Raw genomic sequence first — 123,361 nt, 5'->3', positions numbered from 1 at the left:
TGCACCGTAATAAGACTGAATTTTACACTTGAGTAGGTCATAATAAAATATTTAACTTTTCGTTCTCAGGCGTGAAACTGAAAGTAAAGCGCCAACCGCGAAAGTGTGTGAATCGCCTAAGCCCTAATCGCCTAAGCGCATCCAGTAACTTATTCTTATAAGATCAATATAAAATGTAAATAGGTACATAAATAGAACCTATAAGAGTAGTAGAACCTATAAGTGTATACAATTAATTAATTTGTAAAACCTCTGAAGCTGTCTGCGATAAAAAAAAATAATACTTACCTACTTAGGTAATGTTATGTACCTACTTACTTAGCCTGTACGAAACGTATATTCATTTTAACAGTTTTGAGTTTACCCTAAGTACCTACACTAAAGATGCCTGGCTACCCATAGCACAGGGTATCCTAGTTTGGGAGCCAGGAACCAAAATGTAAAACTACTTATGCCAAATAAACGTTTTTCATTTTCATTTTCAAATGTAAGTACTCTTCATTGCACATATAACAAGATCCACACAATATTAATCAGAAACTGGCCTGGGAACCCTGAGCCTATATCCAGCTAACTATACGTAACTTGTGCTATTAATTTGCGGTACAAGTTGTTACCGTAACAGTAGACATGTTATTTATATCACGAATTTTCAAAAGTCATAGAACTCAGAATGCTCTCCTGAGTCACCCACCCTCTTTCGGCTTAGTATCCCATTTGATCCCACGCAACACCCTGTATAAGCTTTGTAACTTATGTTCTTGTGTGTGTACAAATAAATTATATATTCTCTATCTATATATCATATTATATAGGAATCTTAGTACCTAGGTAGATAAACAGCCCGCATATAGGGTACGACATGTCCTCAAACTATGATCAGGTACACCACATAAGTGCATAACTAATAGGTTCCGTTCTACCTAAGGTAAGTACATACTTCCGGAAATAAATAATCTAGATCCACCTAAGCTTTTCTTATTCTATTCTTTCATATAGCTGGCTGCTAGCTTAAATAGGGTACTGCGCTAGAGGCCTATTGAAAATCGCACGAATAAAACTATATACATATATCTGGGGGCACGGCACCAAGTCGAGCAAAAAAGCGGCACGGCCGTACCATCCTTTTCTCGAAGCAATTCAGGCCTTTTTAACTTCGTTGTGGATAAAACTAGAAGACTGAATTTTCACTAACCATGCAGGCATTGTAAAGAAACGGTATATTTCAAATAACGGAATTATAACGGGTCAAAGTTTCTTAATTTTGTCACTCACTGACTGTCTCTCACCGATCCTAAAAATTCTAAGGCACTTCTAGCAGACCTAGAAGCTTCAAATTTGGAATATAAGTAGTGTTTGGTGTATGAATCAAGGGAAAACTAAAATATTTGGGGGCACGGTAGTGCCCCCACCAACTTGAGTAAAATTTTTCAATTTTGGTCCAGTTTTCTAGATAGGTACATAACTGCTTAAATAATTTCAAAATCACATATCTGGGGGCACGGCAGTGCCCCCACCAAGTAAATATAGGCGCACGGTAGTGCCCCTGCCAAATCGAGTAAAAATTCCCGTCATGCAAATTAAATCCACAAAGGATGGATTACCTACCTACGGACAAAGCACATCAGGCTACCAGTGCTACCACTTATAGTAAAATTTTCTTAATGTACAATGAACTTTGTGTATTGGAAACTAAGGTTGAAATTTAATTAGGGTAATTTTATGCAGTACGAATTATCAAAGTTACGTTTATTCATTACGTACATTACGTAGCTAAAAATAAAGATTCTTGATTCTTATCTCAAGTTTGCGATTTATATAGGTAGGTACTTACCAAACTAAGTTAACGCACCTACGTACCTAGAAGGTACCGAAAAGAAAAAAAAGTAGAACTGTCTACAAAATACAAAAAGGAATGAGATCCCATCAAAACAATACTTGTCAAAAAAACCAAGTCTCGTAACTCAGTTGTTCTACGGTAAGAAGCTGTGAGATCCATGTAATTCCAAGTCTTATCCACGCATCTCTTGGTCATCGCACTAAATAATTTAATTAAGACGTGTTTCCATGATTTTGATGGGATTTTGTATTCCTATTCCAGATTAGTCAATAGTTTATTTATGTTATTACTTACTAAGTTAACTAACGTACCATACCTACTGGTACCAACCTTTATAAATACTTTCCACTAACTTACGAAAAAAATGCAATTATTTTTTCAAGAAAAACCGTTGATACAGGTAATAACACCAATTTATAATCAGTTCAAGACAGACATATTGATGTGATAAAATATTAGGTATTGTAACTACCTACGTATACTTCGTAAACACAATTTATCTCTTTGGGTACTTGTTTCGTGTTACTAGCCAAAAGATGAATAAAATGTCAGAACCAATAGTCTAAAGACTGACTCAGCAAAAATCTGATGTTTTAAATAAAATAAGATTTGCATCTAATAGTACATAAGTATTGATATAAGTACTTAATTATTTTTGATGATGAAACCTGCCATCAGTACGAAGGGATGCACGAGGGATGGATTTGTTTTTTTTTTATTTTCACAGTAGTTTGCGAGCTGGCGCGGCGGCACCCACAATCTTGTTTCAGCTGAAACTCCATCCAGGCTTTGTTTGATTTGCATTGTATAGAGTAGTAAAAAATATTACCATAATTTAGCACAACACAACAACAGTCTAGCACAAAAGAGAGGAAGCCAGCAGGCGCTGTGAACGGAAGCCACTCGTAATGATGATGATCTTACAGAACCGTCGCTAATTATATCTCATTACTCATTCAGGATTTCCAGCATTTCAAGAGCCAGATTCATTCATATCTGGTGTCTAGTTGAGATTATTGTGTCACTATTTAAATACATCTTATCAGATTACGGTAGATAAGGTATTAGAAAATAAAGTGAGTCGGCTTCAACTTGCTTAGATCCACACACTTACCTGTCCTAATCCTAATAAACATCGTAAGTACCTATGCAATCTACATTTTATACGGATACCAGTAGTTTAGGTTAAGCTAAGTGGTCTGCACATAATAGCACAAATAAAATACTTATACACTGAGCGACCGTACTAGTAGCATAGTAATAGTTCTCACGAATGGGCATATACTTCCATATCAAGTAAATATACCAACAGGAAGTACGCTACAATACATTGCCGGCTATACAGGAAGCATATTCTGAAGAGTACCTACACAGATCGATGCATATAGGGTGCAATTACATCAGTGATCATGATCAATGTACCATTCATTCTTTAGAACTTAAGGTGAAGGAAAACATCGTAGCTCATCTATATGTGTGAACCCATAAATCCGCAGTGAATCAGCGTGGTGGGAAATGGTCCAAGCTTAGGAAGGAAATTTAGACCTTCAGGGGATATGCACGGGTTCTATTCGAGAAAGCCAGGGGCAGGCACTAACACTCCCACTACATAGATTATATTACGCACTCGGAAAGGTTCGAATCCAAGACTTCTGAAATTTTCAACAAGTATACCGAATTGTGATTTCGTGTAATTTTCCACTTAGCCTTTAATACAAATTTTAATATGATATTTAATATCGCGCTGCCAACATGTTGTATAAGTAAATAGGTCGAGGTCGGATGTTACTAGCGTTTGTTTGGTTTCCTTTAATTGATTTTTTATTATTCAAGTCTCGAACTGCGCGGTGCGAAGTGGAGTGATGGTGCGTGCGACCATCTTGCTTATTACATTGTTGTTTTATTTCCTAATTTGTTATTGTTACATGCAAAATGTTACTATACCTAATTGATATTGTCAATACATAGAATTAATGAAAGATACAGTCATTTAGGAAGGGGTCATTTAGTCCGATTTTGTTTACTATAAGTATGTGTATAAGTACTATTGTATGTAGTGGGTAAATAAATAAGGGGATTTTTGGGTTGTACTTTATTTGCTGCAGCCGAGCCTGAAATGGAGTGATCGGTCTTTAGACCAAGTTCATAATTAAGAGTATCTTCTTCTTTGTAGTCAATTAACCGCTTAATTTGCATGACATAATTGTTAAGCTTGACATAAGAAATGCATTTAACAATTTAGAAAGGGACATAATTCTGTCGAAAATACAGGATCACACTCCGACTCTTTTTCCGTTTCTGAATCAATGCTACTCAAAACCAAGCCAGTTGTTCCATGGTCCAGTGCCAATATTATCTCAGGTTGGAGCGCAACAGGGAGACCCACTAGGACCAATGATTTTTAGCTTGGCAATACATGACATTGTCAAGCACGTGCAGTCCCCATTAAATATATGGTATCTGGATGATGGAACAATTGGTGGCAGTGTTAATACAGTTGTGAATGATGTGCAGAAAATTGTCGAAGCGTTCAAGGAATTGGGTCTTGAGGTAAACTCCAATAAGTGTGAGGTATTTTGTTGCAACCCGAACGAAGACATCTCAACCTTAACAGCAGTGGTTCCAGGTCTGAAAATATTGGATAAAGCAAACTTCACACTTTTAGGAGCACCTATCTTTCCAGAGGCTCTACCATCAATTCTGGATGCTAAAAAGGATGGTATAGTTAAGTCGCGGGAACGTTTGAAAAACCTGTCGGCTCATGTGGCATTGACTATTTTTCGCAGCTGCTTGTCAATGCCCAAGCTAACATACACAGTGAGAACTTCCCCGATTTAGCTGTATCCCGATAAAACGCAAGAAATCGACGATGCCATTAGGTGTACGCTTGAGGATTTGCTCAATGTTAGCCTTGATGATGTCCAATGGCGACAGGCGGCATTGCCCATAAGACATGGTGGCCTCGGGATTCGTCGGGTACAAGACACTAGTCTTTCGGCTTTTTTGGCCTCGGCTCATGGGGTAGTGGAACTGGTCACTCGTATTCTCTCAGTTGATGGTGACGGGTTCCGCTTGCCCTTTGTGAACGAGGCTTTAGCAGAATGGGAGACTCAGCGTCCGGGACAGGTTACTCCCGATAATCCTGAGATGCAAAGGAACTGGGATGAGATTAACTCGATGGCAATATTAGATAGTCTCATCGAGACCAGTTCAGGTGTGGACTTGGCCAGACTTAGAGCTGCATCTGCATCAGAGTCAGGTGCTTGGCTCCATGCCTTGCCTTCACCACAAATGGGTACATTGCTGGATAATGACACATTAAGGATAGCTGTGGCTTTGAGGCTGGGGTGTAATATTTGTGAACAGCATGTGTGCATCTGTGGAGCACAGGTAGACACAAGAGGACATCATGGATTGAGTTGCCAGAGATGCGCAGGAAGATTTCCTCGCCATCACGCCTTGAATGAAATCATTCGCAGGGCAATGGTCACCGCCAACATTCCCTGTGTTTTAGAACCTCCTGGTTTAAGCCGCAGTGACGGTAAACGCCCTGATGGCTTAACCTTGGTCCCTTGGGAGCGTGGACGTAGCCTGCTGTGGGACGCGACTTGCGTGAGCACATTTGCTGCCTCTCACCTTCCAGGGACCACACGTACAGCCGGGTCGGCGGCGGAGAGCGCAGCTAGATGCAAACATTTGAAATACGCTACCTTGAAGAACTGCTACACATTTATTCCTGTAGCATTCGAGACAAGTGGAGTATGGGGGTCTGAGGCAAGGTCTTTTTTAAAATGCCTTGGACGACGTATAGTTATCAGAGGTTATGACCGCCCCGCTCCGGTTCGTACCTCGCTCAAAGGATATCACTCGCTATACAACGCGGTAATGCTGCGAGTATAATGGGTACCTTTGGGCCAGGTACGATTCGGGGTGGCCTTTTTGAGTGATTTTTGACGAGGCATATTGCTGATAACATTTGTTATATAGGTTAATGACGAAGCTCTTTGTGGATCGTAGATTTTGAATTGATTTTGATTAGTAGAATTTAAATGAACGAAATATGTATTTTTAATGTGTTAACCGCTTTCATGTAATAAATGTCATTAAAAATATGAGGTCTTATAACTAAGTGTAAGTTCTGGTTACCTAGTAAGGAATTATAGGAACGTGTCCATATTATGGGTATGTTATGTTGTACATAAGAAAGGAACTTTAAAGTAAAAGTTTCTTGGAATTTTATAATAAGACTTAGAGGAAATAACACGATAAAAGGACTCGTTAAATCGCTAAGGACATGTCGTGGTGTAAATGCTAAAACTCAAATTGAAGGCCAGGGTTAAAAACGTATTGAATATTTAAAAGCGGTATTCGAAAACCCACAGTCACGAAAATCGAAGGCTGTGCTTAATGCCAAAATAATTTCAAGGAACAAAACAGGAAAGTTGTAGAAAACTTAATAAACATCCTTAAAAAAAATAACATACGACTGAATATAGTTCCTTTGTGCGTTCTTAAAATAGTAGTCTACAATCAAAAGTGCATATTATTATTTGTACATTTATAATCACCCACATGATTCCCCTACGTGCAATATTAAACACTACAATAACAATCAATAAATCAGACTTTCAATTATGTAAAGTACCAGAATGAACAGCTATCCAAAAAAACAAAAGTGCTATTAGATATTACATCTTCCGTCTTTGTAATAGATGTCACTCAGGTATTCAAATGAGGTGTCGCGCGGGAGCCTACAGTATGGTAGCAGGTTGCACTTGACCGGCACTGCCTTGGCAAAGCCTTGCATTACTGCCCTACAGCTGGCGGGCGACCTTCCATCGCTATCTTTGTCTAACTCCGTATGTGCAAGTGAGATCACAGATGTAAGTATTTTTTTATATAAAAAATAGAAATTGTTTTTTTGGGATCTGTAAAGATGAAAATTCACTTTGTGGCCGCTCCTACACGGTGACAATGACAAACTAGACTAGCTCATGTGTTTGTCACCGACACACGGTGAAAACATAGGAAGAAGTCATCAAATCATATCGGTCCCTCAGTTGATCCTAAAAACCAAATTTGAAAAATAGAATAGCTGGAAAGTAAAATATCAAGAGCTTCTATAAGTATATCTATCGTTTAAAATATATCTGAGTTCATCATTAGCATTCGTCAATTTAAATTGAAGTTACAAATTTAATTAAATAAAGTCTAGACTTGCAGGTAAGGTACGCAGTAGGCACCAATTCTTCCTGTGTAACGTAACTGTTTACTAATAAAACTTGTGCACATATTTTATTAGGTTTTTTGTCCATCGGACTGGTATTTTAATTGCCGTTATAATACGCCATAAAATAGAAATACCGTCGGAATATTGCAAATCCAGTTTTAATAAGGATGAGAATTTGTTTTTGTAATGATTGTCGTTATTTATTGTACCAGGACAGCATGTCCCGGAGGAGATGAGCGTAATGAGGAGACACTAAGAGGATTATTTGCTCCTACTCACTCTGATTACCTAGTACTCTACTAAACTGTTTGTGCATATTAATTTTAATTTCATTATGGTAAATACGTTTACGTATTAGTAAGCATCAAGTAAGTATATGCATGTAATTATCGCACAACTTGCAAAAATATATATTTGTAGATGAAATATTTAACAATAAAACAATGTTAGTGATAGGAAAATCCACCACACTATATTATTGAAATAAATAGTAGATACTAGACAGTTCGATACTTAACGTACGAGTACGTAACTTAAAACTAAGTAAACGCACTGAGTACATACATACTCTACTTATGGGATCAATGGCTGCACAGTGAAACGGTCTGTCAGCTGATTATCTTTGATTTATTTATTCATTCATTTATGTTTACAATGAGTAATATATTTAATGATTTCCTTTACTGAAGACAAGCTGAAAAAAACCCTGATGCATATATTTACAGTGACAGTAAATATTTAATAATGAGGTTGTACCGCCACTGTAAATAGATGCTTCTGTTAAAAAGACATACTTACTACCTAATACCTAATGTCAATGCTACCTAATCTTAGGCACAGAGGAGTAGGCTGATCCAGACTGAAGATTAGACACTAACAACCCCGTTTCCTCTCTGAACCCACTAGTAAACAACCATGTATTGCATATGTGTATGTGTAGATGTGTACCGAAAAACCCCTGGAAACTCCACGATTTGGCGTAAAACCCCTGAAAATATAAAATTTGGTGACAATGACGATCAAAATGTTACATAACCACATTCAAGTGAATCGTATCGGCCTAGAAGCAGTCAGGGAAAGATCGATCGTGACCGGCGGGTTTAGGTATGAATACGAGAGCAGATAACACGAGATGAGTGATCATGCGTCAGGCTTATCGTTATCATGGACGTAGAAGTAGTCTTTGTTGAGTGTGAGGAGTGGGCGGCATTCGCACTGGAGCCTCCGCGGTGGCACGAGCGAGCGGCGCGCGCGCAGTGAACATGCCCCAGCGGTAGTGGTGCAGCGACACACGGGACCGAGCGTGATCTCAAACGAACTCTTATTGTAAAGTGAAACAGTGAAATCCTATTGCCAAAATGGGTAAGTTGCATTTTATCGATTAATTCGATATTCGAAGATAAATAATTAAAGCAGCATTTTAATGGATCGAAAATCTCAACCAAATGGCACCCGTTGTTTAAACGCTAAAAGTTCTTGAGTCTGGAAGCACCATTTGTCATGTCGAGCACACCCCGAATAATATTCCAGCTATTTCGCAATTTTCAGGCGACCGTTTCATACCGTGAAGCGCGAAAATTTTCGAATATTTTTCTCACCACCTGCGGTACAATATAAGTATACTAAGTACATATTCGGCCAATTTTTCACGCAGCGTAAATATTTATGTTCAGGTTGTACAAGGAAAATTTTGCCAGGTTCTAAACTGAAATGCGGGTGAGGGAAGGTTCTCTCTTTTGATGGAAGTTTCATATTGTAATATTAATATATTTTTGCTGCTGCAAATTCAGGCGTATAAGTTTTTGTAATAAGATGTTAATATTATCATATAAGTGCAAATGTACACCCAGACATCATTCATACAGCTAAAATCGCGTCACTATTATGGACCCTTTGGGGATTACTGCAGCCGTGCAATACCTAATTAAGAACTAAATTATCACGATACCAGTAGAAGGCACTCGGAAGCTATCTCCAAGATTCATCATCAAAGTCAAGTCCAGAATCAAGTTTAAAAAGACAAACTGTCAAATAAGTATCTTATCGATCAGATTAAAAAATAGGCAGAAACTGCAATCTTCTCAGCATCGTCAATGTGCAGATAGTACTAGTTTACTATAATATGTTCGATAATATGTTAACATTGTGTTCGAAGAATAAGTAATTTAGGCTTTTAAAACAGTCCATACGGTTGTGAGTTGCGTACAACGAGGCAACTGAGTACGCCATAAATAATTGAATAGAGTCTAAAAATTGTCCTCACATGCATATTGAGTCCGACAATAAATACTTAATCATTCAAAATTACACACCCGAGAGAAAAGCCAGTGACCATGAATTTGGTAAAGGTCAAAACAAAACGAACGGGTTTGTCATTGTTGTGAAGAAGAGACATATAACATATCACATAATACTTTCATTATAATTTTTTTTAAAAGGCAAACATCGTTCTAACTTTTTTTACCGCGTCTCGAGCAGAGCTAAAGAAAACATCAAGTTACTGAAAGAAAATGTCGACCCATTTCAGAGAAGTCGTCTGTCGAGTAATTAACTCGGCTAATAACTTTGCAACGACTGTTTTAATAAGATTAAATGGATGTTGTTTCACTTCGATGTGACGGCCTGTAGGTAGTTACAATCGTAAATACAAATAGGATCATAGGGGTCCTTAGGCAGTGGAAGAAGTTTCCATAATCTACAACAAAGTACAGGACATACCACAAAACACACTTATTTTGTACCCCGACAGGGGTCACTGAGGTGGTCATTCTAAATAACTGTTTTTCTATAATATTTCAAAATTCACAAAATAAATCATCATTTTTTTCAGCTTGGGAAAAAGATTTTTTTTGGCGAATTTCCAATATTCTTACAACATCATTTTGTTTAGGATGGTTCCCTGTTTCCCCCTGCACCCCCCTTTGGCTTATTATACCACTTTTCCAACACCCTCTACCCTATGTACTCATACATGTACTTAAATTTATTTAAATATGAGATCTTATTTATCTATCTTGTTAAACTTTTAAAATTAAACCACGTCAGAACTCAGGAACTCTGTTTAAATTAACTACCTTTTCTCGAAATTTATTAAATTTATTTAATGAAACGAATTTCTCTAGAACATTATATCTGTTTCACAAAACACCCATTCCTAAAACACCGGTTTCATGAATTATTTGATGCGCGGTATAAAAGTTTTACTGAACACTTTTTTGAAAGACGTTGAACAGTTTCTTACCATAAAAAGCATTTTTTTGTGAATTTGGTCAGTCATTATAATGTCTTTCACTGTACATGTTGATACTGTATGTTGTTCGAAAAATACTTAATTACTTCGATAGTGATTTATGATAAATTCAGAGTAAGACTATTAAAGTCGTTGCTTCAAATGCCGGTAGTAGGTAAACGCAGGTATGAGGAGAGTCTACAATAAATGTTATTAAAATTTTATAAAACCGATCCCGATTAGGTAATCTTACATGAGGATACCAACCATTCTTTATAAATAATATACCCGTTGTGTTTCATTATAACAAACGATATTAGGATAGCGATCTTGTTAGCTGACAATCAATTAAAGCACTGACCGGCGTCAGCGGCTGTACTGTACAAGACGGCCACATTTTCCCAGCACAATTAAACTGAAGGTTGGAAACATTTATGTGTCAGACTCCCTAATTACTAGTATCGTCTCGAGCGGCGCGTCAAATTATGATTTCACAGATATTTGACAGCTGTCAGAGGCCTCGATTCCTTGAAAACTTGCAAACGACTGCGGTAGAGCTGTGCTCTGCTACATTCATGTGCAAATGAGGCGAATTTTTATTCAACCTGTCGGATATCGACCATATTTTATGTTTACATTGCATTCGCCTGTAAGAATCACAAATACCCTTTATTACTGAATCTCTGTCAAAAAGTATAAATTTACGAAATATCATCAATTCATGAAATATAATATATCGTGAAGAATCCGTGTTATTTGCTAGAGCTGGCCTAGGTTGAATGTGTTAAAAATATAGGTTTCTACTCAGTAATATTAAAGAAATAAAAAAAAAACTTATACCTACTTATAGCGGAATCTACAAAGAGCACAGCAGGTACCTAAAGCAAATTAAATTAAGTATGATAAAGTAAAAAGTAACTGGTAAGAAGATAGTGAACCAAAATATGTTTATTTTTATAGTAACAACATTCCACAGAAAAAAATATTTTGGTGGCTAGAAATTATTTTCACTAATAACTCTGTGACAAGTTCATTGTGTGCTACTTATATCAGTGCGACCGCGCGTGCCACTGTCTCGATAGCTGTCTATGTCGGGCTAGCAGGAGGCAGGATGGCAGGACTATAATTATATGATGTATAAGACTTGCTCCCCAAAACACACCTATCATTTATGACATCAGATCATAATAATTAAATTCATCGGGAGTGGGTGACACCATGTTGTAAGTAGGTATCGTAAAGTAAAGTAAAGATATCTAAAGGCTACAATTGTTTAGTCATGTCACTCCGCCATTTGTTTGCGCGGCGCCTGTAAAAGTGTAAACTGGATTTAATCACGATGTAATGAGTGAGGATGCTCTCGGCAAACAAAAGCTACCGTTCGTTTAATTGTTCATGATTTACAAGACAAATAAGTCACTCGAAATACTGTTTGCTCGCTTTATGGTTGTTGACTTACAACTGCGACGCTTCTGATGTGGTTTTTTAGTTTGTTTTGTTCCAAATTAGATTACGTTTGCTTTTCAATTTAAGTTCAAGGATCTGCTCAGTAACCCAATTTTATCAGTCACCTTTGCTACCAGAGTTAACTATTTTTCAGACTAGGTATATTTTTTATCAATTACCTAGGTAGGTAGGTATATGTATAATTAACCTTAGCCTGAAACCATGAATGCCTATGTATCTTTATGTATCATAAAAATAATTATACCCGTATACCATTGAAAAGTGCCTACATATTTCTGCATAAACATGGTGCATTTTTAACAGTGATAATCCCGTGTATCAGGTCACTCACTGACCTGGCTACAGAGTTGGGCATCTTTGGGCACTATTTAATTTATATACGCAGGATGGAATTTTATCCATTGTTTTTCCTTTGGCCTGAAAAATAAATATAAATCTACTTAACTAGGTACGTACCTAACTAGAAAAATACTTTTCCATACTTAGGTAATGGTGAAATTAGTTTTAATATACTTACAGAAAACTTATAGAAAAATTTAATCTTACGTACATAAAATATATTTAAAAAACTACATGAATCATGCCGTAGTTTTGGTGAACCGTAAGTGTGACAAAAGGTATTGTCGGATGTCGGAATTTTAATATTATGTTCAGAACAACTGCTTTACAACAACTCCATACATCGAGTGTCAAAACGAAGCTTCTATAACATGACTTGAATGTGTAATTCTTGTTGCCACTTATTTCCATACTCAGCACTTCACAGTTTCCGCATTTTTCTAGTTTTTAATTAATGATAGATAAGTAAGTATAGTATAGTATACATCGTTCAAGTAGAAAGAAAGAGTATACGTATACACATATGACGGTCGAATGGCGTAGTGGTCAGTGGCCCTGATTGCTATGCCGAAGGTCCCGGGTTCGATTCCCGGCTGGGGCAGATATTTGTTTAAAAGACAGATATTTGTACTCGGGTCTTGGGTGTTGATATTTATATTTAATATCTATCTATCTATGTATTTGTGTAAATATATCAGCTGTCCGATACCCATAACACAGGCTCTGCCTAGCTTGGGGTCGGATGGCCGTGTGTGAGATGTCCCCACATATTATTATTATTATTATATAATACAAGACGTGTGGTATTTCCAAAAAGTACAGCTTTTCTTCATGTATTGGCAAAATGACACATTTTCTATCATCATCAGGGCGTAATCGCCCACAGCTGGACATAGGCTTTAACACTCCGTTTACATGCAACCTACCTATGTAATTTTAAGAATAAATGAATATAATCTAAGCCCATATTCACAAACATAAAAATCAACCTCGGCAGATTCGCGCAAAAATACTCATACTCTACGCACGGGATTATAGTTGCAGAGTGTTGCGATTTTTTACTCAATAGATTTACGAATCAAAACGAAAGTTTCTGATTTGGCAGACGGACGGACAAAATTTATCCTATAAGGATTTCGTTTATTCGTGTACCATTCTCGGATCACTCGTATTATGATCACTTGCAGAGAAAGGGTAGACTGAAATAAAACCGGTCATCTACCTGCACTATCACTTAACAAAAATACAACTCAGTGCCAAACGATAGATAGATCTCGTGCCAAGTGATCGTAGACAATCTTAGTTATTTGCGCATCTTTAAATATTCTCTGCTAGATTGGCTTCGTTGAATAATTTAACAACCTAATTTTTGTCCATTAACATACTGCTTTATCAATTATGTACGAGAACACCGAAACCCCAATATCAGTATTAACACACGCTTCATAATGTCAAGAAAACTTGTCTTACAAGTTAAGTTGTTTATTTATTTATGTTTGATTCTTTTATTTTCTTTGTTTACATCGTGTTTTAATGATACATTGTTTTTTTGTTATAGGTTTGGATTTCTTAGAGCATGGGGCCGACTTCGAGGCTGCTATTTCGGCCACCGGTAAGTTTCACACTTCTATTTTATTGTTTCTTTAGTATATGTATACATACCACACATACGTATTATTAAAGTAATGTACCTATCTATTTTATTGAATAACTGCCAATTTTTGCACTATTCATCACGCATAAACATGAACAGTAGTGAACTGCTACGTTACGTACGTACCTACGCATATTTTCATTGTACTTAATATCAGATAGAAGACATATTTTAAGTATGCATAAAACTAATACATACTTATATATTTATTACCTACTTATATCTTCATATAGTTCTTAGCTCAAGTATGTAGGTAGGTATGTCATTCTTTTAAATTCTCCCTTAGGTAATTTTAATTTTGTTTTCACGCATACCACCATGGAAATAATATCTTGGTAAGTAAAGTTTGCCTCGACTCGACTTGTACCGTGCAAGCACGTGAGTTCCTCGAGTGACGTATTTATAAACTGTTTCATCTGGAACAACCTGGGCAATGTAACTGAAATTTATCTGACTGTAGCCTGACCCAAACTAGCAAAGAAAGGTTTTTTTTTAATTACTATTTTAAGGGCTAACTACATTTAGAAACAGTTCACACATAAATTGATGATGATGATGATGATGATGTCCTTAAATGTACTAGTCCCTCTATCGGTATGAGATGGGGAAACGACGTCGGCAATGCCGATGAAGCGGACGCACTTGTGTGAATTTCTATGCAAAGTATACTGGATGGGTCGGTTGGTGGACTCTTACCTTTAATAGTTAAGTAGGACTGACTTACTGGTTTGAATTTCATACGTAGGAACATAATAAACTAAGTATATTTACGTCCACAATATAATAACACAATATCCTCTCCACAGGCTTCGGTCGGTTCCACTTCTGCCTGCTGGCGATCACGGGGCTGATCTACGCGAACACGGCCATCGGCATCACGATAGTGTCGTTCGTGCTGCCGGCCGCCACCTGCGACTTCCGCATGACCTCCGCCGACAAGGGGTGGCTCACTGCCGCGCCCATGCTGGGTAAGAGACTACAGGGTTACCTCTATCATCATCATCAGCCAATAATCATCCATAGGCCTCTCCAAGGGGCACCACAACACTCTCGGTCCTCGGCCGTTCTCATCCAGCCACTACCGGCGACCCGCGTAAGGTCGTCGGTCCAGCGGGTAGGAGGGCGTCCCACGCTGCGTTTGCCTGTTCGTGGTCTCCACTCGAGAACTCGTCTACCCTAACGGTATGATTTATTGATTGAGTAGTTTATTGTTCATCATAAGCATGAGATACAATACAATAGCCCGAGCCCCTGTGCTAGGTTAAAAACCTGTATAGTTGTATACCCGCCCACTTGACAAAAAACAAAACACACTCATTCCTGTCCCACATTTAACATCCATCACCCCACCCCGCAGGCATGGTTATCGGCTCGTACTTCTGGGGCTGCCTGGCCGACACGAAGGGGCGCAAGGTGGTGCTGGTCTCCACGCTGCTGATGGACGGCTTCATCGGCATCATCTCCAGCTTCGTGCAGATCCTGCCCGTGTTCATGGTGTGCCGGTTCATTAACGGCTTCTCGTACGTATCCTACTTATCCTACTATAATCGGTATTATAAAAGCGAAAGTTTGTGAGTATGTGTGTATGTTTGTTACTTCTTCACGTCAAAAGTGCTGATCCGATTGTAATGAAATTTGGTATGGAGTTAGCTGACACCCTGGATTAACACATAGACTTTTTAACACGGAATTCCCATGGAAAAACTTTTTAAGGAGAACGAAGCTTGCGGGAACAGGTAGTAACTACCTACGAATTTTATCCCGCACTAGCTTCTATAAAAAGCTTTCTTGTGGGAATCCTGGGAAAAAATTTGGCTTTGTATCAATGTAGGGTATCTGCGTACTGCATACCAAATTTCGCTAAAATCCGTTCAGTAGTTTTTACGTGAAAGAGTTACTAACGAACATCAATACTTACAAACTATCGCGTTTGATATTATATCATTACGATCTTTATATTTTGGAAAATCTTTAAAGTTTTGTGCTCATGGGCTTGTAAGTAGCTTATACCTACTTACTACAGTGACATAAGTGTTTAACTGAATCAACGACTAATTCGTATTGTTTTAATGTAACCTTATTGATGTGCAGAAAATACGAGTACTTTTCCAACTTAATTTAAAATATTGCACATAAATGAACATACAATGGGTAAAATAACAAGAGAGTATAATGACGGCCGCGGCGTCAATCAATAAATTAAATAATAATAACAATAATACGGCGATGAAACGTGCAGATGCACGTGTTATCAAGAAATTACAAACGAGTGTCTTCAGTCTCTTTAATCCGATGCATCTTACAGGCACTTACAGATAAAACAATGATCGCACAAATCTATTATGGATAAATAGTTCCCACTAATTTGCGGAGTTAATAAAGGGAAAATGACGGGCCGCGCAGTTGCCTTTTTTCGCTCGATTTCTATTTTTGTAACAGCCTTTTGTCGTCCACCGTTTCCGGTTGAAAATTCACGTGCAATAAACATGTCCACAACAGTTACCTAAAATGTGACCGTGACCTACTAAAAGTGCCGCTGAAAACATGATAACTTTTACGAGTTTCAAGTGACGGAGATAAGAGATGATGTTAGATTGATAATAGATGTCTGTGGGGAATGTTTCAGGGTCGCCGGCGCCATGGGTATCTGCTTCCCCTACCTGGGCGAGTTCCAGGCCACCAAGTACCGAGAGAAGATTCTCTGCTGGATGGAGATGTTCTGGACTCTCGGAGTCATCATTCTTCCCCGTAAGTTTCATTCACAGACCAATCCTGAATAAGCATCCGTAGCCAATTGAACAAAAGATCTCGGCTCGTCTTCTGGCTTTGATTTCATCAATTACAAATTATTGCAATCAATAATGCACTGTGTAAATGGCATCAGTTTAGCATAACAAGTGAGTGCTAAAATAAATACACGATTGGCACTGTTTATACAGTAGTTAGTAAGTTACAGCTAACACCATAATTAATGTACATTATCGGGTATTTAACATTTAAATGTGTTTTTAAATGCATATCTAATTGGCTGAAGCGGGTAAAGCAATGCACTGGCCGTGTTCAGAGCAGCTGATACGCGATACTCGTCGTTAGACACGATGACGGGGCGGTCACGTGTTGCTGGACACACTTGTCTTATTAAAAAATACACGTGGATTTAGACGTGTGTTCTCCAAAGGATGCTGTAGTTATTTGTTACAGTTCTCCCATTCATTAAGTATATTGCTTCCGAATCTTGGAGTTGTATAATAATGAACTTATTTTAATGAACTTTCATCAATTTTAGATCCTACATAGTAGTTCATGATAAGCTGCAACATGAAAGGTGGTTTGATCGCCTGCTCTGCATGCATATGTCATACATATAGAGCAGGCCAGCAAATTCTTTTCACATACTTACCTAAAACGCAGAACTTCAGCAACCTCGCTCGACCTCTAAACTAAACCCCCAACCTCTCCCTTCCAGTGATCGCGTGGGGCATCATCCCCATCACCGGCATCCGCATCGAACACGGCGCGTTCTCATACGACTCATGGAACTGGTTCGTCGCGGCGTGCGGGGTGCCCTCCCTGCTGCTCGGCTTCTGGCTCTTCAGCTTCCCCGAGAGCCCCAAGTTCATGATGGAGTGTGGGGACTACGACGACGCGCTCGCCGTGCTCAAGGACATCTACCGACAGAACACCGGGGACGATCCCGACAACTATCCGGTGAGTTGGCGTTTGAATTAGATGAGCAGATAAATGGAAGTTGAACAGAACTAGGTGAACGGATCTATGGATGAATAATTTGCTTATCACGTTACTATGGATTAAAAATAGCATGGTATTGGTAACCCAGAATAGCATATCGAAAAATAATTTAAAAATAATTCTAAAACAGGTATTTGGTATGTTAAATGTTAGCGTATTTAGAACAAACTAAAGGTCGATGCACTGCCATAGGAAAAATCCCCGCATTGTTATAGTTTTATGCTAATTAATTACAGTAAGTACCTATGAATTCTCCATTTCATTTGGCCGTAAACGAAACATGTACCAGAGTACCTATAGTCTTAGCGACCAATCTATTTCCATCTGTAATGAGATAAAGGATTTGGGTGTAATAATGGACTCAAAATTACTTTTTGACAAACATGTAGATGCAATAGTAAAGAAAGCATACAAATTACTAGGGTTTCTTATGCGTTCGTGTAAAAATTTCAAGCTGATGAAGTCTATTAAGATAATTTACTGCACTCTTGTAAGAAGCAACTTGGAATACGCTTCTCAAGTGTGGAACCCACGTTATGGCGTCTATATTTCAAAAATTGAGTCCATACAAAAAAAGTTTATTCGTTTCCTATGTTATAAATTTAAAATTCCAAGACGTAGCTATGAGTTTCATTGTAACCAATTCCACCTTCTTCCTCTTCAAATCAGGCGTGAAGCAGCAGATTTAATATTCCTCACTAGACTGGCTCAGAATAGTATTGATTGTCCAGATCTACTGAATAAAATCAATCTGTTAGTCCCCTCACGTCCGTTACGTCTCAAATCATTGGTGCATGTTCCACTCGTTCATACCAACTACAGGCAGAACTCGTTTCTTTTGAGAGCTTCGCGCTCTTTCAATACGCTTAGTAACGACTGTATGGACATAGACATGTTTTGTAGTAGCGCTCGTTCTATCAGCTATAATCTAACTAATAAGTTTAGCTCAACTATTTATGATTAGTAGTAACATTATTTAGTTAACGGTTATTTTATGTAATACTCATATCATATTGTAGGTATAAATAATATTTTATTTAGCTTAGTTTAGTTTCGTGTTTCCAGTTAGGTTAGTATGTTTGCATACATAGGAATCATTTGTGTATACTCTGTTATTAATTAGTGAAAACTAGTAATTGGCTTTCAACTGTTTATTTTTAGTGTTATACTGTTAAATTTTAGCTGTAAAAAAAAAAAAAAAAAAAAAAACACGCACTCACGCCTTGTACTAATGTACTCCCTTGCGGGGTAGGCAGAGGTGCATTGCTGCACCCACTTTTCGCCAGAGTGTTATGTTAGTCCCAATGTAATAGGGGGCGGGCCTATTGCCATTTTACGGGCACATCCAAGACCCGAGAACAAATATCTGTGTTTAAACAAATATCTGCCCCAGCCGGGAATCGAACCCGGGACCATCGGCTCAGTAGTCAGGGTCACTAACCACTACGCCATTCGGTCGTCACCACTACGCCATTCGGTCGTCGATTTTAGCTGTAAGTTTTCCATAAAATAAATAAATAAATAAATGTGTGCAGGTGTTGTGTAAAAAAGTTTATGTCTATTCAGATTAAATGATATCATTTCATTGTATTCAATTTACATTGTTGGATATCAACAAATCAATAAAAACGCGATCATCCAACTATCCAAGATATGCGTTGCAGGCAGGAGATATCCTTGGTAGACAAGCGGTCCGTGTGAAAACATCCACCAACCTCAAACATCTAGTATTGGTAACTTACTGGTGGACGCATCCTTCAAAAAAACACACCAGTAGCGGTTTACTACGCTATCTAATCATTCCACCACGAAGACAAACCATTGTCCTCAACACCTCATTAAAAACACAGCACAAAATAAATGATAACCACCTCTTCACCCACAGATCAAAAGCCTCAAGGAGAAGGTCCGCACAGTCTCCGTCGCATCTCAAAGCTCGCAGAAGTCCGTCCGCAGTCTCAGCATGCGGAAGCCCAAGGACATCAAGCGGCTGTTCACGGAGATCTGGGGACAGACCAAGGCGCTGTGCAAGCCCCCTTACCTGAAGTACACCATCCTCACCTGCATCATACAGTTTGGCTTGACCACTAGGTAAGAAGGTGTTTGGGATAAGTGTGGCGCGAGAGAAAGGATATTTGAATCTTCACTATAACAGATATAGCTAACTATTCGTTTTTAGTATAAATCATGGGGTCATGATGTGGAAATCTCTGTATTCACAATGCTCAGTAATTTAATACCCTTCAGGTCCATAATGTCCCTTTCCTCTAATGTGTTGAATGTGTGTTCAACACATTAGTTCCAGAGAAAATCTTCAGGAAAAGATATTTAAAATTTCCCAAACAATCATGAAACCCTACAAACCAATCTAACCCCACATACCCTTACTTCCAGCTACTACACCCTCATGATCTGGTTCCCGGAGTTGTTCAACCGCTACGAGGCATTCGAGCACCAGTTCCCCAACACCACGGCTTCTGTCTGTGACGTCAGCGGCATCGTGGTGGAAGACGCCGACCTGGACCCCTTCGACTGCGGCAAGACCATCGAGCAGAGCGTCTACATGCACACCTTGATTGTTGGACTGGCTTGCATTCCGACCTCGCTGTGGTTGCCGCTTTGCGTGCATAAGCTTGGAGCTAAGTTCTTCCTTAGTGAGTATCTGAGTTTTCATTGCTTATAGCCGGAGTATATGGGATAAGAACATGCGAAATCGGGACGCTCTGTGTAGGTAGTTTGGAGGTAGACCGTAGTGGTTAAAGGAGAGTGGAGACCAAGGATTCTTGCAGTTCTCCTCTGGAGCCCTTTATCCAACGGAGGATGATTATTGGCTGATGATGGTGATGATGAATCGAACGGTAACCATCATACGAACAAAAAAGGCGAATCTCCATTCACAGACGAAAACTTTTTCGTAAATCCGACCCTTTTACGATATTTCCGTTTGTACCACAGCCATACTGTGTGGAACTAAGTTTAGCACATAACTCAACCCTTCTATCTCCCCAGTCTTCAGTTTGGGCATGGCGGCGACGGTGACGGTGGGGCTGTACTTCGTTCAGAACTCTGTCCAGAACCTGGTGCTGTCGTGCATCTTCGAGGCGCTGACCTCGCTCGCCATCAGTCTGGTCTTCTGTGTGCTGGTCGATCTGTTCCCGACTAACCTTAGGTAAGATTTTGAACATTTTTACCTCCGTATGCCTGGTGTTACCTAGTGGTAGCACTAGGCATACAGAGGGCCCAGTGAGAATTTTATAATTATGTATTTGTATGGCGCGTAATACATCGTGTGGGCGATAGGTGGCGCATTTACCTACTATTCGATACTCGAACTAAAAACTCGTACTCCGTATGCAGTTATCCTCATGGGAGGCTATAAAATAACCCACAAATTATTAGACCGTATTGTTTTAAAACAAGGATAAAATTGACTTTGAAACACACGTGCTTCAACTCTTAACGACAATCAAAAAGGTCGAAATTCACATATCACAACTATCACAACGTCGGTTATAAAAATATTAAAGTGTCAAAAACTCTATTGAATTCAGGGTAGGTATTTCAGTATTTGGGTACCTAGCTCATAAGACGAATAACTTTACTAATAGGTACTAAGGAATAACTTGAAATGAACATAGTTACTCATTAATTTTTCCCCTCAGGGTAATGGCGGCAGCACTGTCGCTGACGGCCGGGCGAGGCGGCGGTCTCATCGGCAACCTGTCGTTCGGCTACCTCATCGACATCAACTGCGTCGTGCCCATCGTACTCTTCTCTGCATTCCTCTACCGTGAGTATATAACCCGCATGTAATAGGTGTTAGAGCTTGACATCGCATCGCAAAAACCTGCGACAATAATCAAGCATTTGCCCTGAAAAACTGTCCAAACAGTGGAAGAATTTTAAAGTAATGTTGCTAAAAAAATAAAGTAATATGAATACACTAGGAGTATTAGTTCAATGGTTGCAGCGCAGTTTTGTGTACAAGACCTTTAGGTGCGAATTGGCGGCGCGGGCGGCGAGTCGGTCAAACACTGACATGCCATCAAACAATAATGGTCATTCTAACTCCAACACTCTTACCTCAAACCTTAGCCTCAAACTGATAGTAATGACTAGACGCCAAACGAAATATCGCTGCGATAACAACCGGGAGGTGGAAAATCTGTGAGTGTGGGGCGAAAACTCCTATATAGGTATATGCCTCTCTCGAGTGAAGCACTTTGAACATACCAATGCCAACTCAGTCAGCTCATAACTCTTTATGCATATGCTATAAAATACAAATAATCTAACCTATATTTTGTTTTCTTCCAGTTGCCGCTTTCCTCTGCTTCTTCTTACCAAAGACAGGCCAAGAAGCTCTAGACTAAATCCAGTTGTGTCACATACAATCAAAGTTAGCTAGGCTACCGCCACCCTTATAGAGATTACAATTTTTCAAGTGATTGTACATATCATTTAGGATGTAAATATTGTGGACTAAGTAAATCTATTTATTTAATGAATCGTTCCCTAGTTTTATTGTTGTGTCGCAAAGCGAATAGGTACCTATACGACGTTGCTAGCTGATCCTGTGATTAATGCAGTATTGAATGCCGTACGCATGTATGTTATATGAACTTAGCAGTATTTTAGTGTTGACTGTGTAATTTTATCCGTACTTTATGAATAAACGTAATTTGTCAAGTAATTATTGGTGTGAGCGTTTCATTTACCTCGTAGCGACCGGAGAAAATTGCCATAATTATTCCTTTGTCACGTCATGCATAATAATGAGAGGTAATTACAATAAGTACAATCATTTACTTGGTTCGACTCAATAAATTAATATCGCATGTAAAAAATATCTAAATCAATTTTGATTAAACAGCAGTTTAACGACCAATATTTTTACAAACGAAGTGTGCTGACTGCCTAAGGGAACTTATTTAACTCAGATATAGGGATCTAAAAATAGGAATTTAAATCTTAAAATCAAATTAGTTTTACAAATAATATTTTATTAAGAAAATTATTATTATATACATTTAATTACTAATAGACATACAATTTATAACGAAAAATATAAAATCTACATGCGTCAGCAACACAAATGCAGATCACATCATAAAAGTAATTTGTAGTTTTTTGTGTTAGTAATTTAATCAATGATTTTCTTGTTATTATAACAGAAACTTTAAACGTAGTACTTACGTAAGTAATGGTGATAATTAATATAACCCCTGGTTTTATTTATTTGATACATCCCTTTATAAATATTTATATTATTTTGAATATCATATTTATTGAATAAAGCAGGTAACCAATGTGTTTCAAATCACGTAGATAATGTTAGAATAAAATATAATAATATAAATATTATCTTATGGAAAGGAATTGAAAGCTGTAGCATAAGAAATCACAGATCTTACGTCTATATTAATATTAGAGTAGATTTTGGGGTATATCGATTTTAAAATCTCGCTGCGTGATATAATCTGCCAGTGCCTTACTGCAGTACAAATTCAATAAAACCGATAATTAAAACGTAACTACATAAAAAGCCAAGGCAATTTACCGTTCATCCCTTGACAACAAGATTGGTAATTCAGCGTGTGGTCTCATAAATCGTTACTTAAAACAAAAAGCCAAGGCAACCCACCCTCCCACACAAAAGCCTCCCCACTCAGCGCGTGGTCTGCGCGGCGGGCACCTGCGGCAGGCCGAACTCGTCGACCGGCACGCCGTCCTTGTTTCGCACGCTGTCGGCCCCCGGCTCGCGGTCTGGGGCCGCCGGGGCCGACACCACGTCGTCTAGGTAGGACGTGTCGTCGTCTAGGGCTATCTCGTCGCCTGGAAGCAGGGGATAAATATTGCGATTAGTCATGGCCCATGACCTCATGGGGCATAAGGTTTTGTTTTTGTTACTTTTAAACTAGCCTAGCACATGGCGCAAAACTTGCACGTCAAGACGTGACAATAGTGTTCCATCACGCTCGCTATCGAGGCCGCGCTATGTGAGAGCGATGCAAAACTTTTGTCACATCTCGATGAGTGCGTCATGCGCCCCGTGCTACTTGTTGTAAATATTGTGTTTTGTTATGGGACTTAAGTTTGTTACTTATTCGTAAATAGAGATAACAAAGTCGCTAAATAGGGTGAAGTGGAGACCTAGCATAAATGTGTGGTTTGAATAGTAAGAAACTAAGAACGAAGGTTGCTACTAAAAAAGTTATGATGATGAATGGATTTTAAATTATGTATCTCTTGAGTGTGAATGGCAAGAAATAACCTAGAGAAAATCGGATTTCTATCATAATTATCATCTGCCCTTACTGGACATGGTCTTATCCCAAGTAAGCAGCACCAATCTTTCTTGTATCGCATGTCTGTACAATCTATCCTTAAGCTATTTACAATATACCTATTATTACAATAGTATCTCACCCAGTGCGTCAAGCTCAGCGGCTAGCTCGTCGTCGTCGATCTCGGGCATGCCGTACTGGCGGCCGAGCGCGTCCTGCACCTCGTCCGCCTGCTCCAACATGTCTGCTAGCTCGTCGTTCACGTCCTGTAGACAACAATAAACCATTAATTTATTTAAAACTTTATTTTAATTATTCCTTTACAATTCTTTACTACACTTGACCCCTCTTTGATCATAAATATTCTTCCACCCTAAGGTTGTCTTGAAAAAATCGCTTTAAGCGATAAGGCCGCCATTTTCGTACATATGTGTTAGTATTTAAGTTTTGTAAGTTTATTTCATGTGTGTGTGCAAATAAAGAATATTCTATCTATCTATCTATCTAATTTAAGAAACTGGCCGGCTGGGATGATTGGACAGTCCTTGGCAAGTATGTGTATCCTTTTTCATGCTTATTGGAAGATAATCTATGAGATCAGACTATTTGACTAAGCAGTATGTATGGTATGACATACAATTTCTAACTATGGGGTTTGAGTATTTTGTACTTTGCCCACCATATGACATTTGTAGTAGACTACAGCTTTAGTTGGTTTGAATCGAATCTGATGATGATAATAACTTGCTAAAAACTTGTAGTAGAAAGCACAGACCTCAATTTGATCAATATTGATTTTCTTAAATTCTTTCTTCATTTGAGTGACTCCATCTTTCATGGCGGCCACCGTAGCCTGTGTGTCTTTTAAGGTCTGCGTGGCGTAGTTGGCCTGCTCCATGTTGAAGGACTGGTTCCGAAGATTCTCCAGCTGCTGCTCATACCTGTAATAACACACAAAGACAAAATCAGACAGTCATTTATTTGAAACCTTTTCACCAGCTAATGTTTTGTGTCCAGCAAAGTATCTGAACACTATTGGAGAAACAATTACTTGGTTTATCACAAGAAACACAACAAATGGTAATTTTTTTTTTAATATGTTTTATATAGAAAAGTAAGTAGCTTTTCATGCCTTTTTCACTCTCCTGCTTAACAGGCAGGGTGTCTGAAATGTTGACATAATAGAAACGGCACCGATACAACCATGACATCTGCATACATGGTTAAATGGTTATTTACCAGAAGTTCACCCATATGGCAATATATTGTGTAAAAACAGATCAAGAACATCAAATATAACAGGTCATAATGTTAATACTGTTTTTTACTTACATCTTCTTTTGTTTGAGTACCCTCATAGCTTTCTGTTTTACAGAGTTTTTAGCTGGTCCTTCGCGCATTTTAGCCATTTGATCTTTGTATTTCCGGAGCTCAGTATCAAGCTTCTGCACCTTTTGCTCAATATTATCAGCTCGGCTGTCCACCTGCGGGCAAATATTCAATCAAAATCATCCTTGTAAACGATGAATCATCTCAACAGAATATAAGTTGGTAATACTTACACTGCCAATACAATCAGTAATACTCGGTCCTGGAGTTTTGGGTTTTCCTCTACCAAATATCCTATTCATTTTGAAGATGTTAAAATGGTATAGGTGCCAACAATAAATTATTATAAATCAGAAAAATAGAAAAATCCACTTTTCACAATTTACCAAGAAAAACACAAACTTGTCAATGTCAACAAATAAACGAAATCGAAAACTTGAAAAGTGGTCTGTATACAGCACAGATTTGTGATTGATATTTGACATTGACAGAATACACCTCAGAATCATAGCTTGTCTCACACTGGCGAAGTGTTGAGGTCAGTGAAAAGGACACAGCTCTACGAATACGATACCTACTCTGTGAATATGATGATGTTTTTTTACTGTACTTTATTTATTTGACGTGTATTTGACATGTTTACATTTTAAACTCGTACGAAGTTACCGCAAGAAAACCTATTTTGAAAAATTATTTTGCCCAGTAATTATCTATTTGTTTGATATCTTGTTATCTTGTATCTTGTCTGTAATTTAATAAATTTTCACGTGTTTCAGAGAGGAATAGGTATTTCAAAATCTTTCTGGAAATTTACAACGCGATGTATTCAAAGGTCATCCGAAACATAACCCTTTTATCAAAATTCAAAGCGGTATCGCAATATGTCAATAATTACCCGGCATGCAGTAGTTCATGTAAGTTTTTATCTTAAGTTTATATCTAAAAAAACCGGCCAAGTGCGAGTCGGGCTCGCGCACAAAGGGTTCCGTAGTTAAATCAACCTATCTCAAAAACTATAAGAGATACTTTGATCAAACCAAAAATCGTTGAAAGAGTTAATTAGCATGCATCACCTCTATTTTTTTTAGAATTTTATACCCCGTAGTTATAAAAATAGAGGGGGGGGGACATACTTTTTACGACTTTGAGAGCTGATATCTCAAAAACCGTTCACTTTAAGAAAAATGTTTTTTAGAAAACTTTATATCATTTTAAAAAACCTTTCCATTGATACCCCACACGGGTATGTACATCGAAAAAAAAAATTTCATCCCTCAGTTACATGTATGGGGGGCCCCACCCCCAATTCTTTTTTTTACTATTTAGTGTCATATTTTTGTAGCGGTTCATACAACACATATTCCCATCAAATTTCATCACTGTAGTACTTATAGTTTCCGAGTAAATCGGCTGTGACAGACGGACAGACGGACAGACGGACATGACGAAACTATAAGGGTTCCGTTTTTGCCATTTTGGCTACGGAACCCTAAAAAAGCTGTTCAAAAATCAGTAAAAATCTCCCTAGTTCTACACTCATATTCTTATCAAATTGATTAAGGATTCCACAGTAGGTATCTAACTTTATTATGTAACTTACCTACAACAGTCATCGTTAATGATTTCAGTAATATCTACCATCAACACTTCACCACAGCTACTTGTAGCGGCACGTCGCCAATATTCTAATTCAACACCTGAAGAGATGATTGTAGATTTTGATTATGTGAAGAAAGCTTCTGCTGCGAAAAACAAAGTCATAATAGATGTCAGAGAACCAGACGAAATTAAAGAACATGGAAAAATTCCCAATAGCATCAACATACCCCGTAAGTAATAATAATAAAAACAAATATACATTAGGTATTGTATCACTGTGTGCGACGTTATCTATACCTATATCAAGTTGATATATCTAATCATGTCATATTTTGTTATCTATGTATGTATAACATGAACCTACCTGTTCACAAAATTTATTAGGTATATATGATGTTATTTATTCAACTTATGGATAAAGTATAAGTATTTTGGTCATAAATGCATATTTTTATGAACCCATTATGTAAATTACTCGAATTAGGTATATAGACAATATAATAGAATCATAGAACTAGGGGAACTCTGTAATGGACTGACAACATATTATAGGAATAGACCATACATATATTAGGTATATGTATTGGTTTGACTGCTTTCAAAATAATATACCTACATTTATTTATTACAGTGGGGGATGTTAGTAGTGCCCTTAGCACATTACCAGATAAAGAGTTTGAGAAACTATATGGTACAAAAAAACCAGCAGAAGATGCTGAAATAATATTTTATTGCATGATTGGGAAGAGATCTGGAATGGCCCAACAAAATGCAATAAGCCTTGGTTTTAAAAAGTAAGTATATACACAATCATGCGATCGTATCTTAAGTATAATAGATATAAATGTAATCAATATATTAGAGCAGCTTATAACTTTTAACACATAATCATCTATTTAAAAAATATTTTACAGTGCAAGAAATTACCTCGGTAGCTGGACAGATTGGGCCCGAAAAAGCAATTAGTCAACTCCTTCCGATGTCATAATATCTGAGTCAAATATTTGGTACGTTTATTCTACAGAGATGCATATTTAATGTAGTAATGTTTAAGCTTAAATGCAGAATTCGTTTTGGTTCAAGATTACCTATCAATAAACAAAATAATAAACTCGTGAGAAGTTTCTTTTTTCTTTCTTTAAAGAAAATAATTACACCATCATATTAAGTTTTAATACTGTATATTATAATTTATAGGAAATCATAAATAAAAACATATATGTAGAATTCCAACACCTAAGACATACCATTGTTATAAAAACCCATATTATTATGTGCAAAGAATATTGTCCTACTTCTGTCTGCTTGACCAGTCATCCCAACTTCCAAGATAAGTTTTGGAGCTGAAATAGTAAAAATATTACTAAGTAAAATTGAACATTTGCTTCTCGGAGCGAATTAAGCAATAAAACACGTGTATGTTTTTTTGGGTTAATATGCCTATCTGTCATGCCAACAAACACTAGGGTACCTAGGTATGTACTGGACAACAAAATAATTAAAGGTACCTAATTAAATAACACTTACTTTGAAAAGCCAAGTTTGAGAGCCTTATCTAAAGCTTCAGTAGACCTTTTTCCAGAGCGACAATAGAAGATCAACTCATCATCACAAGCTGGCTTATTGCGCTGATAATTCTGCCTGAACTGTTCATCTGACATGGAGAGCACATCCTGTACACTTCCCACTGGAAAGTAAATAATGTATGGAAGTATAGAGATAAGTACTATAATACCTACCTATAATATTTAAAAACCCAACTTCTTGTTTAGTCAATACTCACATGGTATATTAATACTTGAAGGAATCTTTCCAGTGCTGTTTACTTCATCAGGGTTACGGACATCTATTATTACTTTCTCAGGTTTGTTTAAGTTTTTCATGACATCTTCATAGCTGACTACCCGCTTGGGATCCACCATTTTTTTATTGTTTGTATCGTCGGTAGAATAAAACCTAGTCGCTACGCAAATTGTTTGTGGCTTTGCACCTGTAAGTTTTATAAACACAATGACATCACCTCAAAACACATTCAAATAGATAGGCAAATAAATATATTATAAGCACTCAATATGATTGGTAGATACAAACACTTTATACTTATTGAAGGCCACACCGGTAAATTCCATACATTTTTTGTTGCTAGACGAAGAGCGTTTGCCACGATTGAATTAATCATCATATCACCACAATCTTGCAATTAATAGAAATCTACAAAGTATTATCATACTCAAGTAGGTATTCTTATCATTAGTACGATTAAAAGAACTTAAGTGAAGTCTATTAAATACCTACCTATAACTTTTTTCTTTAATTTTACAAAAAATCGAACTTATTTAATGCATAACATAAAATAATCATGCTTTTACCTTAGTACAAAAATGTGTTTGTTAGAAATAGTGTCTTTGTTTTACAAATATCGTACATTTGTTAACAATATCTAGTAGTTAATAAATTTATTTGGTCATCAATACGTTCACAATCAAAACTCAAAACAAAGTCACATTCAAGAAGCATTCAAGTAACTCATAAAGTAGTACTCTGTGTACAAGTACGACTCACACCAACTCACACTCACATAGAACATGAAGTGTCAGAAACACACAGATTAAATACAACCAGATTTTAAAATACTCTTTTTTCCTCTACTAGTAATATTGAGTAAAATCACGGAATTATATTTTATGTATCCATAAGAGAGTTTAAAATACCAATCAATAATGCCTATTTGGTATATTTCCCAAAAACAAAGGGAATAAAAAAATTTAAATAATAATGGCGTGGCGCTCATATAGGTACATTACAAAGACTGCAGAGTTGGTAGAACAGCATATTAAACATTCCATTTTTTTAAATTTTATACTACTGTCCATAACACTAGCGTCGTGTAGATTTTATGTTGTGATGACAGCTATGGATTAAATTGAATATGTTAATCTGTGGTTCATCTATCATCAGCTGCGTTTGCCTGGTTTTATGTTTAGTTAGTTCTGAATTTCTGATTATACCGTGTAAAAATATACTAAACCAAAATGGATTATAACTATGAGCAGACAAGTGAACTTGAAGCTTTGGATTCAATTTATTGTGGTGATATGGAAGGTTAGTTTATTATGATAAACGTATTTTTAGGTTATATCCTATAAACTTTACTATACTTAAAGATAGCGGCTTAAGACTTCAAATTATATTATTTCACTTGTATTAACGACAAAAATTATCAGTTTTAGAGACGAAACCATTTCATAAGTTCAGTATACCCATCAAATCAGAGGGTTTTGACGATGGAGAAGGTTTGGCCTGTACATTGACATTTACGTACACTGCCAAATACCCTGAAGAACTGCCGGTCATTGAAGTAGACGACGAAGAAAATTTCGAGGATATTATTGACACAGACGAATTTTTGGAGCATTTACAAAAACAGGTAACTAATGCATAATTCATATTTTGGTATCATAGGATGATTAGAACAGCAAATGCAGACTTCTACATTAAAATTTGATATTCTTTACAGGGTGAAGAAAATCTAGGCATGGTAATGATATTCACATTAGTGTCAGCAGGCCAGGAATGGTTGAATGAAAAGTATGACACATTAAAGAGAGAAAAGGAAGAGAGACTGCTTGCTAAGATAAAAGCAGATGAAGAAGCTGAACAGGTGAGTCATTTAAGTATTACATCTTGAGACAACACATAACATGAAATATAGGTAAAGTAAGGTGTGTGTCTGTTAAGTACTTTAAATATAACATTCATATCTCTAAAAAGTCGCATAAAAAAAAAAAAAAAAATAAATAAAATAAAGTGGCATAACTGACCTGGCCTGCTTTTAGGGTGGCTGTTACGAACTTCTATTTAAATACTACATAAATTCATTTAGCTAATTTTGTTTAATGCACTAAACAATTTTACCCTAAACATGTTTAGCTTCATAATTCACCATGGTCTTTCGATTACTATTTAGTTAAATGCGTTTAGCATCCTGCGATTTGTTATTTACGTTCAGTTCCACATCTTTTAATGAGAGACTTCATATTTTTTATTGAACATTCGAAACGACTCAGCGTAAAACGGAGTCAATCTATCAATTTCAAACATAGAGAAAATAACACTACTTATTTCAAAACATAAACAAAACTTATTTCGGCTTTCACCGCGTGGTGGTGTTTGTATTTATTTGTTGTTGTGATTTCAAAGTAAAATGAATAGTCAAGCAACTTCTTCTCGTGTTCGTGCCCCTAATTTTACAAGGGAAGAACAAGATTTATTGTGCAATGTATTGGAACCATACTTGCACATTATAGAGAGCAAAAAAACGTTGTTCCTGAATGGTATCAGGAGATTTAATGTATTTTTTATACAATAATGCTATTGCATGAGTAACTCTATGAATGATTCTGCAAGCTGTTGGTTCTTCCACACCTATCACATCTCCACAAGTAATTAACTGACTGCCAGTTGCATAATATCGGAGTGTGCATAACAACTGGTTCATTGGAGTAACTGCATTATTTCTAGTAACAATAATAAAATTATAGGTACAAATAAAAGTATAAGATAATTATGTAGTCAGATAACTTTATTATTTCAATACCTTAGCTACTTACCTGGTGGAAATAAATTAAAGATGATGTTGAATTTCTTGTAGTAGAAGCGATACAGTTTAGCGAGCGGTGGTAGCTCAGTCGGGTAAGCGCCCGCTTCTCACGCCAGAGATGCGGGTTCGGATCCCGGCGCTGACATGTACCAATAAGGTCTTTTAACTTAAGTACAATGTATATCATCGCTCTTACGGTGAAGGAAAACAACGTAAAGAAACCTGCATATCTAGATCTAGCACATCTAGATATGTGAACCCACCAACCCGCAGTGGACCAGGGTGGTGGGAAATGGTCCAAGCTTAGGAAGGCAGTTTAGACCTTGGGGATATGCACAAAGGTTCCACTCGAGAGAGCCAGGTGCAGGTACTTACACCCCCACAGAGAATAGAATAGAATAGAATAGAATAGCGATACAGTTTGTTTTGTCAAACGAAATCTCCTAACAAATTTTTTATCCGGTAGTGTCTCAAATAAGTAAGTTCTTTCTTCAATATAGCGTAATGAGCGAGGTCTATTCATATAGAGAAGTAATTCTTCATCATCGTCATCAAACAAAATATCCCACAAATCCATTATTTATTAGATAACCTCAACATAACCTCTGAACAATGACCTCTGAATCTCTCACAGACAACAACTAGACATCACTGAGGAAAAATGCTAGAAATGGAAAAGTTCTCTTGACAGCCGGTCGGTCAGCTGTTTGCCGCGACTGACGCCATGACATGCGTAGTAGATAAATGTGTTTAGTAAAGTTAAATAGCCATTTGACCGCATTTATGTTTAACAGATTACTAATCATATTTAAGTCGTGGTAAAAGATGTTTTACGAAATTTTATTTCAAATTGTGTTTAAATAAAAAGTTAAATACATTTATCACTTTGATAAAAGCCACCCTTAGTGTGGCAAATACTTAAAATTAAATTAATTATCTGAATATTTCATAAGTTAACTCATATTTAAACCATTATTTTCCAGAAACGCTTTGAAGGCACAAGAGTGACAGTGGAAACATTCCTAGTGTGGAGGAAACAGTTTGAACTGGACATGGGCATCGCAGCCAAGAGGGAAAGAGATGCCAAAGAAAAGAGCAAACTGACGGGCAAAGAACTGTTCCTTAGAGACCAGACGCTTAACGAGTCTGACTTGAAGTTCCTGGAGGATGGTGGGTGCTCATTTATTATGTAATTTGATAGATACCTAATTTCTACCACTAATGTATCAAAAAAATTAAAATCTTCTGTTTATGATGCCTGACTTACTACAATGTATCATACCATGATACCAGAGCATCAGCACACCTACCATCTCATTATCATGTTGGGAGGGTCTAGTATCTTCTCCTTTTATAATGGCTAAATAGAATAAGAATAATAGAATAAGTCTGGTCTGGAAACTGTAGTGGACACAGACCTAAGGGAATAAGTTTTATGAGTTAAGCATATTTATTTTGAAACAACCATTTGCACATGCACTGAAATAACTGCATGTAGGTACATAATTTTCTTTATTTTTTACACTTTTTCTTTATTTTTTACACTTGCAGGTGATGCAGTGAAAGTTGATGAGTCATTGTTCCAAGATCTCGACGACCTCGACATATCCGACGAGGATGACGAGGACTACGTCCCCGGCCGCAGCAGCGACAGCGAATAGCGAAAGGCATTACGCTCGAACTATGGGCGTAAGTGAGAGAATCTTCTTTGAACTTTAATTTTGTAGGAGTTCAATTTGCTCACTTAATTCGTTAGGGCTTGTTTAGGGACACGCGAGACATTGCGCGGCGCGTAGCGCGATGCAATAAAAAATAAGTATCTCATTATGTGTGAGGGTTAATACACTCGCGAGTAATGACAAAGTTCCAGTGACATTGCAAGTGATTTACTCAGTAGGTGGAACTTTTTCATTTCCTACGAGTGTATAAGTAAAACATTTTCATAAGCATTTATTTTTTGTTCTAAGTAAGTTTAATCCACTTATCGTGCCGGGCAATGTTTTGCACCTTCCTAAACGCGCCTTAGATTTATACAAATCGGAATATAAGGCATATTTGTATAATGTCCCCGAAATATACACATTCAAATCCTCATAAAGTGCCTCTAGCAATAAAATCAATAGGAATACATTTTTAAATGATGATGTAAGCTCTCTGGTTATTGTAAGATGGTGGCATTTTATCCATAGTGCTGCTTAACTTTAGCCTGTATGTCTTGATTAGATCTAAGATCTGGCATAACATATACCTAGAAAATTAAATTTCAAAACACATACCTACTATCTACAAACGTAAATGTATCTTATACCGACTGAATGAATACCGTACCTTCATGATTGTATAAACCTAAGCTGGACTTATTATTAATTCGTTGTAAGGTTATAGTAGTAAGGTTACTCAAGGTATATTTAAAGTGCCACTTGAAAATTTAAATCCGTATTCCTATACTTTGTTAAATACATAGAACAACGCGGACTCGGTCGTTAAATAGAGCATCAGCCCTATGACAGATTGATTGATTGGCAGATCCTTATGCCACGTAAATAAAGTAGGGTTTCCCTTGAAAACGAATAAGTTATAAATAAAATGTATGCATATGACAGCTGTCATAGGGCCCCTGCTATATTTTAAAAAGTATGGGGGCAAAACAACTGATAGGCCAAAATGGAGCGATGCGGCGCGGCGCGTTACTGCGTTCTACAGAAGTACAAATTTAGGTTATCCTTTTCCAGGATACTTACTGTATTTGTGAAAGACAATACATCTTCGTTATTGTAGCATGTTGCGCCGCAGCTGTGATCTCGAAACACAGCCCATAACAACATTCTTAATGTAAATGCACACTGACTGAATGATAGCTATTATAGGCATATAAATTACCAATGGAATAGTATTAAAACCAATTAATCAGCCCCTGTCTACTACTAGTTGGAGTGGTCCATATTATTGGAGTGAGTGCAAAATTCATCCCCGGAATAAACTATGGCGTGCTTGTAAAATATAATAATTATAAATTATAAATATATATTAAAATATAAATATTCAGATAGTTTAATTAAGATATAAAAGTACCGTATGATGTTCGAACTACGCAACAATACATGTCACCTCTGCTCTGACTAGCCTTTCGGGGATTACAGTCGTGAGCGTTATGTATATTTAATGTATGTAATAATGCTATATTAAATGCTAGTTTAGAACTGGTTACACTATGTAGTTACGGAGTTAGCAAAGCCTTAGGTAAGATTTGTTTCGGTCGGTGTGCGCTAGTCCTTATATGTTCATTGTATAGTGTTACCTGTTAAGCACATTGCCTGATTATTTATTTTATATATAAAAAATAAACACAATAATCTGTAGAATAGTTTTTATTTACACATTTTCACTAAAATATTTACAGTCGAAACTAATTTTAAAAAGCCTATATCATCAAGAAAAACTATTCTTTACTAACCGTTCAGTCCCAAACAAAGCTAAATCAAATAACATAATCTTTGTATAACATTTTTGGTAACAATTTAATTATTTTTAATCATAATTTAGGTACTTTAATGTACTTCCGAGCTTTGCAATATAAAAGATTATAAACAAGTTCTTTTGTAACACTCGGAAGTTAAACGGGATTTCGCAGTAAAGTGTGGAGCTAAAATAGCCGAAGTCATTTAGAAATCGCAAACACAATCATACATTAAACTAACTTCTTAAATTAAACAATTCTAATGGATAACGATATGTTTGTGTTGAGATAATGCAGAGAAATGTAACTGAAATAAAAATCTATAATTAAAACGAAGTTGGTATGTAGGTTTATTACTTACCACATATTTTAAAAACCATTGTAGGTATTTTGTCAAGGAACTTTGTCATTTTGATGTAAATTTAATGGTTAAAATTTAATTCGGAAGTTCCTTTCGACGATTCCGAAGCAAATAGCATATTTTAAAATATGTAGTCATGAATTGCGAATTTACATTTCCCTGCAATATATTTTATTTAAATGGAATGTATCTATTTATTCAATCTGCTATACCGTTTTAACTTACTTCCAAAGGCCTCAGCGTCTATAATTATTAGACCAACTCAATACAATCGGAGCTACAAAACATTGCACTGATGTATCATATGTCAGAATATTCATAAATATTGGATTTTTTAAATAGCAATATGAAAAATGACAAGCAGTCCCTATACAAAACGCAGTCTAAGATATAGACTGCGTTTTATAAGAACGTTATAAAGATATAGATGCGATAAGGTTATAGAAATTGAACAGGCGGCATTGCTCAAATGAATCCGGTATATTTTGATCGTGAAGGAGTAGTAGAAGCTATGCTAAAATATATTATTGTTCCAGATAACTATTCCAGTCTTATACACTATTTGGCATTTCAGTATTTTGCGTTTGCTATAGCTAAATATACGTGTAAAAGTTGTAACTGCATATAAAAGTGACCGACGTTTTATTATGTATTGCGATAAAATATAATTATCTTTAACACTAGACAAGTACTTATGTACCTACTCACAGTTTCTGAAACCCTTGATTGTAACTTTTTCACATTTACTTACTTTTTCATACATTTAACTGTTGAATACTTATTTAACATGGACAAACATTTCAGAAACGATGGTTTAACATAATGATAACTGAGATATACTGTAGGTAACTAACGTCAACGCACATCCGTACTCATAGGCCGGGGTCTCCTATTTACGCCGAAGGGCGCGTCCAGCGTCACGCCGTAGGCCGCGTCACAATGCTCACCATAGAACAACGCGGACTCGGGTGTACCCTCGGGAAGCGCCATAGCGATCTTTCTTGATACAAAAAAGTCTGCCAATTTTTGCGGGGGGAAATTTTACCGTTTACCATGATTATGTCTCATGGGACACATCATTATGAGTTTTAATTCCCAGCAATAAGGGTTACGTGAAGTGACATTTAATAATGAACACAGTGTCTTCATTTTTCTTGCCAATGGATGTAACAATTATCGATAAGTGTTAACGATGAATTCGAGAACATGGGTTTGAAATACTAATTTAAAATTAATTAGGTATAGTTAAATTTAATTAGGAATGATTAATAAACGAAGTCACCTGCTTTTCGCTGTACATTTATACTCACGTGATAGGTCGCGAGCCGTATCGCCGTTATTGAATGAGTACAATGCACTGAAGTTGTCGAGTAAGTGGGCAACCCGACGGTCAGATGCTTTCAAGCCGCCCCTTCGGGCGGCCTCTGACTAGGCTTAACGACTGCTGCCGAAGCAGCAACCGGGACCCACGGCTTAACGTCCCGTCTGAAGCACGGAAGCGTCCAGAAAAGAACCATTTGAAATCGGTAACTCATGCTGTACCTACCAATGGCTTACCGTATCAGTTGTTGCTTAACCTCAGTGATCAGTTACGATTACTGAAGCCAATTCGACTACGGACGCTTCCCAACTATGACCTTTTTTGGCGATTAATACATATCTACATACCGGTACATCACTATTGCATTTTTTTCACATTGGTTGCTAGGAAACAGCTAATAACAATAAACCATGACCAAATCTGTGATCAAATCCGGAATCCGGATATTCTATGAATTGAAGCTGTCATTTTAGTATGTAAACAAATCATTTTCTATGAAACGAACGCTTTGCCAACTAGATTGAGTCTAGTGAAAATTGAGACTGCAACTAGTTTTTATAAATCGGTGGGCCTTTTTGGCCTACCACCCCGCCAGAGGGGAACGTCTGCCTATTTCGTCTCCAGACCATTCATACTCAATGATGCTCACTATAGAAATGTACTGATGCGGTCTCCCTCACACGCCGACGTTGGCGCGTAGATGTAGTGAGCATCGTGACGCGGCGTACGGCGGTGACACTTGACGCGACCTACGGAGTAAATAGGAGACCCGGGCCTTAATAATAAATAAGTATGTATAGGTATAATACTTTCAATGTGTTTACGCAAAACATAACTTGCTTTGCAATTGAATACAAATTGCAACACACAACAACAAATGTATTTAAACTACACAGACATCAACTTGTAAAATATACATTTTATTTTATGTTATGCGCTAGGAATATAAATTATATTGTCAAGTTACAAGCTACTTGAGACGGTAGGTACTTGCTTCTTAACCCAAATGCATGACTATAAAATTTTTTAAAGGCTTCATTACACCGGGGCGCAACACTGTGCGGTATTGCGCCATGCCACAAGAGCTAAAGTTACTTGATCAGCAGTATTCTATGGTTTATCCTCTTGGTGTGATAGGTAGATCGACTAGAAACAATTGATAACTTCTATGATCTTGACCCAAATAATCCGTCATAGAATATGGCTGAACAAAAGCTCTTGTGGCATGCAAAAATACCGCACAGTGTTGCCCTAGTCCCTAGTGTGATGTAGCCTTAAGTTTTGCAATATCGGGTGAGTTACAATAAAATACATTCAAACTGTTTCACGTCAATTAATTTCTAAACATGTACCTAACAGTAACTAATGAGAACATCAACAGATTGCAACTAATAATTGTACATAAAATAAACATGGCACCTATTTAATCTTACGCTATAACTAAACAGTGCAAACGGTTAACTAAACACACATAAAACTTCATTTACATCCTATCGGACGTTGTAATAACATGATCCTTATATTCAACAATTACAAATATTTAAATGCACATATAATATAATTACGAGCACCTCTTTAAATAAGGGGTGTGATTTTTACAACTAATATTTCTATCTATCTGATGACTAGGCCGAAATGTGTAGCTGCCGTGATACTGCACAATATAAAATAATTTAGATCGTCTCTAATTTATAGAACTATAATGTATTGTTATATGCGACATTAAGACACGTGTTTTTAATGATGGTCCCAATGACACTATTGCAGTGATTCACTAATGGCTGACACATTGAGACTGTTGGGAATTTATTTTAATAAACTATCTAAGTTCGCGTACAAAATATTTCGGCGTGAATTCACTGTTGATTAAATATCAAATGGTTATTATTATGTATATATTTAAAGCGTGTTATTTATAGCTTTTAACTATTCTAGGTACACGACACGATATATTAGCCACATAAGATAATAATAATAGTTTTGATAAGTATCCTGAAATTCGAAAGTGGACTTAAATTTGACTCCGAAAAATTATAATCATTTCGATGATAGATAATAATATTTTATATTTTCCATAGGTCACTGCTAAAACCTAGGTACACAATCGAAATTTAATATTCACCGTAGAATACTATTCGAACGATCAGATTGTGTGCAAGTAGGCGTATCTTCTCGGATAATTGTTTATTAATCGATGATTAACTTTGAACACCCTTTCTTTCGGAATGTAGGGTAATAATGATAGATGCAGTATAATGCAGTAAAAAAATGGTGATATTTTATTCGCTACACGTTATCGTAGTTTATTCGCTATCACTCGACTAAAATCTAGCCTAGAGTGCGAGGGCGAGGCAAATAGGTAATACCTATTTAGTACCGATGTACTTTGTATTGGTTAAATCGAGTTTTGCGACATAGATATATATTATAGAGCCTAAATACGATACATTCCGATGACTACTATTCGACACAGTGTGTTCACTGACAAAAAGGCCTACTCAGACCGAATCCATATTGCTATCACGCGTAAAATGTATGCCGAATCGTTAAGAGATTTTTTATATCGTTCGCTACAGCGATACCTTTGCAGGGTTAACATATTTTAGAGAAGATTCACTTCAGACGTTGCGTGACGTTGGCCAGTGCCACTGCAAACGCCTGAAGTGCCGAGAACGGATACTGGAAGTCCAATGTGTAAGCGTTGCCGTCGATCCGCCCAAACTGCATCACCTAGGGACAATTAACAAATGAGTACATGATTCAATTATTGTACTAACTTTCAGTGCGTTGCTATTTTCATCTGAATTTGGAAGGCATGTAAAGAAGGGTAGATAAACTTCCTGCGTGTAATATTACAGATAGACTTGGGTTTGTCACCACGCTAGAAGGACTGGCCAGTCACATTAGCGTTAGCAGCTGAAAGGGAACGCAGGTTATTTGCATATAAAGAGAAGTTTATTTATGTCAATTGAGGAGACACATTTTGTACACGGCGCTGTTGTTTTTTGGAACACTTATCCTTCCCTCAACTTTCCAGAAGTCGTAGATCGCCTGCTCCTCTTTTGTCCTAAAATAGCCTATAACGCATTCCTCCCTACCTGTTTCCCATGATACTCTATCTGGAAGTTCTTGGCCGACTCCTGCGTGACCCGGCCGCCGAAGTCGAGCTGGTACACCTGGCTGTTCTCGTTCCACATGGGCGCCTTGTTGTGCATCACGAGCTGCCGCTTCGTCTGCTTGTCCGAGGGTCGAGGTTCAGCGGCGGCCGTGTTTATGTTGCCGCCCGCGCGCTTTATCTGTGGGGGCGTTTGGTGGTTAGAAGGGTGAAGTGCTGGTGAGATTTGGCATCGTTCAATAATCAAATTGAGGCAGAAAAACATCCAGAAAAGCTAACAAGAAACTTGTTTGCAAGCGAAGAAAATCATCCACGCGATGGAAAATGTTATGAGTTATAAAATGCAAGACATACGCCTGTAGAGAAAAAAACTTTCAAGAATCCGTTCACACAGCCCGGGTCGGAGCTCTCCTCTCCGAACCCGTCTGTGTGAACGTGCCCTAAGTTCCTCACCTTATTCCTAAGCTGTGCTTTCTGGAAGCTCTCCAGGTCGCGGTAGTTGCGGCCGTTGACCTCGCTGTACCCTCCGTTGGAGTTCTCGTCGTCTGAGCTCTCCGACGCTTTCTTATTTCTTCTCCGATTCAGCAGTGGCGAGTTCAACAGTTGTCTGTGGAAAATAAGATAATTTTATAGATCATTAATTTGTGCGCCTGTGCGACACCTCCGTATGTGGTGTTGTTATTGCTGCGGCTGCTACATTGGTCTTTACACCTATTGAATGGATAGAGACAGCTTATTAATACTTTCAAAATGGCGGACGACGTAGAACAGATGCTGCCATCTACAATGTACTCAATTTAATTACTATAACCTCTTACCGTATCGGCGACGCAGAGGATACCGCTACCGCTCCGGGTGACTGGCTGCACGTCGGCCGCGGCGACGTCGGTATCTCCAGCTGCTGCTGCTTGTTGCGTGACTTCATTATATTAGTGACGCAACAATCCAGCGTTATATCTTACCGTATCGGCGACGCAGAGGAATACCGCTGCCGCGCCGGGCGGGGCGCGGGCGCGGGCGAGGCGGGCTGGCTGCGCGCCGGCCGCGGGGACGTCGGCGCCGACGCACTCTCCCGTTGCAGCTGCTTGCTGCGCGACTTGCTGCGGGATGCCAGGAGACGGAGGGCCAGTTGTTCGAGTGAACCTAGGGGAGAGGCCTGGTTAGAGATGTGAACTGTACAAAGAGCCACGTGTACGGCCCCTTCTCAGATGTAAACTGTAATTATGATGGATAGATTTGCTATGACTATGAGAAAGAAGGATGTCTACTACTGCTGGTAAGAATCTGTTGTGCAGTCTTTGGATAGGTGGTCTTAAGCATTGGCCACGACATCTTGATCAGATGATGGTTGCAGCGTCAATTTATTCGATGGGAAGAGGTTTGCGCATCTGAGCATCGATGCTCTTATGGAGTAACAAGTAGTTGTTTACATTATTTCTAGAAGAATAGAAAGGCATTTCAAAAATTATTTCCTACTTGTTTTTTATAGTTTGCAAGCTGGCCATGCTAAATTAGATTTTTAGTTTGCGTTAAAAGTGCAATGCAGTTGACAGCACTGAATGTGTTTTGTGTGTTTGCGGAAGATGTGCGAATGTATTAGTGTTTGTCTACTGAACTACTTTGCTGAAGTGTGCGTGAAGGACAGCCAACTAAATGCGCGCTAGGCCTTTGTCGATCCTCACCGAGACTTAAATGATGGGTGTAACCATCGAGGCAAAAATACCATCAAGGAGACATGTCTAACCTTTTGCATACCGTGATTCTCTACGTACAAAACAACGACATATAAATCATTAGACGAATACCTGATTTGGAATATCAGAGTGTGCGTCTCTTGATATTAGCGTTTTCACCTCGCGGCGTGTGACAAAAGCCATCTACAGCATACTAACTATAATACTTGCTGTAGTCAGAGTCGCTGTCTGCGGGCGGCGCGGGCGCGGGCGGGGGTGCGGCGCGGGGCGCGGGGGCGGTGCAGGCGGCGCACACGTAGGGCGAGGCGGGCGGGCGCCGGTCGTAGGGAGCCACGAGCCGGCACGACGTGCACACGGGGTAGTTGCGCGCGCGCCCCCGCGCCTCCTCCGCACTTGTGCTGGTCTCCTCCGTGCTAGTCCTACTGCTGACCAACTCCTCAACCTTCGACGCGTGCAAGTCCAGCCGCGACGACCGCTTGCCGCTCTTCTCAGACGACAGGTTCAACTCGCTCGAGTCTAAGCTCTTTGACTTCCCGCACTTCTTCAGGCTCGGAGTCTTGGCGAGATCGTTCGGCTTGTTTGCATCTGTCTTGAAGTGTTCTCTGTTCCTGTGATGCCTGCGGTGTCGCTTGTTGTGCACGAGCACGAGGCGGCGCGGCGGGTCGCGCAGCGCGGCCAGCGGGACGGCGGCGTGCTCCACCAGGTCCAGGTAGCCCACGCTGCACGAGCGCGGCATGGCGGCCGGCGGGCCCCCCACCACCGGGCTGATGGCCACCGCGCCCCGCGCCCCCCGACCCGCCCCCGCCGCGCCCTCCGCCGGCGACTCCTCATCAATAAACTTCAAATCCTCACTCTTCTGAAGGTTCTTTAACGTATCTCCCCGACGCGAGATCGCATCCGGATGCACCTCATTCTCGTAATTCTTGTTGCACAGAGACTTCAATATCCTAGTTTCATAAGACCCCGACTCTCCACGGCTGCAGATGTTCTTTCGAAGCTTCGAAAGGCAATTGTCGGTGACGTGGTTGTCACACTTCTTAATGGTTACTTGTCTACTCGGTTCTAGGCTTAAATTAAGGCTAAACGGTTGCTGATCGATATTGGACTTTAGTGAGACGTTGTCCCCGCGGACGCTATAGTCTGTTCTGCCTCCACAGAAGTCTCCTCGACCTCCGCAGGTGACTGTTTGTGGGGAGGGCCTCTCGAATATGATGTCGGTTGGTGCTACAGCGTTTTTAGGGGACTGTAATGTTGGTACTGATCCTTCACACCGGAGCGGTGAGATGGCGTGTCGGTTCGGCACACTGTTAGTTCCACTCACGCGCCGCTCGGTCGCCGCGGGCGTGTGGCGCACCGGGGCGCTGTACACAGTCTCCGGCACATTACTCACACTCTCATTATTAGTATCAATATAAGGAAACTCGTCATAAGATTCGGCGCGAGCTAAAGAAGGGTTCGCGTTATTATTAATGGCAGTCTCATTCTGGATTATGTTGTTGGTGTTATTGACCCTTTCGTTCAGCGTTAGTTTCCTTCTAATGTTATTATTAGTATGGGACGGCGAGTTGTTAGCATTATCATTCGATTGGAAGACGTCTTCTTCATCTTCCGAAAATATGTTAGGGTTAAAAGTGGGGTCTGGACCTACTGGATAATCGTCCCTCAGTTCAGTGATCATAAGAGTCATTTGTCGCGGCTGCAGGTGTAGCAAGGAAGTCTTGTACGTCACTTGTCCTAAGTTGGCAGGCACATTCTTGGCTAATCCGTGCATTTTGAATTTAGTCCCCCAAATGTTGGACGTTACTTCTACTAGACGGATATCCTGAAACAAATAGGGAATCGTTTTATGAAAGCACGACAACGTTTCGTTAAGGCAGCGGAGCCACGTTAATTTCAGTAATAGTACAAATTCTTCTTTTATTGAATACAGACCTCGGGCAGTGAGTCGATGTACGCCAACTCCTCGTTCGCCTCGTCTCTCTCTGCGCTGCACATTTTCCGTCGCTCTCTCGCTCTCCGCCTTCTCTGTAGCCTCGGCGATCCGGAGCATCCTGAAATAGAACATATTCAGATATTTAAATTAGTTCGTTTAAAACTTACCTTTCATATTATGGAGTATCAAATGCTGTGTCAAATGTTAGGATGCCAACATAACTTTACTGATTATTTACGTTCCTCTCTGCGCATACACAGTTACGCTTTACTGATATCTATAACTATTGCTTTAATGACTACATAGGCTATACTTATAACTTACCTTTTTCGCGCTCAGTGTCAGGCGATTCGGTATGGTGTGGCTGGCCTCAGTGCCGGCTTTGGGATACGGGCACGTGCATTTATCGCCCTTCTCGCTACCAAAGTTACAAATACCACTCACCCTCTTCTCTCTCAGTGTCAGAAGAGTCGGTATGGTCTGGGAGGCGGCGGCGCAGGCGCGGGGTACATGACTCGAGCAATTATCACCCTACTCGCTACCCAGGCTACAGATACAACTCACCCTCTTCTCTCTCAGTGTCAGAAGAGTCGGTATGGTCTGGCAGGCGGCGGCGCAGGCGCGGGGTGCGTGGCGCGCGGGGGGAGGCGCGCCCCGCGCTGCTGGTGCTGCTGCTGCTGCTGCTCTCACGCGCTGTCAGTCTGTTGGTTAGGTTCTCGCCTGGAAAAAATATGTGATTGAATTTAAAAAGAAGCCCAAGTTATTCTTCAGTCCAATATAACATTATGGTGACAATACTCTTCAGATTTTCTAGATCATTACGTACCGGCCACACGGGACACAAAACGCGCACTTCTTATCGTTTCATTGATGCGCGTCTTTAGCCAGTCAGAATAGCGTTATTTGCTAGCTGCCCAGGGATATAGGTAAGGACGCGCACGACAAGACGTCGTAGTACTCGTAGTCGTCGTCGCTCCCATCACGGTTTGAGAGCAAACTTTTGTCACGTCTTGCACCCGTGCAACACATGCTGGTTATATCACCAAACTCCCCATTACCTTCAGCCTGCGGATCGAATATCACGAACTCGGGTCGGATCTTGCTGAACCTTCTTCCCTTCAGCAGCGGCACTAGCCCCCCTAGATGCTCGAGGTACAGGGTGTAGGTGCCGGCCTCCTAGTCGTCACCACATCGCGCTTCGAGAGGAAACTTTAGTCGTGTTTTCCACCCGTGCTACGCGTTGTGAAAGGACTAACTTCTACAACCAAATTCCCCCTTACCTTCAGCCTGCGGATCAAAGATCACGAACTCCGGTCGGATCTTGCTGGTCCTTCTTCCCTTGAGCAGCGGCACCAGTCCGCCCAGATGCTCGAGGTACAGGGTGTAAGCTCCAGCCTCCTCGTCGTCATGACGTAACATGGTGCAGTGAAGGCGGCCGGGCGACGCGGGCGGGCGGGACACGAAGCGGCGGAGGTCGTTGCATTCGGGCACGTTGCACTGTGGGGTAAATGGTGGGGTGAAATGTTGAGGTTTTATATGGATTGTTTTTAGCGCGTTTAGCGAATAAACTTCTCGTTCAGGAATTTTTGGGTTGTTAATTTGATAATCTAAAGTCTGTTTATTTTATTTCAGTTACTACCTGATTAACAGATTCTTAACGTTTCAATCAACAGGCGATTGTCCCGCGATTAAGTGACCTATCGTTCTACTGACGGGACAATCGAATCGACTGTTGAAGAGCCGTTCATATATATATACAATCTGTAAATTTTGTAGGTACTTACCTGAGATTAAAAAACCGACTTTACCTATAAACATTTTCATCACTGCTGCAAAGAATAAAATGAGGTATCTAGAAGTCACATCACTCCAAACTCACCCTAATCGTATGAGCAAACAGACTAGCCACCAGCGGCATCAGCCTCGGCGGCAGCGGCAGCTGGGCGGCGGCTTGCGGCGCGGCCAGCGACTGCGCGGCTCGCACCCTGGCCAGTAACTGTAGTGGAGCCACCACTCGCCACACGCGCGCCGTGGCCACCGCGCCGCCGCAAGCAACGAAGAGACGCCGCGCCGCGTGGCCCCAGGTTAGAGCTGAGACTTTTGCCTGGAGAAGAAAGTTTACGCGTTAAAATAGTTATAGGTATAAGCTTTGATGGTACCTAGGCCTAAAACCCTTCCTTGATTGGAAGGAGCCTTGTGCCTCAGCGGTGTGGACGTGATGAACGTTTGATATACCTATCGCTCGTGTTACTGACATATTCTACAGGTAGAGACAGAGGGGACGAAAGACACTCTAGACAATTTTAACGCAAACCTGTGAACCAATCTGAAGATTAGTGAGGAGAGTTCAAAGTGTTTGGGAGGGTAAATTTTGCTATAGTGAGCTTTTAAATCCTACACAATTGTTGTTGTTGTAAATTAGCATTTAGAGTTGTGTTTATTTGGTAAGTACTTACCTGATTATAGGGCACGGGCACTGTGTAGATGAGACTGCCGACGTCTGAGTAGAACTTCACTACATTCTTGAACGGGGGCGAGTCAGGAGATTCTGTCCCTTCTGAAACAACAGAGCAATCAAATGTAATGGTTTGTCGTGGAAAACAAACATTGTCAGGAAACAAAATGTATTTTACTGGTTATACTTTGTAACAAGTATTGATAATCAAGTATTTCAAGAATATAAAGTTAAAAGTTACAAGTTAATACGCAATAAAACGAGTATCCAATCGTAGATATTTCTCAAACACATAGCATTGGTCACCCCGCCCGCCCTAATAACCTGAAACTTTTAGCGTAGTTTTATATCTTTCCGGTCTGTATTCGAGAGGGTCATAAACCGACGTCTGCATGTTACTGAGTCTACGGGAAAAGCGTAAAACTAAAACCGTAAACCTCTTGATACACGGGACAATAATCCTAGCACTCATCATTTTTGCATTTGATCTACTATAAATATTGCAAGCACTAAATGTTTTATTTCCGTATTCAATCCCTCTACATAAGCTTTAGGCGCTTTGGCAAATGCTGATGTCGGAATATTCGCTAGATTCATTGATATGATACGTTTTGCAATCTGCCTTTTATCATTTGGCTGCGACATTTTATGTTTAGATTGCTAGACAGTTCAGTTCCTAGTAAGATTCAATTTATACATATACCTTGTTTATCTACTTAGGTAAAACTGTTAATCGTAGAAGGTAGTTTCGTAATCAACTAAAATGGCACCCGAATTTTATGGCGTAAGTCGTAAACAAAGCAAGTAGGTACTCGCAGTAGGGATTACGTACATAGGCAAATAGTAGTAAGTACATACAGTACGTAGGGACTTATTGTGCGTTTGTGATGGAAATCCGAGACGAATAATCTCACTCAAAGGTCGCGCTGTGAAACTAAAACCTCACGTCCCTACTTACTATTAAGTAGGTATTGTATTGATCAATAAATGAAGGTAAAACCTTACCTTTCTGGAAAAACCTAGCTAGTTTACTTTATTCAAGTAGGTTCAAAATCAACGGGCATAAATACAAAGTCAAAATTATTATTTAAAAACATTGGTTTTATAATTTGACGAATCAAACTTAATTATTTATAATTTGGCGTAGGTAAAGTAGTAATTAGAAAAGTGGTTATAAGGATCTCGCGCTACGCCACCCATTCGAAGGTTAAAAATGCTGAAAAGCCACAAATTCTTCATTATGCAGCTATTCAGTTAAAACAACAGAGTTGAATTAATGCTACGTTCCGTAGGTATGTGAAACTTCCCAGCCATAGTTGCAGGGAATGGGATTAACGCTAATCGCTTGTTACGGCCAAAGTTAATTCAGGGTTACCGGTGTATACTTGGCAATGAAGCCAACGTTCGTATAAACAAGATTTGCTGCGCAGCTGTCTATTTATGTACTTACATTTTATTATGTAATATAAGTATGTAATTGTACTTATCTCTCGATCGTATCAATGAATAAGGTAGGTAAAAAAAACAGAATATCGTTAGATGTTGATGTTGATGATGAGAGTCGTTACTTTCAAAATCTACGGGTAATTTTTTTCCACAGTTCGTTGTTTACATTGTGCAAATGTGCAAATTTAAGTAAAGACTGAATCAGTTAAAGTGTACTGAAGGACAGCGTCACAACAACGCATCGTATAGCATGCATGGCATGGCAATATTCTTGGGTAGATAGGTATATTGGTTAGAACCTTCCATCCACCATTATCAAATACCATCACTTACCAGGCAAAAGCGTGCCAGCGACCGCCAGCAGCTCCCTCGAGTTGGCCCACTCCATGGCCAGGGTATTCCCCCGCAACCCTGTCCGCACCCGCACGGGGCTGACGTCATCGTGTCCCCGTAGCAACACGATCTCCCCGTTGCCCAGGGCCACGGCCAACACGTGTCCCCCCCCGCTCTCCGCGCCCTCCTCCCCTTCCTCCATCTTGAACTTTTCGCACGACCACGCCATGGAGATTATGCCGCCTTCTGCTACTAACTGGACCTGGGGAATAAAAGAAAATATTAACTATTGAACCACCATCTGCCGCTTCACGGGTTCGTTATCGGCGTAGATAAACGTCACTATATCGCGATTCGCCATAAATACGGCACTGTGATGAGAGGAACGCGCGAAACGAGTTTATCGACGTCGATAATAGACATGTGCCGTAGCCGCAACGTCTACAGCCATTTGCGGTACCTAAATAGACGTGTGTTAGGTAAGGAGTGCAGATATTTTTTTATCGTTTATTGCTGGTGGTCCCAATTTGTAAAAGAGGCGCGGAACCATTTAAGACTCTAATTACATGATTTGTGCCTATACTAGATTTGCATAAAGTTGGTAGAAACAAGTAAGCAAGTACTTAACTAGTAGTTTACAAGGTCGCCAGCCCTTCGTGTGGTAGAGAATTATAAATTCCTTATCCTCGAAGCTTAGGTTAGTACTTAGGCTTTAACCTACTTACTTAATTTAAAAAAGCAAGTTTATTGATAAACTTGTTTTTATAATAAAGTTGTCGTGTTCAATACTAATAGCATTGTTTCACAGCAATGCAGTAACTACAATTGGCTTCGGTAAACTGTACGTGAATATATTGGGTCCTGTAAGTTTTATTGCCAAAGTTTGCAGATAATCTACAACCTTGATTCACAATGGGGCTGTTACATGTGCCTATTGTATTGAGCATAATAATATTATTGAATATCTGAAATATTGGAGATTTTAATATAAGTATTTATGATAAGTTTCGTATACTTAAACGGATTACGGCAAATCTCGGACCAAAAATTTTTTGTTCAGACAAAATATTTTCGATACATTCGTTCGACATGTTATAATCCAACTGTTTATAGGTATAGTCTGCAATGGTTGGATGGGGAATGCCAAAAATAGAGTGTTGTTGCGTTCCTTGGAAAATTCCTACATATATTATGTTATGCGGTGAACTATTATTACCTGACAATGACTGAACGTTCTGAGTATGAGCGGCTCATTTTGCTGAGTTACTGAGAAACCTGAGATTACTCAAGTGGAAATTAATGGCTTTCGTCTGGCCTCATACCTGCGACACCATAGCCCCATGCACGTCCATGACCACGAGCTGCGCGGATGCCGTGCCGAGGTACACCTGCGCGTCGTCCGGCGTCCAGCAGCCGCACGTGATGCGCGCGTCCAGCGACAGCATCGACGACCAGTAGCGCTGCCCGGCCACGGAACCCACGAGCACGAAGCCGTCCTGAGGGGAGGAGGGGTGGTTAGTAAAATTGTACTTTATCTATAAACTAGCTGTTCCCACGAGCTTTGCTTCGCCTTAAAAAGATTTCCCGTGGGAATTCTGGGATAAAAAATAGCTTATGTATTAATCCAGGGTGTCAGCTAACTCCATACAAAATTCCATTAAAATCGGTTCAGCCGTTTTGACGTGAAGAAGTAACAAACACACACACACACACACACACACACACACACACACACACACACATTCACACAAACTTTCACTTTTATAATATTAGTAGGAAGTACGATACTTAGGGCCTTAATTACCATCAGAATGTAGACACAATGTTCGTAAACGCAGTAAAGAGGCTGTCATTCCATCATCTAATTTTTTTCGTGGAAATTCTGTATGATTCAGTATCACTGAATTTTACGAAATAATTAAGGACCGTTGCATATTTTTTACATACAGTAATTTGTTTCATAGCGTGGAAGTAGTTCATCTCTATGAAATACTGATAAGATCTTAGCCTTTAAAAAACCTTTTATATTCGTATTCACAAAACCAAGTACCTATAAAGTGAACACGTTTATTATGGTGGCTTTTATACATTTTTATGACCAATAAAAACTCTGTAGTAAGAGTCTAAGTAATGAATCCTTAGCGTAGTGCTACATTACAGTACAGTGTCTACCTATACTATCTATATTGTAACGTCAATTCAATAATAAAATTACCATATGTTTTTTAATTGGCACATCATGATTTTACACTTTTTAAGTGCTTATAGTTATGGCCTCTAGTACACTTTTTGCAATTGACGTAAACTTAAAGATCCTTGGTTTTCATTGGGTACCTCTAGTACGGGATTAAACACAGGATAAACTCTGTTATTTCCTAGTTCAGAGCAGTATTTCATCTACCTTTAGCATTAAGAGTTGACCTATTGTTAAAATACTACCTATAGTTATCTGAATAAATATTATGCTCTTATTCTTAATTGCTATTTTTGAAAACTAAAAAAAATTACGTTATCTCCTGTCATCTGCATACATTATGTCAAAATTTTCATGATAGTTTCCGCAAGAGGCGCCACTTAGTATGCGAGAAAACGGAAATTTTTATAGTTTTCGCCAAACTATCAAACCTGTACTAGACCCCCACATTATTTGTCAAAAGTTTCATAAAAGTTTTCACTTTGTATTTTAGAAAACGTAAACTTTTTTAGTTTTCGTCAAACTATTAGACTGCCACTATACTAGACGCCATATTACTTATGCTACGACAAAGTAGGTTCAATAGTAGTAGTAGTAAAAGTAGCAACATAGCCAGTGATATACTATAAGTTAATGAATATAACATTATTGTCATAAATCGTCACATACGTAAACTATTGAGTATCATGAGCGCTATCTCTGCCATAATGGCATATTAAGGTAGCGATACTTTGTACATAGTTCTAAGCCGATCTAGTAGTATCGTTCGTCGCCACGTACGTCGTCTATCTATACAGTCTATAGTAGTATCAAACGAAGTGCTACGCAGTTTACGTAGCACTGCGTGGTGGCAGTATGGGTGGTATGTAGCGCTACGCCACCGCCGTAGTAAGGGTTGTAGCGCTACGCCGTACGCGGTAGTATTGCAAGCAGCGCTACGCTTGACGCGTAGCCGAAGACCATAGGCTTATAAACAAACTAAAATCCAGAATTTTATCAAACTAGATAATTTGGAGCACGAACACCAATTCGTACTTTTACCGGTGCTATGTTTACCCGTCCTTCATCTTTGCCCGCAACATAATAACATCATCAATATTAATTTCTTCTCCTTGAACTTCTATATCCAATAAATATGTAGGTATGTACCTACATATGTACCTAAAAATACAAAAATAATGTTATTATTGGCACTCTGTAACCAACTTTTCTTGGTCCTTTAACTGGATATTAATCAAAACATTCGAACATCGTAACGATATAAAATGTAGGAGAAAACGTTTTATCTATCTATATAAAGTGAAAATCCTGTACTTAATTCTACACGTTTCCTCTGACTAAGTTATACGTTTCGTGATCGTTTATTATATCATTAAAAAACGATGCGGTATTTTATTCGCACTCGCCACAACTGGATAAATCACGTGACGTGGCCGTGACCGCGAGAGCTTCTGTAAAATTGCCTTCCCAAGGACACCGGGCTGCAAATGTAATTAGCTCCACCACGGGCCAGAGTGCTGGCTGGCTGGCTCAAGGCCCACAGGTAAACGGTAAGGATTGTAAAGCTGTTTAATGTCTCTAGATTATGTAGATCGTTAGAGAATACGGTAGTAACTCAGATGAAGCAGTGCTTCAGAGATGAAAATATATTTGTAACCAATTTATATAGGTCATTCATTAAAAGTTCTGAACAATTCAATATCTAATGGGTCCAGTAACTTTTTTATGAATAAGGGGCCAGTCTTTAGCTTTTAATGAATGACCTATAAATTGGTTAGTCTTAGAGGGTTAGTCTTTATTTTTTCTTTACCTATTCGCCTCATGTCTCGGCTAGAGTTACTTAGCTAGAACTGTAGCTTAGGATTTCTAAGTTAATAACGATAAGTGCTTCGTAGTAAGCCTCGTAGGGACTAAGTACTTGTCTTTATTTATGGGGTCTGATTGTCGTGTTTATGCTTCTGGGTCCAGATTTTTGATTTTTTTTTTTAAGTTTAACAAAAATTACCACGTAAAATTGTGGATTCTCATTTAACCTACGCATAAGCATACATAATATACATCAGCCTACAACGAGGCAAACGTGTTCTGTATGCGTAAGTGAATAAACCTTTTTACTAAATGGAATATTTCAGTGACAACAAAACTGCTCCTGGTTACCTATATGCCTACACGTAATACAAAAGTTATATTTTTAACAGCTTAATCTCTATCTATGTATTTATATGTAAGCTGTAGATTTCAATGCGTAGATAAGGTATGCTGATAAGTTTGCTGAGGAAATATTTTAGTAGTTATATCGTTATTTCAACTAAGTAATAAATAATCTTATCTATTTAACAGGAGTTATTGTAAAGGTATAAGTACCTGATCCTTCTATTAACAAACAAGTTAATTAATCGCTATTTGAAGAACCTACACACACAATACTGTACAATAATATAATAAATCCAGTATGGTGGGCGGAAAATACAACAATGTAGAGCTTCTAATATTAGTACGATATAATAGCATGTACTCAGGTATCCCTGAGGTAGTCCTTTGTTATCCTTACTGTCGTTCTTTCCTTTTTCATTTTGTGCTGTGTAGACATTATTAGCTGGAGAAAAAAGAGAACCTCGCGATTCCCGTTTTAAATCCAGTTGCTGAAAACCAATCTACTTATAATGAATGCAGCCGCCGACGCTACTCAGCTATTCCGAAGCCAGAATTTATAATGCATGGATTTGCGGTAGTTATAGATAGTTACATATTCCACTCGCTAGACAGACGCTTCGACGACTTACCAATTCACTATAGCTATAGACTCCATTAAAATTTGTAAAACACTCCAATAATTTACAAGAACCACCATCAATAACAATAAACTCTATCCAATACTTCCTGTGGGTTGACTGGTAGAAAATGTGTTTACCATTAAGTCCACCCTTTGTACACTTATTTATATATTTGTTCAATAAAGGATTACGTAAATAATAATAATATCATGATAAACCTACCTGGTAGCAAATAAGCGCCATTCGGCCGTCGTGCGACCACGAGAAGTGTGTGACAGGCGTGCTCCGGTCGTTGATCAGCTCGATGCTCCAGCGCCCCTCGTACTTGATCCACACGAAGATCACGCCAGAGCTGTCACAGGAGGCCAGCTTCTGGTAGGGCTCGTTCCATTTCACCAGGATCACCTGTTGAAGAGCAATATTAAGCCAATGGTAAGGTTGTAATGGGTGAAATTGCTGCCGCCATAGGGAAAGATCTCCTGAGGAGATCCCTGAATTTGACAGTGATTTTGTTGTGTGACATACTTTGGATGAGTCCTATGTCAAGCTGTGGACGATTAGGTGCTAATATTGATGATGAAATTGAGTTATTGTACTGCTACAGCATAAAATTTAATGTACTTTACACAAACTATTCATAATCATCAATTCTTAGCATACTTACTTTTATTAGTAAGTATGGGTTGTAATAATGGGTGAAGATTAGTGTAGGTATGTTGTGTGTTGCAAGAGTGCATAAATCTTTAAGCTATCTATGTATCTAATAAGAGAACAAAACATGATCATGTATTCCTCTTTCCCGTCAGACAAATATGTTTTAACTTTTAACACATCATGTTTCCCTTAATTATAACTCCGCGTACAAATCCATCCAGTGCTGTGTCGCTTGAAACAACTTTTATGACGACGTAAAAGTTGCCCCGCCCCCCGCCCGACAGATCGTGTTTTGTTTCAAATCTCCAACGACCATTACTTTGAGTGGCGATCTCTTTATACCCCATCCACACGCTCGGCGAACAATGGCAAACAGCAAACAGCAAACAGCAAACACTGACGTGTGGATGGGTGTTTGTCGTTGTTTGCCTGTTTGTGTTTGTGTTCGCCAGTGTTCGGCATCGGTGTCGGTTTTTCTTGCCAGATCAAAGGATGTTCGGCAAACAGTTCGCTACGTATCCAGACGTCTGGCAGCGATCAGTAAGCGCGCTAGCATTGCGGGAGGCGGACGTATCAACTTGCTACACTTTTTCGTTGGCGCGCATTTTTTTTATGTATGTTCATCGATTACTCCGCCGTTTATGAAACGATTTTGAAAATTCTTTTTTTTTTGTATTGGGTTGAGCTCCCAAGTGGTCCCATTTTTTTTCAGAATTTTATCTCACCCCTAAGGGTGGGTAAAGGGGTAAAAACAGGGTATGAATTTCCATTTTGGACACATATTAACCGATTCTAATGAAATTAAAAACATAAATATAGTTCTTGTAACAAAAAAATATGATGGTGACCTTGAGCTGATCTGATGATGGAAACGGAAGGCAGTCAAGGGAACTCCTCAACGGTATATAGCAACTACCTCGTGTTTAGGCTTGAATGATTCGTATTGATTAGTAGGACTTTTTGGTATCATTTGCATCTTACTTTTGATTAAAAATTATTGCAAATAAACTAAAAACTATAATACCTATAAAATAATAATTAAAAAGAAGAAGTCAGTTTTTAATTTTTTTAAAAATTATTATTATTATCCCATCATCGTCTTTGCTTTCTTCTTATTTTCCTTTTTTCTTTCTCTTGCTTTAATTTATATAATAAAAATATGTCAACCCGAAAGTCGTCGAAGCTCGTCGTCCGCCGTGTTTGCCGGTTCGGAATGTTATGAGCGTTCGCCGAGCATGTGGATGGCTGTTTGTGTTCGGTGATTGTGGTTGGTGTTTGTGACTTTGTTTGCTGTTTGCCGTGTTTGTGACAAACAGCAAGCGTATGGATGGGGCTTTAAATGTTACGGAAAATTGCCTCAATCTGTTTGCTAAATCTGTTCGAGTGTTTTGGTGAATAAAGTCGTGTTGGAGACATTAATTTTTAGGAGGGTGATTAGGTGGGCGATGAATGTGAAGAAATAACTCAGTAATAAAATACCTGTATGATACCTATGATAAATTGTACGGCTCACTTAACGTTCCATATAAAATATTCTGTATAAATACTTAGTGAAGTAGGTAAATATATTTTCAAATTTAAATGATCTACACAGGTACTCGGTGTACCTACACAGTGTTCTAATAACTTTTATCGTACCAATAGTAGGTAATAGCACAAAGAAAGAATCATCTATAGCGAAAAAAAAACAAAAGTTGAATACACCTTCACCAACGTTAAGAAATAAGCCATCTAGTATACCAAACCCAGATAAAGTCAATGCGCAGACCCAAACAAATTTTTCAAGACCGAATACGAATAATTATGTAACTAAAACGACTGTTCACAAGAACCGACGTAACAATGTGGTAATTACAAGCTCAAACACACGTAACGCGTTGTTAGACCAAGCTGAGAAATCCTTAGGACACGGTGAATCTAAGCTGTGTCATTTTAAATACATAAATGGAGGAATCAAGGAGCAGCTTTCAGGTCTACTTGAAAAAACTAAAGACCTTACTCTTAATGACTACTACATCATGATAATAGGAGAGAAGGATTTTGAATCATCGAGAAACTATTTCGAATTGGTTACATTTATTCGAGGTGAATTACAAAAAGTTCACAATACAAACATAATTATATGCCTACCGACCTTTCGATGTAATGAATTTAGCACTATGTACAATTGGCGCGTCGAAACATTCAATAATTTGCTGTACATGGACAATTTATCTCATGAATACGCATACATACTAGATAGTAACTTAAATTTGAGCTTCGACAGCAATAATTTTACTGGACAAAGCGGATTTCTCAATGATAAGGGATTGACAATTGTATTTAGAGACTTGTCAGTTCTTATGCAACACATACAAGCATATAATGCTAAAAGTCTAGGAATAAAGGATAAATTAGAGTCTGAGTCAACTTCAGAAAATAGTAATGAATCAAATCTTTTTCGTGTATAACTCTATTAATATATTGCACCAAAACATAAATGGCTTACTATCAAAATCGGATGCATTGTCGGTTCACATTGATGAAATGTTGGACAAAGACATAAATTTAGACGTGATATGCGTCACGGAGCATAATATGACTAGTCATTCTTTGCCGTCTTTAAATATACCAAATTTTACAGTAGCTGCAAGTTTTTGTAGACAAAATAGTCACGGTGGAGCATGTATTATGGTTTCAAAAATGCACAAATACAGAGAATTGCCTGAAGTTCAGAGTTTTAATGTCCCCAATATTATTGAATGCTGTGGCATTCATCTGACAGAGCACAATATTAGTTTGATTTGTGTATACAGACCCCCGAAATATACTTCAAGAATTTTTGATATTTTTTTCAAGAAATTTAACGACCTTTTGTCATTATTATGCAAAAATCAAAACAAAATAATTATTTGTGGAGATCTAAACATAGATCGTCTAAATAAAACGAAAACGAGCATGGACTTTGAACAACTTTTGTATAGTTTCAACCTTAAACTCTCACTAAATGTACCGACCCGTTTAATTAGTGGTACATGTCTCGATAATTTTATTCAGAACATTAGAGGTTGCAAAGCAAAAGTAATTGAACTAGCACTGTCAGACCATACAGCCCAATTATTAAATTGTCCTGTGAAAAAAACTTGCAGTATAGATAGTTGGTACATTGAAAAACAGGAATATACTCAAGAAAACCTAGATAAATTTAAGTATTCGTTATCAAAACTTAGTTTCCAAGAAATTTACGATACAAGTGATCCTAATCAGGCGTTTAAAATATTTCATGAAAACTTTAAGCTTTTCTATGATTTATGTTTCCCAGTAAAGAGGATAAAAGTACACTCAAAGCATCGTCCAAAATGGTTAACAAAGGGTATAAAAATATGTACAAGAAGAAAACGCGAAAAATTGTGGAAATACAGGATGTTTCCAAATGAAGATAACAAAAACGATTATAAAACATACTCAAATAGACTCAAAAGGGTAATTAAACAAACACAACGGGCTCAAAATGAATACAACATTATAAATTCAGAAAACAAATCAAAGGAAACGTGGAGAATTATTAACAAATGTAAAGTACAACATCCAACCGAAGAAATAAAGAAAATTAAGGTGTCAGACCAGTTTATTCAGAATCCATTAGACATAGCAGAAGCTTTTAATAATTTCTATATTGATGAAGTACATACAGTTAGCGAACGAAACCTTAAAACTACGGAATCATGTACAAAAAATATACCCAACCGGGAAAAGTCCGTTTTTCTCAGCAACACGGAACCCCGCGATATCTATAAAATAATCATGAATCTAAAGAATACCAACAGTACTGGTTATGACAAAATCTGCACTAAAGTCATTAAGTATGTTGCTACAATAATAAGTCCAGTTTTGTCCTATATTATAAATTTATGCATTGAACATGGCATTTTTCCGACAGATTTAAAAATATCAATTGTTAAACCATTGTTTAAAAAAGTTGACCGAGAACAAATGGGTTATTACAGGCCTGTAGCGTTGATACCCATTTTTTCAAAAATATTCGAAAAGGTCATATATAAATGCATTTATAGCTACTTTGAAAAACATGACCTATTTGCATCTGAACAAGCTGGCTTTCGAAAAAATAAAAATATTAATTTGACAATTTATAATTTTCTTATGACAGTTACAAACAAACTTGACAAAAAGCAATTAGTAACTGCTTTATATATGGACTTGACAAAAGCGTTTGATTACGTTTGTGGCGAAAGCCACCCTTGGTAGATTATGTTACCATGGTAGTTTTTAATACATTTCATCTGGCACACTTTGTGTCGCCCTGTGGCCACCCTAGGCACAGCGGGATACCCAAGGGCTCGCTCTCTTCCCGCGACATCACCAGCCCGATCGGACGTGTTAATTTCACTCGCGTAATTAGTGTTAAAATAAATGGACTCTTGATATAGTAACGACATAGTTTCAGTTACTCAAATAACTCCATATTGGTGACCCCGACGTGATTTAAACGCGATTAATTCAAAACATTAATTACCGCCAATCTTAGTGCAGTGAAAGTAAAAGCGAAGTGCCGAACTCTGCGTACGCGTCCCGCTATATCGCGCCATCCGTGTCTATATCTGCAGTGCTACCAGTGATCGACATCTCATTGCTCTCTCTTCGTTTTCCGAACCGTGTTGTGTTAATTCGTTAAATTCGTGGTCGCATAATCCTGAGACCACACACACTCCATCGCGTCATTTCGCGTCGCGTACCCACGCCGCCGCCACCGCCGCCGCCGCAGACGCCGTTGACGCCCTTGCGCAACATCTGGTCAAGTTCGCACCCAAGCCGACTGACCGACTACCTGCGCCGACCCAAGCCAACCCTGCCGGACCGACGCGACGCAAGTAAAGACAATAGAACAGTGTTCAGTGAAAGTGTTAATTTTAATTTTAGCGGACTTTAAGTTTAACTTTATTTCGTACAGTAGTTAACACATATCTACATACCTACCTACTTTATCTTCACTGTACTTTGTTAATAATGGAGTCCGAACAGCTCGCAAACACATCAGCATCCAGCGTAGCAGTGGATAGGATATCTATCAAGGTCCCGCCCTTTTGGCACGAGAAGCCAGTTCTGTGGTTCGCCATTTTAGAGGCACAGTTTATCCTCAATAATATAAAGGTCGAGACCACAAAATTTTATTATGCGGTGCAGCAGCTCCCCCCAGCAGTAGCGGACGAGGTGAAAGGAATTATCCTTAATCCCCCTGCAGAGAACCCGTACTCCGATCTGAGAAAAGCATTAATAGGTAAGTACGAGCAGACGTACGAGGAAAATGTACGTCAAGTATTGGAGAAGGAGGAAATCGGAGATCGAAAACCATCCTCCTTCCTACAACACTTATCCTCCTTGGCCGGCACCGCGTTTCCAGAGCGCACGATCAAAACAATTTGGCTGGACCGGTTGCCTTATATTATGCAGGGCGTACTTAGGTCGCAGAAGTCTGCATCACTAGTAGAATTGGGAGAACTTGCAGATGAGCTGCATAACATGAAGCATCCGGGCCCAGTTCATTACGGTGTAAATGCTGCTAGTCGTACGCCCGCACCTGTCAGCAGCTCCCATCTACCGATCGTGATTGATAGCTTGAATGAAGCTGTAAGTAAGCTTCAGTTGGAGGTAAGTAACCTCAGACATGACTTAACAACCTTAAAATCAGCGCGCAACCGAAGCGGCCACCGTGATCGCAGCTCTAGTCGGACCGGTAATAGCAGCCGTAACCGTGTGCCTGATGGTTTATGCTGGTACCATAAAAAGCACGGTGACAAGGCGGATCACTGCACAATACCGTGCTCCTGGACAGGTGCCCCATTACCTAAGGGAAACTCCAGCAACAATCAGTGATGACGGCCACTGATTGTTTACCACTAAGCCACCGTCTGTTTGTCACCGATAAATTTACTGGCCGACGTTTTTTAGTCGATACCGGTTCAGATTTATGTTGCCTGCCCAAATCGTATGTTCGAGGATTACGGGCACCAGCAACGTATGAACTGGTTGCTGCTAACGGCTCAAAAATTCAAACATACGGTTTGGTGCAACTAAATCTGAACTTGGGACTACGGCGAGACTTAAAATGGAGTTTTGTGGTGGCAGACGTTTCCGGCGCTATTATAGGAGCCGACCTTTTGGCCCACTATAATCTTTTACCGGACTGTGCACAAGGTAAGTTGCGTGACGGAAAGACAGGATTGTCTATCCCCGCAGTGCTTGCCGATGGTAACCAGCCTAGTGTCAAATTGGTATCTTTACCTGACACGCCTTATGCCGCAATTTTAGCTGAATTTCCTAGTATCACACGCCCACCAGGAACTACTCCCGATGTAAGTCATTCTACCTTGCACTACATCAAAACAACTGAAGGATCACCTGTCACCTCTCGTCCTCGCCGACTCGCGCCTCATAAGCTTCGCGCCGCTCAGAAAGAGTTTGAACAAATGGTCCAAGTTGGTGTTGCTAGGCCATCTAGCAGTCCTTGGTCTTCCCCACTTCATCTAGTCCCAAAGAAGGATTTCACCTATCGTCCCTGTGGTGATTATCGTGCACTCAATGCTCGCACAGTTCCCGACAGATACCCAGTTCGTCACATAGGTGACTATTCCCATAACATAGCTGGCTCATCAGTCTTTTCTACTGTTGATTTAGTAAAAGCCTATCAACAAATCCCCGTTTTTGAAAACGACATTCAGAAAACAGCCATAATCACGCCTTTTGGCCTCTTTGAATTTCCATTCATGACGTTTGGACTTCGAAACGCTGGTCAAACCTTTCAAAGATTCATCGACGAGGTTGTACGTGGCCTAGATTTCTGTTTCGCTTACGTTGATGATATTTTGGTATATTCCAAAGATCCCACAGAGCATGCCATCCATCTCAGAGCACTATTTCAGAGGCTCCATAACTATGGCGTGGTCATTAACCCATCCAAATGTGTTTTTGGTGCTGACGAGGTAACATTCCTTGGATACCGCATCAACGCTGCTGGCACCAGACCACCTGAGGATCGCATTCAAGCCCTCGCAGAGTTTCCTCCTCCTAAATCCGTTCAAGGAATGAGACGTTTCTTAGGAATGCTTAATTACTATCGACGCTTCCTACCAAATGCTGCGAAATATCAAGCACCACTCATAGACGCCGTTGCTGCTACAAATAGCAAAGGTGCCAAGCCATTTCCTTGGACACCTGACCTCGAACGTTGTTTTGATGAGTGCAAAGCCAGTCTCACTACTGCAACCACACTAACACATCCCGATGCTGAAGCTACATTAGGCCTTTTCACAGACGCATCTAGCACACACATAGGTGCCTGTCTTCAGCAGCGCAAATCAGAGGATGACGACTGGATGCCACTTGCATATTTTAGTAAGAAGCTTTCAGCGAAACAAGCAGAGTGGCCCGCATATTATCGTGAGCTTCTCGGTGTGTATGAAAGCGTGCAACACTTCCGCCACATCCTGGAAGCTCAGCATGCTACGATATATACGGACCACAAACCCCTCATATACGCCTTTATACAGCGTCGTGAAAAGTTACCCATATCTCAACTCAACCAGCTGTCGTTTATAAGTCAATTCACGACTGATATAAGACACATCAAAGGAGAAGACAACGTTGTCGCTGACGCTATGTCACGTGTTGAAGCGCTCTCGCTTGAAGACGACTATCACAGTTTGGCAATATCCCAGGACTCAGACCCTGGGCTTGCTAAACTACTTGCATCCCCGTCTTCCTTAAAGCTCACTAAGGTTTCAATACCCGGCACAAACGTCATCCTTTGGTGTGACAACACAACGAGTCGACCTCGACCTTATCTCACACCTTCTTTCCGTCGACCCGCATTTGACCGCCTTCACAACCTTAGCCACCCCAGCATGCGAGAATCCGTACGCCTGGTGTCTGACCGTTTTGTGTGGCCACTTATGAAAAAGGACTGCAAAGAATGGGCCCGGACTTGTCTTCAATGTCAACGCAGCAAGGTAAGTAGACATGTATCATCACCTCTTGGACATTTCGACCAACCTTCCCAGCGATTCAGACATGTCCATATTGACATAATTGGTCCTCTTCCTCACTCTGACAACTTTACATATTGTCTAACTGCAGTCGACCGTTACTCACGTTGGCCTGAAGTCTGGCCAATGTCATCAATCACAGCAGAAGAAGTCTTCAGTACCTTATTGACAGGATGGATTGCGCGTTATGGCATACCCACCACAATAACTACCGATCAAGGTCGCCAGTTTGAATCTGACTTGTTTAAACGCCTCATGCATTTATGCGGTATTAATCGGATTCGTACAACTGCTTATCACCCTTGCGCCAACGGTATGGTGGAACGCATGCATCGCCAACTTAAGGCGGCTTTGATGTGCCACAACGAAACTTGGTGTAAAGCACTACCTTTGGTGCTACTCGGCATACGATCTTCGCTTAAAGAAGACCTTGGGTTTTCTTCAGCGGAACTGCTATATGGTGAACCTCTTCGCCTGCCAGGAGAACTTCTGACACCTTCAGAAGAAACCACCAACGTAAGTGACCCCTCTGACCTTGTAAATCAGCTCAGGAAGCGCATTAATGTAATGCGTCCGAAGCCTACATCACACCATGCTAAGCCATCGAACTTTGTATTCAAAGACCTGGCCACTGCTTCACACGTGATGCTTCGCGACGATACCGTCCGACGCTCCATGCAGCCTCCTTACTGTGGTCCTTATCGTGTCTTGCATAGAAGTGATAAAACTTTTACGCTTGACATTAACGGAAAAGAGAATACGGTCAGCATTGACCGGCTCAAGCCCGCATACATTTTTGCGCCTCCTGATACTGTTCCACTTTCAGCCAATCAGGCGCCAGCTGGGCACTCTCCTACTTCTTTTCCGGCCACTTCACCAGATGCGCCCATTCATCCACCCGCATCTCCACCTCATAAAACTGCTCCTCATTTACCCCCACCTGCCCCCTCTCGGCAAGTTACCACTAGGGCTGGTAGGAAAGTTAGGTTTAGAGATGTTCTGGACTTATAAGTTTCTATTAATATTCTTTGTACCTTTGTAACACAATATGAATTTATATGTTTTAAATGATCATATTCATTTTGTTGTATTTTTACAAAACTTTTACTACTTTATTAAAGATGAAACTATTCTAGTTATGTTAATTTTAAGTTTTATCTTGTCTTCTTTTGACTTATACCAAAGTATGTGCCATTGTTAGTATGTAAGGTTTAAATTTTACCTAAACTAACTACTTTTGTAGCATTTCTTTATAAGTAGTACTAAAAAACACTTTTATTTACTGAAAAAACAATTCTCTTACGTTTTGTGATTTATTGTTTTGTATTTTATTTTGTGCACCGATTTTGCATTACCTACCGTGTATTTCTTTTGGTAATTCTATTAACTATTATGATATTATATTATTTTTTTTTGTGTTGTTTGTAACTTCGATTTTATAACTATTTTTTCTTATTTTTGTATGACTTTCTTTTCTCCGTAGGGGGGTGATGTGGCGAAAGCCACCCTTGGTAGATTATGTTACCATGGTAGTTTTTAATACATTTCATCTGGCACACTTTGTGTCGCCCTGTGGCCACCCTAGGCACAGCGGGATACCCAAGGGCTCGCTCTCTTCCCGCGACATCACCAGCCCGATCGGACGTGTTAATTTCACTCGCGTAATTAGTGTTAAAATAAATGGACTCTTGATATATATAGTAACGACATAGTTTCAGTTAATCAAATAACTCCATACGTTGATCATGACATACTATCGAGGAAACTCTTTTCATACGGAGTTAGAGGAAATGTTCTAGATTTAATAAAATCATATCTTTATAATAGAAAGCAACAAACAAAAATTACTAGACTTAACAAAACAAATAAGACAGTTACAGAATATGCATCGACTCTTAGAACTGTCAAATATGGTGTCCCGCAAGGAAGTGTTCTAGGGCCACTTCTCTTCCTTATTTATATCAATGATTTTCCCAAGGCTATCGGTTATCCTGTAGTTCTGTTTGCTGATGACAGTACAGTCGTGTACACGGGTAATAATTCAAAAGACATTGAAAATAACATAAATAATAATTTAGTTGATATAATTAATTGGCTGACATTGAATAATTTAATCTTAAATATAGACAAATCTAATATAATGACATTTAAAAATAATTATACTAATAAATCTAATGATCTAAATATTACACATAATGGGAAATCACTGACGTCTATAAGTAGTACTAAATTCTTAGGACTTCAGATAGACTCCCACCTAACATGGAAAGACCAAATTGAAATAGTGTGTACAAAGTTAAATAGATTTTCTTACGCACTATACATTCTATCTAAAGTAGTTAGACAGGCTACAGTATTGACTGCATATTACGCTTACGTAGCATCCACTCTTCGATATGGTCTTATATTTTGGGGCAATTCAACAGATAAGGAAAGAGTATTTATAGCACAGAAAAGATGTATCCGTGCTATATGTAGGCTAAAAAGAAGAGATAGTTGCAAACCCTATTTCAATAAGCTGTCAATTCTCACATTACCGTTGTCGACGCACCTAACGCCATCTGTTGGCAGCCGCGAGAACTAACGATGACCATGGAAGGGATGCGCGAGGGCCGGCGGCCGCCACCCTCCTACCAGCACTGTCACTCTCTCATCTACCTCGACTTCACACATTGCCAATTACCTTGTACCTCTGTATTTTTGAAAAATTATAATAAATTTAAATTCAAAATTAAACAAATACCAAAATTCATTGAAGAGTTCCCTGCCCGCTGATAGCTAGCCTAGGATCCAAGTCAGTAGCCGCAACATATTGGACCTCCATCGCCGGACTCATCGCAGAACCAGCTCAGCATCACGGTCAGGCCAGTAAACCCTTCCTTCCCTCCTCAACCATTCTTCGATTTGTGCTAATACAGTGTTTATGTGCAAATTCCAGTGATTACCTACATACGCGCGACCGCTACGGCTGTCCGAGCGCCGACCGCGCGCCACGTGTCGAACCTTCTAGAACAACTGTGAGTACTTGCCTTCTTTCTTTCGCAATCCACCAAAATGCCTAAAAATAGTGATGAATCAGTAGGGAGTGATAATGCGGAAGATATTATTAGGGATTTAATAAAAAAAAGAGGGGTTGTTAAGGGTAAATTCACATTATTTTCAAAACACGTGCAATCTGTAGATGGGGAAACATTATCAGAGTTACAAAAAGCAGAATTACAAGAGCGGTTAAATAAATCACATCCGTTACTTGATCAATTTAATGCTATTCAAGATGAATTAGAATTGTTAGTGTCAGAAACTCAGTTAGAAAAGGAATTAATTGAACGGGGAACATTTGAGAACCAATACTATGCTATAGTAGCTAAGTGCAAGTGTATTTTAAAAGAATCATTGAAACCACATGGTCAGAACAATACTTCTAGAAGCATGATAAAATTACCTACTATCTCATTGCCTTCCTTTGACGGATCGTATGATCAATGGCTTGAGTTCCGTGACACCTATTTGTCGTTAATTCACAATAGTATTGATATTGATAACGTGCAAAAATTTCATTACCTACGTTCATCATTAACAGGTAACGCGCTTCAAGTAATAAAATCGCTCGAATTCTCTTCTGATAATTACGTAACAGCTTGGGAGTTATTGCAAAATAGATACAATAATAATCGTTTGCTAGTCCACAATCACGTAAAGGCTTTGTTTTCAACGCAATCATTGCATAAAGAATCCGCACCCCATATACGCAAATTAATAGATAACGTTTTGAGAAATATGCGCGCTCTAAAAACTTTAGGCGAACCTACGGACTCGTGGAGTACCCTCATAATATATATAATTGTCTCAAAACTAGATTCTGCAACTGAACGGGAGTGGGAACTTTATAAAGGCACTATAATTAACTCTGAAGGTGATTCCGATATTAAATTGTCGCTTGCTGATTTAATTAAATTTCTTAAAGACCGGGCCGATGTACTGGAAACGATTAACTTGTCTCAAAATAAAAGCACACAAAATGACAATAACCCTAAAAAAGTTACGCCCAATGTACAAAAATCACACAGTTATGTTGTCACACAAAAGAATAACTCTAAACAGCCATTAAATTCATCTCGCTCTAAACGTTATTCATGCATTATGTGCAACGCAAATCACCCGCTTTACTCTTGCGAATCGTTTCTTAATTTATCGATAGCAGATAGGGTAAAATACATAGAAGATAAAAACATTTGTCGCAATTGTCTGCGCGCCGGTCACGCGGTAGTCGACTGCTGGTTCGGGTCGTGCAAACAATGTAATAAAAAACACAACTCATTAATTCATAACGAATGTGTAGACTCTGGTGCATTAATATCTTCAGCAGTTCTCACTTCGCAAGTGCAACCGCAGCCCGAGGCGGCTACGGCAGGCTCACAGCCATTGCAATCCGCATCTCACACAACGCACACGTTATATAACGTCAATAATAACACAGATCAAGTGTTATTGTCGACGGCATTAATAGAAATCGCGGATTGTAATAATAAATATCACACAATTAGAGCTCTTTTAGATAACGGCAGTCAACAATGCTTTATCTCAGAAGCTGTATGTAAACAACTCGGCATTCCATTGATACAGTCCACTGTTCACGTCACAGGTGTAGGTAACTCCGTCACCCAGTCCACACAATCATGCGAGGTTCAAGTACGATCTAAAACTAGTTCATATCTCACACGCTTTAATTGCCTAGTTTTATCCCGTATTACCGCGCAGTTGCCATCGATAGGCATCAATCATAACTTGCAAATTCCAGAAGACATTCCACTAGCAGACCCAGAATTCCACTCCCCTGGTCAAATAGATTTATTGATAGGAGCCGATAAGTTCTGGGACCTATTAAATGACGGTTTAATTAGATTAGCTAAAGGTCCGTTTTTGCAAAATACAAAGTTAGGATGGATAATTTCCGGTTCAATCAATAGTAAGCACTCGCGCATTAATCGAGTGCATTGTAACTTTACCCAGACCTTAGACGCACAACTTAAGCAATTTTGGGAGTTAGAAGAAATTACTTCATGCAATAAACTCACAAAAGATGAAGCGGCATGCGAAAAATTATTTAAAGAAACGACTTCACGCGACGATACGGGTCGTTTTTCAGTGCGCATACCGTTATGCGAATCAGCTGATGTATTAGGAGATACATTTAGTTTAGCACAAAATAGGTTTTATGCCCTTGAACGTAAATTAAACCGATGCACGCCCGAATATAAACAATTGTATGTTGACTTTATGAGCGAATATTTAAACCTAGGTCACATGAGTCTAATTGATGAGTATGCTAAGCCATGCTACTTTCTACCACATCACGGTGTCTTCAAAGAAAGCAGTAGCACTACCCGTCTGAGGTGCGTTTTCGACGCAAGTGCTAAATCGTCATCAGGAAAATCGTTAAACGATATTCAATTAATAGGGCCTGCTTTACAAAACGATATTTTCTCAATTTTATTGCGGTTTCGACAATACAAATATGTCGCATCTGCCGATGTGGAAAAAATGTATCGACAGATTTTAATACAACAAGACCAACGAGATTTGCAATTAATTCTTTGGAGAGAAAATCCATTTCAGCCTTTATGTGTATATCGTTTGAACACAGTTTCGTATGGCACGGCCTCAGCTCCATGGCTTAGTATGCGTTGTCTTAAACAGCTCGCGGCGGAATGCACGGATGACGTCATCTCACGAGTCATCAATGACGATTTTTTTGTCGACGACTTAGTAACAGGACATGATGATAAGGAACAGCTGTTACAAATATGTAACGAGGTTTCAAATGTATTAAAATCGGGCTGCTTTCATTTAAGAAAATGGATTTTCAATTCAGACATTCAAAATTCTCAAAGTATATTTTCGTCTAAAGATCTATCGCTCGGTGATAATTGTCAAACGAAAACTTTAGGTATGGGGTGGTTTAACAATTCCGATGAATTAAATTACTCGACAAGACACGTTAAAGACATAACTCCTGTTACTAAACGCACAATTTTGTCTACAATTTCACAAATTTTTGACCCGCTAGGTTTGCTGGGCCCTACTGTCATTATAACTAAGATTTTAATGCAATCTTTATGGCTTTTGAAGGTCGGCTGGGACGACCCGTTACCTACGAATACTTTAATAAAATGGCATAATTTTGTTGATAAACTAAAATATTTAGAAACAATTCGTATACCTCGTCACATTAAAGGCGATAATTGTTTACACACAGATTTACATATTTTCTCTGACGCGTCACAGGCTGCTTATGCGGCGTGTGCTTATGTGCGTACCTACACAGATAACTTACCTGTAACAGTGCGATTGTTGTGTGCGAAAAGCAAAGTAGCACCCGTAAAACCGGTTAGCATTCCTCGTTTAGAACTATGCGGGGCGTTACTAGGTGCACGATTATACGCAAAAATCACTGAGTCACTCAGATTAAGTTTTAATAAAGTGCATTTCTGGACTGATTCGACTATTGTGCTTGGGTGGCTTCGAATGTCAACAAGTTTACTTAAGACATTTGTGCAGAACAGAGTAGTGGAAATCAATGAATTAACTGGCGATTCGCAATGGTTTCACGTGGCCGGTAAACAGAACCCGGCTGACATGCTGTCCCGCGGGCTCGCGCTGGACGAGCTGCAGGCGGCGGACATGTGGTGGAGCGGCCTCGAGTACTTACGTGATAACAACTTTAACCCGTCACAGGAGAACGTCACAATAAATACTGATAACATCGAATTACCGGAATTAAAGTTAGAAAAAACAGTATTGGTGAGTCACACTCAGCCTGAAGAGTTTCCTTTTCACCGTTACTCATCTTTCGTTCGAATGCAACGCATAACTGCATACATTTTGCGTTTTGCACACAACTGTCGGTCGAAAATAAAATCAAATCATATAGTCGGTGAACTAACGGTAGACGAGTTAGATAACTCCACTAGGTGTTTAGCTCGATTGTCTCAACAACAATCATTTCCAGGCATTGCAACTGATCTAACAAACAAACGCAACGTAAAATTTCCTAGAAATATTTCTAGCCTAAATATATTTTTAGATCAACATAACCTCATTAGGGTCGGAGGCAGATTATGTAACTCCGAATCTTTTTCATATAACAAAAAATTTCCAGTTTTGTTATGCTCAAAACACAACTTTACTCGGCTGCTATTTATACATAAACATTTAGATTTGCTTCATGCAGGGCCTCAGCTGTTACTAGCCGCTATAAGGGACAGTTGGTGGCCGCTTAGGGGACGCGACTTAGCTAGACAAACAGTTCACAAATGTGTTAAGTGCATGCGTTTGAAGGCAAATACTTTACAGATTCAAATGGGTAATTTACCTACTGAAAGATTAGAACCTGGGTTTCCTTTTATGCGCTGTGGCGTTGATTATGCTGGGCCATTGTTCATATTAAATCGCAAAGGAAGAGGAGCTAAATTAGAAAAATGTTATATTTGCCTATTTGTATGTTTTGCGACTCGAGCCTTACATTTAGAATTAGTAACCAGCCTTACTACTGAAGCATATATATTGGCAATTAAAAGGTTCATTTCTAGGCGTGGGAAACCCCTAGAAATCAATTCCGATAACGGGAAAACGTTTGTAGGCGCTTTAAAAGAATTTTCAAAATTTTTAGACTCAAGTCAAGGTGACATAATTAATTATGGAGTAAATAATCACATTAAATTCACATTTATACCACCATACTCACCGCATTTTGGTGGATTGTGGGAGGGGGGGGTCAAGTCTTGCAAGTTTCACTTACGGCGAGTCGTAGGGAATGCTAACTTAACGTACGAGGAGATGAGCACAGTATTGGCACAAGTTGAAGCTGTCCTCAACTCCCGACCCATGTATCCTCTGTCCACAGACCCCAATGATCTACTCCCACTCACACCAGCTCACTTCCTCATTGGCCGACCGCTCACCGCTCCAGCTGGCGAAGACCTGACGGCTACTCCAACGCTGCGCCTATCACGCTATGATCGCGTGGAGCAGATGCGGCAGAACTTCTGGACGAGATGGTCGAAGGAATACGTTTCTGAACTCCAGAAGAGAACGAAATGGCAGACACACAAACACACCCTGATTCCTGATACCCTCGTCCTAATCAAGGAGGACAACGTACCGCCACTTCAATGGCGTCTGGGACGAGTGCTGCAGACCTTCGCCGGGGGCGACGGCATCTCACGCGTGGCCAGCATCAAGACGGCCACAGGCATCATACAGCGGTCATTCTCCAAGATAGGCCCGTTGTTTCCTCAAGAAGATGACCCACTGATGACCCATACACCTCTTTGGAACCAACCGGGTGCTTCCAAGGCCGGGGGCATGTCGACGCACCTAACGCCATCTGTTGGCAGCCGCGAGAACTAACGATGACCATGGAAGGGATGCGCGAGGGCCGGCGGCCGCCACCCTCCTACCAGCACTGTCACTCTCTCATCTACCTCGACTTCACACATTGCCAATTACCTTGTACCTCTGTATTTTTGAAAAATTATAATAAATTTAAATTCAAAATTAAACAAATACCAAAATTCATTGAAGAGTTCCCTGCCCGCTGATAGCTAGCCTAGGATCCAAGTCAGTAGCCGCAACAACCGTCGTTGTACATCTTGGAAATTTCCTTATTTGTAAAAAACAATCCTAATCTTTTTAATACATATAGAAGTGAAAGATACAAATATAAGGTCAGTGCATTTTCGAGAGCAACAGCGCTCTTCGATAAAAGTGTATACGGGATGGCTACTAGAATTTTTAATAATATCCCCAAAGAAATAAGAGAGACTGATGATGTAGATTTGTTTAAACATAAACTAAATAAACTTCTAGTAGCCAAAACATACTATAGTATAGATGATTTTTTTAATGACAAATTTTAATGTAAATACTACCTACTGACATGCATGTTTATTATTTACAATTTTTTTTTTTTATTATTATTATTATTTAGGTATATCTTTGACATTTATAATTTTATTCTCAGACATGCATGATTTCACACTAATAATATGTTTGCACGCCCTACAAGGGTAGAATGTAGCAGGTCTTCTCTGTTTTTCTGTAACATCTTTGTGTACCTACGTTCATGCAAATAAATGATTTTGAATTTTTTGAATTTTTTTTTTTTGAATACTTATGAGTAGTTATATGGAGAAGGATAGAAATTCTCAATTTAATTCCCACGATAAAGCACGCCCTGAGAGCTAGCTGTCTGCGAGGAATATAACGCAGACAAGTTCGTCCCAACTGTAACTAAACTCACGTTCCCTGCCAGCAGTCGGACGAAATAAAGAAAGTTCTAGCACCTTTTGTGACGAATCACATTGTGAAAGTGATCTCGTCTCCTTCAAATTGTATTCGTATCTGAAGATATAATTTATTTAGGTAACTTGTATCGAACGAAACGTGTCTGAAAAGTTTTTCATGATCTCTGAAAATCCTATTTGAGAGTCACAAAAATATTATAAGTAAATTCTAATGAAAACATTGCTTAAAAGCGTTTAAAAAGTGTGATGTTAGTTTAGTACTACTTAAGAATTCATCTTTGCAAAACTACATTCCGCATTCCCACCTCGCAGTAATTAAAAGCGGACCAACTGTTAATTTGCTTGCGAAAATTATGAGCTCCATAATGAGTTTCTTCCTTGCTAAAACGTAGTAAAAAGAGAATATTAAAAAGGTTCCTTTCATATATGAACGTTATAAGAACAAAGGATAATCCAATTAAAGGGCGCTACAGTCAAGAACAATCTTTCGTCTTTCTTGACTCTGCATATAAATAATATAATAACTGAGTTAGCATGTAGTGGGCGTCTTGTTATCTTCTGAGACGACTCTTTAAGGGTTAAGGGCGGTAGCTTCTTCAGCTAAATTCGTCTAACAATTGCTCTGCAGTGTCTTCAAGCATTTTCTTAGTGGAGATACTCACGTCAACATGTGAGCTACTGCTTACGAAACCATAAATACTTCAGAGTATCTACGATTCATAAAGTATTCCTGCTACCAGGGGCCGGGCCTTTTGGTGTGGACAGGGTTGATAAAGACTTCAGCTTAAAGCGTGTGAAACGTTAAATCGACTGCTGATGAAACGTTTTAGACTCTGTTTTGAAGAGTTATGGGATCCAAGAAATTCTATACCTATGTAATTAAAACAAAACAATCTGGCGCAAAGAAACCTCTTCCTCCAAAGTGACAATGCTACCGGAAGACCTAGCACGGGGCGCAAGACAAGCACGCTAAGAGGTGACAAAAGTTTTGCGTCCCGCTCATGTGAGAACATGGCGCGGTTTTGAGAAGGTGAGCAACGGAGTTTTGACGAGCGCGACTTTGCGTGCAGTGCTAGGCCTTCTGGTCAGGTTTCTGTGCCAGAGACTCACATCAGAGCGGTGCCCCCTCAAGTTGTAGTTGGTCCGCAGAGGCAGCTCGCTGGGGCGGCGCGCGTGCGAGGAGGTGAACGTGACGCCGACCACGCCGCGCACGTTGCCCGTCGCCAGCCAGCCCTCCTGGTAGTAGTTGTTGCGGTTCAGCTTCCAGCCCTCCTCCTGTTGGGTGTAGTATGGGATTAGGGGCCTATTGCTTTGTATACGCAAGAAAGTTTATGCTGTTTAGCTTCCACAGCCATCCTCTTGTTGAAAGGTTTCAGATTAGATAGATAGATGGAGCTATAGAAAAAGGCGGTCTTATCACTAAAAGCATATTTTTTTCAAGACCACCTTTGGGTGTTCTGTTATGTTCAAATAGGGCCAAATGATTGTCGACGTCTGATAGGAGATGATACCCAAAGAAGAAGTATAGTTGGTAAGATAAGTAGTAATAGTTTAGTAGTAAGCGCAAGGAAAAGTTAAGTTAGGGTAAGTATAAAGTATTCGCAGTCGTGGCTCCACCTTGATATACGTACATAGTTGGTCGTACGTATTTTAGTTTGAAGCAAAAAAAAAATCTCATTTGTTCGAATGGGTTCAAGTCAGGCGAGTCAAATAATTATTGAGAGCTTCAGAAAAGCAAAAATAAAGTATTACAGTAATTAGTAATATAAATATTTTTTGAAACTACTGTTCCCGTCTCGGGGTAGGCAGAAGTGCATTAAATTAGTTCTTCTTTCGAACAAGGTGCAAAATGCAAGTGTTTTTTTTAAGGCTCTTAAGATTTCATGATTCTGGTGTAAAGATCTGCATGTGCATTATTAATTTTAGACAAGTGTACCTCCTTTCCCTTCGTGTTTTATGTTACACAGTACACAGCTCTAATTTTGGAAAGAAAGTTAAGTATGCTAAGTTATAATTTTTACATAAGAATGTTTTTATTTATTTTTAACTCTGAAAAGAAAATGGTTCTGACAAAGTACCAAGTTAGCTATACATATTAGTCATTTCAGAACACGCAAACTATGATCATATTACCTACGACTCAAAGTAAGCTTTTAAAACTCTTTCGTATCCTATACTTCTTCATAGATAGAAAGATACATAAACGAGTAGCCGAGGCAATTAATGAAACATGCAATGTCGCTAAACTACCAGGGGTCCACAGGTAGACCGGAGATCGAGGCAAAATTGCCAATTATCCAGGATTTACGCGTCGCCTGATCCCGACGAGAGGGTATAAATCCGTCGATCGGTCATTAACACTATTAAGACACATATCCGTAGGTACAAATTAATTTATATAAGAGAAACTACAAGTTCACTATACACGCGCGACGTTAGAAATAAAATCAACAGGTAGTCGATTTGCCGTGGGCGTCTTTACCTTACGCTATTAATGTAACCATCGATTTTCAGTCCCTTTTCACTACAGCGGGTGGAAGTAGGCAGGTAACCACGTAAAAGCGCCTGTTATTAAAGTTGCAGCCCTTGTGCTGATGGTAATTGTTTGTGGTAAGGAAGTATATTAAGTAAAGTAAGGTAGTAGCAGTAATAGTAGGAAGGTAGGTATTTTCAGGGATTTTCAAATTGCAGCCGTCAGCCGAGGCAGTCGGTGTGTGGATTCATAGTTCCACATAATCACCACGTATTATATTGTCCATGTAAAAGATTGTTAAAACATGAAACAAATGTATGTTCTGTTTCAATTTCCAGTAAAAACATAACATCGTCTCCTCTACGGATATCGGATGGACTTACCCTCTTCACCAGTAATACAAAGACAACAGATATATCAAATGCAAGCGAGCCTTTCTAAAATATAAAACTGTAGGTTGGTAACTGAAATGAAAGATAAAAAAAACTGTCTCCCTTTCTTAGCTAAAAATGATGTTGTTACTTACATTATAAATACTTAATAGAGTCGTAACATGGCTAGGAAACCATTCTCAAGGTTTTTTTCATTTAATCTCTCTACATACCTACACATGTTTTCTGCGAAAATCTGGAAACAGTGAAACAACGGCCTAAAAAAAGGTTCCTTGGCCTACATGAGCAATGAGTACAAGAGTCGACTCAATCTCAGATATCGCAAGAAACAATCAGCGAAATGGCGGCACCAGAACACAGTCGCAATACGCTGCCATTTTACTCACCTCGACTTAGGAAAAAGGGTAAGGAATAAGGAATAAAACCTGACTTGGCAACAAAGTGAAAACAAAAGAAGGTGAAAAAAGTCCCTAAGCAACTGAAATTAAACGTCGCCGTCTCTCACTTGTTTATTTGAATAACTGTCTTGGCGTGGAATTTTAAGTCGAAGTAGCAAGTATTTCTCTGTAAGTCCCTATAGTATACTTTCTTATCTATCTAGCTTTTTAGTGGCAACGGAATAATCTTACTGTTTTAAAACATAGATAGCATGTAGCGGCATAGATACTCGTATAATGATAGGGATTACCTATGGATGGGGCCATCAAACCGTAAATTAAGACTGATCGGCATAATTTAAGCAGGCAAAAAGTGATTTATCCTTTTTAATTTTCGTGGTGCTTGTGAATAGTGAAGAAAGATGCGATGGTAATGAAATGACACCTACTTTTTGATAGCATCACAGATTCAATTAGATTGAGAACCAAATAAAATACACAACATGTGGCTGGTGATGGTTTCGTAATGCAGAAAAGATTTCCAAGAAGACATTTTAGTAACTCGGTTATTTAATTACACAAGAGTACTACACCTCTACTAGGTACTTACCGAGAAAAGTGAATTTATGTATCTAGTACGAGTCTCTCACAACAGTATCAGTATCGTGAACTGGAGGCACTCAGATATACTTAATTAACGTAGTTTGTTCCTACCCGCAAAGATTAAACTCAATCTGAAACTTTGAGAAGTTCGATATTGGTGTATTGCTAGTGTAGCGCTACAACACCAAATATTCGCTACAGAACAACTAAGTTCACTAGAGCGAAACCATCATCGTATGGAATACGAAACGTAGGTACCATAGGGGAAACCCGTGCATCCAGGGAATTATGATGAAATTTGGAAATAAGTGAATACCTTTAATTACCTACCTTTTGTTTAGGTATATCAGATTAAATAAGATTAGGTTTTTATTAGTATTAGTAGTGACTTGCACTCGTATTTACATTTGTTTTTCGCTTGCATTGACAGTATAGTGTCAGAGCAAGACAGCGTTATATGTAAATACTTACGTTTAAATATTTGGTAGAAGTCACCCAAAAGCTGTTAGTTTTCCTCGCAATAAACTATATGCCTTTGCAACCCGTCATCACCGTGCGAGCATTTTTTGCTTCTGTAGTGAACACACAGGCAGGCTTCAGGTGGTCATTCCTTATGACGAAGTTTCGGAGCTCTGTTGCGCGAGCCACGACTCTATCTAGTTGTAGACTCCTCTACAAGTCCGTTATGTTACGATTGCACATAGGCACTCGTTTGTCTGTTTTTCGTCACACCACTGGCCGATTCCCCGATAGTACCTACCTATTCGCTTACAGAGCGTGACACTAACTTTACCAAGTTGGCTCTACAGGTAAGTACGTGCAACGTTAGTAGTTACAACTTCCTTTCCGTGCTTCCATACTGCTGAAGCCGCATCGCCATACGGGAAAACTTAATGAACTTTGAATTGAATGTAATATGATCCCTATACTACGCAACTTCAACCACCACGGTTGCAGACGGCAAAGGTTAATAAATTTGCTAAAACAGCTGCAACATGGTTTGAAACAAAAAAAATTATAGCTAATGGTATTTCTGTCGGATCGGTTTAAATTAAAAAAAAAATGTTACCCATCCCACAAACAGAAGGGCAATGCGAAGAGTAAAAAAACAAAGTTTCGACAGAAAGGTCCCTACATCTACATACCTACTAATCAACTGCGCACGGGCCTAGCGGTGCAATGTGGAGGGCTCATTCAATTAACCTTCCTTCGCCTCCACAGCTTTTGACCTACTTCTAGGTACCCATTTCTATTCAACACTGTGTCTGAAACCAGTCTAATTCCGCAGGGCAGGCTCAAGCCTATTTGCTCAGGGTCAATTTGGAACCCCGGAAAAACTTTCCGAACTCTTAATATAAACAAATTATTGGATTAGCATTTAAAGCAGGTGTTTAACTTACTGGACGTCGGACGATGGCTGACTTTTTTTTAAATAGCTTTACTTTTTCTTTGTGAGAATAATAATATTATCAAATTAAAGTACAATTCTTCAATAAAGTCATGAAAACTTTACTTACTTAAAGTTAAGTAAGTAAACTACTATTTCATTTTAACAGTCATGTTAAAATGAAATAGTTACTGATTGATAATCTATGTGTATTTAAATAAACGTTAGTACCTTATACATCTATTAAATTCCAGCTTTTTAAAAATAATTAGTAAGTTTCCATTACTGTTTTCATTAATTAATAATATGGTTTGTATCTTCATGATGTGACCAGGCACTATCATTGATCTCGGTGTGCTGTGCGTTGGCTCTTAGGTACTGGCTCTTAGTGCAAATTATACTGTAGATTGGTCTTCTATTTCCCCAGAGGGTACATGTAGAGAAGCACTTCTCAGTTAATCACGTTAGGGATCCCAGCAAACGAGGTTTACCTACTGAAGTTACCATGTTGTCCAGATTTCTCTAAGTATATCTTAGACAAGTAAACCACATAATAAACAAACACCGTGGTTGACATATATTATCTCTGAAGTATATTCATGATGTCCAGATTTCTCTATACTTAAGTAGAATATTAAAGTCGTATGGGTACCTACCTAAACATAATTCTTATGCAATTAAATAAAGCTTACATTATAAAATGCATAAAAAGTAATATAGGATATACCTACTTAGATATAGGTAGTACATACTGGAATTAGAAACGTAGGTTTATACGTAGTAGCTTAACTTAGGTACCTCATACATACCCGAGGGAAATAAGACAGAATCCTGGAAATCAAATAAGGTTTATATTACAATTTCCTAGCGCTTATTCATCATTCATGGGCTTACACATCATTCATGGGGAACTGTATACGTTTTTATAATAAATTATCAAATGAAGCAATAAACCTTACTGAGCAAAAATTTAAGAATTATGTTAAAGCTACATTATGTAGTAAAGCTTACTATAGTATAAATGATTATTTAAACGACAAAAACGCGTGGTCTTGTCCACCTCAGCTAAGGCTATTGAAAAAAAAAATGAAATGGATATAGGTACTTAAGTAAAATTGTAGGTACTAGATATAAGTAAAAATTGTAATAGATTATAAGGAAAAAGTTGAAAAGATGCTCGAGGAGTTTCTTTCGCCATTTCTTTCCTTCTCAATGACGGGGCCTTTGTGAAATGGTGGTAGATGACTATCGACAAATAATTGTAAAATTTTACGTCGATTAAACTATTTGAATTTGAATTTATTCCCTCCCTCTATCAAGGGGAAGCATTATCTGAAGGAACAGGCAGAATATTGTCAAATGGCAGACAAACAATTCCAAAGCTCAAGGAAATCTTCCCACAAAGGTGACTGCGGGCGCCGAGGGAGCTATTGGGAATAAATCTACGGTCAGCATTCGGCAACAACTGCCATGTAGGCTCATTGACGAAAGACAAAACATGAGTTTTTCATGCATTAATGGTTATGAAATTTACAAGACTCATCGTTGAACCCTCCATGAATTTCTAACAGAATCACCTAGCTCATCATTTCAAAATTAAGTAGGCACAAAAATATTAGTCTTGTCTTTTTTAGGGTGTTATTTAATCCCTTGCAATAGGGCCCCGAAAATGTTTTGAATTTGACTCTAATTACTTAAAAAATGACTCCGTTTTGACTTCGCGATTTTGGCCCCTGCACCTGTCTCACTCGATTTCATAACCATTTCCTAGCACGCGGTCGGGTGCGGGTTAGTGAGTTCAGGCATTAAGTTTTATAGACAAGCAGCCTTCCTCGCGATGTTTCCTAGTTATTTTTTTCGCGATTTATTTTTAGAGCTCCATTGATTGTTTGGTATCTTAAGAAACCAATTGAAAAATCTTTTTTTCACTACTAGGTAATACATCTAAGCCAGGCTCTAAAAAATGGCCTAGTAATTATACCACCATCTACCTACATCGATCGAATGTGGCCTTATTTGATTCGTGCTATTTGCTAATCATAGTTTTAGATGTTATCAAAATTGAATATCAGTTAAGTTCAAATTGACTCTACATTTTAGTAACAAAAAACAATTGTATGTTTTATTTTGGATTTTCCCAAAAATACGATTTTTTCTTGTAGTGAAAACCGTTTTTGGATTTCAAGATTAGGCGTTGTTAAGCTATTCTCTTAAGTACCAAAATATTATGCGATTGCTTTTAACAATACTTATACTTAGATATATAATTCTATGTAAATTATTTAATAACTACTGCGGAATTATCCATAGTCTGCTTTGTAGATTTAGGTTTTAGACATTTATTTCCCATAAGTACATAATGAATGAAGAATACAAAATGAATTTATATATGGCTGAAAATTAAAAAGTACTTATGTAAATTATAATAATATGTACTTAAGTAACTATGTAGTATATGGTCAACGCTAGTAGGTATGATAAGACAAGTTAGGTACCAACACATTCATGATAATTTATTAAATAAGTACATCGATTTTCTATTATGCCCTATAATAACGTACTTATCTACGTGTCGGTCAGAATGTGAACCAATCATCAGTTGTAAATAGCCTCTAACTCGAGTTAGGTAAGTACGAATACAATTAGTTCATTAGCCAATATCTCGCTTCTATATTAGTTTGAAGAGTTAAAAATAGTTTCACCATGAGACATATATTTTAGAACAGCACAGAAAGCTAATAATAAGGATGGAATCGAACATCTAAGTTAGTAGATGGGTTTTTTACCTTTGGATAGACTTTAAGTTTAGAGAGAAAGATTTAAGCTGTTACAATGTTATATCATAAATCATGAATATCATTCATGGCATGAGACCGATACTGTTTCTAAACCGAAAGCTTAGTTATAACTGAGTTGTAAAATAGCGGAGTGTATGATTACCTCTGGCAGTTCGTCGGGCACCTTCCCCATCCACGACAGCGACAGTATCGTGCAGTCACACTTCGCATTAACGTTCCTCTCGAAATGGAGATGCATTTTCTCTCCCAATTAACACTTGTTACAGGAAAAACATGAAAGCAAGACCACTTTGTGACACACGCGTCGGCTATCAGTTTTGTCGCCACAGTTTTTCTATCACGTACAGTCTGAAACGCGATACATTTTCGGAGAGGTTTTTATTTGGCGCTAGTAACCTCCATTGGTGGTGTGCGTCGCGGCGCGCTGGCGGCTGTGACGTGAGGGGTGACAGGCAGTCGGGAGTGCTCCATATCGATTGGGCGCGGGGAAAGCCGCGCGCAAACCGCTGCCGCCCTCTAGCGCTCAGACGCCGAACAAGGAAAACTCACTCCCCACTTGAAAACACAAGGCACATGTTGCTACGGCTCAAAATTATACACTCAACGCGAAACAATAAACACCTCCCGACTGATTGTTTGTTCTTTCCCACTCAATGCTACTCACGGCTTACTGAGAATTGGGCCTTTGTTGTTCGATTTAATCTCAATTAATGAGCCTGTGGTTGGGGAAAATAAAACGATTAACTATCTAAAGTACGGTTTAATGCTATACCCGTTAAAATAACAATGTTCTAATTTAGTATCACAGACGGTGCAGACTGGGTAAAAGCAATACTTATAACTAATTCATGATTTTAAATCCGTGAGGGACCCCCAAGAGGGCCCGGTTTTCACTTTGACGGGTAAAGGCACGTTCAGTCGAACCGTATTCTCCATCACGTGTTTCAAGATTGAAACGAAATTATGTTTGTTCGCTTCAGGCACTTCATAGATCAGTTCATCGTGCATTTGCAGGATAAGACGGGGTTTGTTGTGATCGTCCAATCCGTCGGTTCTGTTGTCTATTTCACACATGGCTGCCTTGGCGATGTCGGCGGCTGAGCCCTGGATCGTGGTGTTTACGGCTTGCCTCTCCGCTGAACCTGTCATTAAACATCAAATGGTATTAAATTTCCGAGTCAATGATCTGAGGTATTTATAGATACCTATGAGTTTTATATTTGCTTCGTGAATCACAATTATAGTTAGGTACTAAACGAAAATGGGTATGGTGTACTACCATCGACCTATGCATTCTTCTTAGCGTATTGGTGACAAACATTGGCTACAATTTGTCACCTATGTATTTACTATGTAAGTACTTACTTTTCTTGGACACAATCTTGCTATTGATATCGGGAAGATACCGTCGCCGTTTCATTAGAGTTTGAATGTATCCGTTTTTCCTGCATTCTTCAATAACGCTGTTAATAAACACCTTTATGGCCGGGTACGTTCTGTGGAACGTATCCATAAATACTGCCGCTTCCATTTCGGTAACATCTAGCAACTGTCCCAACGTTTTGTTTCCCATTCCATATATTATTCCGTAGCATAATTGTTTGGCTTTTTGACGAAGATCATCGTCCACCTTAAAATATGATAAATCATTTTAATAAAGGCAGTTGGTGATGGTGATGGTCCAGTTCCAATTTGATAAGAAAATTAGCATAAGTTAAAAGGTCGTTGCGAACAGTAATGCAATACGAGTGAGGAGGTCTAGTATTTTCAAACAAAAGAAACCGGACGGCATTATTTGAACAATGGGTGAGAAGTTTGAAACTTAGTACAAAGAGCCTTTGAATGCGATTTATGCATTTTTAAACAAAGCCCTAATTAGTTTGCCGTTCATTTGAACAGGGTTTAACTACACTGTTGTAGGTAACTTACATCATCTTCAGCCACACAACTCCAGGACGCGGCAATCGCCTTGAAAACATCCAAGTCGGAACACATAATTTTCGTAAGCACCGCATCTTTGCTATAGTGCGTCAAAATCCTCATTTCCAACTGGCAATAATCAGCAGACACTATGACGTATCCCGGACTCGCTTTGAATATATTTCGGCAGTTGAACTCAATTATATCGTCACAGTGTTCGTTGCTCTCTTGTAAATATTGGGCAGGTATCGAGAACGTTCTCGGCACATTCTGTAGGTTTGGCTCGTGCATGCATATCCGCCCGGTGCAAGTAAACATCGTGTAGGCCGGGTTTACCCTGGGAAACACCACCCCTGAATGACTCGTCAATAATAAATACGGCGTCTAAGTGCCTACGACGATGTTAAACTAATAAAAGCGATTCTAGTAAAAGGAGGTGACGGAGGGTCGACTAGTAACATAACATAAAATTAATAAAATATGGTAAGTATCAAGGATATTTATACATAATTCAAGTAGTTTTTTTGAACTTAACCAAAGGGTTGTTATAATTTTTATATTTAAGTATGAATGACAAACATGTTATTGTTACAATGGAAAGCAATTTCATCTGGATTGATATAAAATCGCTTAGCTTAGACGCTTTCAAAAGGGTGTGGGCGAGAATAGACCTTCAGCCGTACAAAAGTTATTCGCCCATTTATCTTACCCTGTCGAGAATTTATAACTTAGGATAGGAGGTTAAGCTAATATTTATAGTAAACTACATAATGTAATAATATCATACTAAATAGTTATTTACAGGTAAAAATGGAAATAAAATATTAGGGTTGATCAAAATGTAATAACAGACCATTTTTAGTACTTAATCAAATTACACTATCGTAAAAAAGATACCATAAATATAGATACGTACCGATTCCCTTCGCTGTAAATAACTGCCTTTTCCGTCAACGGGTACAAAGTTTTAGTCAAAATAGAATTGAGTTTCCTCCAGTACATCACGATGCTTGATAGAGGGGTATTGTGTGTCGTCAATACGCTTTTCTTTGTGCTTACTTTATGTCCTTTGTATATGCCAAGTACCTAAAACAGAAAGTAAGTTATCCGTTTGATAAAATATCTACATACAAAAGAGATAAACTAATTATTAAACACACCTTTGCAACATCTTTGGAAGAATTGAAATTAAAATGATGTCCACATATTTTATACGCATTCTTCTGTAAAATTTCTTGAGAGTCTTTAACATCTATAAGTAGTTGAGAGGCTAGATTTTTATCTACGGTCAATCCGTCAAATTCACAATTTGCTAAAATTTTTGCTACGTGGATTTCTAGATCTGAAACAAGATAATAAAAGTATTCAAAAAATATGTTTAATGATAAAATAAGACTATGTAAGGAAAGACAAACAATTCACAGACCTAACACTCGTTGATCTTCTGCATATTGTTCTTTTAAACATTTCCTTTGTACCTCTGCTACCTTCCATATAGCCCATGCGTTTACGCATGTCTCTGTTAGAGAGTTTTTGTATTTTTTCGCCGACAAGTCTATGCCACAATATTTCTTTGCCTAAAAAAAATAGGTAAAAATATAAGTAATTCAGCGACAGATTTATGAATATCAGTAAGTACTTCCACGTTTCCTTTCATTTACTTACCAGGTAGTGTAAAGAAGGTACCTTTTCATCACTATTTATTAACCATTCTGCTAAGGAAATATCAAATGGTAAGGTTGATAATTGTATGCCGATATTCTTTCTAAGTATTGAATGTATTGATTTGGAAGATAACACATCTAATTGTAAATTATCAGTAGTGAGCCATTCCAAAACTTTTCCAAAAGTAGTTGAGGACTTATCGAAAATAGATAAATCAAATGATATGACACAGTCAGCTTCCAAACATATAGTTAATGTTTTGATAACGGATCTGTTCGTTTTATTCTTATTGTGACTTTCTGGGTTGATTTTCAGAACATTACAACCAATAATATCAGTAACAGGAAGCTTTTCTTCCGCTTCCACGTTTAAAAGTAAAGACGCCTTTTTGATACCAAATAGCTTTTGTATTTTTGACGTGACATCAGTTTCTCTCAAAATGTAACAGTTTATTTTATTTTCACCAACATTCAATGTGAATTGTTCAGATTTATTGTTATTTATTTTCGTAAATGCTTGCTTTATTTCGGAGACGTTAACCGGTAAAGTCGGTTGATCAATTTTTTGCTTTTTAACTGCTGGTTCAAGTAATGTACAGACTGGGATATGTCGTTTATTTGTTAAAGTTTGTTCCTTTTTAAATACATTTATTATTTGTTCATTCTCAGTAGTTGGGCTTGAATTACTAGGAGTACTACATACTTGTTTTTCATCGTCGTAAATCAGCTTAATGTTTTCATCTTCGTCTATATTGTAGTCTAAAGCTGATTGAAATGCATTTAAAATGGAATTTGTATTTATGGTAAAATCGGTAGGCTCTTTTATTTTTATATTTATTTTGTCGATACTGGTTTCCAACAGTTTGCTGGGTATTAAATCTAAAGGCAAGCTATCTTCGAAAAGACTGCTATTATCGCCGTCAAACGAAAAGAGGCTAACATCTTTTTTTGTACTGTTGCTAACTAGAGACGACGATTGTGATGTTTCTAGTTTATCTTTTTCTTCAACATCACAAAAACTCATTTCAGGGGAAAATATTTGGTCTGAGATTCTGCTTTTACTTGTATTGGAAAATCCATTTTCTGTAAAATTTAAGGAGTCCCATACAATTTCCTCTTTCAACATTGATATTTGGCTTTTTATTTTTGTTAAAGTAGGGCTTTTGGTATTTATTGCATGAGGAATAGCGTTTAAATTTGTGTTGCTACTTTCAAATTTATTGTTTAAAGGTTTTTTATTGTCAGAGGTATCAACTACTTCTAGGGGATAGTTTTCGGTTTCAATTTTAACTGTTTTATTCGAAATTGTGTTTTCACCCTCTAGAATAATTTCATTCACATTTTCTGTAACCTTAATATCTGTTCCGGGGTCTCCATGTGTATTAATATCCACAGTATCTTGTTTTGCGTTTATATCAACCGTTTTGTGTTTTAGTTTTTGGCTAAATTCATCATTGCTAACACTATTAGTGGCCTGGATGCTATCTGTATTCGGATTTTCCTTATTCCATTTAATGTCGTTAACTCCAAGTTCATGTTCCACATACTTTCGAGCTTCGTATACCAGATTTTCAGCAGCTTCCCTTGTGGTCATTCCACAATTGCCCGTAATCCAAACGTTTTTAATTTTATTCCGTTTTCTTATATCACTGCTATCATCATCTTCTCGTTGTTTTTCACTTTGAAATGGAACTGCTTTAACAAGCGAGTTCTCAATTGCATTAATTTCACCAGATGCAATACTAGCTATAGTTTCAAACCCAGCATTAAAAAGAGATCGAGCTCTTAACCCATTGAGAGAGGGTAACTTCATGAGTTCTAATAATTCAGAATGTATTCCAAAATGCAACCTGTCTTGAAACTGTGAAACCAGCATCTCCATATTTTTCCATCCCAACTGATGGCAGAATACTGTAACCATACCTAAAGAAGAAACATAGTTTTTACCTTAATCACAATGTTAGTATAAAGACGAAAGTTTGTAAGTGTGTATGCTTGTTACTATTTCAGGCAAAAACTACCGAACGATGTCATAGTGAAAAATGTGATAAGTAAAGTATTTCGTGAATGAATTTTCTCGGGAAAACTTTTAAGTCATAGCAAAGCACTCGGTAACAACTGTCACTACACTCACGGGCAATGAAAAAGTTCCACTAACAAAATGCCGATACCAAATATTACCGTTTTTAGTTAGTATTCTATTCTATTCTACTCTCTGTGGGGGTGTAAGTCTAAGTACCTGCACCTGGCTCTCTCGAGTGGAACCTTTGTGCATGTCCCCAAGGTCTAAACTGCCTTTCTAAGCTCGGACCATTTCCCACCACGCTGGTCCACTGCGGGTTGGTGGGTTCACATTTATCTAGATATGCAGGTTTCTTCACGATGTTTTCCTTCACCGTAAGAGCGATGGTATACATTGTACTTAAGTTAAAAGAACTCATTGGTACATTACAGCGCCGGGATTCGAACCCGCATCTCTGGTGTGAAAAGCGGGCGCTTACCGAACTGAGCTACCACCGCTCTTTTAGTTAGTAATAGCCTGGTGCTTTTTTAAATGTACTCCAATGTCAGTATGACCGCCGTCGCATGCGGACGCAGATTTAGTTAATTGTTTATAAATTATTTTATCTGATTCGTGTATCAGCATTTCTTCTAACTGTGTCAAGAGTGAGTTACAAACATGGATTAGTGAACTTTGTACCATCATGTCGAACGTGGAAGCGAGCCCGTTCAACCGCAGCTCCAGGACTGCCCGGAGCCCCCCTCCCACCTCCCACTGCACGGGGGACCATCAGCATCAGGAAGAAAAATCCGCACCGCCTGTGATAGAAGTTATTTCGACCCCTGAGATTCAAAAATGGATGACCCATATAGAAAGTTGTCTAAATGAGGTCTGCATTTCGATCCAAGATGTGTGCAAGAAGCAGCCAAATCCAGCAAACAGCCAGCCTTCCTTTGCGGATGTTATCAAAAAGGGTAACAGACAGGCCATTAGACCTTCGAACTCCAGCTCTATAGCCATTTTCCCAGAAAATAAAGAAAAAAGTAGCGAGGAAACTAAAAACTTAGTCCAAAAAATAATCAGTCCTGAAGAATTAAAACTGCACGTGAGTAGCGTCAGGAAAACAAAGAACGGTGGCGTCATTATTAGCACTGAAAGAAAGGAAGACATCCAGAAACTGAAGCAATGCGAGAAGTTCAACTCTGCTGGCCTAACTATCTCAGAGGTCAGCAAACGGATTTTTTATTTACATTATGTGCTCTTTAAGCATACCTGAGATACAAAGTGCATAGCGTACCTTAGTTCAGGTTTGATTAAGTATATTAATTTAAGTTCTATAAATATCATATTTAGAATAGTTATAATTTGTATGATTTTTGTGAAATTTTAATAAATTTATCTATCTAATTATCTTATCTTAATGTTGCAGAAGGCGTCATTAAGCTAGCTTTTTCCGTTTAGAAGTAATTTGGTGTTTTTCTCAGTGGAACCTTTTTATTGCCCGTGAGTGTAGTAGGTAATTAAAATCAATGTCTTACCCGCAAACGTAGCAGCTGCCTGCTGAAGACTTTGAAGAAAACCTCGAGCACACTGAAATTTTGCTGCCACTTCATACAACGGAACTTCATTGACAAGATCCTGTAGAGCCAGTGCTGTGTAAAACCTGCAATATAATTATATAAACCATAATTAAAGACTCTCGACGATATTTATGTAACTATTTAAATACTTTAAGATTTGTATCCTGAGCTTCGAACATTCCTATTTTTTTTAATTTTAGATTTAAATACGATAAGTAATTCAATCAATTTACCTCTTATGAATATTCATCTTGTTGGAAGCAGTAGTCATTTTGTTATTTCCTCTAACACATCGTATTATGAAGCTCTCTTGTACTCCAACCAATTCCCCAACTCTTTTCATAGCTCTTGTCAATGACTCCCACAGTGTGAGCAAGTGCAGCCAGTCTATGTCCCCCCACTGGCTACTGACACTGTACGGTGTTACCAAATAAATAAGATGTAAGTCTGTTTCTAAAACAAGGCACTGTCTAGCTTTTTGAAGCTCGCAAAATAATGAGAGTCCATCATTTGGAGCCATGGAAGAAGACAAACATGCTTTGCCCAATGATGTAGCCACATACTTCTTCACTTCAGAATCATTCTGAATTCTGATCAGTTCGAAATTTTTTAGTTCATCCAAGGTGTTCTCCAGCAAACACTGCTGAGTATCTGTTAAATCTTTTTGGGTGAATAATAAGGTGCATTTGGAATATGAATCAAGCTCATCTAGTGTGCAAGCCACCTCACTAGCTATCATTTCTAGGACAGCTCTCATAAACTTGTCTTCACTCTCTATACAGCTCTTAACAGGTTGTAGTGCACCCATCATCAGATTGAATCCTATATTTTTCTCCTGTTCTGTGCATATTAATATGCTTTCTCCTTTTACGTCTTTGCCCATTCTTCCAGCTCTACCAATCATTTGTTTGTATGTCAAAATATTCATTGGCTGCCTTTGGAATACTGGAGTCCTTATGATAACTTTTCTAGCTGGCAAATTTACACCAGAACTTAAGGTGGAAGTTGCTACTAACACTCTAATCGCCCCAGTTTTAAATGCACCCTCAATGATGTCTCGTTCATCAAATGTTAGACCAGCATGGTGGTAAGCAACACCAAATGAAATTGTATTTTTTAAAACATTGTCTAATCCCACTGGGCATGATTTTAGCTGTTCTAATACTTCTAAAATACTGTCAGACTTCAGTTGGTTTCTCATAATTTTTGCCATATCATTACCTGAACAACCTATCTTGAAAAAGGATGATGCAACATTCTGGGCCAAACTTTCACATCTGGCTTTTGTCATACAGAATATTAGAACAGAGCAATCATCTTTTATGGTATCAAAACAAATTTTCAGGACTTGATCATTTCCAAAAGATGATTCTGAATCTTGCGGGGCTTTAATTTCATTTCCATCTTTATCATAGTATTTATTTCCTACCAAGCAATACTCATCTAATGGAATTGGTCTGAATTGAGTTACAAATAACTCAGCATCTAGCCATCTAGCCAGAACTTCTAAGTTAGGCAATGTTGCAGACATTCCAACTATTTGTATGTTTGCTTCCTCTAGCTGAGATGAAACATACTTCACTTTTGTTAGTAGTAATTCCAGTATGTAACCTCTGTGCGGGTCACCTAGCAGATGTAACTCGTCAACTATGATTGCGCCCAAATCGGTGATGCTTCCATCTTCTAAAAGTCTGTTTACTAAACTGTTTGCCTTCTCTATGGTACAAATAGCGACGTGCACAGCCTGAAGCCCACCAGGGGGCGACTGTGAGCCCATAAACCCTTCCACTCTGATGCCAGAACTGGATAGAATATCTTGCAAATAAAACATCTTCTCCCTTACAATAGACACAAATGGCAAAATTATAATAACCTTCTTTTGTCGCTCAAGGATAGTCTTAATGGTGAGAATCTCGGCTACAAGGGTCTTCCCTGCTGATGTTGGTGCAGAGTAAACAAGGTTACAACAGTCCAACAGAACCTTAGGATTTCCTAGGCAACTAACCTGCCACTCAAACATTTCTGTTATACCTCTGCCTTCATACTTCCTCGCTATTTCAGCCGGTAAGCCCCAACATTTAAGCTCCCGACTTGTTTCCTTCGCTGTGGCCGGAAGTAATGTTTGATTTATCTTACACATACTTGTATCCAGCAGAGTCTTATTCTGCACGGATAGGTTCGTCTTCTTACGCAGTTTTGATTCATTTAAATCTTCAGCCGTATATTCTTTAACTGCAATAAGTGAAGCTTGCAACGCGAAAGTGTTATCGAAACAACTATCCAAAAAACCCACGTTTTCAGCTACGAACTGTGAATCGATTACGTTATCATGCTTATCCATTATTTTATAAAGCCCACAATTACATTCTATTAGTCTTTAATCACTGAATAATATATAAATCTACAACAATACAACTTTTTAACTATTAAAAACTGAATTATTTTGAATCCGAACAAGACAAACAAAACATGGAAATTTGACAGTGACAGCTGACAGATAAACAAAAAACAGCTGAGGTACGTTCAAATTTCATTTAATGACGAAACCCTTTATTTATGTAAAATTATTATTCTGATATACATAATTATTATTATTTTATGTTCGTCGATTCCATCCATTCATTCACACTGGACTGTAAAACTTCTGAAAATGATTCATTAGCCCATATTCATCCATTGTTCAACATGAAGCTCTGAACTCTGAACTCTCGGCCACTACCGGCTACCGGCTAGCGATCTCGTCGGTACCTACCTACTACGCTGCTGTTCATTGTCTTCACTCAAGAGCTTGTTTACTCCTACTACCACAATACTTCTAAGCCATATCCGAAACTATTAAACCAGTAATTACCTACCTACACCTTGCCAAGTTAGACAAGTTCTAGTATACAAACGGAACACTTTTTGGGCTTGTAGTCGTTAATTGAGTGCCATGTAGGTATACAGGTAGGTACAGTTCCCCAAAATTGATAATGCACATAGGAATCTTCGTCATTGTTCGGCAACGGTCGTATTCCCGAGCGTTAGAAAACTATTATGTATTTAGAGTGGTTAAGTGCATTTTCTTCATGAAATTTTAGTAGAATTATGTAATTGGTGCTAAAAGATTTATCAGTAAAGAAATTTGATTCGATAATTCATAATATTCCATAATATTAAAATTTACTTCGAAAATGTTGCAGTAGGTACTTTTCAAGTGTCTTACTGAAGCTGATGTAAAGATGGATGAAAGAAGGTTTGAATAACACAAGGTTTATATTATAAGGAGACATGGATTTCAAACACAGGTTTATATTAAAAATTTTAAATCTCAGTTCAAAAGTATTTACAGCACTGATTATTTCACATTAATAAAAATGTTTACATTAAAATCTCAGTTCAAAAGTATTTACAGCGCTGATCATTCACAATAATATTACAATTACAAACTTGGTCTTTTGGGTGTGGCTTTATTGGCAAAGTGAAGTCTATCAATGTGACGTATATTTTATTCTTAAATGTGCCTCATAATATGGCACCGTCAAAAATAATTAAAGTTGAAATTAAATTCACATTTGAAAAAAATAACAAGAACGATGTGTAATTGCAGCTCTTTATAATTCCACAAAAGTAATACTGATCTTGACCTTGAGACCCTTGACTGATCGGTGACAGCCACCGACCGCCCAAATTGTTTTCGATTATGTGTCACATGATATTGACTACTATTTCTTTCGAACAAGGATCAAAATGCAAGTGGCTTTTATGATTCAATGATTCGGGTGTTTCCGGGAATACGACAGTTTGCGAAGATTTGCATGCGCATTATTAATATGGGAGAACTGTACGGTCAGTTGCATAAGTTGTTATACCTACATTTCTGTACCTTGTCAAACTGACGAAACGTCAATGCTTCAATGAATCGATAGGCGGTTTGTTAGATTGACAAGGTTCGAAAGTGTATAGCTACTTATACAGCTGACTGTACTATGTATGACGTCTATTTATCTAAATATAAGGTATAGAAGTGGCTCCCCCATGTGGAAATAATAAGGGCGCCCTTATTAATTTCTACTCTTTCTGTGAACAGCTGTACAGTGGTCCAAAATTTATAATGCACATGCAGATCTTCACACCCGAATCATTAAATCGTAAGAGCCTTAAAAAAACACTTACATTTTGCACCTTGTTCGAAAGAAATAGGAGTCAATATCATGTGTCACATAATCGAAAACAACCGATCTGTCAAAGATTTCTATGCGCATTATCAATTTTGGATCACTGTACATTTATAGATATTTTCCCGTAATCGATCACGGAACCTCTGGCCATTGAACTGAAACAGGGCCAGGCTTCACCTTTAGCAGGTACACATTAAAATAAGTAAAACCCTTATATTTCCGTTCTATTCATATATATATATATATATATATAATTGGTTATTGCTTATAAATATCACAGGAAATAAGGCAGTTTAGCGGTTTTTCGGCACCAATGTCATGAAGTTATTTTTGTAGCGGATCCTTCTTTGCCTTCTGTAAGGGCTCTTGATTCATGTATGTATGCTGCATAAGCAACTCCCTGTAATAGGTTAAATATTATAATAAGAAGATAGAGGTACCTATTTAATTTGAAGAAAAAATTAACGTATTTATAGGCTGCTATGAACACACACTCTGCGCTTCATACATTACAGCGATTGTAATGTATGAAATAACTAAGATAAAATTGTATGAAAGAACATTTCAACTTGCTACCCAGTTGCCGCTACACGGATTCGTCATCGACGCAGATAGACGTAACTTTATCGCGATTCGCCGTAAATACGCCGCTGTGATTGGTGGAATGCGGACTAAATGAGTTTATCGACGCCGATAACGAACCCGTGTAGCGGCCGCAGTTGCGTATGTCTTATCATGCAACGCATCTGTGTCCCAGCAGCCTTTAAATAAATAAGTTTTGTATATACCTGCTGTTCAGCAGATCTCACAAATCCTTCATTAGCGGAGACTGTGAGTGCCTTGATTCTGTGACCAAAGTTAAATATAGTTTTGGATCTCAATCTAACATTCCCTCGGACTTGCAAACTTCGTCTGGGGTAATCATCTTCACCTTGAATGGGATAAAAGAAAGTATAATACATTAATTAGATATACAGAAATATCTACATCAAATTCACAAATTAATTTATCACTTTCCCATCAGTATTGGGAGAAAATGCAGTGGCAAACATACCTCCAAAATCATCAGGTAAGATGCTTAACATCGTTTTCAGTTCCTCTGCCCGCTGTTTCTCCATTGGCCCACCGAGGGTTGTCACAATCTTTTCAAAGTTATCCCAGGCTGTTTGACAACAAACTAGTTTTTTACCTGAAAGTAAAATTTGAGTGTGAAACTATAGTCACCTGGACCCGTGGCACAAGTCCGAATGCGCTCGACAAGGCATGATAAAAAAAACAACAAAATACTTAATCTACTGAGCTGTATAATAGTTGATAAAAAGGTTGAATCATGTCAATACCTTCAAATAACTGTTCAAGTACAGGCTTCACTGGCCTTTCAGATTCCCATTCAGATTGTTGTGTCAGAACTTCTTGTTTGAATACATATTTGCAGTGGCCATTAGTCATGTTGCTGATATAGGCCATCATTGTAGTGACATCCAGGTTGAGGGTGTTTATTTCTGGATGTTCACTCATGCAATGTGTCACATCTTCTAAGGCACTTGGGTGTCTGCAAAATTAAATTCAATGTTTAGGTTACATACATAATGATTATGTAAATGATAATTATAGGTAACTGGCTGATCTATTATGATTTTAAGACAGATCAAACTTCTGCAACAGAAATACAAAAATAAAATGACAATAAACCATTTTCTCAAACTCAGCTGCTGAGGTTTTTTCTCAATGCTTATCCATTTATTGATAGCAGTGCAATGCAATTTATAAAACACAGTTATACCTGTTTTGTACATCTAATTCTTCATCACTATCTTCTGAATCCCACGAGTCATCATCATCATAGTCTTCGGGTAAACTGGAATTAGGGATGATTTGGCCCTTTAATACAACTCCAATGGATTGTAATTTATTTGCTAATCTCTCCTCAATGCCACTAACAAATTCAAATACAACCTGCAAAACAGAGAGAGGAAAAGTCAGTATTTCTATTAAATAAATGAAAAAAAGTGCTTAAATGAAGGGTAGTGTGTTAGTGATGGTCTCTTGGCAAACACATCACTTGGCAAAAAATGTGTGTATCAATATACCTCTACGTCTACCAGTATTAGATAGATAGATAAATATTCTTTATTTGTACACAAAAGCATGGACAAAAATTAAAAAAAAAAAACTTATTCTAACACATATGTACAAATGGCGGCCTTATCGCTTAAAGCGATTTCTTCCAGGCAACCTTTGGGTGGAAGGATATTTCGATGAAAAGGGTTAAGTGTACTATAGAATTATTACAGGAATTAGTGAGTATTTTTTATGTATAATCTCGTCTTTTTACTTAAATAAACACAACAGGTAAAGTAATATAAAACCTTTGGGGGTTGATACATGCAAGGGTACAACTTGGCACATCTCATGTAGTCCTCGGCTTGGTCTAGAATGGACCTAGCACCATAGGAAGCTTTTCCGGAACTAAGGGCGGATAGTGACTTTGGGTTTCTGGCTATTACTGAAAAGAAGAAAAATATAACTTTAACTTGACTTAGTCCTCTTCCACATTGTTCATGGGGGTGGGGACAGACTCGGCAATAATAAATTGAAATTGTGAGATCTACAATCTAATTAAAATTAAAGAACTAAAGTAAAAACTACCTTTTGTCCAAATTTTCCCCTCTTCACTGATTATGTCTATAACCAACTTTGTGTCTTCATCAATATGGAATATTTTGCACACTGAAACAGTTGAAGGCCGCAACGCGCACTCCACCATTGCTCCGAGGTGACGAAGATTAGAGCAGGCTAGTTGTTCTATTTTTATTTTATTCATTCTCTGTAACTGAATATAATGGAATTAGTTGATTATTTTTATACATAGAGCTTAAGCAGATATAAGGGTTAAAGGACAGTAATTTACCTTTTTGAGAAACTCTGTTTCTTGTTTGATTTTACGGTGTAATTTCATCACCCCATCAATGTTATGAATCTCTTTCAATTGAGCCATAAGATTTTCTCCGTACTTGATCTTCTCAAGCAAGTTTATCATCAATTCCTCAGTGTCTGCCATAGTTTTCTACAATATTTGATTAACTTAGTAGAAACTCGCTTCCGTAACTTTCTAAAACAAAAACAATTTGTGTTTTTTCATTTATTTTCATTTGTATTTTGCTCAATGCTCACTGCTCACCTATTTTGACAGTGACACTGACATATTATCCACAGAGTAAGATAAGAGTACTTTTCACCACAGACAATATAGTTTACAGAGGTACTCTATGGCACTATTAAGGTGCCGACACACTAGCGGACTTGGCATAAGCTGCATACAGACCGGCCCAACGAACGCCCAAGGAACGCCCAACGATGGATATTTATCATACATAATACAGGGCAAATTGCAGCAACGAAGGTCAACGAAACCCGTTCGTTGGCGTTCGTTTGGCCGGTCTGTACGCAGCTTTACGGTCGCGGCTGAACTGTGCATTTTATTCTAGGCTCCGGCTGGATATGGATAATCCAGCCAGAGGATAGCAGGTTCATCTGCAGTTTTAAACCCCAAAAAATAAGCGGTACGGTAGTGCGATAGTATTATGGGTCCGCGAGACGGTTAAGTCGACTTGACAAGTCTACGTACTTGAAGTGAATATTGATCGTTTACAGCAATATCTACGGGCTTGACCATACTAGACAAAAAATTGGATTGACGGCACTTGCGCTTGATGCGACTTGACAAGTTTTATTCATTTGCGGCCATTTTATACCATTCGTGGGTCCGCGAGACGATCAAGTCGACTTGACAAGTCTACGTTGACTTGACGGTTTCACTTGACGGCATCTTCAAGTCGCGTCAAGTCCCTCATCAAGTGAAACCGTCAAGCACGTAGGCTTGTCAAGTCGACTTGATCGTCTCGCAGACCCATTAGTAAGTTACCCTAAACATACTATTCAAGAATGGTTTCAGTGTGCAACATGCGATATAGTGAGAAAAGTCCGCGTGCGCGTGGCCTTACTTGGCATAGTGTGGAGGGGTCATATTTTAACGGATGCTGTTTAGCAAAATTTTGAAAAGTACCATAGACAATAGAATTTGTCATTTCGTTGCTTCAGTTGGCAACAGTCATCTAAAATTTTCGCATTTTCAAAGATAAAAACTAAGTAATTCTACCGAAAATACACGTTTAAATTAAATATCATTAACTCAGAGTGGTTACTATTATTGTAGCAATAGTGTTTTTCATCGTTGAAAGTGATTGGTGCATGTTTTTTTTTCATAACACAAATAGCAGTTTTTGGGTCTGAATGGATCGTGTTTGTATTTTACGGTGTGATTTTTAGTGGTATTACCCTGCTACGATGGACATCGACGTTAGTAAAGAGAATATTCAACCTCTGCGAGGTGGCAGGAACCTGGTGCAGCTGGGAACGGCTTTACAAGCTCAGTCGGATGTTGACGCTCAGAGACAGCTGCAAATACAGAAAGAGTAAGGACGATTTCAGGCTCTATTTACATAGGTTACAATAAAGAATAATAACTAAAAGTACCGATTAAGTGCTAGGAAATCAAATAATTTTGCGAAAAATGGTCAGAAGAAACAAAATAATTTACCCAAATTGACAGAATCAGCAGCTGTTGAGGCGCCGGAATTTGTGTTTGTTGTCATCTGATCACTGTTTTGATTAACTTGTTTTTGAAACATAGTACTGCTATAATCTTAACCATTAAAATAGAGCTACGAAATGCAAACTGAAATGATCATAACCTCATTATTTTCAGAGAGCATGAGGCAGCCATAAGAAACTATCATGGAACTGACCCCTTAGACCCCTGGTTCAATTACATCCAATGGGTTGAACAGTGCTTCCCTAAACATGGCCACGAGGGTCATATTGACAAGTTAATAAAAGACTGTTTGCAGTTATTTGAGAAGGATGAGAGGTACTACCAAGACAGGAGATTTGTCAAGCTGTGGATCAAATATGTAAGTTTTTAAAACCTCCCTTGAAAATACAGAGACTTATTAGTCAATTGTTGTGCCTATGGGCTGTTTGTAATTAAAGTGGAAGGGCTATTCTAAGGCAAGGTATCATAACTTTAGATACCTACTCTAAATAAGTAGGTATAATATTAAAATAGTTGGTGCATTTTTTTATAATTGTTGCCAATGCCTTAATATTATTTCATAACATACATGACCTTCCACAGCTACTTTAACCTGAGTTAACATTAATCCTGATAAAAACTCAATCTTGTAAACCAATAAACAAATTGTGAAACAACCCTTCTAGATTGACTGCCTATCAAATCCCCTGGAGATATACCAGAGGCTGCACAGCAGTGGTATTGGAGTAGAATGTTCAGAGTTCTACCGTGCCTGGTCGTGCTACTGCGAGGAGTCGGGGGACTACAAGCGAGCCAACCAGGTCTATATGCTCGGCCTCCAGGCTAAAGCTCAGCCGTTAGATGAACTAGAGCAGGCTCATATGTAAGTAACTGGAGTTTTTCAATAAAATACTGTGCTTTTTTTCCAATTTGTGAGAATTTGCTGAAATAGTAATTGCAATGACAAACAATATTAGAAGTCCACTCTTAAAGTAATAGATCAAAAAAGACCAGCCTTGAAGTCTTAACTAGCCATAGGGAGTTTAAAATACCATCGGTTCTACCTTTTTTGGCATAAGATTTATTTGCCTAATCTCGTATTGCATAGTAACGTTTGGTCAAAGTCTCGTTACGCCGAAAATCGTATGGCATAAATCTCGCTTAGTAAAAAGTTATTTCGCATAACATTGTTTAGCCCAGTGTTTTTCAACCTGTGGGTCGCGACCCCCTGGGGGGTCGCGAAGCTTCTGCAGTGGGGTCGTCAGTGGTCGAAAAAACTGGGTACTTTAGTAAAAAAAAAAACACAAAAAAAAATATTTATTTTATGTTGTTGTTGTTGTTGTTGCAGTCCTATGGCACCCCAGAGGTGCAGAGGGTCTCCACTAACGTCCGCCACTTCCGCCTATCTTCGGCTGTACTTTTGGCCTCACTCCAGCTTAGTCCAGCGGCTCGCAGCTCGTTTTCGACGCTTCGGCGCCATGTTTGGACAGGGCGTCCCCGGGAGCGCTTGCCATTTGGTGGCCTCCAGTCAAAGGCTATAGTTGCGGCATTCGTAGCTCCTCTCCGTACAGTGTGCCCAATCCATCTCCACTTTCGCTTCGCAATTTCCTTGCCGATGGGAGATTGTCGGCACAGCTTCCACAGATCTTCGTTACGTATTGTCTTCGGCCAGAAAACGCGTAGGATCGACCTGAGGGACTTATTGACGAACACTTGCAGTTTGTTCGTCAGCCCTTTCGTCACTCTCCACGTTTCGCAACCAAAGAGCAATACGGACTTCACGATGGAGTCGAAGAGGGAGATTTTTATCCGCCTTGTGAGCACATTCGAGTCCCAAACAGGTTTGAGCTGGGCAAACGCAGCCTTCGCCTTCTTGATCCTGCTCTCTATATCCTCATCTGCTCCTCCCTGACGGGTGACCGTGCTTCCGAGGTAAGTAAATGCATCGACCGAGTCCAGGCGTTGGTCATCGAGTGTTAAGGCGTCCGAGGTTTTAGCCTTGATACGCATATCGACTGTTTTGCGTCGGTTTATTCGCAGACCCATTACTCTGGCTTTTATTTTATAGATCAGCGATTATAATAATTTTGCCCCATCATTGCAAGTAGGATGGATTTTTACAGCAAACTAATAGTAAATCTGGCCAAAATCTGTAGTTTTCCAGAGAAATCTTTCGTTGATAAATACAGAAAAAAAATATAGCTTGAGTAAGCTATCTGGCATGCGGACATGGTGACTTGTGGATTAAATCATCAGGAAATTTACCCGTGGTTACTGATAAAACAATGCTATATAGGTATTTTTAGTTGGAGCTGAGATCTTGTGCAGTCAAATCGGGTAATTTTGATGGAATTGGCTGAAACTTAACCACAGGTTGTTCTAACAGTTTTTAAGGAGTTTTCCGATTGGTTATTTTAAGGTTCCTAAAAGTCCCAGCGTAGCAGCGCTGCCCTTGAAATTCTTCAAGATGTTTCAGTCGGGGTAGTTTTTTTTTCATTTTGGGTCGTTTTTAGCATATAGTTAACCCTTTTTATGAAACAATGGAAAACAATAGTTACCTTGTTTCCGTATTTGTCAGATTTTTCCGGTCACTCAATCAGAAATTCCTTGAAATATTGGTTTTTATCTGTGAATATTGGAACATATTTGGTGTCACCTAATTTACTCACAATTTCTTTATACTTAAGTTGGAAATATGTTGTTTTTGATATCGCTAATTTCACTAAACAAGCACACATTTTTGCATTTCAAGTGCAGTCCTATTCAATTAAAACTACTTCTGTCTTAAGTAGTTAGCGGCATCGTGACTGACGAGTAAAAATGACGCGCTAAGTTCAATTGGCACCTACGTCTCCCCTTGCCTCACGCCATAGGTATATTATATTTGTGCAATAAAGAATTAAATAAATAAATATTATCATATTAGAGAATTTTTGCCAATATAGCCAATAGATCATGTTTGCTTACGATGAGTGCAGAAAATAATTAGAAATATAAACTTTATTTAAAACAATAAGAAATATTAACTTTGTTAAGTTAATTGGCTTTCAAAAATAACTTTTTACCTCTAAATTCACAGTGAATCCGGGGTCTATTAATAATAACAGAATTGAATAATATTTTACAAAAAATTCTTTGGTTGGCCTTGGCCCAAAAAATACCGAAGGGTCAAGGGGGTCGCGAAATATTTTTTTATACCAGGGGGGTCGCGTCTTGAAAAAGGTTGAAATGCTATGGCATAGGTAATAATATTCAAAGTAATAATATTCGTTTGGCTTTAACTTTGACGGAGCGTCTCCCTACATAGCGCAAACTGGTGCCTTGTATTGTTTCCGCTGTTTGGAAAACGCTCCGCTCCGCTTCGCTGCGCTCCGCTTTGGTTTTGATGAACATGTGCACCTAACACGCTCCTCCTCGCTTTGCTCGTCGTCGCACCTATTTTTAGGTTTCGATCTCATGGGGTTTGTAATAATTATATTGGTCTTTAACTTTCGATTTTTTGATCATACAATATCGTGATTTTCGGGATGTAGGAGAAAAATACCACAATTTGTACATTTACTACATACTTAATATATTATTTATTAAGATAACATTAGGAGAAACAACATTATACATAGGTATAGACGAACATAAATTTGAGCAAACGAAACTTAGGTGTTTAAAGATTGTGCCTAAAGAGTTTTAGACGAAACGAGCCTTATGCCACATAAGTCTTGGCAAAGTGATGGTTCGGCCAAAAAAGTTTCGACCATACGAGTTATGCGAAATGAATTTTGGTCAATAAAGATTATGCGAGATGAGCGGAACCCAATACCATCACAATCAAGCTCGATACTTTGGTTGAGTTTTATTATTAATCCTATCAATGAAGAACATAAATTGTAAACATGATTAATGTAATCAATGAAGAACATAAATTGTAATGTTCTTGTCACATCTAGGAACTTTCAACTTTACTTTGCTCAACGGATGCTCCATGATGATTCTCCGACCAAGAGGAAGGCTGCATCAGCCTTAGCTGAGACCAGGATGGCTCTGACCTCCCTCAAGTCGTTCAAACGGAGAAACATAGCCAATGTCCCTGTGCAACGGGTCGGGGACAGTGTTAGAAGTGCAGTGCCAGGTGTGGTCAGACAAGGGAACAACTTTGACAATAGAATGCCAAACTCCAATGTCATGGTCAACGTTTATCAGGTATGTTGGCTGTGAAAAGTTTTTTTTATAAGTTGGAAAGCTAAGCAGTAGTGTTGCCACGAATAGTGATTTGGCCGAATACCGAATACCGAATATTCGGCCGACACTCTCAGCCGAATACCGAATATTCGGCCACCGAATATTCGGCAGGTGATCCAGTATAATTCAATAAGTTGAAGTTTTATTTAAAGAGTGTTTTTCATAATCTTACGGCAGATCCGTACAACTGGTGGTCAACCAACTCGAATCAGTAGCCAAACCTTATATATTTTGTTAAAAAATACCTGTGTCTCAGTAGTAGGTATTGTATATTTTTATTTTATGAAAAAAGCGCAATTGTCTCTTACGAACAAATGCCGAAAAACTTGTCTATATTCATCACAATTTGCCTTTAATTGATTTTAAATATTACTTTTATTATTATACTATTTGTGGCAAAAAATACATATGTTGTATTCAGGTTTTTGCAATTAATGATTGTTTGATAGTTAAATGTTTCGATCAAATAGTTTTTTATTCCCTTTTGTAAGATATTTGCATCTTTTTTAAGTATTCGGTATTCGGCCGAATACTACTTACTATTCGGCCGAATACCGAATACTGAAAAAACTGGCCGAATAGGCCGAATACCGAATAGTTGCCGAATATTCGTGGCATCTCTACTAAGCAGGGCCAAAGTGAATTTAAAATATTTTCAAAAATGCTCCTTTCCCTTTTTCATGATATTTTTTTTTACATTGTATCCTACAACTCTACTCATTTCAATTTAAAAATTTAAAAACCAATTTCAACCCAGCATGACAGTATGGTTGTATTTCTATACCCATGACCCATTTACACGTACACTCACATATTGATGGTCCAACAGCAGTATCTTTAGTTCTACTTCTTAACCACAGACATTCTATACCCACTTGCTCTTATACTCACATAATGCCCAGGATGCCCCATCAACCTCGCAAGGCGTGGCGGCGACATCCGAGGCCCCCGGGCCCGCGTCGCTGGTGCAGGCCTGTGCCAACGTGGAGAACGAGCGGGAGGTGGGCGTCTGGACCAGCGCCAAGATCAAGATGGTCCACGCGAATGTCGTCCCGCATCAACCTCTGCCTTTTGTTCGTAAGTGTATTTTTTTTGTTTATGAGAAATGTTTTTATCAACAGCACTTTAGACTTCAGAGTGCACACTTGAGTTTAAAAAAAAAGACCATGGGTTGTTGATTGAAATTCTTGACATTATAATATTATCTAGCCTCAAATGTTGCCACAAAGCTGCAACATGATATAAAGAAAACACAATATGTACAGTCCAACCATAAAGTCATGACAATAAAGAGTGCGATTTTGCAAAGACTTTTTATCATTATCAGTTATATACTTACATTTACATTTTAAAAATTAAATACCGTTTGCTTATGGCTTTTTAAGGGATTTGTCCTTTAATAAATATAATAAATCGGTTAAATACGGTTTGTAACAATTAGTTAGGATCCACTTCCGTTTTCAGGACTTTATAGTTTTACTGTAAATACAAATGTATCTGCGCAAATGAAATGGTAGTGTGCAGTGTGAACACACTCGTGTCCCAGGGGAAAATGCGCTTCAGAATAGAATACACAATGTTCTTTAAACTTCCACAAGATGAAATTACACAGTATTATACAGGTTTATAGAGCTGTTCCATCTGTTATAGCTTATGAAGATGAAGAAGACGTGTTGAAGCTGCCTGCGAATCACATGGCTTACTGTGTGGACGACCTGACATTCACCGTGCCCCTCTGTGTACCTGATCCTCCAGATGCAACCAAAATTACTTGTTATAATAAGTCTGAGGTTAGTCATTACTATAAATACTCTACTCTTGGTTCTAAAACTTATGAGGTATATAATATTTTATATCATGAATGCAGTCAAACTAAAGATTATATTAATTTTGCTCTAGGTTTACGTAGGCGAGGGAGAATACAGTTTAGAAGAAATAAGGTCGAGAAAATATCAACAAAGAGTTCACGAAAAGACTGAAGAAAGACCGGAGGAAAAGATGTCGATTCACGAGAGCTACAGTAATTTTAACGAGTCGGCGGCGCAATGCAGCGCGTTGGAGACCCTAGCCAACTGCGCTTTGGACGCAGAACAGGACCATTTAGGGCATATGATGCCCTTGAATATCCCAACACTGCAGAACATCACTAAAGTGACCAACATGCATTCGCCGGGAGAACCGAAGGTGCTAGTGAATCTCGACTCGAAAGAGTTCAGTGAACTTGCGGCGAGGAGAAGTGACGATAGTACAAAGCAATCCGAGTCCTCTGACAAAGAGAACCAGGTGAATCCTTCAGGCCACGACTACGGGGAGAATGCGGGTAACTACGGACGGAATAACTTGGTGGAAGACTTCAACAGGAGTCTCATGAGCAACCTTCTTGGGGACTCGGTGACGGTCAATACCAAGGAGGCGAGGTGGGAGCTCAGGAACCTGTTCAACGACAACGGTTCTATGGGAGCTAGTGGTAAGACATGTTGTTTTATTTAGTAAACATACATTTCCACAGCCAAGAAAAAAAAGATTCATTCTCAGTAAATAAATTTCAATGGATTATTTTGACAATATTTCAATTCATTATAGACAGGGGATGATGTGATCTCGCATTTTTATGCCAGGGTGGTTGAATTAGACACAAAACCGGGATGCGTGGACGCAACAACAGGGAGGCCTTTACCAAAAAGTTATAACGTCTAAAAAACAAATAATTTTCCTCAATTTTCAGAGCCATCCATGGTCCAGCCGATAGTGCAGCAGTTCGACGTGCCCAAGTTCGACATCCACGAGGACCGCTCCATGACGATGGCGCTCCACAGCCACAAGAAGCCGCAGGACGCGCCCGACGCCCCCACCGTGCCTGAAGACAAGGAGAATGCGAGCAAAGTTCCTATGGCTGCTATGGTGGCACCGCAGAATGTGAGTTTTTGATAAAATATTTTATTGCCTTTTGAAACTATTTAGGCCGTGATTGGTTTCTTATATGATGTGACTGCCAATGAGGCCAATAGGTTCTATCTATCTATCATGCCGAGCTGATTTTCCGCATTTAGCCTCTAAGGTGGGCCATTATGCGTGAAATATCTAAGATTACCTAGGCCAATAGGATGGGGTTGAATCTCTGTTTGCGTTGATGTTTGTTTGTTTTGTGTTATCACCAACCTGCGTTCCGAAGAGTGAGATAAACCTGCTTGGTGAATCTTGAAGGATACTACTGTACCATTGACACAGCAAATATTGTTCTTTTCTCAAAGCCAACCATATAAAATTTTACCTTCACTGTATTTACAGCCTAACAAAACTGCATACTTCGAAGAGCCGTGCACGCAAGTGTTCAACTTCAACATTAGAAGCGCGAGTACGCCAAACATGTCGCAGTTCAAGAAGCCGTCTAACATGGATCACTCGGGGAAGATGTCCTCGGTACCCAAGTTCAATATGGACGAGAGTGGGGTCGATCACGGAGACTTGGGGTTTCAGAAGAAAGAGGAGTTCTCAATCCCTGATGTTAGAGACCAACATGCCACAGTAGACCACCAAGGCACCGGCTTGTCTGTCATCATGGAGGCCACACGGGAATACAACAGGTGAATAACATTTGTAGCATATTTGGTGATGATTATGATTTTAAAAAATTAGTAGGTAAATAACTCTAATTTATCGGTTTCAGTAAATCTGGTTCCAGTTCATCAGGCCAGTCCACGAGAGGAAACTACACGGGATTCAACACCCCCTACAGTGAAAAGACTCAAGCGTCCAACTTCGACTCCATGTACAGCCAAGGCAACGATCCTACCTCATCCAAAAGACAGTCCATCTCAGCCCAACCTAGAACACAATATAACAGTCAGCAATTTCCTAGAGGCTACCCACAGAAGCGAGAGCAACCCGAAACTAAACCTCAAACTCAGCCTGCAGTGCCTTACTTGTCTCACGACCACCAGTACCAGAAGCCGAATGCGAACGCGCAGAGTTACAACGGCTACCCGGCGCCGGCGCAGCGGGCCGCGCAGCACTACCCGCCGGGCTACGGCTACCAGCAGCCGGGCTACAGCCAGGGTTACGCCAGCCCCGGGCCCGCCTACAGCCCGCAGCACCCGCCCGCCCAGCCCGGCTTCCAGAGCCCCACCTACTCCGCCCAGCAGGTGCCGCACGGCTACCACAGCCCCGGCCACATGATGAGTCCGCAGCACGCGTATAGACAGGACATGTACCACTACCCGGCCGCGGAGCGTGCGCATGTGTATGCGCAGCCGCAGCCCGGCTTCCAGAGCCCGCCGCACCAGCCGCAGTACCCGCCCGCCCAGCACCAGCCTCAGCACCCGCCCGCCCAGCACCAACCTCAGCACCAGCAGCAGCACCCGCCTGCCCAGCATCAGTCGCAGCACCAGTCCGCCCAGCACCAGCCTGCCCAGCACCCGCCCGCCCAGCACCAGTCGCCTGCCCAGCACCAGTCGCCTGCACAGCACCAGCAGCAGTACTACCAGCGCGCCGCGCCCGCCCAGCATCAGCAGCAGTACTCGCACCACGCGCAGCCGCCCGCCGCCCAGCAGCAGAGACAGCAGCAGCAACAGAACTACCACATGCAAGCGCAATACGCCAGCCCGAATATGTACGCCAATGCGCCCCAGCACCCTGGCAACCAGAGCTATAACATGCAGAGCCCCTACAGACAGCCTCAGAAACAACCGGAGAGCACCGGCTACGGCGCGGCGGCCGGTCAACCCTTCCAGATATACCAGAGTCCACAGCCGACTCAAAACAGCTATCATAATGCCGCGCCACAAACCCCGACTCAGGATAGATGCCAACCAATGCAGACCTCTCCCGACGTGCAACAGAAGCCAGAGACGCATGCCAATACCACATTAAGAGCTACGATGGACCAGACCGCTGCTAATAAGATCAGTCCTCCAAAACAGCCGGCGCCACATAAGAGCCCTACCGCGGCGCTGCGCAGTGTCAGACACGACCAGCCCAATGTTAAACACGGACAAAACTCCCCAGACATTGGATTCTCCAACCAGTTTCTTAACTTTATATCAAATAGAAACGAGCCCAAAGATAATGCAAATACTCCTAAATTTACTAATAGTCCTAGCATATCACATAAGATGCATAAGAATCTCTATGTGTCTAGTCCAGAACAGGCTCAGATTCCCCCGACATCAGGTCTATCTGATTCAGACAGCAAGGACAGTATGACGGCGCAAACCGCTACGCCGATACAGTCGGCTAAAGTGGCTCGTGCTGCTGAAAAAATCAAGGATATCTCAAAGAGGCAGCTTGATTTTGAACATAGAGCAGAATTACAATCTGAGGACAGCAGGGATTCAGTTAGCAAAGACGGCAGAATATCGTCTGTGTACTCAAGGCAGTCCGATTTCCACTCTGACGGGTACGGGATGGATGTAGATAGTGAGAACTCAATGGAATGTTCGGCATTCAAGTCGACGCATTCCATTTCTTTGGTGGAAACTAGTGATATTCCCCGGCCTGCCGACATCGACTTCCCGGCAAGGATTGATCCCTTCAACAAGAAGATGCTAACGTCATTGTTGGAATACGTGAAGTTCCCTAATAAGACGCATGAGCAGGGGTACGTAGAAGTGAGGTCTATTCCCAAGCTGCAAGTGAACACATCGGTGACAGTTGGCAACAAGAGATTCGCCGTAGAGAAGCAACTCGGTAAAGGGAACTATGGTGCAGTGTTCCTGTGCCTCGACGTCCATAGTAATAAATCTGTAGCCGTCAAATATCAAAAGCCGAGCCGCCCATGGGAGTTCTACATTTGCCAAGAAATTAAGGCGAGGATAAAGGATCCCTTTATGGTAAGTAGTAACAGTATAGCTTCATAAATGTTTTAATAATATTAATATGTTGGGACATCTCACTCACGGCGGCCCCCCGACCACAAGCTAGGCAGATACTGTATGTTATATGTATTGTTTTATACTTATGGTAATCATTAGGAGGTTCAGACCTCTAGAAAGAATTGGTAAATAGAGGCTAAAGCTATCAGCATCAACTAATACAGAATCGACATAAATAATATAGTTAAAATATTATTTCTTTTCCACAGCTTCCAGGGTACATGGACATCACAACTGGCTTTATTGGGGAAAATGCAAGTTTATTTGTATCTGAATATTCGAAGTATGGATCTCTGCTGGATGTTGCCAACAAAATCCGCATGGCCACATCGAAGTGCATACATGAAATGATAGTCTTCTTGCTGACTTCGGAGATGCTGTCCATTGTGCATTATCTACACAAAGCACAGATCATCCATGCAGACATTAAACCAGATAATTTCCTGCTAATGAAGATGTAAGTAATGTTTAAAATGCACGACGTAGAATTATAATTTATTAGGGTGAGGCTCCATTGGTGCGTGAATACGCGTTGTCGCAAAGAGTCATAAAAATATAGGCAGCGACGACGCAGAGCACTAATAGGGTATCGCCCTTAAACATATATAAGAAGTATGTAAACTGGAGTTACATCAAATTATATGCAAAAATTTATAACATTTCAGACCTGCGCAAGAATGGCGGACTCCTTCGCTGCAGCTCATTGACTTAGGATGCTCAATAGACATGTCTCTCTTTCCAGAAGGAACTACTTTTAGAGAAGTAATTAAATTACAATAGTCTATGTTATATACGTAAAAACTAAAGTTATCATAACTGTAGCTAAATACTTATGTAATGTTTATTTTCAGCGAATTTCGACAGAAGGCTTTACTTGTACGGAAATGAGAGAAGGCAAGCCTTGGACCTATCAAACTGACCTCTACTGCCTTGCTGGCACAATACATGTGATATTAATGGGTAGCTACATGAAAGTAGTGAACCGATTAGGACAATGGAACATAGACAAGAAACTGCCAAGGTAATTTTATATTGTTACTATTTATTTATAAACTCCAATTATTGATGAAGATAATATGCCTCATTGAATGGATAGTTTCATGTTGGGATGATGCAAGGGTCCCTACCAGTCTAGCCTAGATATAGTCCATATTGTAGGTCTCTTCTCATCTTTGGCAGAAAACTTTTCATTGTTAATCTAAGGTGTGGGTAATGAAGGGTGTGTATATAGTAATTGTAATAGGTTGTAGAAATGAAATACAAAAGGCCTATGTTGTATTACAAAAAAACGCCTATTTAGGTATAGGATTAAGTGTAGGTAAGTCTAATTATACCTAGTAAAATTTATAATAAAGATCCCTTTTTTCAGGTATATGAAATCAAACGTCTGGGATCAAGTATTTACAACCCTGTTGAATGTACCAAATTGTGATACTTTGCCGGACCTAATGGAGCTGAAAGAAGAAGTGGACTTAGTGCTGTTGCAACAGTACGTGAACCTCGGCTCTCAGCTGCGTACATTTGCCAATGTGCTTGAATCTAGGTAAATTAGGGCCTGATATTGTATTTATTGCATTTAGATATGTGACGGTTGTATAAAATAGATACCTAATAAAATATAGACTTACAAATTATGCATAAGTCTGATAGCTTGATTTCATTATGTATATTCACCAGCTAAAAGTTGTTTCTTTGTTAAGGAAAAGCAATAAGTATTAATTAACATGCAGAATCTTCAATTATGAACTTAACTATGTATTAGTTTTATGGAGTAACATGTTGTTTAGTTAAAATTGTGATATTTTTTCATAAAACATTGCTTTTAGTGAATCAAGTTCACTTTTGAAACTATTATTAGGTTTCATTTTATTTTTGTAACTACTCCTCAATGTGGTCTGTTTTCACATTTCTTATTTGTTTGAATGTAAAGAAAATTAATAAATTACGTGGTTAATGAAACATTTTTTATTTAATTAGCATTATACATAAATTATGACATAACCTCAGACATGTTATGTAATGATAACAAAGATGTTATGATTTTTCTAATCTTAGCTTTTTCCGTTCTTGGTATTCCTGCACATTATCAAACTTTCTCTTGTATAAAACTTTTATAGAACTATGTGCCTCGTTCACGACTACATCATCCGAAAGCTCCTTAAACATTTTAATTTCTGCATCAAACACTACTGCATCATCAGTAGATACTCTATAAACTCGAACACTGCATTTGTGTTCATAATACACATACAACATAGAATTTTCAAATTGGATTGCTGTAGGGAAATTTTCAAGAGTCAGTTTTTCTTTCAATTTGTGTACAAATCTTTCATTTTCAAGATGAACTGTGTAGATGAGTATTTCATTGAGAGTGTGTATGGTGACTGCCACTAGGCTGGCGGCGTCACTCAACTGGGCAACAGCACAATGCACCACGGGCAAGGCACTCACTTGAATACCATCATCATCCATTGATTTAATGAACTGTAGTTTAAGTTGATCATCATTTACATCTTTATTAGTTTCAATTGTATGGCAAATAGTACCATTAACATAATTCCAGATTTTGATCATCCCATCGCCTGAGGTGCTCAGTAAATATGTGTCATTGTGAGGCAACAGTTCAATGTGATTCACAAACTCTTTGTGTCCCAAACAGTATGTCTGTATGTTATAGGTATTTGGATAACAAGATACTTTAATTTTCTCATCTCTGTCTGTAGTAACAATGTACTTCTTATCATTTGTTTGAAGAATGTCAAGTAATAAACTTAAATGTCCTAAAATCTTGTTGCTGCTTTGGACCTCACTGTTTATGTCATACTCAAGTGCATCTCCACTTTTGTCAGCAACCAGTATCTTGGAGTTGTCTGGTGAACACCTTATTTTGCTGGCACTTCTTGGCAGTTCAAAATTTCTAGTTCGAGAGGAAAGTGGTAAGTCAAACAGAATCAACTCTTTCGATAATGCTGTAATTATAGCCACATATTTACTGTCAGTAGATATAATAACATCCACTATGTAGTCGCCAGCTTGTGGTTTTCCTTTCGGTGTAATGTGGACTACATTGTGATCCGACCCATCAAAAACATCCAAGTGAAGACCTTTGGCTACCACTATTAAATTTTTATTGACCGCTAAGCTACTCATAACTACTATAACAAAAGTGACTATTGCAGCGATGCAAAAATATTGGTTACGTGTGGTTTATGAAATACTTTACACTTTACACTACACTAAACTGAACAAATATTAATATAATGTTATAGTTTTGTAACTACATTTATAACCTCTAAAACATTATCAAAACACAACATAACCTACAAAAATTACTATTCTGCGTGATGGAAATGTTTTTTTTTTTTATATTAGATTTAACGGCCCTGGATACGTGTCCTTTTGAGCCAACACTTGTTAGTTCACTTCACTTCACAGTTTGTTTATTGTATTTATGATGTATTTATATAGCGGTGCATAAAACTTCTGGTCAGCCAAAAGATCTTGGAGGCGTGTAGGTACTTCATCATCATCACAAACACTTTGTAGTTCAGTCACGAGTATCAGTCTGTGAACACCAAAACTTTGACAGTTAAATACGATGTGATTTAAATCAGCGTTATCTTCTTCACAAAAAGTGCATTTCGAATCTTGAACTAAGTTTAATCTCTTCAGGTGAGTCCGGGTCTGGCAATGGCCAAATCTCATTCTATTTATGGTGGTAATGAATTTCCGACAATCAGCTGTTTTATTGCGGTGGTACCAAGGTTGGGCGGGCGGGCTTCCTTGGATATCAGCATACCATCTTCCCTTTTCTTTGCTCGTCTCTTTCCAATAATCATGCCACAGTAATTTCATTTTGTGCTTCAGTTGAGAGTGGTAGTCAGTAAAAGGAATCTTTAGGTCTGTGGAGTGATCTTCATTGTGTTCATTTCTGGTTGCTTGGTCAACTATCTCATTTCCAGTGAATCCTCTGTTGGCGCAGGTATCTACTCAATGAGAACTAGGTTGGAGATCCGTTTTACAAGAAATATATTGACTTTATCAAAGTTTCAAATCAAAGAAATATTTGTTATGTTGATCGAATGGCTTGCAGTCTCAGAATGGCGGCGCGTAGTCTGCGTCTGCGCCTGCGAGGGTGCGGGGCGCGGGGGGGCGCCGTCACTCGTCTAGTGATGGGGCGCACACGTAGTGTTGTGCTTCAACAAGCTGGGCCCCTTGGAGCTGGAGTATCCTGGTCCAACGTCATGGGTAGAGGGCAGAGCCGGTTGTAAGCCCGTCTCAAGGTCCCCGAAGTGGAGAGGACGTCTGCCACGCGGTTGATGCCGTCGGTGCCAGGGTAGACGGCTGTGATGCGACCGAGCAGCCATCTGTTGGGTGGGAGCCGGTCATCTTTGATGAGGACCATCTGCCCAAGCTGTAGTTGACCTCGATTGGTGTGCCACTTGCTGCGAATCTGTAATGCTGAAATATACTCCTTATAATAGCGATTCCAGAAGTGTGCTTTCAATGCTTGGACTCGTTTGTATCGAGAGAGTGTGTTGATTGGAGCGTTGTCGACCTGAGGTGCAGGTAGCATTGTGAGCGTTCGTCCAATCAGAAAATGTGCAGGAGTGAGAGCTACTAGATCAGATGGATCAGATGAAATAGGGGTTATGGGTCTGGAATTAAGAATTGCCTCTATTTGAACCAAGACAGTGTACATTTCTTCATAATCTAGGTGAGTCATTGATAAAACTCGTTTTAGGTGATGTTTGACTGACTTCACTGACGCTTCTGCTAACCCATTGAAGTGCGGACTGTATGGTGGAGAGAATTTGAATTCAATTTGAATCTTAGCTGCTTCATTAATTATGTTATTGGAATTTGTTTCAAAAATTTAGGTAATTCATTAAAGGTACCAATAAAACATTTAGCATTATCGGATGTTATGGAGGCTGGCTTGCCCCTGCGGCAAATTAGACGATTAAGCATGGCCATGTAGCCCTGGGAAGTTAAGTCGGTGACGAGCTCTATGTGCACAGCTCGTACTGCCATACATACAAAAATGGCTATGTATGCTTTTTTCAGCTGACTGCCACGACCCTTTTTGTTCGCTATCAGGATTGGTCCCGCATAATCGACTGCTGTGTTTGCAAATGGATAGTCAGCTTGTAGCCTCTGCTTTGGGAGGTTACCCATGATGGGTTGGTAAGTTTTACCTGAAAATCTAAGACAAGTTATGCAAGTATGAGTTACTTTTCTAGTTAAATTACGCCCATTGATAATCCAAAACTTATGGCGTAATGTTGCCAATAATAGTTGTGGCCCTGGATGTAAAAGTATTTTGTGATAGTGTTGGGCTAAAAGTTTAGTGATGTGATGTGATGCATGTAGTAAGATGGGGTGTTTTGTGTCGTAGGCGTAGTTCGTGTTCGACAGTCTCCCTCCAACTCTGATTATACCTGCATCATCAACAAAGGGATTAAGACTTAAAAGTTTATCTTTAGACGGCAATGGTTTTTTGTTAATTAAAATGGATTTTTGTTTACAAAACATATCACTCTGCACTATTTTACATAAAACCTGCATAGCGTCTTCAAGTTCTGATGCTGTAATTAGACCTACTATTTTGTTATTACGATTGAAACAGTTATGTTTAAAACGTTTAATTTGTACTATTACACGTTGTAATAAACAAATATTAGAAAAGTTAAGTGCTAAATTATTTTCATGAGGTTCAGTAGTAGATATGTAGATGTATGCTGTTGGTGTATCTACCTATAATAAATAAATAAATAAATAGATAAATGACACTGAAACTTAATCTCTGGCAATTCCTCACTATTTGTGTTTTGCGGTTGAGTAGGCAACTGCATATCTGCTTGGTGTAGGAAGTGCGGACCTCCCCACCACAAAAGTGATGATTTAAGTTTTGCTGCATTTAAACCCCTTGACCCTATATCGGCAGGGTTCATATCTGTGGGAACATAATTCCATGACTGAGGGTTTGAATTTTTGGTGATTTCATTTATTCTGTTGAGTACAAATAGTTTTAGTTTTAGCTTACATGTTTTTATCCAGCTCAGCACGATAGTTGAGTCACACCAGAAGTACTGTGCGTCTATATGTAGACGTAATGATTCTATTGCCTTTTTTGCTAACTGAGTAGCCAGAAGAGAACCACACAGCTCAAGTCTGGGCATAGTAATTTTTTGTTTTAGAGGAGAAACTTTACTTTTTGCCAACAGTAAGTGGACACTTACGTTGCCATTGTTAGACAGTGAGCGTACATATACGCAAGCTGAATATGCTTTTATAGAAGCATCACTAAATGTATGTAATTCTACCTTGATGTAGAAATCACATAAAACTCGACGAGGAATTTGAATTTCGGTTACTTCCGGTAAATGTTTTACAAATGTGTTCCACTGTGACTCAACCTCGGCTGGTAACTGAGTGTTCCAGTCAACATTTTTCGCCCATAAATTCTGTAGGAGAATTTTGGCCTGTAACATACAAGGATTAATTAATCCTAATGGGTCAAATACTTGTGCTATAGTTGATAAAATTATGCGTTTATTTATTTTGTGTTTTTGTTTGATGTTGTTTATTGAAAACAGTAATAAATCTTTTGTGCAGGCCCAAAGTAAACCTAATGTTTTTGCATACTCGTCATTTTTTAGACATAATAGTTCGTCATTGTTGTTTTCATTGTCTAGAGAGTTTAATACTGAGGCTGAGTTAGAACGCCATTTTCGTAACTGAAAATGAGCTCCTTGTAGTGTTTGTATGACGCCCTTACATGTTTGTATGAGGGTTTGCTCGTCATCATTACCTGAGATATAATCGTCGACGTAGAAGTCATGTAAGATTGTTTCACCTACATTTTTGTCTGTACACTCTTGCCCTAACTGCATTAGGCATCTGGTAGCTAGATATGGCGCGGATGCTGTACCGTACGCGACCCTATTTAACTTGTATAGTTTGATGGGCTCACTGGGATCTGATCGCCAGTAAATTTGTTGTAAGCTTCGCTGTTCCTCCTTTACATAAATTTGTCGGTACATTTTTTCTATGTCCGATGACACTACATACTTATGCTGACGGAATCTAATCAGTATGCTTAATAAATCATCTTGTACAGTGGGGCCTATGTACTGAATGTCATTAAATGACTTGCCTGAACTAGTTATGCTTGATGCGTTAAAAACTGTTCTCAACTTTGTTGTGAGTTTATCTTCACGCAGAATGCCGTGATGTGGCATTATGTATGAAGTTTTGTCGTCTTGTGGGTTAGTGTTTTCTGACATATGACCTAAGGTCTGATATTCTTCAAGAAAATCCGTGTATTTTTGTTTAAACTCACTGTTGCGATTGAATTTGCGCTCTAATGATTTAAATTGAATTAATGCTTGTTGTGATGAGTCGCCTAAGCATTCAGGTGATTCTTTTAATGGTATTGTATCAATGAAATTGCCATCTGGGTGGCGTGTGGTTGTTTGTGTAAATATTTGTTCACACTCACTCTCACCTTTAGTTCGGGATTGTTGAGTGGTGGAAACTGATTCAAATTCAAAGAATTTATCGAGTTTTTCCTCAAGCTCAATGTTATTTAGAAAATGACAGTGGACTGTATTATAGGATTGCATTTTGTTGTGTTTAGAATAAGGAACTTGTATAGATCCTGAAACTATCCACCCTAGTGTTGTTTCAACTAAGGTTGGTTTATTTTTGCCTAGATTGATGCGGTTGTTAGATAGGACCGCCCAAAACAAATCCGCGCCTAACAGCATATGCACTTCCGCAGGAACTGAGAACGTCGGATCTGCTAGTTTGATATGCGAAGGAATATTGAGAGCCTCGCAATTTATTCTTGTAGTAGGTATCAACTGGGTGATTTGTGGAACAACGAAACAATTGACGTTTGTTGTATAACCACTATTGGTGAGTGACGATATAGTCACGTCACATCTTTGTGTTATTTTTGAAGACTGTTTATTTAGCCCTTGTACTGAAATTGAAGTTGAATAACTGGGTATTTGCAACTGTTTTTGTATTTTTTCTGTAATAAAACTAGACGTGCTGCCGTTATCTAGAAGTGCACGAATTTTGTGATTGTTACCGTGGTGATCGGTTATGTTTATGATTGCAGTTGAAAGTAGAACTTGACTGTTATGAGTAGAGGACAATGTAATGTTGTCTGACTGTACTACCATACTGTTCTGACTACTCTGTGGTATTTGTGATTGATTTTGCCCTGCTATGGACGGTAAGACAACACAGTCACTTGACCCATGGCAGGGGGACTGCGAGCTACTTGATTTTGTTTGTGTTTGTGATTGTGTAGATGCAGAATCCGTTTTATGTAACATTGTATTGTGTCGTTTTGTGCAATACCTACATGAACTCAATCTACAACGTTGTTCGTCATGACCACTCCGTAAACAATTAGTGCAAAGGTTTAATTTATTTACCTTTTCAATGCGTGCCTCGATAGGCATTGATTTGAATTTTAGACATTGGTAAATGGAATGATTATTTTTACAAACAGGGCAATTATATTGTGATTGTTTTTGTGTTTGGTTATGATTTACGACAAAAGTTTTTGGACGATTGTGAGAGATGTCGCTGTGTCTGCGTGTGTGTTTTTGTGATTGTGCTTCCTCCATAGTCTCTAGTAAGTCTGCGCGGTTTTTGAGAAATGAGTTGAATTCTTCTAAAGTAGGTATAGACTTTATATGATTGCGTTCTGTTTCCCAGTCACGCATTGTGTGTGAATCCAGCTTACCAGTCACCATGTGGATGATGAGAATGTCCCAGTGTTCTGTAGGTAAATTAAGTGTTTTCAAGGCTCTTAGATTTTTATTAATGCTATCTATTGTGTTACGTAACGCCTTTGAGGATTCTTGAACAACTGGTTGTATGTTAAACAAAGCTTGTATGTGATTGTTTACTAGAATTCTATCATTATTGTATCGATCACACAGCAAATCCCATGCAACATCATAGTTTTCTGCTGAAAACTCTAATGATTTTATGATTATAGAAGCACTTTCCTTTAAAGTGTTCCGCAAATAGTGAAATTTATGGATTTTTGGTATTGAAGTGTTTGTGTGTATTAGTGACTTGTATGTGTCATGGTATTCTAACCAGTCCTGATAGCGACCAGAAAATGTCGGTAAATTAATTGTAGGTAATTTAAGGTTTGGCCCACCTGAGAATGCACTAGAACCCGTTACCGACTGATTGTCCCTCGCCGCAGAAGCCGCCGTGTGCTTATCGAGCGCCTCCTGCGCGGCAGCTACTGTGCTGAAGTAGCTGGTTTCGAAGCTCTCCCGTTCTAAATGTTCGTCACCTGGAATTTCAGATAAATTTTCTATTTCAGTTTGAGTTGAATCATATTCATTGTACATTTCTTGTATTTTACTAGCTCTAATAGTTAATTCTCGAATTTGCAAGTTATTTAGCTCTTTACAAAAGCGTGTCTAAATAAGTTTTAAATATTGTAAGCTTTGATTTCAATGATGCTCTTGACCTTTTTAATGATTTAATATCCATGTTTAATGAGTTGCGACTTAATGGAGTAGGCTAAGAAATGAAGTTAAGCTAAGATAACTGGTGCCCAAGTCTCTCAGATGATTCTGAGACTGCAATCCATTCGATCAATGTTTATAGCTGTTTTACACTTTGTTTATAAAGTAAAATTTGTGAAAATAGTGAAACAAGCTCGAAGTGTATGAAGCGATACTTAAATTTTAACAGGCAGCTACTATGGGTCAGCAGAAGAGCTCACGCAAGCAATGCAAACATCGAAGCCACCTCAGCTTGCGTAACCGGTTAGAGGCGGTTCGGCGCACGCACCACCTGCGCGACAGCGATGCTGACGGATTCACTGGAATGTATGAGATAAAAACAATATGTTAAAAAACGAGAAAAAATATGCAATTTGTTAAAAATATACACTGTGTTGGGGAAAACAGCTGTTCATTGAAACAAGTATGGCCTTTGAACTGAATAAACTTGAATGGATTGGCAGATGCAAATGGATTTCAATAATTTAATGACGTGGGTACGCAAACACGTAGGTTAAAATTGGGAATAGATTCGATTATTAATGAATAATATGCGCTTTCGATTGTGTAAAAATAGACAGGTGACGGGAGAAATGGGAGATAATTAGGTTATGACACCCAAAATGGTAATTTTAACAAAATGAATTGATGATTAAAACGGGATAATTATTATTGTTACGTGATTTTTACTAGGAAAAAAGATAGTGAATTGAATTGTGCACACAGGGGATAATTGAAATTGGAACGAACTCACAGCAATACCACACTGTAACCTCTTTTCCTGGTTTTTCGATTCTGGTCGTGGTTTCTGGTTTTTCTTGTGATTCTTGAGATTCGAGACTGGCCGTAGAATGTTGTATCTTGATTATTTTCGTGGAGTTCACGGCGAATAGCAGATTGGTGCCGCGTGGATCTTCTACCTTGCCCTTGAACGACCTCGCCGATACGTGCCTCGGGATTCCGATTTTCGTCTCGCCTGGTCTTCAGATCTTCCAAAAAGCCCGTATCCGGCTCGAAAACTTGTTGGCGCAGGTATCTACTCAATGAGAACTAGGTTGGAGATCCGTTTTACAAGAAATATATTGACTTTATCAAAGTTTCAAATCAAAGAAATATTTGTTATGTTGATCGAATGGCTTGCAGTCTCAGAATGGCGGCGCGTAGTCTGCGTCTGCGCCTGCGAGGGTGCGGGGCGCGGGGGGGCGCCGTCACTCGTCTAGTGATGGGGCGCACACGTAGTGTTGTGCTTCAACATCCTCTATGAGATGGTACCCATACAAACTCAATAGTTTTACCAGTGTTGTACAAATCGTTAATTACATTCTTAATATTAATTACTAAATAATTTACAGAATATTTAGAACAATTATTTTTTAATGCAGTTAAAACACTTAAGGAATCTGAGAAAATAATAAAGTTTTTAAATACAATATTTTTAACATACAAAAGAGCTTGATAAATGGCATAGCTTTCAGCTGTAAAAATGCTACATTTACTGTCCAACTTAAAACATTTGGTAGATTTATTTTGAGGATCATAAAATGCTGATGTTACTCTATCTGCTGACTTAGACCCATCAGTATACAGAGAATACAAGTTATTAGTATCTAAAAATTGCAGTAGCTCAGCCTGACTATTAAAATTTTGTTTATTTACAATAATACTATTAAAATGAATATTATAGCCATGTCTGTAAAATGGCCATAAAGAGTCTTTGTACATATTTACAGTAATAGACTTTAAGTGAATTATGGTACGAAGTAATTCTGGGATATTACCCAATAATAATTGAGATCTATTTAAATATGGGCCCAAGCTATTAAATGAAATATTATGTTGAGTTGGAAGAATTCTATTTAAGACACAACTATTATCTGATGCTATTATCTTAAGGCAAAAGCGTTCAGCTATTTGAAATCTTCTGAAATGCAGAGGGGGGATGCAGGTTTCACATTGCATAGCATTAATGGGGGTGGAGCACATAGCACCAGAAATTATTCTTAATGCTTTATTTTGTATGATATCCAATTTCTTTAAGGTAGTAATATTTGCATTCATATAAGCTAATGAGCTGTAGTCAAAGTGACTACGAACTATGCTTTTGTATAACATTGATAATATCTTTGGGTCAGATCCCCAATGAACTCCAGCAAGAGATTTCAATATATTCAGTCCTTTACAAGCATTTTTAATTATATAATTAATATGAGGTTGAAATGTTAGTCTTTGATCCAACCATATCCCTAAAAATTTCTTATCTTCTAACCATGGTAATGGACAATTATTATAAATAACTCTAGAGTTACATATGGTATGTTTTTTACTAAATAGCATGACTCCACTTTTATTAGGACTTATGTTCAACTTGAGTTTTCCAAAATAGAAAGAATGGACCTGTTCAAGGGCATCATTTAAGTTATTTACAGCTATATTAACATTTCTATTTACAGTGTATATTAACAAATCATCGGCAAACTGCAAAAATTTTACATTTGTTAGGGTTAAGTATTTATTGATTTGTGAGGTATATATGTTATACAAGAGAGGGGAAATTGTGGCCCCTTGCATTGTCCCTTTGTACACATGTCCTGGTCCATGTATATTATTATTAAATTTGACATACATTGTCCTGTTATATAAAAAATTAAATATCCATTTACAGATATGACCTGGAATGCCTATTTCGGACAGGATTTGTATTAGTACAGATGGATTAACATTATCGAAGGCACCTTGGACATCAAGAAATGCACAAACAGTTGCTGAGTGACCATGAAAGGAATTCTTAATGTCTTCTACAAGAGAAGTGAAACTTTCTGCAGCACTACGCCCCTTTCGAAATCCAAATTGTTGTTCAGGTAATATTTTATTTGTTTCTACAAAATGATCTAATCTTGTTTTAAGCATAAATTCAAATAGTTTACCTACGCATGAAGAAAGTGCGATTGGTCTGTAGGAATTAAAATCGTTTTCTGGTTTATCTTGCTTTAAAATTGGTATTACACATTGTGTTTTCCATGTGTCAGGGATAGAATTAGATATCCAAAGCAAATTAAAAATGTTTAATAAAGTTTTCTGTGCAGTTATGTGCATGTGGCGAATAAGTTTGTATGGAATATCATCTAGGCCAGGAGAAGTATCTTTCCGTGTTTTTATTGCTGCTAAGAACTCATTGAAGGAGAATGGCTGAGAGAGAAAATCATTACTATCATAATTATTTCTATAAAAGTATTTATTTAATGAAGCTTCATCTATTTGTTTCTCAGGAGGAGATTGAGGTGCATATTTATCCAGGAAAGAGGGGATCCACTCATCATTTTTGGGTGTTTTGGGTAAGGCTACACGTTTAAATCTTCTTATATAATTCCAAATTGTACTGACTGGTGTATATCTATTGAATGACTCACATAACTTACTCCATCCATTTTTCTTTTTTTCTGCTAGTAATTTCTTTTTTAATGCGTCTAGTTTTTTATATTGAATGTAAGAATCTATTGAAGAGTTTGATCTGTACAAATTTAAGGCCTCTTTACTTTTTTGGACGGCCTCACTACATTCAGTATCCCACCAGGGAACAGGCTTTTTTAATATAAATTGTGTAGTTTTCTTAAATTTAGGTATACAAATTTCTTTGATTTCGTTTAATTTATTGCAAAATTCATTGTAACTTTCAAGAGGACAAGAATGATTTATTACTAAGTCTCCCAATTTATGTTCTGTTTCAGATAAGAACTTCAGCCAGTCAGCTTTGCTGTACACAAAACGATCAATGGGACTACCTATTTCATATTTATGTACTGAAGTCTGTATATCAATAATAGTGGGAAAGTGATAGCTGCCCATGGAGTCATCATGAACTCTCCAGTGGCAGAGTGAAGCTAAGGATGGACTTATGCAGGATATATCTATTGCTGAGGGATTTTTATTAGGGCTACCTACTAGGGCATGCAATACCGCAATACCGGTATTCGTAATACCGGTATTAGGGACAAAATTAACACTTTTTACAATACCGGTATTGAAAGTTAATACCGGTATTGAAGTAATACCGGAATCGGAATTTTTTAGGCTATAATAAAGCGATTAAGATATAGTATTCCTATGTACTGTGAAAGCGCACTTGTTTCCAACCGTTTGATGCAGTTTTCGGCCGTTTGATATCTACTGTTGACCATGCGTAAACGGACACTGGATGTAAAAATATTTTTTTTTGTAAAATTTAAACTCTAATACTCAATTATCGTAAAAATCTATTACAAAAAACTGAATTTCATTGCTTTTTCTCGTTTTATTTTGACCTATACGACCTTTAATCACAATATATGCCATTTATTACAAGGAAATCTAATACCGGTATTAATACCGGGATCCCGGTATTGAGTTGCAATACCGGAACTCAATACCGGTATTGAAAATAGTTCCGGTATTGCATGCCCTACTACCTACTGTGGTTGGAGTTCCAGTATTTAGAATACATAAGTCGTATTCATCTATAATATTGTATATCTCACTACCTCTGGAGTTAGTGGAAAGGCAACCAAAGGCAACATGATGTGCATTAAGGTCGCCTGATAGCATAATAGGTTTAGGTAAATCATTTAAAATTTGCTTTAATCTTCTTCCTTGAAACCTACGTTGGTTGTTATTAGTAGGTGGACTGTATGCGCATAATAATGTCAGATTACCAGCATTAGTTGATAAGATTATAGCCGTGGTTTGCAAGAATTCATAAAAGGGTGTGGGAGAAACTGTATATTTTAAATGGTTTTTTACTAATATACCTACACCACATCGTCCGTCCTTACCGTTTTGGTAGACGAAGTTGTAGCTGGGTATATTAAAAGTATTTTTATCTCTAAGCCAGGTCTCATTTAATAGACAAATATCAATGTCGTTGTCATATAAATATTTTATAAACAATGGTTTTTTGTTCATAGCGCCCTCTATATTATATTGTGATATTCTAATAAAATCTTTATTCATTTTTTAGTGTTTTTGTTAAAATTTCTTTTACTACTGTTGTTGTTATCGTCCTACCACCATTGCCAATGGCCACCAACGCGGCAATCATACCCTTCAGTACAATTTCGTTTGATAAAATTTCATTTATTAAATTTTCGTTGCTTAAAATTGTTTTTTTTTTATTCTCAATAGTCTCCCTTTCGTGTACCTTAGACTTTTCCGTTATATTTTCATTAGTTTTAAGTATTGTTTTAGCTGTTGGTGTTGCAGCTGCTGGTGCTTTCATGGAAGAGGCATAGTTATGATTTCTGGCACGTGGTGCTGGAAAGTCCTTCTCATAATTTTTAAAAATGTTGTCATTTTTGTTATTTTTCATCGCCGAAGCGTATGTTTTATTTTTTAATTCATGAATTTTAGTTTGTTTTATGGGGCAGTCCCTTGAAATGGCCAGGTGCTCTCCGCTACAGTTGATACATTTGACAGCTTCATTCTTACATTCTAAATAATGATGGTCCCCGGCACATATGGAGCACCGTTGAGCCGACTTACATATTTTAGCTCCGTGATTGAATTTGAAGCACTTGAAGCACTGCAACAACGGTGCTACATACTCATGTACCTGGAACCTGAAGATGTCCAGGTAGACAGCTTCGGGCAACGAATTTGCCAAAAATGTCACACTCACAGAATTAAATGGCTTAACTTCACCATTTACCTTGCGCGTAAAGCGCCGTACTGCCACTATTTCTAATGACGACTGTAATTTCCTAAAAAGTTCCTCATTGCTTATGTTTGTGGGTACAAATCTTAAAACGCCGATTTTCTCCACAGACCTGGCTGGAATGAACGCCTTCATTTCATATTTCTGAAGGAAACTCTCGTTTTTCAGAAAATTGTTAGCAGTGTTTGTCTGAGAGAAGGTCACTCCTATTTTGCTTGCGTTGATTCGCTTTATGTTTGTGACTCCTTTAATTTCATTCCGAAATAATGTGGCCAACATCAGGGGATTCTTGTTCCCGAGCCGCTCGCCCGCCTTCGTGCTTTCTACAAATACGAGGTACTCACCGCTGCCGCTGCCGGTACTCACGTCTGGAAACACTCTCTTGTAGTTAGGTTTTGTATAGGGTATGTACATGTCGGAATAGTCCCTTGTGGATTGCAGAGACTCTTCCTCATCATTGTCCCGGCCCCTCTTCAGATTGGGCGGGGAAGCTCGATCTCCACCCCCAGGGGACCCAGCCCCCGGAGGCTCCTCCATTTTATACACCAAGTATATACAAGTTAATTACAATATATTACAGTATTAATTTACAGTGTTTAACTAAGTTTTAATAATTTTCGAAAAACTTTTGTAAAATCGCGCCTACTCTTTTCAAAAGCCCGCCAAAAAAAAAACGATGGAAATGTCAATGTCAACCACAGACTACCATACATACTGACTATTCCAGAAGTCAAGTCAAGTGCCCAGTCGAGTCGTTTCGTGCTGACTTGTGCTCTAGAACGCATTTTCTTGTGCTCAAGGAACATAAAATATGTACTTCTCTAAACGAGAAGATCGTGCTCGTGCAATGCAATGTGGTCGTGCCGTGCCGCGGGACACAACCAGCGTCCGTAAAATAATCTGTGTTACGATTCTGACAGCCCGGAAATGACTTGTGGCTGACATGACAGGTGAGGTGACATTTCACCATAACTTGATCCACTCCGACACGTATTTACTATTTATTACTAAAATTAAAGCTTCTATTTTATTGTGCTAGTTATTTGTTCAACGCGCGGTGTATCTAAAAGCTATTAAATAATGGCTGCTATGATTACCTCTTGGAATCCACAAAAGAAACATAGTGAAGTTGAAAGGTTATTTCTCTCTCTCATCAATATGATTTGTTTTTATTAGGGTTTCTTACAAACAGGAGTGCTAATACATGTTTGTTACATTCAATTACAGGTGGATTTGCATCTACCCTGCATATATTAACAGTAAAAAGACGTTGGCTCAAGGCCGTAAGCTACCCAAATCCTCTTGTGTAGAGAACCCTACACACCAAGAGATCAGAGATGTGTTGGTCAGCACAGGTCTTCGCGTTGGCGTAGAGAACAAATTATATTCCAGAGAGAATAGTAAGGTGAGACTAATCAAAACTATTGCAATATTAGCAGCTTCCAGAGTACCTACTCTACAATGTAAGACATTTATGGTTTAGGTAGCATGGTATAGATATGCATGCAATGCAATGATATTCTAATATTCATCATAAGTGTATAGATTTATGTAGTACTATTAATGATCACCTGCATGCACTACAGTAGTATTGAGAAATCATGGGACATTTAATATTTTCCCAGCTAAGAAAAAATATACATAAGTAAATACATTTTGTTGGTCAACATTATAAAAAATAACATTATTATAAAGAATAAAATTAGCTTAAAACCCTGTATGTATGTACCTGTTAAAGTCTATCAAAATTATAAGTTACAGTACCACAAACTTATCTGTTCCGGTGAGAGCGAATTAAATTGATCCATATCTCATTATTTAGTAATGATTTATATATTGATATAGATTAGATGGGTTTATTGAAACCACAAGAGCGAATTACCACTACTGGCAAACTTAAAATCTTATAGAATGAAGAAATATTACATATTTACGTGAGCTGTCACCAGAACAGATAAGTTTGTGGCACTGTAAATGTGATTGTATTAAATTCAAGTTACATTTGAGTGTGAAATAAATAAGTTAGGTACCTACTGTTATTTTTAGAACCTGACCTATTTTGTCTATATTTTCTAGGAAATGATGTACAGAGGCCGCATAAGAGTGCAAATTAAGAATGATGATGGGAGCCCACTGAAGCCCGAGTTCAACACAAGGGAATCTGTCATGAAGTTCATCGGAGAATCTATCCCTAAACTTAAGAGCCGCCAAAACAGGTAAGTTATTAATTTTATTTATAATTAATAACTTCATTGTAACAACCTATATCCAAGCTCATTAATATCCTAATTATGCACATAGGAACTTTAGACATAGTTTGACCGTAATTGTATTGCTGCCTTGCTTGGACAAATAGATATAGAAATATATTATTTTGTGCAACTCAGCAATATTCTGTTAAAGCCTAGGATGAGGTTAATTAGTTCATGCTATTAAAATTATTATGATTCTACAAAAATTGTTTCTGTATTGTTTCAGGCCCGCGGACCAACAACCTCAGGCTGCTCAAACTAACAAACAGGGAAAGGGAAAGAAAGGCAGAAGATAAATTGAAATAATTTATTAGTGTCAATATGTGTTTTATATTTACAGTAACATACTTACATTAAAATAATATCTCTATTCACATGACATTTTCCTTACAATAATCAAATTTATAGACAAGCCTATTAGAAATATTAGCACACTGTCCAATGTCCATTACACAATGGAACTCTAGTCTATATAAATCGCCTTTTCAGCAACCTCATCATCAAGAAACTTGCCTCGTGTATGACTGTACCCATCGATAATCATTACCACTTTCTTGTTTGGGTCCTGTTTAGAAACTTTAGGATAATTATTGATTGAAATTACTGCTTCATCTGTTGCACGAACGTCTTGATCTTTTGCGGTATGTGAGCCACTTCCTTTAGAGACTCGTTGATTACTGGTGAGATGTTGTGTGACACTGACGAGGCTTTCTCCATTATCTTCCGTGGACTGTATGGGCTCTGCAATATTGCCGACTTGATATTTGGATACGGGTCGTCCTCGTAACTGTCTATTGAGTTGTCTACTTCGAACAGGTTCTGTATATTCTGCCGCGTCTCCTGAATCCTGGTGTTGATCCTCGATTTCAGGTTCATTGAGGTCTCCTCTAGTTTCTCTAGAGGTGAGAGCAGCATCTGTGATGGCCTCGATCTCGTCGACTCCTGCTCTATTGTGGGTGTCTGTGGTTGTTTTGACTCGAGGTTTTCCGTCTGCGTTCTTCCGCTTGCCGCTCTTCTGGTTGCCGCGGGCTGAGATCCTCTTCTCCTGTGTTCTAGCCTCGTCTCCGTGTCTCCCAAGTCCTCTATCGGATCCATCGCGACTTGCACCGTCTCGTGCAGTATGATCGGTATCTTCTTCATCATGCGCTGTATGGGCGTGATGTCCTTGGCGTCCGGTATGATGTTGACTATCTCCATGATCCCCGGTGATATCTCCTTGAAGGCCTCGGTGAAGTGAGGCGCGGCCTCCCTCACCGACTCCATGATGGTTTCTCCGACGGCCAGCGGGATCTCCTGCAGGTAGTACGGGTACGTCCGGATCCGGTCGGAGACGGCTGACGTCACCATCGGCAGTATAATAGGTTGCCTCGGAGGGAGCCTCGGCCTGATCATCCCGGTCAAACGGGACCGCAAA

General features: G+C 38.8%; 13 protein-coding genes, 1 long non-coding RNA gene and 1 pseudogene across 17 annotated transcripts in view; 5 read left to right on the top strand and 10 right to left on the bottom strand.

The window, feature by feature from the left end:
• The first annotated feature begins 8,260 nt into the window (after positions 1 to 8,260).
• Positions 8,261 to 22,205, top strand: LOC105387063 (synaptic vesicle glycoprotein 2C). Its single transcript, XM_038112517.2, has 11 exons — positions 8,261 to 8,432; positions 13,664 to 13,717; positions 14,566 to 14,727; positions 15,117 to 15,279; positions 16,386 to 16,507; positions 17,226 to 17,467; positions 19,395 to 19,600; positions 19,904 to 20,163; positions 20,519 to 20,678; positions 21,172 to 21,299; positions 21,827 to 22,205. Exons 1-11 carry the CDS (start codon positions 8,429 to 8,431, stop codon positions 21,880 to 21,882), a joined length of 1,557 nt encoding a protein of 518 aa, XP_037968445.1. The 5' UTR covers positions 8,261 to 8,428; the 3' UTR covers positions 21,883 to 22,205.
• A 286-nt stretch (positions 22,206 to 22,491) lies between these two features.
• Positions 22,492 to 25,550, bottom strand: LOC105387062 (charged multivesicular body protein 5). The gene is made up of 5 exons (XM_048623130.1): positions 25,359 to 25,550; positions 25,129 to 25,280; positions 24,572 to 24,737; positions 23,939 to 24,062; positions 22,492 to 23,344 (listed from the first exon to the last, which is right to left on the bottom strand). The coding sequence occupies exons 1-5, from the start codon at positions 25,425 to 25,427 to the stop codon at positions 23,178 to 23,180; spliced, it is 678 nt and encodes a 225-aa protein (XP_048479087.1). The 5' UTR covers positions 25,428 to 25,550; the 3' UTR covers positions 22,492 to 23,177.
• Positions 25,551 to 25,765: 215 nt separating this feature from the next.
• On the top strand, positions 25,766 to 27,840 carry LOC105387061 (putative thiosulfate sulfurtransferase, mitochondrial). Its single transcript, XM_048623128.1, has 5 exons — positions 25,766 to 25,827; positions 25,902 to 26,039; positions 26,754 to 26,954; positions 27,356 to 27,518; positions 27,639 to 27,840. The coding sequence occupies exons 2-5, from the start codon at positions 25,946 to 25,948 to the stop codon at positions 27,688 to 27,690; spliced, it is 510 nt and encodes a 169-aa protein (XP_048479085.1). The 5' UTR covers positions 25,766 to 25,827; positions 25,902 to 25,945; the 3' UTR covers positions 27,691 to 27,840.
• A 48-nt stretch (positions 27,841 to 27,888) lies between these two features.
• LOC105387059 (rhodanese domain-containing protein CG4456) lies at positions 27,889 to 29,240 on the bottom strand. Of its 4 annotated transcripts, none has more exons than XM_038112750.2 (5): positions 29,094 to 29,240; positions 28,816 to 28,935; positions 28,508 to 28,714; positions 28,297 to 28,411; positions 27,889 to 28,067 (listed from the first exon to the last, which is right to left on the bottom strand). In XM_038112750.2, exons 2-5 carry the CDS (start codon positions 28,904 to 28,906, stop codon positions 28,016 to 28,018), a joined length of 465 nt encoding a protein of 154 aa, XP_037968678.2. In that variant the 5' UTR covers positions 28,907 to 28,935; positions 29,094 to 29,240; the 3' UTR covers positions 27,889 to 28,015. The 4 variants fall into 4 exon arrangements, with proteins under 4 accessions (XP_037968678.2, XP_011556032.3, XP_048479084.1 ...); XM_011557730.3 differs by having other exon boundaries at positions 28,252 to 28,411; positions 29,094 to 29,237; XM_048623127.1 differs by having other exon boundaries at positions 28,252 to 28,411; positions 28,816 to 28,917; positions 29,094 to 29,227.
• A 417-nt stretch (positions 29,241 to 29,657) lies between these two features.
• On the top strand, positions 29,658 to 33,170 carry LOC105387058 (RWD domain-containing protein 1). Its single transcript, XM_011557728.3, has 5 exons — positions 29,658 to 29,826; positions 29,949 to 30,151; positions 30,242 to 30,385; positions 32,308 to 32,494; positions 32,876 to 33,170. Exons 1-5 carry the CDS (start codon positions 29,757 to 29,759, stop codon positions 32,983 to 32,985), a joined length of 714 nt encoding a protein of 237 aa, XP_011556030.2. The 5' UTR covers positions 29,658 to 29,756; the 3' UTR covers positions 32,986 to 33,170.
• LOC125488981 lies at positions 30,680 to 31,445 on the bottom strand. Its single transcript, XR_007266637.1, has 2 exons — positions 31,335 to 31,445; positions 30,680 to 31,241 (listed from the first exon to the last, which is right to left on the bottom strand). It is a non-coding gene; the product is annotated as an uncharacterized LOC125488981 (long non-coding RNA).
• A 5,451-nt stretch (positions 33,171 to 38,621) lies between the features above and the next one.
• Positions 38,622 to 79,050, bottom strand: LOC105387081 (tubby-related protein 4). Its single transcript, XM_038113845.2, has 15 exons — positions 78,578 to 79,050; positions 71,516 to 71,680; positions 52,630 to 52,812; positions 48,762 to 48,935; positions 47,440 to 47,701; positions 45,662 to 45,762; positions 45,085 to 45,309; positions 44,486 to 44,702; positions 43,770 to 43,925; positions 43,205 to 43,323; positions 41,471 to 43,094; positions 40,541 to 40,721; positions 40,032 to 40,185; positions 39,562 to 39,759; positions 38,622 to 39,193 (listed from the first exon to the last, which is right to left on the bottom strand). The coding sequence occupies exons 1-15, from the start codon at positions 78,671 to 78,673 to the stop codon at positions 39,077 to 39,079; spliced, it is 3,972 nt and encodes a 1,323-aa protein (XP_037969773.2). The 5' UTR covers positions 78,674 to 79,050; the 3' UTR covers positions 38,622 to 39,076.
• A 130-nt stretch (positions 79,051 to 79,180) lies between these two features.
• On the bottom strand, positions 79,181 to 88,116 carry LOC105387057 (DNA polymerase theta). The gene is made up of 9 exons (XM_011557727.3): positions 85,835 to 88,116; positions 85,560 to 85,684; positions 82,021 to 83,942; positions 81,782 to 81,932; positions 81,516 to 81,697; positions 81,272 to 81,441; positions 80,365 to 80,692; positions 79,801 to 80,065; positions 79,181 to 79,577 (listed from the first exon to the last, which is right to left on the bottom strand). The coding sequence occupies exons 1-9, from the start codon at positions 87,940 to 87,942 to the stop codon at positions 79,282 to 79,284; spliced, it is 5,547 nt and encodes a 1,848-aa protein (XP_011556029.3). The 5' UTR covers positions 87,943 to 88,116; the 3' UTR covers positions 79,181 to 79,281.
• A 1,884-nt stretch (positions 88,117 to 90,000) lies between these two features.
• LOC105387056 (UPF0415 protein C7orf25 homolog) lies at positions 90,001 to 92,939 on the bottom strand. Its single transcript, XM_011557726.3, has 8 exons — positions 92,673 to 92,939; positions 92,411 to 92,594; positions 92,131 to 92,267; positions 91,545 to 91,717; positions 91,102 to 91,313; positions 90,816 to 90,950; positions 90,550 to 90,692; positions 90,001 to 90,161 (listed from the first exon to the last, which is right to left on the bottom strand). Exons 1-8 carry the CDS (start codon positions 92,820 to 92,822, stop codon positions 90,078 to 90,080), a joined length of 1,218 nt encoding a protein of 405 aa, XP_011556028.3. The 5' UTR covers positions 92,823 to 92,939; the 3' UTR covers positions 90,001 to 90,077.
• Positions 92,940 to 93,848: 909 nt separating this feature from the next.
• LOC105387080 (mitotic checkpoint serine/threonine-protein kinase BUB1 beta) lies at positions 93,849 to 106,420 on the top strand. The gene is made up of 14 exons (XM_038120585.2): positions 93,849 to 94,236; positions 94,530 to 94,734; positions 95,042 to 95,238; positions 98,300 to 98,552; positions 99,494 to 99,668; positions 100,242 to 100,381; positions 100,491 to 101,058; positions 101,317 to 101,507; positions 101,880 to 102,175; positions 102,259 to 104,419; positions 104,671 to 104,918; positions 105,127 to 105,223; positions 105,313 to 105,482; positions 105,831 to 106,420. Exons 1-14 carry the CDS (start codon positions 94,109 to 94,111, stop codon positions 106,006 to 106,008), a joined length of 5,007 nt encoding a protein of 1,668 aa, XP_037976513.2. The 5' UTR covers positions 93,849 to 94,108; the 3' UTR covers positions 106,009 to 106,420.
• LOC105387055 (tRNA (guanine-N(7)-)-methyltransferase non-catalytic subunit wuho) lies at positions 106,412 to 107,727 on the bottom strand. Its single transcript, XM_011557725.3, has one exon. The coding sequence runs from the start codon at positions 107,609 to 107,611 to the stop codon at positions 106,496 to 106,498; it is 1,116 nt and encodes a 371-aa protein (XP_011556027.3). The 5' UTR covers positions 107,612 to 107,727; the 3' UTR covers positions 106,412 to 106,495.
• Positions 107,728 to 107,816: 89 nt separating this feature from the next.
• Positions 107,817 to 115,944, bottom strand: LOC125489007. The gene is made up of 2 exons (XM_048623236.1): positions 115,269 to 115,944; positions 107,817 to 108,429 (listed from the first exon to the last, which is right to left on the bottom strand). The coding sequence occupies exons 1-2, from the start codon at positions 115,732 to 115,734 to the stop codon at positions 107,891 to 107,893; spliced, it is 1,005 nt and encodes a 334-aa protein (XP_048479193.1). The 5' UTR covers positions 115,735 to 115,944; the 3' UTR covers positions 107,817 to 107,890.
• LOC105385136 lies at positions 108,474 to 114,428 on the bottom strand (annotated as a pseudogene).
• Positions 115,945 to 120,640: 4,696 nt separating the features above from the next.
• LOC105387054 (signal recognition particle 19 kDa protein) lies at positions 120,641 to 122,321 on the top strand. Its single transcript, XM_011557724.3, has 4 exons — positions 120,641 to 120,831; positions 120,923 to 121,100; positions 121,772 to 121,911; positions 122,174 to 122,321. Exons 1-4 carry the CDS (start codon positions 120,776 to 120,778, stop codon positions 122,241 to 122,243), a joined length of 444 nt encoding a protein of 147 aa, XP_011556026.2. The 5' UTR covers positions 120,641 to 120,775; the 3' UTR covers positions 122,244 to 122,321.
• Positions 122,241 to 123,361, bottom strand: part of LOC119691015 — a 4,037-nt gene continuing 2,916 nt past the window's right edge. The window contains exon 5 of the mRNA XM_038107286.2: positions 122,241 to 123,361. This exon is cut by the window's right edge and continues 377 nt beyond it. Within this exon, the coding sequence (XP_037963214.2) occupies positions 122,411 to 123,361 (951 nt within the window). The 3' untranslated portion in view covers positions 122,241 to 122,410.

This window comes from Plutella xylostella, chromosome 9, assembly GCF_932276165.1.
Source record: "Plutella xylostella chromosome 9, ilPluXylo3.1, whole genome shotgun sequence".
NCBI classification, from domain to species: Eukaryota; Metazoa; Arthropoda; class Insecta; order Lepidoptera; family Plutellidae; genus Plutella; species Plutella xylostella.
Note: the sequence above shows the minus strand (reverse complement) of the source record. Positions and strands in the feature narration are given on the sequence as shown.

What these genes read in the sequence shown, in the direction of transcription:
- LOC105387058 (XM_011557728.3), top strand. Translation starts at nt 29,757, where the DNA reads ATGGATTATAACTATGAGCAGACAAGTGAACTTGAAGCTTTGGATTCA. An exon ending in TGGAGCATTTACAAAAACAG is followed by an intron (nt 30,152 to 30,241) that starts GTAACTAATGCA and finishes TATTCTTTACAG; the next exon opens with GGTGAAGAAAATCTAGGCAT. An exon ending in CAGATGAAGAAGCTGAACAG is followed by an intron (nt 30,386 to 32,307) that starts GTGAGTCATTTA and finishes ATTATTTTCCAG; the next exon opens with AAACGCTTTGAAGGCACAAG.
- LOC105387057 (XM_011557727.3), bottom strand. Translation starts at nt 87,942, where the DNA reads ATGGATAAGCATGATAACGTAATCGATTCACAGTTCGTAGCTGAAAAC. An exon ending in ATTTACAGCGAAGGGAATCG is followed by an intron (nt 80,693 to 81,271) that starts GTACGTATCTAT and finishes GGTGTTTCCCAG; the next exon opens with GGTAAACCCGGCCTACACGA. An exon ending in CAAGATTGTGTCCAAGAAAA is followed by an intron (nt 79,578 to 79,800) that starts GTAAGTACTTAC and finishes GTTTAATGACAG; the next exon opens with GTTCAGCGGAGAGGCAAGCC.
- LOC105387063 (XM_038112517.2), top strand. An exon ending in GGCTGCTATTTCGGCCACCG is followed by an intron (nt 13,718 to 14,565) that starts GTAAGTTTCACA and finishes TCCTCTCCACAG; the next exon opens with GCTTCGGTCGGTTCCACTTC. An exon ending in ACGATCCCGACAACTATCCG is followed by an intron (nt 17,468 to 19,394) that starts GTGAGTTGGCGT and finishes CTTCACCCACAG; the next exon opens with ATCAAAAGCCTCAAGGAGAA.
- LOC105387081 (XM_038113845.2), bottom strand. Translation starts at nt 78,673, where the DNA reads ATGCATCTCCATTTCGAGAGGAACGTTAATGCGAAGTGTGACTGCACG. An exon ending in TGAGGGGGCACCGCTCTGAT is followed by an intron (nt 52,813 to 71,515) that starts GTGAGTCTCTGG and finishes GCTCTTCAACAG; the next exon opens with GTGATCCTGGTGAAATGGAA. An exon ending in TGACTACAGCAAGTATTATA is followed by an intron (nt 40,722 to 41,470) that starts GTTAGTATGCTG and finishes CCTCTCCCCTAG; the next exon opens with GTTCACTCGAACAACTGGCC.
- LOC105387054 (XM_011557724.3), top strand. Translation starts at nt 120,776, where the DNA reads ATGGCTGCTATGATTACCTCTTGGAATCCACAAAAGAAACATAGTGAA. An exon ending in AAACATAGTGAAGTTGAAAG is followed by an intron (nt 120,832 to 120,922) that starts GTTATTTCTCTC and finishes ATTCAATTACAG; the next exon opens with GTGGATTTGCATCTACCCTG. An exon ending in CTTAAGAGCCGCCAAAACAG is followed by an intron (nt 121,912 to 122,173) that starts GTAAGTTATTAA and finishes GTATTGTTTCAG; the next exon opens with GCCCGCGGACCAACAACCTC.
- LOC105387056 (XM_011557726.3), bottom strand. Translation starts at nt 92,822, where the DNA reads ATGGCAGACACTGAGGAATTGATGATAAACTTGCTTGAGAAGATCAAG. An exon ending in GCATGTATCAACCCCCAAAG is followed by an intron (nt 91,718 to 92,130) that starts GTTTTATATTAC and finishes TCTGTTTTGCAG; the next exon opens with GTTGTATTTGAATTTGTTAG. An exon ending in ACTTGAACAGTTATTTGAAG is followed by an intron (nt 90,951 to 91,101) that starts GTATTGACATGA and finishes TTTTACTTTCAG; the next exon opens with GTAAAAAACTAGTTTGTTGT.
- LOC105387059 (XM_011557730.3), bottom strand. Translation starts at nt 28,906, where the DNA reads ATGATGATTAATTCAATCGTGGCAAACGCTCTTCGTCTAGCAACAAAA. An exon ending in GCCTTCAATAAGTATAAAGT is followed by an intron (nt 28,715 to 28,815) that starts GTTTGTATCTAC and finishes TAAAACTTACAG; the next exon opens with GTGCAAAGCCACAAACAATT. An exon ending in TTCAAGTATTAATATACCAT is followed by an intron (nt 28,412 to 28,507) that starts GTGAGTATTGAC and finishes TTTACTTTCCAG; the next exon opens with TGGGAAGTGTACAGGATGTG.
- LOC125489007 (XM_048623236.1), bottom strand. Translation starts at nt 115,734, where the DNA reads ATGTACAAAGACTCTTTATGGCCATTTTACAGACATGGCTATAATATT. An exon ending in ATGGGTACCATCTCATAGAG is followed by an intron (nt 108,430 to 115,268) that starts GATGTTGAAGCA and finishes GCGCCAACAGAG; the next exon opens with GATTCACTGGAAATGAGATA.
- LOC105387055 (XM_011557725.3), bottom strand. Translation starts at nt 107,611, where the DNA reads ATGAGTAGCTTAGCGGTCAATAAAAATTTAATAGTGGTAGCCAAAGGT.
- LOC105387062 (XM_048623130.1), bottom strand. Translation starts at nt 25,427, where the DNA reads ATGAATAGGATATTTGGTAGAGGAAAACCCAAAACTCCAGGACCGAGT. An exon ending in TTACTGATTGTATTGGCAGT is followed by an intron (nt 25,281 to 25,358) that starts GTAAGTATTACC and finishes ATTTGCCCGCAG; the next exon opens with GTGGACAGCCGAGCTGATAA. An exon ending in CGCTGAGCTTGACGCACTGG is followed by an intron (nt 23,345 to 23,938) that starts GTGAGATACTAT and finishes CCCTGCTTCCAG; the next exon opens with GCGACGAGATAGCCCTAGAC.
- LOC105387061 (XM_048623128.1), top strand. Translation starts at nt 25,946, where the DNA reads ATGTATTCAAAGGTCATCCGAAACATAACCCTTTTATCAAAATTCAAA. An exon ending in CAATAGCATCAACATACCCC is followed by an intron (nt 26,955 to 27,355) that starts GTAAGTAATAAT and finishes TATTTATTACAG; the next exon opens with TGGGGGATGTTAGTAGTGCC. An exon ending in ATAAGCCTTGGTTTTAAAAA is followed by an intron (nt 27,519 to 27,638) that starts GTAAGTATATAC and finishes AATATTTTACAG; the next exon opens with TGCAAGAAATTACCTCGGTA.
- LOC105387080 (XM_038120585.2), top strand. Translation starts at nt 94,109, where the DNA reads ATGGACATCGACGTTAGTAAAGAGAATATTCAACCTCTGCGAGGTGGC. An exon ending in TCATGGTCAACGTTTATCAG is followed by an intron (nt 98,553 to 99,493) that starts GTATGTTGGCTG and finishes CATAATGCCCAG; the next exon opens with GATGCCCCATCAACCTCGCA. An exon ending in AAGGAACTACTTTTAGAGAA is followed by an intron (nt 105,224 to 105,312) that starts GTAATTAAATTA and finishes GTTTATTTTCAG; the next exon opens with CGAATTTCGACAGAAGGCTT.